Raw genomic sequence first — 131,433 nt, forward strand, 5'->3', positions numbered from 1 at the left:
CAAGGAGGTGTAGAGGCAGAACATGATGAAGTTCCGCATGTTCCTGCTCCCGATGCAGTTCCCTGTGAAGAAACAGTGGTGGTCATGCCTTTGGGTGACTCTGGCACACAGTCTACAGAAGTGGGTGCTGGGCAAGGCTGAGCAAGGGGACCTGCTTCCGTCCGGCCGGTCCGCCACCACTTCGGCTCCTCCGCCCGAGTTCAGGCACTTGCCCAGGTCCTCAGGGGAGTTCTGTATCACAAGGATGTAGTTCCCCAGGGCATTAGCTGAGAGGAAGAGGAAGAGGGCCCCATGCAGCAGAGCAGGAGAGAAAAGTGGGGTGGTGGAAGGGTCTTTGAACATGCTGGGGATGAAGAGAAAGAGCTGGAGGACGAAGGTCACTAAGGAGATGCACAGGAAGTAGGCTGGAGCAACAACATTGAGCACCCTGAGAACTAGCATTGTGGATTACATTCCTGCAGGGAGAGCAAGAAGAGAACAAACATCACCGCCTCAGACGGATACTTGATGCGCCCATTTCCTTCCAGGTGCCCCATTCTCCCCCTTCCCGCCGGCTCCCCTGTTTGCTCCTGGCAATGCCCTCTCTGCTGCTCTCCCCCGCCCCTCCCTCCCGTCTGCCACACGCACCCCTCTGCAATGAAATCCCCGCCAGTTCAGTGGCGCGTGACAGAGGCCAGCTCCTTGGGGAACGATCGCTCCTCATCTCCTAGCTGTTACTGTCACAGCCCCAGTGCCTGGCTCCAGGGAGCTTGCAGGCGGCATTGCCACGGAGATTCCAGAGGCTGCCGTGCCTGGAGCCTCTGTCTGCCGGCTGCATCAGCACCAAGCTCGCTCCGCGGCTCCCCTTTTCTCTACTACAGGAGTTCCTGTTACAGGCAGGGTCAGTTTTTGTGTTGCATGTCAGAAGGAAGGTGGGGGAAAGAGGGAAGAGAGAAAGGGTGGTTGCTCTAATCCACTGCAATACGGATCAAATCCAAAGCTCTAATTTATCCGTTGAAGCCACAGATCTCCGATTACCTCAATGACTGTTGTCCCTACATGCGCAAGATGAGGAAATGCACAAAAGAACTGCTAGGGGCTGCCCCAGCTGCAACCTTCGGCGTTGTGCGAGGAACTCTGTAACACCAACAGAGCGCTGTGCGCGTGTGTCTGTCTATCGCTAGTGTATAGTCAATACACATGATTACACCAAACAAGCAAACAAAATCCCCTAAAAACCAAAGGTACAAAAGAGCAGCTGTCTAGGCAGGTCCACGCCAGCTCCCCCAACACAGCGATGACTACGTTTAGCTCTTTCTTTTTCCATCCGTGCCAGACACATATAAAATGTACAAGGGGAAAAGGACCTATGGCAAATAAATGAAGCAGGGAGCCGCTTGTTCCAGCGCGGCCTGATATTTACACTCCCCAGCTGGACCTTATCCACCATTAACTTCAGCCTGGAACTTAAATCAGAAGCACATTTGTCCCTTAAACTTTAAACATTTAGTAGCCACTGGGAACTTTCTTTGGTGCCAACACTGGCAGCCCCATCCTGGTTCTGGCGGGACCGCTGGGCAGTCTCCAGATCAGCTCATCCCCCTCTCCGAGCTCGTCTGGCTTGCTGTCTGGCTGGCACGCGGAATAACCTTGAAATCCCCTTGCTTGCTGTTTTTTAGGAATGCCTAGTTGTTACCTGGCTGCTTGGAGCTGCTGTGGCTGGAGTCCGATGGGGCTGGGAAGAAGCTGGTGTCCCTTCAAGGCCAGCCGCTGGATTAGCAGCAGCTGCGGTGTGAACTGCGGAGGCTCGGGGAGCTTCCCGCTTAGCAGCCCTCTCCCGATAGCAGCAGGCTGCTCAATGGGGAGCTGTCCCTTCAGCGTCCCCAGCAGGAACCGCCCTGTGCTTAATAGGGAACTGTCCCTTCAGCACCTCCGGCAGCAGCCTCGGGAGAAAGAGGGAGCTGTCCCTTCAGTTCCTCCGGCAGGAGCCCTCCTGTGAGCCCTGGCACTGGAGGGAGCAGTGTGGTGTGCCGCCGGGCCCCGGCCTCTGGGGTCCCTCCTACCCTACCAGCACCCTGTAGGCAGTGGGAAGGTGTCCCTCTGCGCCCTGGAGCCTGGGCTTTCTGAAATCCCATCAGTTCCACCAGCGGTAGCACCGTGGAGCAGGAGACGGGGAGGAAGAGGAATCTGAGCTCACTCACCCAGAGCAGGTCCTGCCTGCGGCAGCCCGGCTGGCTGGAAGCTGGCTGCTCCAGCAGGTGCCTCGGGGGGGGGGGGGGGGGTGGAAACGTCTCGCCTGCTGCCGACGAGCCGCTCCTTGGAAGAGCCCTGAGGAACAGGTTTGGGAAGGCTGGAAAGTTTGGGAGGGGTTCTCGCTCTCTCTTGGCTGGCAGCCTCCTCTTTTTTACCCAGATCCGGGACCTCTGGCACCCTAGTCAACTAGCGAGCGGTGAAGGGGGGGGGGGGTGAAGTGCACTGTGCTGCATCTGAACGGGTCCCAGGGAACCTGTGCGCGGAGCTTTAATTACTCCACGTCCGTAAGTGCTGAGTAACTGGCGCCCTCTTCCCCCCACCCCCCACACACGCTCGCGCTCCCTCTCCAAAATACGTGCACACACCCACACAAACCCCACTCACAAGGCACTGACAAACACTCACTGACAAACACTCACAGCTTGTCCTGAAGAAATGTCTCCCCTTTGAAAGGGGCACGAGGAGGCTCCCTGACCTAGTGCTTTGAACCTACGGAGACCAAGGTTCAAATTCTGAACTGGTCGCAGGGGACAGAAAATACAGGTTGGTGGCTGCAAACTGGTCCTAGGATTGGTCCCTTTCATAAGAATCATCCTGTAATTCAGACTCATTAGCAGGCTCTGCTTTTGCCAGGGAGGCCTATCACCCACATCCAAGTGGAGTGCATGGCAGGCCAGGACTGAGGTGTGCTCCTGTGTCTCAGCTTCTAAGGAGATACATATTGTGAGACAAAGAACTAACCCCCCCCCCCCAAACACACACACGTGGGGGTTAGTGACAGTCAGCTGGTTTTTATTTCGTGTTTTTTTGTTTTGTTGCATAAATGACTTTTTTTCCCTCTGCTCACTTTCACGATTCAACATTTCAGAGAAAAAAAAAAACATTTTGGATAGCAAAAGCCAGAGGTAGCCAGGCCTGTGCACAATGGAGCTGAAATGAGACATGCCTGAGATGTACTTCAGCAGAAATGTGGGGAAAACTGGGCAGCATTCGCCCAGCCTTCATTCCCATTCTAATGGTCTCCCTGTCATGTTCCCAAATAAACAAAATATTTTAATATTTCCTTGACTTATTTAATATTAAACTAGAGTGAGCCTTAAAATAAGGAATATACCAGGCTAGCTTCTATTTTTGAATAATCAGTGTTTTCTTCTTATTTTAACAGTTTACATCAAAATAACAGAAAAAATACATTGAAACCTTTTCATGTAATGAAGGATCATTGACTGAAGGGAATGAATAACATGAAACACATTAATTCTTCCTATATTGGTAGCAACACAAGCTACAGTTTATTAATGAAATGTATAAGAGAAAGTGAACAGCTTTTCCCAGAGGAGTGGTACAGTGGCTAAATTATGCCTGCTGCTTTCATTAACATGCTCTTCCAGATTTTGATGCTCACGATTTCGTGACTAGCAAAATACTGACTTAATATTTTAAAATATGGCATACATTGTTTTTCTCTGTTCACATTATTGTGTTTGTGAAATGGGAGATTGGGGAGGAGGGGTCAGGATTAATTCTGGTATAACTCCATTGACTTCAGTGGAGTTATATCAGGGAGGAATTTGTGTGTGTGTGTGTGTGTCAGAGAGATTTGAGAAAAGCTAGACAAATTAGCTTGTCCACTCACTGAAATAACAAGAGCAATGGTTAATTTGTGGGTATGTATTAAAACAAATTACATCAATATTTACGTCAGGAATTGGTATTATTCTCTCCCTTCCCATACCCCCAATGTCATACTGGTGAAAGAAGCTAGACTGATTGACAGAGAAATGTAAGTCTTCCATTTTCTCTTTTAGAGAGACAGTGTGGACTAGTTTCAGAGTAGCAGCCGTGTTAGTCTGTATTCGCAAAAAGAAAAGGAGTACTTGTGGCACCTTAGTCTCTAAGGTGCCACAAGTACGCCTTTTCTTTTAGTGTGAACTAGTGTACAGGAGACCTAAGTTCTATTCACAGCTCTGCTGCTGGCTTGCTGGATGCTTTTAGATAAATCACTTGACCACTCCATGCCTCAGTTTCCACATCTGAAAAAACAAGGATAATAACATTTACCTCCTTCATAAAGGCTTTGTAATCTCTGTATGAAAAGCACTATATAAAAGGGCTAGGTATTATTAATTATTATTATTATTACCCATTGCACTGGTACTTCTTGGAGAATGGCACTGTGAACTTCTCCCACACACACTCCAGAGCCAGCCCCGCAGTGTCTCACCCCTGACTTGGAGGGAGTTTGACCTCCATGGTCCACTGACACTTTAAACTCTCTCCTGAGACAGGATCAATTAGTGCCAAGTGTGAAGGTGATTTCTCTGATGGGGACAACTGTCTACTAGGAAGTAGACTGGGAATTCACTAATTCATTCCACACAATCTGTCAAACAGCCATCATTTGATTGCATCTTTTGGTCACCATAACCTGGGCTACACTTGGCCATAGTAGATGAAAGTCTCTATAGCAGGGATGGGCAAACTATGACCCAGGGGCTGCATTCGGCCCTTCAGACAGCTGGTGAAACTGATGGGATTTCAGAGAGCCCAGGCTCCAGGGCAGATAGGGATACCTATGTGCAGACTGAAGTTGTCAACAAGAGCGAAAACTTCCTAAAATCAGAGACTAAAATTAAGCTCCTGTCTATAATTGAGAGCTGCTGGCCATTGAGCGGTATTGGAAGGCAGGCGGGTATCTAAATATGAACTCGGGAACATAACATTATGTCCCTGTTTTTTGACCTAGGTTGCCAGTAATGCTGTGCAAATTATGCTGGTGGCTTTAGTGATGTGGACACCTGTCAATAAGGGAAAGGATGGAGATGAACTTGCTCACATTAGGGCTACTAAACAGTTGATAGAAGGTCATGACTTTCTGATACTATCAGACTTGTGCTGGATTTGAATCTGTAGCCTAGAGATTGAAAATGAAGTATAGGTAGTTCCCTGATCCAGCCAATCTTCATCATCCTCCTTCTCCATCATTAGCTTTACTGTGGAAATATACTACATGACAAGCGGCATGTTCCCATCTGTGTGGGCCAAGCTTTTGTCTGGTTTGTTTGTTGATGGCTCATTATGTCTTGTCTTTTCCAGGGATTCTAACTCAGCTGTAAAAATATGCTGTGGGCTAAAATTTGGCATACAATATATCTATGAGGGGACACATGTTTTCACACATTGACACATGCCAAAAATCAGTCTGGACTCATTTTAAGGTGTCTGACTGGAAAGTTTTCTACCTAAAGACACATTCTTAACCTGCTGTATTTCAGACATGTCTTTGTATGTCAGACATATTCAGGTCATTAATCCATGTAGTGGATGGGGAAAAGGAAAATGAAAAACAGTTATTTTTCATTTAGCACCATATTCTTTTGCACCTGCTTGTGCTAACCTTGTCCAGTGACAATGTCCTAAGGAACTTTAGCACATGGATTTATAACACTTAGCAGACTGAGCAAAGGAAAAAAGTGTCAATAATCTGTGAATTAATAAAGATTTACAGAACAGACTGTAATGGCTCTTTGGGTGGTCTGAGTCTATCAGGCAAAATCTCCCTTTTAAAGAAGTGTCTAAATACTAATTTATGCAGAAGATCAGGATGTTGTCATTCTCATTAGAAAAGCCAAAAATCAAATGGACCAGGAAGCATGAACTCTGAAGGCAGATCTAGATAAGGAAAAGTGGTTGTGTTTTAAAAACTATCACATTTTAACTAACATGATTTTAAACAGGACTTTGCACCTACTGTACACAGTCCAAGTCAAGTTTACAAATATTAGCTGTTTTGATTTGCAAAGCCCCATATGAAATTGGACCTGGCTACCTGAGAAACTGTCTGTCCCGTGGCAACCAAGGACCTCCCACAACACTTCACTTAATGATGTTACTGCGGACTAATAGGGGATGGCTTGTGACCGTGGGAGACAGAACCTTCACAGGAGCCAAGCCAAGAACTTGGAACTCTTGCCACAAGAAATAAGAATGGCCACTAGTCTTGTCACATTCAGAGTCATATATAAGTCCCATCTCTTCACTCAGCCTTCCCCATAATAGTACTCTCATTCTCTCAGTCATTCATTTTCAAGAAATGCCCTAAGCCCATTTTTGGTGGCAGAAAAGGAAGAGCAAAAGACTAGTGTCATATTTTAAGTAATGAGGGGTATTTGGATACTGTGTTGGTGAAGGCCATGTAAGTACCTGGTTAGATAGCTAGATAGAGCAAGGAAATATCAGGCCTGTTTAAAACAAATGTACCAAGTAACCATTCAGCATGTGCTCTTATGTGTCATGAAAGCTGTTGCAGAAATTAACATTTGACTCATTTGCTGCCTGCTGCTGATGTTGGGAAACACCAACTTTCTAATGATCAAATAAACTTCAGCAAGCCAATAAATATATGCTTAAAAAAGAAAATATTGGAAGGAAAATCTCCCATAGAGACAGGTGGAAAAGGAGCCCGACATGAAGGGAAGGGTGCTCATGCCTGAACTTAGTTGCAAACAGATGGTTGAAAGCCCAGGCAGGAAGGTCTGTAAGAGAAAATTCTCAAGCAGCCCTGTAAAAGAGAGTGGGGGCAAATCAAAAAGAGGCCAACAGCAGAGAACATAACCAAAGCCTCAATCCTGCAAAGCTCTGAGCACCTTCTGCAAGGTGTGAAATGCCCCCAGTTCTCATTTTCTTAACTAGGACTTGAGGGATCAGGCTCTATGCACCTAAGGTAGATTCACTTAGGATCTGATCCAGCTCCCAGTGAACTCAATGAGAAATTACAATAGTATCTGAGCTAAAGCCCATTGAAGGCTAACAGCAAAGGTGCCTAACCACATCAATTTGATTTCTGTGAATCATTTTGTTTAAATCTGATTCATTTTAAGCTTTTGGGCATTAAAAGCTCCTGAGAAGGCAGCAGTCCCACTGCTCATGGAAGAATATTGTGGTTAGAGCCAGTAGCTGGTTAATGTTCCTTTAATGCTTGGTCACTTCCATGGAGAGTTCTGCAGGAGCAGAGCACTTCAGTGAGTATAGAATTTAAAATAAAAAATGTAAATATTAATTACAGGAGCCGATTAAAAACCTACATAAACAGCAAGGAATGTGTGAAAGTGATCAGCTCAAACAATCTGCTGGCAACAGAAACAATCACTATCTCCAAGAGCGGCCCACTCCTACTTGTGTTTACAGCTGCCGCCCCCACATCCTCACACCCACATACCATGGTCTCGTGCTATTTTGTGTTGCATTCTTGATTGAATTTATATCATACATCCCAAGGATTTTAAAGTGTCATGCACATCTAGGGCACCCTATAAATAATAAACAACAATAACACATTCTCATATTCATAGTCAAATCACTGCTCATGTGTTGAATATTCACTGCCCAACAGATGGTGCTTCTTTTGCTGCCTCCAAAATGGAAATGACCAGTTACTAAAGATAAAATATTCCTTCCCTTTTGCCGTTTCCCTGGGGCTCTTCCTTGAAGAAACTGATGCTCCCTAGAGAAAGAAACCTCTCAGTCTGGGAAGGAGTGAAGTCCGTTATGAAATATGACACATTTCACCATGGAGAACAGAACAAATTTCTAAACCAGTGCTATAAAATAGACTGCCGCGGCAATGTGTCCTGTGGGAGAATGCTTGTTGCTTCTCATTTCACCTGGCTGTCACTCTCTACCCTAGAGATTGGCTGTATTTCAATGGTGGTGTAGGAATGTAAGTTTATAAACTACTTTGAGTGCTGTAGAAATGTAAAATATTATTGTTATTATATATGTGAGTACTGCACATGCTCGTATTATATATATCTGCTAAACAGTGCAGATATCAGTGATTCTAACTGAACGTGTGCTGTTAGACTAAATATCTTACATTTATATAGATTCTGCCATCTTAAAGGCTCCCAAAGTGCATACCTACGCAGGGTAGAACATGGCAGCTGTTTAACAGAATACAAAGATACAATGATTTAAGACTGGAAATGAAGAATTGGGGAAGGGCGGAAATCCTCAGCTGGTGTAAATTGTCATAGCACCATTAAGTAATTAAAGCTGCAGGGGAATTTAGGAAGGCTGAGTATAGCTACCCAAATTGAAATTTGGGCAGAACACAGAGATTAATCTACTAACTCTTTTGAAAAGTGCATAAGTGATTTAGGATTTAAGACAAAAAACAATTAGGACTTCAAGGTAACCTCTCATCTGAAACCTAGTAACTCCCACCGCAAACCACTCCCAAATTGCCAGACTTGGCAATGATTCAGTACTGACTCAGGGGCAACGTTGCTACTTACAGAGTCATCAGCACCACTTCCTGTAACAACCTGGCTCTACTTGGGGATCTTCCACACAAACATTGATCAGGCCTAACTCAGATAAACTAGTGAGCATTGAGGAGAACACAACCCACAGTGACAAGGCAGTAAGTGTGATCAGTGGCAGTAAGATGAACATTGTACTCCATGCTTATTTTTGTGTCTGAAAAACTATAGTGTGTCTGAGTGCTTTGTGTAATGAATTCACCAGTCTCAGCAGAACTCTGGAAAAAGAAAGTAAGTGCTATCTAGGGAATCCAGGGCTTGATTCTGCTGCCCTTACTTAGGTAGAATATCATCTTATTCTGCAATTAAACCCATTTGCTTTAATGGGACAAATTAAAGTGTTGATCAGTAAAAGTAAGAGTGGCAGAATCAGGCCTTCAGTTTTGGAATTTTTGAGGCAGCTGGGCCTGTTTCCCTTAGTTGTATGGTCTTGGTAGTCTATTTCCAGGATCCCTGGTGGCAAAATTCCCAGAGCAGGACTCCTGCTTCCCTGTCCCCTGAGATGTGCAATCCTGTGTTTCTGTCTGAGGGAATGCAGTATCACAACATCAGTATTCCCATATGTGTTGGATGGAGAGCTAAGTGGAGAGGCACACACAGATCCTGTAATGCTGTCTCCCCCGAGTGAGCCACTTGAGTCTTTGGTGCTAGGGGACAGGGACCTCCTCAGTTTCAGAGTGAATATAGAATAGATGACTCTCTCTTTCTGAGTCTTCCTGAGGATGGGCAGCCTTGTGACCATTTTAAAATAATTTCTGGTGCCTAAATATTGTTTAATCTGCATGTGAACTAATAAGAGACCAAGAGAATGTCCATGTTGCAAGTGCAAACATGCTGAGGGTCAGAATTCCCCAACACTGCTAAAGCACAGATCCATTTTGCAATGTAAATGGGATCTTAAGCATGTCTGTGACCTGTCCTAAAGTCTTGGTCTATCTAACTCTAACTGTGTAGCAGCCAGGTCCCCCAACAAGGTTATAGACAGGTCTCAAGTCTGTGCTATTCACTGAGAGGGGTGTGCCCCATCAGCGAGAGTTTGGAAGCATTTAGTGGAGCAGAAAATTGATAGGCTGTTTTCCTGCCTCAGGCAAAGAGAAAAAAACAGTTTCTTAGTGTTTTACGGTAGCTGATGACTGAACACAAAAGCCATCAGACCTGTTTAATTTAAAACAAATAACATCCTTATTACCCCTGTGAGTAAGCCCAAGCTAGATTCACTGTATTGCTGTCAGGAGCTCTGTGCTTCAGATACACTGGAGAAAGGGGGAACTCTTGTTACCTTTCATTTTTTCCCCAACCCTAGGCCTCAGCCTATAGGAAGGTTTTTTGAGGGATGAAAGGTAGCAGTCTATGTGCTGCTTGTACATATCACTTTACCCCAACTCCTCTGTATTACAGGAAGAGTTACATTAGGGATTAAAGGGGAGACATAAATCCAAAAGGATTTGAAGGGTGCAAACATCAAGGAGATAGATTAATTATTTAGAGGACTTAGAAGGTATAACTAGGAGCAATAGGATGATATTAAGAAGGGAAAATGCAGGGTAAACGTCCAGAAAGACTCCCTGGTAGTGAGATGGATTAGGCTGTGTAATTGTCTCCCAGGGAAAAGGGAGAGAGACCCATTGCTTGGAACATGGAAAATGAGAAATAGAAAGAGGCACTCCCTCTTTGGGATTTTAAAATCAACTGTTTGAAATCCCAGATGAAGCCCATAGATGGTGCTGCTTGTTTAGCTAAAACTCCCCACAACCCCCTCCAGCGGGCACTGCACAAGTCACACACTGCACAAGTCACAGTCAGGAAATGAGCTCACACCTAATATTAAACACAGCCAGCATGAATATCTCCATCAAGTTGATTTTAAAAGCTGGTCTTGGCCCTCCAGGACAGACAGTGATGGAATGGGCAAGACAGCAGTTATACTCTACCCTATATAAAAACCACACAAAGAAAACCTCCTTATGAAATACACAAAGAGAGAGATACAGAGACCTTCTTGTGTTACTACGTTGGTTTGTGAGGCACTCGACTATCATGGTGATAGACAGAATATAGATGGACACAGATAACCTCTTCTCTCCTGCCCAGACAGGATAGGCTCACTTTCCCCAAAATATTTTGCCATTCTGTCACCTCACGGAAGGGGGAAAATATCAGATCAAAGGGAAGTAATGGTAAAAATAAAGTGTGCAACATTTCCAGGCCATAGGTTTTAGGAAGGAGCTGGGCTTCAGCCCAGAATCAGCTCTTACCTGCTGGCTTAGAGAGAAGAAATAGTCAATCCAGAGTTAGTTCAATTTACTCTAAGAATATGTTTCTGGGGAACTCTCTTAGGCTGTGGAATCATCTCCCAAGAGAAGTGCTGGAAGCCTCATTGTTTGAGGCTGTCAGAAATATAAAGGGAAGGGTAAACCCCTTTAAAATCCCTCCTGGCCAGAGGAAAAACTCTTTCACCTGTAAAGGGTTAAGAAGCTAGGATAACCTTGCTGGCACCTGACCAAAATGACCAATGAGGAGACAAGATACTTTCAAAAGCTGGGGGGAGGGAAAAACAAAGTGTCTGGGTGTGCGATGCTTTTGCTGGGGACAGAACAGGAATGGAGTCTTAGAATTTAGTAAGTAATCTAGCTAGATATGCGTTAGATTATGATTTCTTTAAATGGCTGAGAAATTAAGTTGTGCTGAATAGAATGGATATTCCTGTCTGTGTGCCTTTTTGTAACTTAAGGTTTGCCTAGAGGGATTCTCTATGTTTTGAATCTAATTACTCTGTAAGGTATTTACCATCCTGATTTTACAGAGGTGATTCTTTTTACTTCTATTAAAATCCTTCTTTTCAGAAACTGAATGTTTTTTCATTGTTCTTAAGATCCAAGGGTTTGGGTCTGTGGTCACCTATGCAAATTGGTGAGGATTTTTACCAAACCTTCCCCAGGAAGTGGGGTGCAAGGGTTGGGAGGATTTTTGGGGGGAAAGACGTTTCCAAACAATGTTTTCCTAATAAAAATAAACCCAGATAAACGTTTGGTGATGGCAGTGGAAGTCCAAGGGCAAAGGGTAAAATAGTTTGTACCTTGGGGAAGTTTTAACCTAAGCTGGTAAAAGTAAGCTTAGGAGGTTTTCATGCAGGTCTCCACATCTGTACCCTAGAGTTCAGAGTGGGGAAGGAACCTTGACAGAGGCATTTAAAATGAGATTGGACAAAGCCCTAGTAAATGTACAACAAGTAACAATCATGCATTGGCTGGGAAATTGATTGATTAGATCAGTGGTTCTAAACCTTTACCATACTGGGACAACTCCCCCTTCTATCTAGCTGGGAATTCCTCCCCACAAATAACAATATGGGAGAGGCGGGGTACTCAGCCTCCTGACATCTATTGGGTCACAATCCCCAGACTGAGAACCCATAGATTAGAAGATCTAAAAGATCTTTTTTCTGTTTCTAACTGCTGTGATTCTGTGATTGAAACAGTGAGAGATCTGATGAGCAATGCAGGTAGGCTTTGGTACAATTACACACCAGAGCCATACAGAAAAGAACAGATTCCCACAGCTGGCTCCGCTCCTATTAGATAATCCCAAACTTCCTCATATCAAGGGAAATGATGCATTGCCACACTGGATGGACTCCAGCATCAGGCTTAGTACAGATCTGAAGCACAGTGTCCCTCATACAGACCTCTTTAAAGAGCTCCAGATGAGGAGTTTTCTATTGGCCAATGAAGCTACTGAACTGAACCTGGATAAAACCTCACTGATAGGAAGACTGACACTTAAGCACACGGGACCAAATTCAGCTTTGATGTGAAGAGGTGCAATTCCTACTCACACCAAAGGGATTTGCACCAATTACACCTGGTCTGAATTTGGTCCCAGATCTCTACAAACTTTTGCTTCATTTCATCAGTTTACGTGGCTTTTCATAACCTGAGTATGACAGGAGTTGAAGTCTTGGGAAGAGATTTGCAGCACTCTTTGATGGATGAGACATCAAGCCAATTAAATCCACACCTAGCGTCTGGAGACCTCTTTGAGTAACTGTTTACTGTAAATGAATTACAGACAATACTTCTGCCTGAGTGATTATTCCATGGTTAACTCCAGAGCTCCTCCTAGCTGTCTGATATGTGAGCATCCAACCTTTTGCTCAGTTTAACAAAGGATTTAACAATGAATTACCAGATTATGGTACTTTTTCAAACTAAATGGTCGTAGGGTTTGAAGATGTGGTTTACTCACCCCTGTGTGGTGCTGGCCAGAAAGAGCAGTGGGGAGAGGAATCCTGCAGCCCTGTCAGGCTGGACTGACCTATTGTTGCAAGTGTTCCAATAAGAAATGAGACACAGTGTGGTGTAGTGCACTGAGTTCAGAATTTCAACCAGAAACTCCTGAATTCTAATCAGAGCTCTGACCCTGACTTGCTGTATGGCCTTATGCAAGGCACTTCCCTCTTCTGTGTCGCAGTTCCTCCATCTGTACAATGGGGGCACAAATACTGTAACTGACTCCACTGCACGGTGCTGCGGTGACTGCTGTGGTACGTGGATTCTACAAGCTGTAGCCCTCAGCAGGTGCCCAGACACACATTCCAAGTCAAGGGGGATTACTTTACTAGGGCTTCCACAAACCAAAAGGTACAAAGACCCTTGGCACAATTACTTTAACAGTTTCAGCACAGGCCAACCCAATGTCAACCCCGGGGGCAGTCCTACCCAGGACTATAAAGGTAACAGTATCTAGTGAGTACATCAGGCCTCATGCAAGCCAGGGATACACCCTCCAGTCCACCTCTCTTCTGGAGGCAGCTGAGCTGGAGGGAAGGAGCCAGGAGAGGGTGCTATGTTAACCATTTCTACATCCAGCCAGCAGTAAAGGGCTCGATAATCCCTAAATCACAGGAAATAGGCTATCCAAAGGTCACAGGGGACTAGCTCAGGAGAGAGCCAGTGCTTGCATGTGAGCAGCAAGACAGAGCTGCAGCCCGGGAAGTGGCTACTGAGGGAAGACCAGGTAGCAGGCAGCCTGAGAGCAGGGAGTGTAAGGCTGAGAGCTGGGCTGGCACAAGGCCAGCAGCAGCTGCAGCAAGTTACAGGGCAGCAGTCTGAGCACAGGGGGCATGGGACAACTGGGGTGTCAGGAGGATAGTGCATTCAGGCTCCAGTGACATAATGCACACAAGAACCGAGCTCTGGCTGGTGGAGTGCAAGCCAGTGCTTCACTGCCTCCAGAAGAGAGGTGGACTGGAGGGTGTATCCCTGGCTTGCATGAGGCCTGATGTACTCACTAGATAAGGTACTGATAGTGAGCCAGCAGGATCATTACAATATTTATCTGCCTACTGCACAGGAGTATTGTGAGGCTGAACTAGTTAATGTTTGTAAAGCACCTGGAAGGTATGAAGGCTAAGGACAATAACTATAACAATGGTGAAACTCCTTTGAGGGAAGGGCATTCCCATTGGAAAGGCCTCCTCTGTGGACAGAACTGATTTGCTCATGAAGATCAGGTTGGAATTTCTGGACAAGCACTTCAAAAGTGACAGAAGACAGTACAGCCTCTTCTGGGAGAGTGAGGGTCCCATTAGGCCAGTGATGATCATGAGTGCTACAGAAACATAGACAGACAGTGACCAGTACATCAATAGGTTTATTAACACTAGGGCTGTCAAGTGATTAAAAAAATTAATTGTGATAATTGCACGATTAAAAAAAGTAATCGTACTGTTAAACAATAATAGAATACCATTTATTTAAATATTTTTGGATGTTTTCTACATATTCAAATATATTGATTTCAATTACAACACAGAATACAAAGCGTACAGCGCTCACTTTATGTTTATTTTTGATTACAAATATTTGCACTGTAAAAAACAAAAGAATCGTATATTTCAATTCACGTAATTCAAGTACTGTAGTGCAATCTCTTTATCATGAAAGTTGAACTTACAAATGTAGAATTATGTACAAAAAATCAGTGCATTCAAAAATAAAACAATGTAAAACTTTAGAACCTACAAGTCCACTCAGTCCTACTTCAGCCAATTGCTCAGACAAACAAGTTTGGTTACAATTTGCAGGAGATAATGCTCCCCACGTCTTGTTTACAATGTCACCTGAAAGTGAGTACAGGCGTTTGCATGGCACTTTTGTAGCTGGCATCGCAAAATATTTACATGCCAGATGCACTAAAGATTCACATGTCCCTTCATGCTTCATCCACCATTCCAGAGGACATGTGTCCATGCTGATGATGGGTTCTGCTCGAAAACAATCCAAAGCAGAGCAGACTGATGCATGTTCATTTTCATTATCTGAGTCAGGTGCCACCAGCAGAAGGCTGATTTTCTTTTTTGGTGGTTTGGGTTCAATAGTTTCCGCATCAGAGTGTTGCTCTTTTAAGACTTCTGAAAGCATGCTCCACCACACCTCGTCCCGCTCAGATTTTGGAAGGCACTTCAGATTCTTAAACCTTGGGTCGAGTGCTGTAGCTATTTCTAGAAATCTCACATTGGTACCTTCTTGGTGTTTTGTCAAATCTGCAGTGAAAATGTTCTTAAAACAAACGTGCTGGGTCATCAACCGAGGCTGCAATAACATGAAATACATGGCAGCATGCAGGTAAAACAGAACAGGAGACATACAGTTCTCCCCCAAGGAGTTCAGTCACAAATGTAATTAATGCATTATTTTTTTAATGACCATCATCAGCATGGAAACATGTCCTCTGGAATGGTGGCCGAAGCATGAAGGGGCATATGAATGTTTAGTATATCTGGCACGTAAATACCTTACAGTGCTGGCTACAAAAGTGCCATGCGAACGCCTATTCTCACTTTCAGGTGACATTGTAAATAAGAAGCAGTCAGCAGTATCTCCTGTAAATGTAAGCAAACTTGTTTGTCTTAGCGATTGTCTCAATAAGAAGTAGGACTGAGTAGACTTGTGGGCTCTAAAGTTTTACATTGTTTTGTTTTTGAGTGCAGTTTTGTAAAAAAAAAAAAATAAAATAAAAAAAAATCTACATCTGTAAGTTACACTTTCACGATAAAGAAATTGCACTACAGTACTTGCATGAGGTGAACTGAAAAATACTATTTCTTTTGTTTACCATTTTTACAGTGCAAATATTTGCAATCAAAAGTAATAATATAAAGTGAGCACTGTACACTTTGTATTCTGTGTTGTAACAGAAATCAGTATATTTGAAAATGTAGAAAAACATCCAAAAATATTTAATAAATTTCAATTGGTATGCTATTGTTTAATAGGGCGATTAATCGCGATTATTTTTTTTAATCGCAGTTAATTATTTTGAGTTCATCGCGTGAGTTAACTGCAATTAATCGACAGCCCTAATTAGTACTAATTACAGCACTGCCACGAGGCTCTCATTATGACCGGTACCCCAGTACAAATAACTAGTAAGAAACACTCCCTTCCCCAAAGAGCTTGCAGCTTTAACAGGTGAGACAGGCAAAAGGTGGAAGAAAGGCATACGCCATTCAAACATAGGACTGGGCACGAAGGCTATGGCTACCCTCGAAACGCTACAGCAGCTGTGGTGTAGCTGTGCCACGGTAGCACTGTCTACTGTGCATTTTCTCCAGTGATGAAAGGGGTTCTTCCTCACCTCTCTGAGAGGAGGTGGCTAGGTAGGTGCAAAAATTCTTCCGTTGACCTAGCGGTGTCTACACGAGGCCAGCTTCACTACATCACCCAGGTGTGACATTTTTCAGAGCCCTGAGCGATGTAGTTAAGCCCACCTAACTTGGTGGTGTAGACCAGCCTTTTGGCACAGAGAGGTGCGGTGACTTGCCCTAGGTGTCAAAGGAAGTCTGTGGCAGAGCCAGGAGTTAAACCCAGTCTGCTTAGTCCCAGTCCAGTGCCTTAACCACAAAGACAGTCCTTTCTCCCAGATTAACCAGAGTCCTGCGGCTCAGCTGACTGCCACGTTCACCTACCAATGTATATTTCTGTTCAGTTGCTAAAACTGTAGCCCTCTGGCCACATATTAATATTGCCTGAGTAAAGCATAAGGGAAATACCACTCAGTGTCAATCACCCTACAATGCTCACTAAGTCAGTCCCCTGTGGGATGCAAAGAACTACTGTATCCACCTTCACACCATTGCTAGGTGACTTCCCCTGCCTTCCTTGGGTCTGGGTTTATTTAACGCTTTGCGAATATCTTTCTGTCAGAAACTGATTTGCTGTTCTTTGTCATTGCAGGGTACTGACTTGAATAAAAAGCACTACAGGCCTAGAGCCAAACTTTGATCTCAACCCTTGAAGAGCTCCCCCACACTACCTCCCTTTAATAATGAAGAGACAGAGCCCAGGAAGATTTCTGCTCTGTTCTAGGTGGCGTCTTGTGTCAGGCCCAACACTGTAGTATGTGAGTCAGAAAACATACAAGGTGACTTGTAAAGGAGGCAGTATGGCCTTGTAGCTAGTAGATAAGACTAGGACTCTAGAGACATAGGTTCTAGTCGCAGCGTGGTGACTGTGGGTAAGTCTTTGTGCCTCAGCCTCCCAATGTGCAAAATGTTGCTTATGGCTTTGAGATCTAGTGCTGACTAAGTATTATTATAAAAGTAAATTATTTAGGAAGGAAAAATCAAATGCACAATGACAAAATGGGGTATAAAAAACAAGCATGGACTGGTGGGATCACATCGTTCTGCAGGTCTGGGATGATGAGCAGTGGCTGCAGAACTTTCGGATGTGCAAGGCCACATTCCTGGATCTGTGTGCTGAGCTTGCCCCAGCCCTCCAGTGCAGGGACCCCAAAATGAGAGCTGCACTGACAGCGGAGAAGCGAGTGGTGATTGCACTGTGGAAGCTGTGGATCACTTGATGATTACCTGTTCTGTTCATTCCCTCTGAAGCACCTGGCATTTGCCAGTGTCGGAAGACAGCATACTGGGCTAGATGGACATTTGGTCTGACCCGGTGTGGCCGAAGCAACACCAGATTGCTACAGGACAGTCAGAATCAATTTGGAGTCAGGAAATCCACCGCAGGAGCCATTGTCATACAAGTGTGAAGGGCCATTAGTCACCTTCTGCTATGCAGGACCATGACTCTCAGCAATGTGCAGGACATAGTGTATGGCTTTGCAGCTGTGCGGTTCCCGAACTGTGGTGGAGCGCTACACAACACACATATCCCTATTTTGGCACCAGACCACCTTGCAGTAGGCAGATATGCTCATATCTTTAAGAACCAGGACTGTTCAGAAAGTTATAAGCAGGGACTTTCTCTCCTGACTGGCAGATTATCATTGGCAATGTTGACCCAGCCTACCTCTTGCTCCCCTGGCTCATGAAGCTGTTCACTGACCATGTCGACAGCACCAAGGAATGATTCTACTACCAGCTCAGCAGATGCAGAATGATAGTCGAATGTGCTTTTGGTCATTTGAAGGGTCGCTGGCATTGTCTACTCACAAGATTGGGCCTCATAGAAAAATATCCCAATGATTATAACTGCTTGCTGAGTCCTTCATAATATCTATGAAGCAAAGGGAGGAAAGCTTCCATCAGGGTGGAAGGCAGGGGGGAGCAGCTGTCTGCTGAATTTGAACAGCCGTCTGCTGAATTTGAACAGCCAGACACAAGGGCTATTAGAAGAACTCAGCATGGAGATATATGGCTCAGAGAGGCTTTGAAAGACCATTTTAATAATACGCTAGAGTAGTGTGTGTTGTTGTAGTGTGCTCTACCTGACCCTGCTCCTTTGTGGCCTGGTAGAAATTGTGTGGCTATTGCTGTACAGGCAGAAATATAACATTATCAGTGCACCTATTTATTTATCCTGTGAGTTGTGTGACACTGTGCAGTAACAGATAATTGGTTGCTTTCAGAACTGCTGAGCATTTGGAAGTATATGTTGTGAACTAATAAAGATGAATTATGTTCCAAATAACATAATTTTATTCTGTAATGAAACCAGTGCAAAATATGTGCAAATACACCTAAAACTTAATAGATTAAGAGAACAGAACTTATGAAGGGGAAAGAACATTCCTGTGCACTTCAGCTATCTATACACCAACCATGGCTTTCATGGGTCAGTGCATGCCAAGCTGTGATTGTCTTTACTGTCCCGCAAGGTGGAGTGATAGGCATAGTGCAGTGACCCTTGATGCCATATGGAATGTGGAAGGGGGTGTCGGGAGGTCCTGATATTGAGTTCTCAATGGGCTGCAGAGGGAAGTGAGCTTGGGATTGTTGAACCTGAAGGTCCACCAGGGTCTGCAGCATCTGTGTTGAAGCCCCATTATGTCCCGGTGCATCTCCCCTCTCCTTTTCCTGCTGGGACTCCCAGGCCTTTCTTCTCTCTGCTCTTTCCTTTTCCAGGCTATCCAATTTGTTCATCCTCCAGCTCCTATGCTCAGTCTGATGCAGCACTGGCTTGCAGGATCTCACTGAACATATCATCCTGAATCCTCTACTTCCCCCTCCTTATCTGGTTCAGCCATTCTGCAGATGTGGAGGGGGAGACCCTGAAGGACCCAGTAGCAGCAGCTGCATAAAACACCCAGAGGTACCATTGTCAGTCTATTCACTATGGAAAGCTAAACTTAAGATGTTTAACTTACTCCTCTTGTTCCCCTAAAGTTTTAAGCACTATGTTCTCACTTCTGCTTGGGATTGCTTGTGCACGGTGCCAGTCACTGCACCAGCGTTGGTGAGTACGGCCCACCGTGGATTGGGGACATGAGGAGGGAATTGCTTGGTTGCAGGAAACTAGTAGTAGTATATGGCAATGTCACTCAATACTGGCACTGTTTTCCACAGGCGGTGATGATTTTAGCTGATATCTCACTCCTGAGGTTCACAAAGGCAGAGAGAGCAGGGCCCGTCTGCTGCTAGCCTGTGTCCTGCAATTGTGCCTGCTGAAGTTATCACTGAGTGGTGTGGGAAAGTATCCAACCATGGAGGAAGAAATAAGTCAGCCAAAGCTAGAAACCTTCTGCAGAGGATTGCAGAGTACCTCCATAAAAGTTTCATTGAGATATCTCAGGAGGATTCAAAGAACTTCCCTGTGTACCTAAACTGTTTTGCATGGCCCCCTATCCCTAATTCTAGAAGGGAATGAAAAGCTGATAGCAACTCTCCCTCTCTTGGTTGTACCATTACCTCTTCTAGCCTGAGTAAAGTAATTAAAAGTCAAAAGATGTGTCCTGCTACTTTGGGAGTTCCATCCCTGTAACTGAAAATGTATCTACACACTTACCCAAAAAGAAAAGGAGTACTTGTGGCACCTGAGAGACTAACCAATTTATTTGAGCTGTAGCTCACGAAAGCTTATGCTCAAATAAATTGGTTAGTCTCTAAGGTGCCACAAGTACTCCTTTTCTTTTTGCGAATACAGACTAACACGGCTGTTACTCCGACACTTACCCAAGGTTCCTTCTCCTGCACTGGGCTTGCCCATGTTTGACTGGCTGGACTGTGATGGAGTCAAAAACAGGTCCTGGCTTTCTGCACAGTTGGATTCCCTGGTTGCCTGTCCCCCATACTCCACCTCCTCCTCTTCCAGGTCCACCACCTCCTCCTCCTTGCTGTTCATGGCAGGGGTTTGTGACTGGGGCTCCTCGGAGGTAACCACAGTGCTGTGTAGGGTGGTAGTGGGGTCTCCACTGAGTACGTCATGCATTTCTTTGTAAAAGCAGCAGGTCTGCGGCTCAGCATTGGATCAATTGTTGGCCTCCCTGACCTTCTGTACGTTTGCCTCAGCTCCTTTGCTTTCGCATGACACTGCTGCTGGTCACTTTCAGACCCCGTCTCCTGCATCCCCAAACAATCTGCTTGTAGATGTCAACATTTCTATGGCCAGTTTGGAGCTGTGTCTGCCCAGCGTCTTCTCCCCACAGGCCTAGGGCCTCCTGACTACTCCAGGCAAGAACTGGCATGGTCAGCTGGGCAGTTGCACTTTACAATGGAGAGTTGCTAGGTGCGCTCACTAAGCCAGGCAATCAGAAAAAGGAATTTAAAAAAATCGCAGGGCTTTAAAGGGGAGGGAGTGCTTCTGGTCTCTGTAACTCCTGGGCAGTGGAGTTCACAATGGTGACCAGAGTGGTCAGTATGGGGCATTGTGGGAAAGCTGCTGGAGGACAGTTAGTCAGCTTAAGTAATGCAGTGTCTATACATGCATTCCATTGACCTAAGTACATTGACTGTGGCTTTGCACTGCTTGGGGAGATGGTGTTACTATGTTGGCATAACAGGGTGCTTACAGCAGTGGGAGACCAATGTAAGTGTCTAGACACATGCACAACATGGTCAATGCGAGCTGCCTTGCGTTGAGTTAACTTTGAAGTGTAGGCCAGGCCTATAACTGACCTGACACAAAGCTGAGAGATATGGGATTTGCTCAAGTTATGGACTTTTCTACACAAGGAAAAATCAGACATGTTTTTGACCACTGGCACAGCTCCATTGATGGGAGCCGTACTGCAGACAGTGCTGCTCAGAGATGGTGGTAAAAACCCCTGTGCCGAGCTACTTCAGCTACAGGATTACTACAGCTTCCACCAGTGCTCTCGTGAATGAGACTGCACCAGTGGGAAATTCCAGGTCCAAATTTTGCCAATGTGTACAAAGCAGAGTGTCCGAAGATGTAAAAAAAAAGTCCTGACCGCCTGTAGTCATTATATATCATCTGAGGATGTTTTGGAGAATATGGTGTTAATCCTGATGTCCATGTCAAATCCAATCTGAACAGCCTATAAAACACTACAGTATTCTACAGTAACCCAACCATTTACAATCATGTTTCATGATGGCTTGTGCCATTATTATGGTACACTGTATTATAATTTTATAAGGCCAAATATGCTCTGCCTATCAAAATCTCCTGTGTAGTTTCAGTTGGATACAGAATTCTTCTTCACTTCCTGTTCTAGGCGGTTGTATATATAACTGTGCACTGTTAAACAGCTGTTGCCTTCCATTTGAGAGGTGGTTGCATTCCAGTCGAGGGTGAAGTGATCCTTTAGGAATAAAGGTTCTATACCGGTAGAAGATAAATTATATTTAAGGTGAAAACCTTGCCAAAGTAACCGGCTTCTTTGTCTTTTTGAACATATTCTATAAATAGAATGGGTATCTGTGTGACATTTAGCACAGGTGTTTTTGATGAGATGAACACTTCCTATATCAGATTGACTATTTTGTTAATCCCTAAAGTAAAGGATGGTGCTGTGTGGTTACCCATGCTGCCGGCCACATGTGTTCTAGCACTGGAAATCATCAGGACCTCATGGTCACTGAGCACTCCATGGAAGGCAGGGGATGTCTTGAGACACGTTTTAGATGCATATCTGCGAGCTTGTCCTGGATGATAATAAAGTTCATTGCATGACATGCATCTTCCTTGCTGGTTCTCCCCAGTCCTACTGCTAGTCTAGATATTCCCCCCATAATCCACTAACATGCTCATTAAAACTACTATAATTTTCAGACATCCCTGCAGTTAGTCTTTCACTGCTGGAAGCATCAGCACAAATATTATTTACCTAGTCAATAGGTCAAATGCGCAGCCTGGAACTTCTTCTAATCTGTCAGAAATTGAAGAACAGGCCTTCTGCCATAAAAAGGTAGGAAAGGGTTGGGTTGGATCTCTGGCCTCCATGTCATGAAGTATTAGCAATCTCCAGGCAGGCTGTTCACAGGGAAGTATATAATTTGTTTTAAACACACACAAAGGAGAGAGAAACACATTTTCCACAGCTTGAATGGGCACAAATCCCCATATGCAGGGGCATAAGAAAGAGATGCACACGCAGAGAGGACATTGGGCATGCTCAGAGCATGTGTGTGTCAAAGGACAGGTATGTGCAAATTAGTGAGCCGGGACATGGCCTCATCAATAGGGACACTGCATCTATTTTCAGAATTATGTGGGCACACTTTGTGCCCCAAAACTGGGGTGTTTGAAGCAGGTGCAGGCCTGCAGGTACACGTGGAGATCTTCAGTGAGACCTCCCTTGGATGCTGGAACAGATGCTGAGGTTCGTAAGAGGCAGCAACTGAAGTAGGGAGAAGAATGTGGAAAGACAATGAATCAGGAAAGATTTGGGGTGGTTAGTGGGAAGAAAGTGGGGAACAGACAGGGTTCCAGGATGGAGGAGCTGGGGCAGGAGATTGGGGTGTAGGAGTGAGCTCCGGTCTGGTGCAGGGTGTTGGGGTGCAGCGGAGGGTGAGGGGTGTGGGCTCTGGGAGGGAGTTTGGTGCAGGAGGGGGCTCTGGGCTGGGGCAGAGTGTTGGGGTGCAAGAGGGGGTGAAGGGAGTGGGCTCTGGGAGGGAGTTTGGTGCAGGAGGGGGCTCTGGGCTAGGGCAGGAGATTGGGGTGCAGGAGGGGGGTGCAGGGTGTGGGAAGGAGTTTTGGTGCAGGAGGGGGCTCTGTCCTGGGGCAGGGGGTTGGGGTGTGGGAGGGAGTGCGAGACGCAGGCTCTGGTGCCCGGGTGGCTCCCAGCTGGCGGCGCAGCAGGGCTCAGGCAGGTTCCCAGAGCAGCTGGCTGCTAGCACCATGGCATGTCTCTGCACGCCCCTTGGCCAATGGGAGCTGCACGCCCCTTGGCCAATGGGAGTTTCTGGCCAATGGGAGCTGTGAGGACGGTGCTGGGGGCGGAGGCACTGCACGGAGCCACCTTCTTCCCTACCCCCACCAGGGTCGCACAGAGACATGCCAGCAGCAACTGGCCACTTCCAGGGGTGGCGTGGGGACATGGCAGGCAGGCAGCCTGCCTGAGTGCTCCGCTGCACTGCGGGACTTTTAGCAGCCTGGAGATCACAAGGGGGCAGCCAAAGAGCATGGCAGGCCAGACAGAAATGTTAGATGGGCCAGATCCAGCCCACAGGCTGTATTTTGCACACCCCGATCTAGAGACATGCATGATCTGGGCCAGAGTCAGGAAGGAGCAATCCCTCCAGGGATTGTCCGCAGCCCAGCCACGACTTCCTGCCTTTCATGTGGCACTGATCCCAGAGGGGGCTTTATGGGTGGGGAGGGAGAGCTGGAGTTCTATTCATTTGGGAAGCAGGATGCGATGGAGAATGTGCCAGTGTAGAGCTAATGTCAAGATATAAGACCAAGATTTTCCAAAATGACTAGTGGGTTTGAGTGCCTTAGTTTTCAGGAGTCCAACCTGAGAAGTCTCCAAAGGGCCTTGACTTTCAGAGGCCCAGTGTTCTGCACTTTCTGAAAATCAGGGCCCCTTAAGGCATCTCCAGGTGGGGACCCAAACACCGAGGTTCCCAAAATCACTAGTCACTTTTGACAATCTTGGCTAGTAACTTGAAAATGTACCTAATTCTCACGCAGAATCCCTGAGTGTGGTTCTCCCCTGACGTGCGCTCTGTGTCACTATTTATATCTGTCCAAAGCAGGTGCAAAACTGGATCAGAACAGGAGCATTTCATGGCCACTCTGTACAGAGGTAAAGGATGTCAGACACTGCAAGGCAAGAGAAAGTCAAGCCCCCTGGGCCTGGAAGATACCATGGGACTGACACCAGCTCTATGCTACACTTGAGTAAGTTCAAGAGTTGAATGACTTTTCCCTTGTTTTTGTCTATTACAGGAGCTGAAGGAGACGACAGTGCAAGAAGTGAGAGACATTTCAAAAACTCTCTTGTCTAAAGTTATGATGATATATTTTTTGTATTGTGGCAGTTCTAGGAGCCCCCAGACTGGGACCAGGGCCCCGTTTCTAGTGAGGTTTTATTTAATTATATGGCCTGTTCCAGCAGAGCAGAGATGAGCTGAGTGATGCCTTTTGACTCCTTTCAGGCCTGCCAGGATTGGGCAAAGGAGTGCAAGAGAGAGGGAAGGGCACAGAGAGAGCAGGCCCCATTCCAGAACCTCTGTGCTGTCTGTGCACGCTAAGACTGTGGACCTGGCTCTTCTCAGGCCTAACTTTCAAATTGCTTAATTTCAGCCACGGGGTTTTTGAAAACAGGCACCATTTCAGAGAGCAGAAAAGCAGCTGCCTGCAGGCGCCACTGCCAGTGGGTAAAGGACCCTTTGAAAGTTTAGGCCCATGTAGGTAAGGATTGAAAAAGCAAAAGTAGGAGGTTGGGAATAGCACAGGGAGCCTTTCGCCCCTAGGACATTGGCTCCAAGCTGTCCCAGGACCCTTGTAGCTCAGACATGTTACCACGATGGCAATTCCGGTAGAGGGGCTGCCCTGGGAGGCTGGGCATGTGAGAATCCTTCCCCTGGATCAGTCAGGATTGCAGGGCAGAGAGAGAAGCTCCCCTTCTCAGAGCAGTCTCGCTCTCGGGCTCTGGAACTGGACCTCTTGTGCAAGGCTGACCTGACCGGGGACTGACAATGAACAGAACTGTGAGCAAAGTGTATTGAACCCCTTCTCCTAGGGATGACATGGGGAAATAGGCAGGTTTGCTGTGGAGGAATGACCATGTTACCAGAGACCTGATATCTCGGGCTGTGGAGAAGGTGCTACATTTGACACCCTTTTGGCAAGAGGGAGCACAAACAGCGAGGCCTTAACTTAGGGCCTCCTCCATTCACATCAGTGACAAAACTCCCATTGACTTTAGTGGGAACAAGACTGGTCCCTTGATGAGCATCTTACCTTGGACAAGGTGACAGTCCTTTGTTTCTTGTGTGGAACACAATGCACCTGTGCTCTGTTATCTGCACCGGTTTGTTTTCAGGTGCAATTCAAGGGATTGTTTTTGACTGATAAAGCATTAAGGCCCTTACCCTCAAAGATATTTAGGTGCCTAACTTCCATGGGAGTTAGGTGTAGAGGTCTGCTCAGGCCTCATACCTGAACCCGAGCTGAGCATAGCCAACCTGAACCTGACTTCAGTTTGGCCAGTCCTATTCAGACCAGATGCACCCCAAACCTGATACCTGCAGTCGGGCCCTGTTGGATAGCAAGGCTCTAGTTAGGCACCTAAATAGCTTTGAGGATCTGAGCCTAAATGCTTTGAGTCCTGCATACCTTTGAAACCTCCGTTCTCCTCAGGTGATACCAGAGCAGATGAAAACACTTGAGTTAATAGCCCCTTGATTTAAAAAAGACAGGCCTTTGTCACTGGAACTTGCTCTTGTCTCACCCCACTTATTTCAACAGACCCCAAGTATGATGTTCAGGGAATGCAGCAGGTTGATCTAGTCACTAAAGTGCTTGAGAAGTATATACATGGTGGCTGAAAGTTCTTATCCCTGACAGACTGGAAAGGTGAGTTTCCAGTTGATCACACTTTATTTTGTAAGCTTTGGGAGGGAGAGGTTTATTGCACATGTGCCTAGGGCAGGGGTGGCCAAACTGTGGCTTGCGAGCCACATGCAGCTCTTTTACAGTTAAAGTGCGGCTCATGGAGCCCCCCAAATCCCTCCCCCCATTCTCCACCTACCAGACTGGGGGCAGGGAGCTCGGGGCTTCTGCCTTGCAGCAGGGCGGTGGGGCTAAGGCTTGCCCAGCAGGGAGGGTAGGTCTTGTGGCTTCAACCCCATGGGGCATGCCTTCTGGGGCTCAGGGTTTCAGCAGGAGCGGGGCTGAAGCACAGAGCCAAGACAGGTACCTCCCATGGGGCTGAAGCCCCAACATCCTCCTTCCCACAGGACTGACGCCCCGAGCCCTGGCAGGCGCACCCGGCTCTTGAACTTCTGAAGATTGTTGTATGTGGCTCAAAGGGTCAGTAAGTTTGGCCATCCTTGGCCTAGAGCCTAGAATAAGTGCATTTTATAAACCGAAATAGATAAATATAAATAAGGGAGATGGGCCTTAACCAGAACCCAAGCTCCAAACCCCTTTATGGACTATGGATCTTCAAAACTGGAGTCCTCCTCCAATCTCTTCATTAAATTTTACTGCAGGTTGTTTTGCTTGTGATGCAGAAGTACGGAGTCTAAATACCTTGGAAGTTCCTTAGATACTGTACATGCAATTCAGTTCAATGATGCTTCAGTGGCAAGACAATCTTCATGAGTGCTGTCCAAGTGTGAAAGAGATAGACCCCCCCTCAGGTATCTGTCTGGTCTGCCCAGCATGGGCCTTCACAGTGTCTGGTGTACGATCTTCTGTGAATTACTGCTCTAGTGACAGGTTGTCCTGGAGTGATGCCATCTCTCTCCTTGTTTGCAAGGCTGGGCTATTCTCTTTATAATAGAACGGTCTACGTTCAGATAATATGGTGAGGCGCACAGTATCGGAATTTAGACAGAACAGATATAGAACAGGATGCACAGGGTTTCCCTCATCACGTCTGTGTGAAAATTCATTCCTGATCATCTGGGGACACATATTTCTCACCCTCCCTTTTATACCTTTAGCTTCTGGTCCTTGCTTCTGTATCAGGTACACTGTCTGCCATAGCTTTGCACTCTGGCGTGCCAGGTCTGTGTAGGGGTCTGTAGCTGTTTAACTTGTGTGAGCTTTGTCCTTCTCAGCGACTCACCTCTGGATGTTGAAATGCAGCCAGATTTTCAAACGTGGTCACAGACTGAGCCTCCCAGAGAGACCCAGTGACCGCTTACAGAAATGTAGGCCCCAATCTCGTCAACATTCTTCAGTGTTCGCCTGTGCGTTTGGTAATTTGCAGACAGTCCCTTAGCTGGGTAGGCTGGAGGCGGGGGCGAGCTGTAGGGCTGGGTTTCTGCTGCATTATTGCAGAAGGGAGGAGCTGAGGGGGAAGAGTCCTCAGGGCTCTCTGCGGCCGATCGTTTGTACCAAAGGGGTTGTGCTCCCTTTTCTGCTCATGTCAAAACAGGGAAGCAGCTCTGATGGCCATGGGTCCCTGGGGGAGGGGTGGGAAATCATTGCACAGAGCGGATCGTTGCACACATACAAAACCACCAAGGCGGGGAGAGAAAAGGGAGCTGGTCTGGTCTGGGGTTTCTATTGCTGTTGCTAAAAGGGAGGAGCCCTTTATATTTGCAGCTGGTACTTTGCAGACTGTCGCTGCGTGGGTTTGTTGTGGTGCCCCTGCCCCCCACCCCTCCCCGGAGTGTTTGCATAGACTGATGTAGTTAGCCCAGGTTCCTTGCCAGGTCCGGTTAGCTTGGGAGTGCTGCTGAGCCGGGAGGGAGGGGTAGAGAGATGATGTGGCTCCCTTGTGCAGCTGGTAGTTCGCAGACGGTCCCTTAGCAGGTGGGGTTGGCCTTCTGCTGCTGTTGATGGTGAGAAGGACTGAGATCTCAGCTGCCCTCTTGCAGGTAGGGAACAACATCTTTTCATCTCTCCCCTCAGCCTGAGCAAAGGGGGACGATCAGCAGCAGCCATTCCATGCATGAATAGAGTGAGGATTTCAGAGGAGAAGCTCCAAAGGGCTGGCTGCCTTTAATTGATCCCACGGTTTCCTGGGGTAGTGGCTGAAATATGCAATATTATCATTTCTTGCGTAAGAAGAGGTGAGAGGGATCTGGACTAGGAGAAGTGGAGGAGATTGAGGGAGGGGATATTGTTCCATTTGGAGCGGAGATGTTCCCTTTGCTCAGTGGATGGGTTTTCTCCTATGCGTGTTGTTTTTAGCTCCTACTGAGTTAGTGGAGAAAAGGGGCCAAAATTGGGCTCAGACTATTAGATCATGTGGAACAGAATCTGATATCTCATTCCATGGCAGCATGCACTGGGTCAGAAGGACCTGGTGGAACAAGGTGCATTTAAAACAAAAAAAATCAAGCCCCCCAAAAAAAGGAAAAAGAGAGGGAGGGAGAATCTGTGTGTGTCCCCTACCGTTTGGTTGTAAGATCCTGACTGTAGATGGGGAAGCATCCCTGTGGATCTTTGGGTGTTGGAAAGGGGCTGGAATTCTTTTCAGTTGAGTAAGTTAGGTAGAAAAACCCCAAAGTGCTGACAGAACACGTTGTTAATATCTCCTGCTAAAACCCTCCTTGTACAACGTGGCTGTCACTTATACACATGCCCATTCTTCTTAATGAGTTCACTGGAGGCACTCTGATGGCAACTTCTGTGACCTCTTGCTACTCCTCTTGTGCCACGTTTATCACTCCAAGAAAGCAGAAAGTGTATCTGGGATGCATATTGTTATAGTGATGGGGGTGATTTTTGCATAATTACACTCTTGCCTCTACTTTTCTTTTCCATAGAGTGGTGGTGATAATAGTAACACTTATAGAGCTTTTCAGCCATAGATCCCAAAGCACTTGCTAAAGGCATGGGAGCAATGTTATCACAGATGGAGAAACTGAGGCATAGCCAGGTAAAGGGACTTCTCTGAAATCACACAATAAAGTCAGTGATAGAGCCAGGAATAGAGCTCCATTCTCTTGACTCCCAATCTGAGTCCCTGTATGTTGAAGGGTGCTGCCTCCTTCCCTTGATGGGAAATAAAATATCATGCTGCCTCCACTGTATCATTCTATGGCTTGTTGTCAGTTTCCCACATCATCAGGGCTTCAAAATCCTCCTTCCTGGAGCTCTGTGCCTTGTGATATTGGAAATGCCAGGAAATGCTTCATGCTGGCACTAAAAAGACTATTCTACCTCATTTCACATAAAAACACTGAGCACTGAGAAACTGATGACTCCAGCTGAAAGTACCTATGGGGTTGGGATGATCTAATGCTCTGGCCGAGCTGCTCACTCATGGCTTATGACTTCCATCTAAAGCCATCCACAGATATGTAACGTCGCTGTCTCCCTTGCTTGCTACCTCATTCAGTGTAAGGAATGGCTATGGAGCAGTGTGTATTTATAATATATGATCATTTGCTAATCGATTATTATTGAGGAGGAACAGCCTTGTCTGGCCAAGGTTCTGTCTGTGTGGGTATCTATCTCCTTTTAACTGTTTGAAAATCTCACTGAATGATCAATGCTTCTGTGTTCTTACATTCCAGACAGTTCCAGCAGGGAATGATGTTAGTGTGTAGATACAGGTTCTCCCTGCAAACTTGGTAATTCCACTCGGGGGGGGGGGGGCAAGTGAGGGAGGATTCTAGAATAAAGCTCAGAGAACAAGTAAGCATGAATAGTGCCATCCCCCAGGGACTCAGCTGGGGAAGTTATTCCCCTCCTTGAAACATGCAGGGGCTGAATGATGATGTTCCACTCCAGACGAGGCTGAATATCTGTGGGGGTTGAGTGATTCCTAGGTATGTGTCGTGTGGCATGAGAGGTGCTGTGGAAAAGTGCATGGAGAAAATACAGGAAAAAGAGTCAGACCAGAGCAGAAGGCTGAAAAATGGACAGTTACAGCCCACTGAATCATGGGGTGGGGACAGGGAGAGCCCTGGTGGTCCATTGCTATCCTGACGCTCCTCCGGCTAACATGTCTAAACTGGCATAGTACGGGGTGGAAGGGTGAGTGGACATGAGGAAAGCTCTCAGGAAGGAACTGTCTTAACTTGGTCCAGCATACATCCTCCTGCAAAGCAATGGAAAAATCTACCACTTTGTGGTCTCATCAGCAGCCAAAATGCACTTTCAGCCTCTCTGCAATTTTGATTCTCTGCCTTGTTTATGTAGCAACATCTTGGCCTTCCTGTGACTACGGTGTAACCATATCTGAATGCCTGTAAACCCTTCATTTTAGGTAATAAAACTTGACACTTTGGTAGCATGTTCTCATCTTCAAAGATTGTCACAAACATTAACTAATTAATTCCCAGTTCAGGCATCACCAACAGCTGGAAGCATACAAAGATCCTGCAATGAGAGATTGTAACAACAGCCCTGGTGATCATTGTTAGTTATTATGTATGCAGAGCCAGAGGTGTGCACGGTGCTTTACAGACAAATTAAACATGACAGATTTTTGCTCCAGGAGCTTCCAGTTTCAGTTAAACTAAACCAGATATGAGACTGTCTCCCCCCTCTCATAGAAGGAGGGATTGTCAGTGTTGTTGAATATTACCCCATTTCTTCTAGAAAACACATCCCTCTTTAAATTGTGGTGTTTTAACAAAGATAGAGACAACTTTCTAACACCCACAACTGGATTTAATTGATATTAAACTAATCAGTCAGTCACATTAACTCTTATGAAAATATTAGTATTCTTGTGGTGTAAGAGCTTGCTATTCCATATGAGTGATATAAACAATATTGCATTCTACATTCATCCATCTTGCCTTCCTAAAAGCAGCGCTTCTTTATGGTAAACATATTTACAGCAATTAAACTAGTGTCTTGTACCTCCACTTTGAGGAAAACATTGTATCACTTATGAGAAAGGCCTGAGGAAAAGCAGGTTTGATTTTAGATTATTACAAGACTGAGATTCACGTTTGTTCTAAGTTGTTCATAATTTCCCAGTTTCATAGATTCATAGATATTAAGGTCAGAAGGGACCATTATGATCATCTACTCTGACCTCCTGCACAATGCAGGCCACAGAATCTCACCCACCCTACTCCTGCAATAAACCTCTCACCAATGTCTGAGCTATTGAAGTCCTCAAATCATGGTTTAAAGACTTCAAGGTGCAGAGAATTCTCCAGCAAGTGACCCATGCTCCATGCTACAGAGGAAGGCAAAAAACCCCCAGCGCCTCTTCCAATCTGCCTGGAGTTCAAAAAGTCTAGAATAAGTTTACCTGTGACATTTGATAAATGAAGAAATAGCTTGGAATCCATTGCTTGTTAAGCTCTGTGGGGATAATGTTTTCAGTTGAAAGGTCTAGAAGGTGTTTGGGGAGTGGAAAGTGGGTCTGATAATGGAATGTGGAATCCATCAGGACTAAGGACCAGATTTGTAAAGGCATTTAGGTGCCTTGAGGTCCAGGTAGGCACCCAGTGTGATTTTCAAAGGTATCTAGATGCCCATCTCTGTGTTAAACCAATGGGAGTTTGGTGCCTAGGTGCTTTTAAAAATCCCACCAGGGTGCCTAAATACCTTTAAAAATCTAGCGCTGAGTCATCAGTTCACATGGAGCTCTGATTAGTAGTTTGACAGTGACAAAATACTGTTAGCAGGTGGTAACATTATTTATTAGTTTATAACTGAATCCTTCCCCTAGCTAATTATGCCTGAAGGAACACTTACTCTGTATTTCAGTAGCTCCTAGAGGCCCCAGCCAAGGGGTCCCATTGTGCTAGGTGCTGTACGTAAACATAACAAGGGACAAGCTCTTCAGAGCAGAATCTAAAGAGACAAGACACACAGAGTGAGAGGGGAACAGAGCCACAAAGATGAAGTGACAGGTTACTGGCAGAGCCAGGATTAGACCCCAGGTCTCCTCACTCCCAATCCAGTGCTCTAGCTCCTAAATCACATTGCCTCCCCTGTGTAACTGGTAGTTACACAGACCTGTGATCACTGTTACTCATCCTCCTGTATTTGTCACGCTCAGTTGCTGTGTCTCATCTTAATCTACACACAAACATTGTACTACTTTCACTGCACGGGTATAGTTAAAGCCAAACAATCCCCCTAGTACGGATGCAGTTATACCTCTGCTTATTCCCCGTCCCTTATGGGAATAAGTGATACTGGTATAAGCACCTTTATACTGGAATAACTTCATCTCACCCCATCCAAATAATTATATGGGCATAAAATCTGTGTGTGGATCTTAAATCAGACTCCAAGTCCTTCAGGATAGGGATAGTTAGCACAGTACTTGGCACAGTCCCAGCTGGGGCCTCAGAGTGCTACTACCGTACAATTTACTGCTAACAAAAAGTGTCCCTCTAAGTGCCTGACCTTGCCGCTCTCTTAGACTATCCCATGGCAGTCCTCTTCTATGCAGCACATAGATGTGTATTATCCTTGTGCTGAACATACAGAGAAATCCTTCAAACAAAAGCCAACATCAGCGTGACATTAAAGGGCTGGTGGGGCAGAGGCAGGAGCCAGGAATGTCAGACTGAGACAGATGTTGGAGGCTGCCGCAATGGACATGATCAAAGCAACGAAGGAAGGGCACAGCAGCATCACAAAGGGAATTTCCCTGCCCTAGATGTGGGTGGCAGGGTTCCTGCCAAAAGCTGCCTCTTCTCTTGTGTGGGTTCGGTTGGCTGTAGGGAGATTAAAGTGCTCTGAACTGCCTGGATGAGAGAGGACAATATAACCCCATGGACTGCTCCTGTACTGATCATCAGCCACCAAATGCTTTGTCTTGTCAGTTTTATGACCAAGGCAAGATCTCCAGTGGGTGACTCTCATGGTGCAATTTGTAGGAATGGCCAGAAGTTTGGATATTTATGCAGTTCTCTCAGACCTTGGATTCAAAATCTCAGACTCCTTTTGAGAGATTTGTAGATTTTTCTGCCTCCAGCTGGGTTGGGAATCCACTGAGAGCAACTGTTTCATGGGGTGTGTCAGAGCTTCAGCTTCTGTTTTCGATCAGAACCTGAGAGGGCAGAGCTGGGTGGGAGGAAAATATAATGTCAAGAAGGGAGGAAATAACCAAACTTTTTGAACTGCAGTGTGAGTGTGGGTTTGTGCTTTGGGCAGTTCTTATTGGACATGTGACAGAATGCTAGGTGCTTAGAGCTGACTCAGCACTCTGGTCACCGTGGGTATGTCCGCATTGCAATTAAACACCAACAGCTGGCCCATGTCCGCTGGCTTGAGCTGTAAAATTGCAGTATAGATGTTTGAGTGCAGGCTAGAGCCTGGGCTCTGGGACCCGGTGAGGAGAGAGTGTCCTACAGCCCAGGCTTCAGCCCAAGCCTGACCATCTACACCTCAATTTTACAGCCCCACAAGCCTGAGTCAGCTGACCCAGGCCAGTTGTGGGTTTTTAATTGCAGTGTAGACATACCCTGAGGTACTAGCTATCTATCCCTTGGAGTGGATTTAATTGGGGGAATGGGTGCTCAATGGCTTAAGTAGGCAGGAAGCTGACAGCTAATGAGAACAATCACCTGGGAACAGTTAAAAGACTGGAAGGAAGGCAATGCAATGAGGAAGGCTGGCAGGGGCTAGGGAATAAGGATCCCAGGATGGTGAGATCTTGTACTCTATGCCCGGAAGGGAGAAGTTGACTTCTAATTGTATGTTGCTGCACAAGATTGTCCTGGTGACCTGGTGGAGAGAACCCAATAAATAACAGCGGTGTTCATGAAAGCAGAAGCATCCAGTGGGTTTGTGGTGGTACAAAGGGCAGAGAAGGGAGCCTGTTACACCACTGTTGAGGACTTGTGTTTTGTTGTTCTGTTCTCTTATCTTAAACAACCGTTAAGCTGATTAATCCAGGATACTGTATTGTTACTGAGTGGATTCTCTCAAATGTACTTGTTCTTTCTCTCCCCTGGCCCCAACACCTCCCCAAGGTCGTTCTTTTCTCTTCATGTTCTTTCCTCACATCCTTTTCTGTTAAGGATCAAAAAATGAGTGAATAAAATGTTCGGTTACTTGCATTTTTAAAACTTTACTACCTTTTTCTTGAGGCGTGTCCTTCAAATCAGTCCAGCCCCAGTGGAGACAGTGCAGTCGCTGGATGTTTCTACTAACATGATCTGCAGTGAAATGCTTAAGTGTTGAAATGTCTGGCGTAGTTGTTCGGTTTCAGAATTAACTCGCCATTGCAATTACACCTCCCGAAAACTGCTGCTTCATTCTCTCTGGCTGCAGACTCAGTGCGCTGCTGTCTCACTGAATCACAGTCAGGAGTTTTTCTTCACAACCAAAAGGGCTGGAGGTGAAATCCTGGCCACACTGAAATTCAGCAGGAGTTTTACCATTGGCTTCAATGAGACCAGGAGTTCACCCTTATTTTGGTGGTAGTTTTTTTTTTTTTAAAGGAAAACTTAAATTTTGCAGAAAACAGCAGAGATGCAAAAACTCTTCTGAGAGACTCACTATAAGGCACCGTTCCCATGCTGTGCCTCTCCCTACGTCCTACTCATGCAGTAGCAGAGCCAGCATTTTACAGGTGGTGGGTGGGGATGGAGAGGAACTGAAGCACAGAAAGATGGCTTGACTGGCTCAAGACCACCTGATGAGTCGGTGGCAGAGATGAGACTAACCTCAGGAATTCCTGGCTCCCAGACCAGTGCGCTGAACACTAAAAGGTGCTACCAAAAAGTGACCCAAAAAGCATTTTCAGCTTTGTGTGTCTGTTTGGTTTAGAAAAAGAAAAGGAGGACTTGTGGCACCTTAGAGACTAACAAATTTATTTGAGCATAAGCTTTTGTGAGCTACAGCTCACTTTGTCAGATGCATTCAGTGGAAAGTACAGTGGGGAGATTTATATACATAGAGAACATGAAACAATGGGTGTTACTATACACACTGTAATGAGAGTGATCAGGTAAGGTGAGCTATTACCAGCAGGAGAGCAGGGGGAGAGGTGGGGGGGGGAAACTTTTATGGTGATAATCAAGGTGGTCCATTTCCAGCAGTTGACAAGAACGTCTGAGGAACAGTGTGGGGTGGGTGGGGAAATAAACATGGGGAAATAGTTTTACTTAGTGTAATGACACATCCATGCCCAGTCTCTATTCAAGCCTAAATTAATTGTATCCAGTTTGCAAATTAATTCCAGTTCAGCAGTCTCTCCTTGGAGTCTGTTTTTGAAGTTTTTTTGTTGAAGAATTGCCACTTTTAGGTCTGTAATCGAGTGACCAAAGAGATTGAAGTGTTCTCCGACTGGTTTTTGAATGTTATAATTCTTGATGTCTGATTTGTGTCCATTTATTCTTTTACGTAGAGACTGTCCAGTTTGACCAATGTACATGGCAGAGGGGCATTGCTGGCACATGATGGCATATATCACATTGGTAGATACGCAGGTGAACGAGCCTCTGATAATGTGGCTGATGTGATTAGGCCCTATGATAGGTGTCCCCTGAATAGATATGTGGACACAGTTGGCAACAGGCTTTGTTGCAAGGATAGGTTCCTGGGTTAGTGGTTCTGGTGTGTGGTGTGTGGTTGCTGGTGAGTATTTGCTTCAGGTTGGGGGGCTGTCTGTAAGCAAGGACTGGCCTGTCTCCCAAGATCTGTGAGGGTGATGGGTCGTCCTTCAGGATAGGTTGTAGATCCTTGATGATATGTTGGAGAGGTTTTAGTTGGGGGCTGAAGGTGATAGCTAGTGGCGTTCTGTTATTTTCTTTGTTGGGCCTGTCCTGTAATAGATAACTGCTGGGTACTCTTCTGACTCTGTCAGTCTGTTTCTTCACTTCAGCAGGTGGGTATTGTGGTTGTAAGAACGCTTGATAGAGATCTTGTAGGTGTTTGTCTCTGTCTGAGGTCTTGGAGCAAATGCGGTTGTATTATAGAGCTTGGCTGTAGACAATGGATCGTGTGGTGTGGTCTGGATGAAAGCTGGAGGCATGTAGGTAGGCACAGCAGTCAGTAGGTTTTCAGTATAGGGTGGTGTTTATGTGACCATCTCTTATTAGCACCATAGTGTCCAGGAAGTGGATCTCTTGTGTGGACTGGTCCAGGCTGAGGTTGATGGTGGGATGGAAATTGTTGAAATCATGGTGGAATTCCTCAAGGGCTTCTTTTCCATGGGTCCAGGTGATGAAGATGTCATCAATATAGTGCAAGTAGAGTAGGGGCGTTAGGGGATGAGAGCTGAGGAAGCGTTGTTCTAAGTCAGCCATAAAAATGTTGGCATACTGTGGGGCCATGCGGGTACCCATAGCAGTGCTGCTGATTTGAAGGTATACATTGTCCCCAAATGTGAAATAGTTATGGGTGAGGACAAAGTCACAAAGTTCAGCCAGCAGGTTTGCCGTGATATTATCGGGGATACTGTTTCTGATACCTTGTAGTCCATCTTTGTGTGGAATGTTGATGTAGAGGGCTTCTACATCCATAGTGGCTAGGATGGTGTTTTCAGGAAGATCACCGATGGATTGTAGTTTCCTCAGGAAGTCAGTGGTGTCTCAAAGATAGCTGGGAGTGCTGGTAGCATAGGGCCTGAGGAGGGAGTCTACATAGTCAGACAATCCTGCTGTCGGGGTGCCAATGCCTGAGATGATGGGGCATCCAGGATTTCCAGGTAGAATACCCCTAGTTGGGATCCAGGGGTGTGTCTGTGCGGATTTGTTCTTGTGCTTTTTCAGGGAGTTTCTTAAGCAAATGGTGCAGTTTTTTTTTGGTAGCCCTCAGTGGGATCAGAGGGTAATGGCTTGTAGAAAGTGGTGTTGGAGAGCTGCCTAGCAGCCTCTTGTTCATATTCCGACCTATTCATGATGACGACAGCACCTCCTTTGTCAGCCTTTTTAGGAGTCTCAGTCAGTCCCCAAATCTGGGCAGACTCCACGAATTATAAACGTTTGTTTTAACACCAAGTAGCTGAAGATCATTTCTCCCTTCTCTTGCTTCCCAAGATTTGAGTTCAGGGTGCTATGATGGCCCGTGTTGCTAAAATATGAACCAAGTGAGCAAGGCAGGGAGGGCAGCTCTAGGCTTGGTTGGTGCTTGGGATATTGTCAATTGCAATGAGAGAGAGGCCAAAGCTGCATCATTTGCCCTAGACCCAGGGATGCTGGAACAATTTTTATAGTGGAGGTGCTGAAAGACATTGAAACAAACTGTAAACCCTGTATATAATGGAAATTACTTTAAGCCAGGAGGTGCAGCCACACCGATAGTTCCAGCACCTATCTCTAGACCTGAGCTTCCCCAAAGTCTGAGGGCATTTGGAGCTGGAATTTGGGTTTAGACTCCACTCTGGTTTTCGCATGGGAAGCCACCTAATCCCGATCTTGGGTCCTGGCAGATTATAAAGTCTTTCAATTCCCTTTGTCCCATTTTGATCCCGCTGTGGGAGGCAGAGGGAGCAGCTGTGTCACAAGGGTGATGTCTCTCTCCAGGGTTAATGGGACTAACCTGTGTAACTGGATTTCTGTAACTCTGTGTCAGGGATTGGCCTGAGGCCTACGTGTGTGTGTGTGTGTGAGAATGGGGCATACTCCAGATAAATCCTTGGGACCAGGAGCACCCAAGGTTTATTTTTACTGGTTTGAGTTTTGTCCAATGCCACATCTGTTTGTGTATGGGCAAGAGTTAAAAATGAACCTGCTCTGGTGACAGGTGCTTGGCCTGCTGCCTGGGCAAAAAGAAACATCCTGTCCAGAGGACGCACAGCTCACCCTTTGCTTGGCCAGTGACAGAAATGTATTGCCCACGAGGAATATGAATAGCAAGTGCAGCAGTGCTGGTGCATTTGGAGACACAGCTGCATCTCAAGGCATCCCTACCCCATTTATCCCCTGTGGGGAGAGGGGCTTCCACACCATGGCCCACCGAGAGTGATCAAAGAGCAAGTGTGAAAGATCAGGATGGGGATTACAGGCGTTGAAATAAGACAAAGCCCTGAATATCGAGACTCTCTCTACAATCGGGACATTGGGTCGCCCTAGGCATACCAGAGCTCCAAAGAAATTTAGTTCCTACCTTACTGGGCACTGGCCATTTCTGTAGGCAGTTCCCATCATTAATAGATGGCTGTATAGGACTGAAGGGAGTGGGATTTGGGGGAATAGCTTTCCTGAACAACGTGAAAAGACCTTTGTCACCTCCTCCTCCCCCCAACCCCACAGTCTCTTTATATGTCTTTATATGTCTCTCTGTTAGTCTTTTGCCTGATGCCCTGTGTGTTTCTTCAGACTAAACTCCTATGAAGTGGGGGGTGGACAGAGGGGTGTGGGGAGTGGTTCATTGAAGTGGCTGGATTGTAGTCTGCAGTGGGTGGAAGGGCTGTAAGATTGCAGTTGCAGCCTGGCTGGAGAAGGGCTGCAGACCAAACCAAATGTCCACTGTACTCTGAAAAGGCTAGGCCCATAGCCAAATGCAAGTTTATGGCAGTACTTTGTTTTAGTGTCCATATAGTGTGTGGGGTGTGGGTGTGTGGATTCTGAATTTCAAGACCCTAAATGTGAAGAAACTGCCTGATGACACTGTTGTCACGCTTGAGCATTTTGAAATATCAGCACTTACTACCACGCCTTCCTGATTCACAAGCCAAGTGACAGTGAAAACTCTTTAATTGAATTTCAATTATTTTTAATGAAAACTTCAAACTAATATTTTCTTATGGAACATAATTAGCAAGGAAGTGCATATGTTGTGTCTGTATTAGCAGTGTACCTTGCTTGCACGCCCCCTCATCCTCCCCGAACCGAGACACAAGGCTTATTTTTCTTGTACTCAGAGCCTGCCACTTAAATTCTTACGTATTCACTTTTGAGAATTAATTTTCAAATATTGGACAGTTATAGACACTAACAGGATATAAACCAAACACATGGTCAGCTGTTTTTCTTCATGCACCATGGTCCAAGAATATGGAATGGTATATGCAGTGACTTGTACATTGAAACCACCTTCATGAAGAATGACCGTGGCCCTGGTGGAATCACTGAGATCACCCTGAAACCAGAGACTCTTGAGACTGGGTTGTTAGCCTCCACATATGCAGCTTGCTGGTGGAAGACATTGCAAACATAAACAGCAACCAGGAGGCACAAGTACAAGAGATCCACAAAGAAGAAATGAAATAAAGGATTTCTGCAGATGCAAGGGTCACAGGGAAGCCATTAGTAAGAAGCTAATGCTGTGCATTGATCCCTAAGACCCCCCCTTGCCCCCACCCGCCATAAGCCTCCACAGACAATAGTAAATGTTGTCAGTGGTAGAGTGGCACCACCATCAGTCAATGTAGATGACACAGGTACAATTGGAATTCACCAAATGCAAGAATTTGAATGTAGCTGTCTCACAGAGTTCTATGACACAATATCAAGGTTAGTAGAGACATTGGCAGTGACAGCAAAGTTTGGACAGGTTGGTCCAACAAAGGTAGTTAACACTATCGTTTATTCAAGAGTGATGGGCCTACAAGCAAGTTCACGAGAGGTTGACATCAAGAATATTTTGTCACAAGAGTAGGCTCCTGTACCCATGTCAGTGTTTACTGACTCTGGTGACATGAGGATTGCCAAGGCTAAGGAAGCAAATGTTAATAGACATACTACACAAGAAGTCACCTGCACAGTCATTGACCGTTCCGGAGTTCATTGGGTAATACAGTGGTCAGCAAGTGGTATCATCAAGGACTTTGTGACCAATTTCAGAGTTTACCCTGTACACAAGCGAGCAGTAGGTGATGTATATCTTATCTTTGACACGTACCAAGACATCAGCACAAAGTGTGTCACAAGATCTAGCAGAACTACAGAAGCAAGCAGAGTGGATTAAGTTGAGTAAAAGTACACAGCTACCTCCACAGAAAGTTGTCTTGATGGTAACTGACAATAAGAAACAGTTGATTGACATCATTTGTACAGACCTCATTCAAGACAAGAAGCTTCACCAATAATACATTCCAAAGCACAAGCCAGTCATCACAGTCAGAGACAATACTCCAGTTTAAGTCAACTGGGGAGGTGGGGTGATCAACCGATAAGATACGGCCTCCTCACATGAAGAACCTGACTGCATCACTGTCCAACAAATGGTGATGGTTGCAAAAGAGAAACTGGTGGGAATATCAGTATTATCAGATGACACCCACATTTGTCTTACTCTTGCACCATTGTCCTAACATCTTTAGTGATTATGGGTGCACCAAGAGAGAGCTGTAATAAGCATCCATGCTATTGTGGAGCAACACCACAACATTGTACCAGGACTGTTAGATGCCCAGGTACTTTCAGCCTGATACAGTAGCTTCCTATTTTGTCCTTCACAAAGGCACTGTGTTGAAGAGTCTACCAGCTGGATATATTCTTTTTCTGCAGGTGACATCAGTGCAGCAATGCCTGCTGTCATCGAACAGGCAACCAAATTCCTGGCTGCAGACTATGGACAATCGAATTGTGCCACCGTGTCAGAAGTACAGCCAAAATCATGGGCAGCAAACATTGGCAAAGGTACCACATCAGTACCAACGCTCAGCTCCTTACCACCTATAACTGAAGCACTTACAGAAAATGTAAAATTAGCACATATTCAGGCAAGTGTGTAGAAAAGTGTTTCGGATCTAAACCCCCCCCCCACACACACTTGACCCACTGCAGCATTTGGTTAACATTATTATTATGATTTTGTTGAATATATATATATATATATATATTTATTTATAATTTGAATATTTTTCACATTAAAAAGAGTAGCCACTGTATCAAATGAAAGTGAGGTCAGTGCTATACCCCAAGTCTCCTCCTCATACATCACTATCATTCAAATATGTATTGTTAATGATTGACATTGCAAATGTTAAATACTTGCATTTCCTGTATTAGACCTTTTCCGCCTTAATTTTGTATGCCCCAAATTATGCAAACTCTTACTAATTGGGGGTAGGTGTTTGATGAGGATGGGGGATGAAAATGCTTAGCAGTGATAGTGTCATCAAGCACATTCTTAAAGTGTGTGGTCTTGAGATACAGAATCCACAACAGAACCTTGTATGGCCCCTAACACAAGGTGGACCGGTGTGGCTGCCGGACTAAGCCTGGGATTTTCTGTGATTGGCAGGAGCCTCTTCCTGAGTCTAGGGTGGGGTGGAGCTTCCCACAGTGGGGGGGTGGGGTTATCTGCAGTATAATAAGTGGTTTCTAGATTCCAATAAACTGCATAATAATTTAATAATGTAACATTGGGGTGAATGGCTTGCCTAGTCCCCTCCCTCTCCCAGCCCAGTCCTCACTAACTCAGTAAACTTGAAGTGTATTTGTCACCTTCCAGCATGAGAGAGAGGGAGTATTGGATCCCGAAGCACTTAGCTTGCCACTGAATGGAGCCTTCTGTGAGCTGGGCAGTGGCCACCGTTTGACAGAACTTGGCAACACAATAACTTTTTGAGCAGGAAGGAGAATGGCATCCATCTGAAATGGGGTGAAACATAATATCCCAAGTTGGAATGTAGCCCAGAAGGCCCGACTCTTGTGAAAAGTACCAGAAGAGCTTTAATGAGCACAAGTAGTTTGGAGGTCAGTATTACACTTCTGATACAGAACACCTCCATGAGCATGGTGTCCCCGAGCAGCAAGGAGGGGCGCTGGGGTCAGTACTGATTCCAGTGCAAGAGTGCCCCTTACTGAATCACCACGATCAGTCCCTATGCACTGGGGTGGATTTCAAAAGTGCTCAGCTTCCCAACACTGGCTTTTGACAGTCCCCACCCCCCCCCGCGCCCAAGGTTGCAAGTGGCAGTTGCCCCAAAGCTGCTGTCACCTCCCAGACTCCTTGCACTGAGTCTCTTGCTGTCTAGTCATTGTAGTTCTGATCTTGCTTTCCCTTTCAGTACCAAACGCTCCATTAACCATTATCTGTGGTTCTGTGCTGGGCCTGTTTCCTGCCTCTGACCCTATGACCTTGTAGCAGGCGTGGGGCATTCTTTTCTGTCGCACTTGGGCTCTGCCTCACGATCTCCCATAGGTGATGGGGGGGAGGGGGCTCTTGTATAAAATACTCGAGTTGATGCTGAGCTCCCAAAATGGTCTCTAGACTTTGCCTTTGTGACCTTGTGAACCTGGGTCTGAGGTGTCCCAGAGGATGGGCGCCTGGGACTGGAAGATCTTCCAGCAAGAGTGCACAGTGATGTCCCAAGTATTAGCATCAGGCTGCTCTTCCCCTTGTCACCTGCAGCTGATTGTGTGAGAAGCCCCTGCCTCAGCACTGGAGGGGGCCTAGGGTTAAACACGGCTGCCCACTGTGCTTACAGTGTCTCTGCAAAGGCAGCAAATGGAGATTACTAGGAGGTCTGAGCCAGTCGGTTGCTTTGAATCCATCCAGGATGGAGAAGTCGGAAGGGGAACACAGCCCCCGGAGTGGAGTGGGGAGGAGAGCAGGGCTGCCCTCTGAAGTCCGGGGGCTTACAACAGAGCTGGGAGCCAAGGTGCTAGGTGCTAACAGCCTGATGCAGCTCTCACTGGCTTCCAGAGGAGCTGGCTTGGGCGCAGAGTGAGGGCTTGTCTAACAGCTCTTTCTGAATAACTCCACGTGCGGACACCTGTATTCCAGGCTAAGGGAATCTTACAAGCTCGATAGTTCATGCCTCTCCTGGGCACCTCCTTGCAACAGAAGAGACAAGTGCAGGTAACCTCACGGCCTCTTGTCTCAACCGTTTGCATCGCACTGTAGGAAACCATCTCTCTCGTCACTCCCTGGCTCTCCCTCTGCAATGACAGGGCTGGAGCTCCCATGTCCCGAGCTGCTGAGCTCTCTGATGCCACCAAGGCCTGCACTCCGGCAAACTGCCCCTCAGTCCTGTGGCAGATCTTGCTGCGAGCTGAGTGTGCTACAGCATCTTCACTTCAATTTTAAACCAGGAGTTTATAGTGAATCACATGGGAATAAAACCATCACACCAGGGGCGTCGGAGCTATTTATTCTGAGACTCAGTTTCCTTTCCCTTGTCCCAGCATAGTCAGTTTTCAGAGTGATGCAGGTTTCTGTACTGACAAGGCAGAGCTGTGTTGTGGAAGTTGCCCAGGGATCGATGGGGATTTGGGCAGTTGAATAGGGGTTTTAGCTCTGGGGAAGGTGTGAGAGGCAAGGGGAGGGATAGCTCTGTGGTTTGAGCATTGGCCTGCCAAACCCAGGGTTGTGAGTTCAATCCTTGAGGGGGCCATTTAGGGATCTGGGGCAAAAATTGGGGATTGGTCCTGCTTTGAGCAGGGGGTTGGACTAGATGACCTCCTGAGGTCCTTTCTAACCCTGATATTCCAGGATTCTATTTTGGGGCGAGGGATAGCTCAGTGGTTTGAGCATTGGCCTGCTAAACCCAGGGTTGTGAGTTCAATCCTTGAGGGGGCCACTTAGAGATCTGGGGCAAAAATTGGGGATTGGCCCTGCTTTGAGCAGGGGGTTGGACTAGATGAACTCCTGAGGTCCCTTCTAACCCTGATATTCTAGGATTCTATGATTCTATGACTGGGTTTGTGTGAGAACCCGTTATCTGAGCAGCTCCACGGGTGGCCTGGCTGGTGATGTGTTTGTGACTGTGCCAGGGCTACCTCCCTACTGAACAGCATACGTCAGGCTGCCCTGGATGTTTATTAACATTCCTGTTGCGGGCTGTCTCCCCCACCGGCCCAGACGTAGTGTCCTAGCATTGGTACTGCAGAGCGTGTGACCTGGCAAGCCTGGCCTCAGGCAGTTGCAAGCTGTCCCTGTGTCCAAGGGTATGTCTACACTACGGAACAAGGTCGAATTTATAGAAGTCGGTTTTTTAGAAATCGGTTTTATATATTCGAGTGTGTGTGTCCCCACAGAAAATGCTCTAAGTGCATTAAGTGCATTAACTCGGCTGAGCGCTTCCACAGTACCGAGGCTAGAGTCGACTTCCGGAGCGTTGCACTGTGGGTAGCTATCCCACAGTTCCCGCAGTCTCCGCTGCCCATTGGAATTCTGGGTTGAGATCCCAATGCCTGATGGGGCTAAAACATTGTCGCGGGTGGTTCTGGGTACATATCGTCAGGCCCCCGTTCCCTCCCTCCCTCCGTGAAAGCAAGGGCAGACAATCATTTCGCGCCTTTTTTCCTGAGTTACCTGTGCAGACGCCATACCACTGCAAGCATGGAGCCCGCTCAGGTAACCGTCACCCTATGTCTCCTGGGTGCTGGCAGACGCGGTACGGCATTGCTACACAGTAGCAGCAACCCCTTGCCTTGTGGCAGCAGACGGTACAGTACGACTGGTAGCCGTCATCGTCATGTCCGAGGTGCTCCTGGCCACGTCGGCTGGGAGCGTCTGGGCAGACATGGGCGCAGGGACTAAATTTGGAGTGACTTGAGCAGGTCATTCTCTTTAGTCCTGCCTGCAGTCAGTCCTATTGAACCGTCTTATGGTGAGCGGGCAGGCGATACGGATTGCTAGCAGTCGTACTGTACCATCTTCTGCCGAGCAGCCATGAGATGTGGATGGCATGCAGTCCTTCTGCACCGTCTGCTGCCAGCCAAAGATGTAAAAGATAGATGGAGTGGATCAAAACAAGAAATAGACCAAATTTGTTTTGTACTCATTTGCCTCCTCCCCTGTCTAGGGGACTCATTCCTCTAGGTCACACTGCAGTCACTCACAGAGAAGGTGCAGCGAGGTAAATCTAGGCATGTATCAATCAGAGGCCAGGCTAACCTTCTTGTTCCAATAAGGACAATAACTTAGGTGCACCATTTCTTATTGGAACCCTCCGTGAAGTCCTGCCTGAAATACTCCTTGATGTAAAGCCACCCCCTTTGTTGATTTTAGCTCCCTGAAGCCAACCCTGTAAGCCATGTCGTCAGTAGCCCCTCCCGGCGTCAGAGCAACGGCAAACAATCGGGCATCTGAGAGTGCTGTCCAGAGCAGTCACAATGGAGCACTCTGATGGGGCTAAAACATTGTCGCGGGTGGTTCTGGGTACGTATCGTCAGGCCCCCGTTCCCTCCCTCCCTCCGTGAAAGCAAGGGCAGACAATCATTTCGCGCCTTTTTTCCTGAGTTACCTGTGCAGACGCCATACCACGGCAAGCATGGAGCCCGCTCAGGTAACCGTCACCCTATGTCTCCTGGGTGCTGGCAGACGCGGTACGGCTTTGCTGCACAGTAGCAGCAACCCATTGCCTTCTGGCAGCAGACGGTGCAATACGATTGGTAGTCGTCCTCGTCGTGTCCGAGGTGCTCCTGGCCACGTCGGCTGGGAGCGTCTGGGCAGACATGGGCGCAGGGACTAAATTTGGAGTGACTTGACCAGGTCATTCTCTTTAGTCCTGCAGTCAGTCCTATTGAACCGTCTTATGGTGAGCGGGCAGGCGATACGGACTGCTAGCAGTCGTACTGTACCATCTTCTGCCAGGCAGGCAAGAGATGAGGATTGCTAGCAGTCGTATTGTACCATCTTCTGCCAGGCAGGCAAGAGATGGGGATGGCTAGCAGTCGTACTGTACCATCTTCTGCCGAGCAGCCATGAGATGTGGATGGCATGCAGTCCTTCTGCACCGTCTGCTGCCAGCCAAAGATGTAAAAGATAGATGGAGTGGATCAAAACAAGAAATAGACCAAATTTGTTTTGTACTCATTTGCCTCCTCCCCTGTCTAGGGGACTCATTCCTCTAGGTCACACTGCAGTCACTCACAGAGAAGGTGCAGCGAGGTAAATCTAGGCATGTATCAGTCAGAGGCCAGGCTAACCTCCTTGTTCCAATAAGAACAATAACTTTGGTGCACCATTTCTTATTGGAACCCTCCGTGAAGTCCTGCCTGAAATACTCCTTGATGTACAGGCACCCCCTTTGTTGATTTTAGCTCCCTGAAGCCAACCCTGTAAGCAGTGTCGTTAGTCGCCCCTCCCTCCGTCAGAGCAACGGCAGACAATCGTTCCGCGCCTTTTTTGTGTGCGGACGCCATACCAAGGCAAGCATGGAGGCCGCTCAGCTCACTTTGGCAATTAGGAGCACATTAAACACCACACGCGTTATCCAGCAGTATATGCAGCACCAGAACCTGGCAAAGCGATACCGGGCGAGGAGGCGACGTCAGCGCGGTGACGTGAGTGATCAGGACATGGACACAGATTTCTCTGAAAGCATGGGCCCTGACAATGCATGCATCATGGTGCTAATGGGGCAGGTTCATGCTGTGGAACGCCGATTCTGGGCTCGGGAAACAAGCACAGACTGGTGGGACCGCATAGTGTTGCAGGTCTGGGACGATTCCCAGTGGCTGCAAAACTTTCGCATGCGTAAGGGCACTTTCATGGAACTTTGTGACTTGCTTTCCCCTGCCCTGAGGCGCATGAATACCAAGATGAGAGCAGCCCTCACAGTTGAGAAGCGAGTGGCGATAGCCCTGTGGAAGCCTGCAACGCCAGACAGCTACCGGTCAGTTGGGAATCAATTTGGAGTGGGCAAATCTACTGTGGGGGCTGCTGTGATGCAAGTAGCCTACCCAATCAAAGATCTGCTGATATCAAGGGTAGTGACCCTGGGAAATGTGCAGGTCATAGTGGATGGCTTTGCTGCAATGGGATTCCCTAACTGTGGTGGGGCTATAGACGGAACCCATATCCCTATCTTGGCACCGGAGCACCAAGCCAGCGAGTACATAAACCGCAAGGGGTACTTTTCGATAGTGCTGCAAGCTCTGGTGGATCACAATGGACGTTTCAGCAACATTAACGTGGGATGGCCGGGAAAGGTACATGACGCTCTCATCTTCAGGAACTCTGGTCTGTTTCAAAAGCTGCAGGAAGGGACTTTATTCCCAGACCAGAAAATAACTGTTGGGGATGTTGAAATGCCTATATGTATCCTTGGGGACCCAGCCTACCCCTTAATGCCATGGCTCATGAAGCCGTACACAGGCAGCCTGGACAGTAGTCAGGAGCTGTTCAACTACAGGCTGAGCAAGTGCAGAATGGTGGTAGAATGTGCATTTGGACGTTTAAAGGCGCGCTGGCGCAGTTTACTGACTCGCTTAGACCTCAGCGAAACCAATATTCCCACTGTTATTACTGCTTGCTGTGTGCTCCACAATATCTGTGAGAGTAAGGGGGAGACGTTTATGGCGGGGTGGGAGGTTGAGGCAAATCGCCTGGCTGCTGGTTACGCGCAGCCAGACACCAGGGCGGTTAGAAGAGCACAGGAGGGCGCGGTACGCATCAGAGAAGCTTTGAAAACCAGTTTCATGACTGGCCAGGCTACGGTGTGAAAGTTCTGTTTGTTTCTCCTTGATGAAACCTCCCGCCCCTTGGTTCACTCTACTTCCCTGTAAGCTAACCACCCGCCCCTCCTCCCTTCAATCACCGCTTGCAGAGGCAATAAAGTCATTGTTGCTTCACATTCATGCATTCTTTATTCATTCATCACACAAATAGGGGGATGACTACCAAGGTAGCCCAGGAGGGGTGGTGGAGGAGGGAAGGAAAATGCCACACAGCACTTTAAGCACAGCACTTTAAAAGTTTACAACTTTAAAATTTATTGAATGACAGCCTTCTTTTTTTTGGGCAATCCTCTGTGGTGGAGTGGCTGGTTGGCCAGAGGCCCCCCCACCGCGTTCTTGGGCATCTGGGTGTGGAGGCTATGGAACTTGGGGAGGAGGGCGGTTGGTTACAGAGGGGCAGCAGTGGCAGTCTGTGCTCGAGCTGCCTTTGCTGCAGCTCAACCATACACTGGAGCATACTGGTTTGGTCCTGCAGCAGCCTCAGCATTGAATCCTGCCTCCTCTCATCACGCTGCCGCCACATTTGAGCTTCAGCCCTGTCTTCAGCCCGCCACTTACTCTCTTCAGCCCGCCACTTACTCTCTTCAGCCCGCCACCTCTCCTCCCGGTCATTTTGTGCTTTCCTGCACTCTGACATTATTTGCCTCCACGCATTCGTCTGTGCTCTGTCAGTGTGGGAGGACAGCATGAGCTTGGAGAACATTTCATCGCGAGTGCGTTTTTTTTTCTTTCTAAGCTTCACTAGCCTCTGGGCAGGAGAAGATCCTGTGATCATTGAAACACATGCAGCTGGTGGAGGAAAAAAAAAGGGACAGCGGTATTTAAAAAGACACATTTTATAAAACAGTGGCTACACTCTTTCAGGGTAAACCTTGCTGTTAACATTACATACATAGCACATGTGCTTTCGTTACAAGATCGCATTTTGCCTCCTCCCACCGCATGACTACCCCCTCAACCTTCCCCCCTCCCTGTGGCTCACAGCGGGGAACATTTCTGTTTAGCCACAGGCAAACAGCCCAGCAGGAATGGGCTCCTCTGAGTGTCCCCTGAAGAAAAGCACTCTATTTCAACCAGGTGACCATGAATTATATCTCACTCTCCTGAGGATAACACAGAGAGATAAAGAACGGATGTTGTTTGAATGCCAGCAAACATACACTGCAATGCTTTGTTCTACAATGATTCCCGAGTACGTGTTACTGGCCTGGAGTGGTAAAGTGTCCTACCATGAAGGACGCAATAAGGCTGCCCTCCCCAGAAACCTTTTGCAAAGGCTTTAGGACTACATCTAGGAGAACCGCAAATGCCAGGGCAAAGTAATCCTTTCACATGCTTGCTTTTAAACCATGTATAGTATTTTAAAAGGTACACTCACCAGAGGTCCCTTCTCCGCCTGCTGGGTCCAGGAGGCAGCCTTGGGTGGGTTCGGGGGGTACTGGCTCCAGGTCTAGGGTGAGAAACAGTTCCTGGCTGTCGGGAAAACCGGTTTCTCCGCTTGCTTGCTGTGAGCTATCTACAACCTCCTCCTCATCATCATCTTCTTCGTCCCCAAAACCTGCTTCCGTATTGCCTCCATCTCCATTGAAGGAGTCAAACAACACGGCTGGGGTAGTGGTGGCTGAACCCCCTAAAATGGCATGCAGCTCATCATAGAAGCGGCATGTTTGGGGCTCTGACCCAGAGCGACTGTTCGCCTCTCTGGTTTTCTGGTAGGCTTGCCTCAGCTCCTTCAGTTTCACGCGGCACTGCTTCGGGTCCCTGTTATGGCCTCTGTCCTTCATGCCCTGGGAGATTTTGACAAATGTTTTGGCATTTCGAAAACTGGAACGGAGTTCTGATAGCACGGATTCCTCTCCCCAAACAGCGATCAGATCCCGTACCTCCCGTTCGGTCCATGCTGGAGCTCTTTTGCGATTCTGGGACTCCATCATGGTCACTTGTGCTGATGAGCTCTGCATGGTCACCTGCAGCTTGCCACGCTGGCCAAACAGGAAATGAGATTCAAAAGTTCGCGGTTCTTTTCCTGTCTACCTGGCCAGTGCATCTGAGTTGAGAGTGCTGTCCAGAGCGGTCACAATGGAGCACTCTGGGATAGCTCCCGGAGGCCAATACCATCGAATTGTGTCCACAGTACCCCAAATTCGAGCCGGCAACGTCGATTTAAGCGCTAATCCACTTGTCAGGGGTGGAGTAAGGAAATCGATTTTAAGAGCCCTTTAAGTCTAAATAAAGGGCTTCATTGTGTGGACGGGTGCAGGTTTACATCGATTTAACGCTGCTAAATTCGACCTAAAGTCCTAGTGTAGACCAGGGCCAAGGCTCACCTGAGAAGAGTAACGGGAGGAGAGTCGAAGCAACTCCTTTGCTCTCTGCTGCAATGTCTTGTCTTTTCTTTCTTTCGTTTCCTTTTCCACTGCAGCATTAATGACGTGGAGCGCGTGCAGGACGCAGCAGGGGCTGAACCTTGTCACCCTGAGTGGTGCGCTGGCAGTACGTCAGCACGTGCTGAGCTAGGCAGGATTTAACCACATGGGATTGGCAAGGGGGGTGCACGGCTTACTAATCCTCCCCACCCCCACATTTCCCATCTGTGAGATTGACACCCTCCTCTTCTCCAGCCCCAGAGTGCCCCTCCCATATCCCCTTGTACAAAGAGGGTCCCTGATGCCAGAGACTGAATATGGACCATCCTAAGGGCTTGCAATGCCTCCCAAGCCCAGAGACCTCAGGTTAGGCTGGGCTGGGCTGACTGACCCTTAAAGTCACCTGCTCCGACCTGAAGCTTGCCCCACTATTTTCAGGGTTGATTTCATGCACATTGGCGCACCCCCTTCCGTTCCCCCATAATAATCCAGGATGTGCCCAGCTCTCTGACCTAATCCATCAGGTGATGCCAGTTCTCCCTGCCAGCCCACTTTCTTTCTTTCTTTCTTTCTTTTTCTTTTTCTTTCTCTGTCTCTCCTGGTGCCTCCCTCTCCTACCAGCCTGGCCTGGGCACGTGCGAAGACCTGGCCATTTCTGCCCTGACATAAAGGAAACAGTCTATCTCCCGTGTTTTCTCAGTCACGTTCATAGGCTCTGAAACACCTGCAAGTAGCTGGGAGCAGCTGACCGGATAATGCTGTGGCCATGTGATTAGAGGAGAAGCAAAGCAGAGCTCAGCAGCTCTGGCTCTGGCACAAGGAGGGCCTGATCCTGCGAAGTGTTGAGTGCCTTTAGGCCCCATGTCCTAAGCGAGCTGGGACCATGCAGGGTAGGAAGCTCACTTTGCCTCTCCCTGCCTACCTAACTACCTCCTTCTGAGCAACACAATCTGCAGAGGGGGCAATCCCAGCGTCCTGGCCCCCTGAATGGGATCAGCGAAGAATGTGGGGGAGGAGGACTTAAGGTACCTGCAGACACATTACAACTTGCTCACTGGGCATTGGGTTGAGATGTGCTGAAAATTCCCAGCCCAATGAACTAGCACCTTCTGCCTGATCTCTAATGCCACAGCTGCCCCCAGCATGGCTGTTCCCCCAGGGAAAAGGCTGGCAAATGCATGGTGCCTGCCCATGGGTACGTGGTTAAGGATTTGCTCAGCTGAGTGTCGTGGGCTGGGGAATTCCCCTGGAGTGATCAGGACAGTCTGTATTCTCAGCACTCGGCATTAGTATGCTGGGAACAGGCTGGAACACAGAGTGCTCTTCAGAGCCACATGTCTGCAGCTCTCTGTGTGCCTAGAAGAAGCCATGTTGTTTACCAGTGGAGTCTGTCTTCTGAGTCCCCCCGAAGGCTGTGTGGGCTGGAGAAGGCTGGCTGATGTGTGCCTCCGAGGGGGCCCCAGCTGGTTGCCTCATCCACAGTCTCTAAAAAGAGAAACACACCAGATGCTTTCTCGAAAGGGAGTTTGCTCACCAGGCATGTTAAGCAGTGAGCAGTCGGGATCACTGAGCAGCTGAAGGGGTGGACAGAATGCAACTGCCTCCCTTGGATTTAGCCTGATTCTGGGGCTGGCTCCCCAATGCCTGGGAGAATGCAGTGCCTTCATTAATGCCCACTGCGCCCTATTGGAATCCAGGAAGTGGGCGGGCGAATCCCGCCCACTGGTAAAGGATCCCACCCCCAGCCTAAGAGGGGGGTCCACAGGACCTGGAAAACCAAATAATTATGTGGGACAGCTAATGAATAACAGGGAGAGGAGTGCAGTCAAAGGGTCAAACAAAGGGAACTGGATGGGGACAACGAGCAGAGAACCCCGGACAGCGCCCACTGCTCCTCGAAGGCGTCAAGGGAGCTCACTGCACTCAGGGCACTGGTATTAGTCTGCCTTCAAGAGAGAGCATCTTCACTGGAGCAGCTTCCCCTAGCCCCCGAGGGAAGAATGCCACCTACTGAATCCACTAACATCTCTCCCTGCAGCACAGTAAAGTGACCCCTCACACTACTGGGGCATTGGCTCAGTGTTGACTCAGAGGGAATAGCACCCCCTGCTGAGTCATTCACACCATTCTCTGCAGCACAGCACCCCATAACACCACCCTGGGGCACTGGAGTCAGTACTGACTGAGAGGAGGGTGTCCCCCCAACACCATGCCTGCACATCCTAGCACCATGCTCTGCAACCAGGAGTTAGTACTGACTTAGACGGGAGACTGCCAGTACTGGGACACCTGCACCTATTCCTGCAGCACAGCTCCCCCTAGGGACTATTCTTGGGGCACAGACAGCCTGTCTGGAAGTAGGGTGTCCCGGGAAACTTTGGGAGAGAGACTCTTTGCAGAGACCCAGGCATTTGGGAACTGCTCCTGCTGCCCCTGTGAGCCAACTGGGCTTCCTCCTTCATTGAACACTACCATCATGGACCTCCCCACAATCCATTCTGGGCTCAGGCCTGAGAGTGTCAGATGCCCTTCACTCCATCTGAGGCCAGTGGGAATTGATGGGGCGCCTCAAGAATTGGCCCTCTGGAGTGCAAGAGGCCTATAGCTGCCATGATGCCTCATCCTGCATCACCCGCTCTGAGAACTTGCCCTTCCTTTCCAAACAGTTGCATTACAAAGCTTGTGAGAGATGACACCAGAGTTTTTTCCTGTTCTTTGATGCACTGTTAACACACACTGATGGCTTGATTGCTACCTGGCTAATACCTGAGGGTGGGGGAAGCTGGATGTGGCTAGCCCTGCAAACCACTGGTGTCATCTCTGGGTAATCCATCAGTACTGATGCTTTATCTGATCTGACAGCTCCCACACCCTCCCTTTCAGACTAGGGGTGTGGTGACTCATCACTGGAGTCTGGTATTACCCAAGTCCTTACTCAGAGGCTATTTATGAGCAGGAGAGAAGCATCCTCAGAGCCAAGTTTGGCAAGTACCCTGTAGCAAAGAGCTTGGTGAACACGTGGGCATGGGCCAAACCTCTCTCTCTGTTCCAGATCCTTTGCCTCCACTAGTGCCAAGTGGCTGCTGGGAAAACATTCTGGGGGTGGACATGCAAATGAGCAGCCACAGTTAATCCCATCCTATCTCTTAACCCCCGTGCTTTACAATGCCACAGGAAGAAGCTTTTGGAGCTGCAAAAAGGTGGGGTGGGTAGTGGCCATTCTGGTAGGCATTGCAAAATGTGGGACTCCTGGTGAAATTTAAAGAAGCAGCAGGTAGTGCAGTGCCCTGGGCAGTCATGAGAGAGACCAGCTCAGGGAGGGTGTTCCATGCAGAGATGGCTGTGGGAGAAGTGGGCAAAGGTAGGTGACATGCTCGATTGCTCCCTATGTGTTTATTCCGCAGGGCTTTCACACCTCTTCTTGGTGGGCCTGGAATTGAGACATGCTTCCTGGGCATGTTCTCTGGCCTTTCTGTGGTTTGGGGGAAAGGTGATCACTGTGTGTTTGTCTGTCTGTTTTTAGTCTTGCTGCCTGTGTGGGTGTTGAGTGGAGCTGGGAATGGCAGCGTGTTCCGCCTGACACTCGCTAATCCACTCATGCGGTCTGCCTGCCCACACAGCCAGCCAGCAGAGATCAGTGGCTGAAATCAACGAAGTGCATGGGAGCTGAAGCAGAATCCCCTGACCCCTTCTGTCAGAGCTTGCTCGCCTTGTGTCCTGCTTCCCAGCTCAGACCTTCAGGCCTCCCCACTACTGCTCTGTTGCCCCAGCTGAGTCTCCAGATCTGGCAGGTCTGGGTCTCTGCACAAGGGGCAGAATAGTTACAATAGCAATGTTGGTTCCAGCACCCTGTGATGAAGTTCATCCTCCTACGTGTGGTGCTCTCTCTCCCTTCTGATTGCTGCCACACAGAGCAGATGACACTGGTATTCCACTGGGAGGGGGCAGAAGGGGGAGTTGAGGGGGCAGCAGTGAGTGAGTTATGGCCTCACTGGCCTAGGAGATTTAGGTTCCAAAACCTTAGGTGTCCCATAGCGTTGCTCACTGTACTGCTTCAGATCGCTCCTTGACTCCGTGGCCAGGAGACAGCACTGCCTTCAGTGACGCAGGCACTGCCCAGTGCATTGTTTCTGTTCAAGGAACAGCTGCTGAAGGCACACGGTGCTGCAGGGACTTGTGAGTGGGAGACACAGAGCCTGTTCTCCATTTGGGTCCGACATAGCCAGAGTCTGACCGTCTTTGCCACCAGGTGGCTGTTTGGTGCCCTGTGTGAAATGGGTTCAGTGCTTCCTACTGGGACAAGAATCCACACTGCAGAGCAGCATCGCAGCTGGCCCCTTGGGCCATTGCTGCACAGGAGCTGTGATAAATATAAAGGGAAGGGTAAACACCTTTAAAATCCCTCCTGGCCAGAGGAAAAACCCTTTCACCTGTAAGGATTAAGAAGCTAGGATAACCTCGCTGGCACCTGACCAAAATGACCAATGAGGAGACAAGATGCTTTCAAAGCTGGAAGGGGGGAGAAACAAAGGTTCTCTCTCTCTCTGTGTTGTTTTTGCCAGGAACAGAAAAGGAATGGAGTCTTAGAACTTAGTAAGTAATCTAGTTAGATATGGGATAGATTCTGTTTTGTTTAAATGGCTGATAAAATAAGATGTGCTGAATGGAATGTATATTCCTGTTTTTGTGTCTTTTTGTAACTTAAGGTTTTGCCTAGAGGGATTCTCTCTGTTTTGAATCTGATTACCCTGTAAGGTATTTACCATCCTGATTTTACAGAGGTGATTCTTTTACTTTTTCTTCAATTAAAATTCTTCTTTTAAGAACCTGATTGTTTTTTCATTGTTCTTAAGATCCAAGGGTTTGGGTCTGCGTTCACCTATGCAAATTGGTGAGGATTTTTATCAAGCCTTCCCCAGGAAAGGGGGTGTAGGGTTTGGGAGGATTTTGGGGGGAAAGACGTTTCCAAGCAAACTCTTTCCCTGTTATATATTTGTTAGACGCTTGGTGGTGGCAGCAATAAAGTCCAAGGGCAAAAGGTAAAATAGTTTGTACCTTGGGGAAGTTTTAACCTAAGCTGGTAAAAATAAGCTTAGGGGGTTTTTCATGCAGGTCCCCACATCTGTACTCTAGAGTTCAGAGTGGGGAAGGAACCTTGACATGGTGGCAGAGCGGTGGGATTAACTTGAAATCATTTTGAGATCAATTTGAGATTTTTTTGAACAAGAAGCAGAGATTTTAAAAAGGAATTTTTTTTTTCCTTTGGGCTACTGGAAAGCAGGTTTTCAGCTGAAAGCAGTTAAGAGGTTTTTTTGTCTCTGCTTGGGGGCCAGAGCAGAGACAAAAGGGAATTGTCTTTTGTGAGCTGGAGTTTTCTCTACCTAAAGGCAGGGTAGTTAACCTCCTGCAGGGAAATTCACAAATCTTCACAGACCTGAAGAAGTTTTTTTTTTTTACCAAAGAGCATCTAGAGGGGTTTTCTGTCTATTTGCCTGGAGACAAAGTTGTTAGGGTTTTTTTTAAGGATTTTTCTGTAGGCTGACCATCATTATCAGAGAACATAGGTATCCGGTTACAGCACAACTTATTTTTGTTTTGACAAGCCAAGTTTTTTGTTTGTTTGTTTTAGTTCTAACTCTCGGGTGTAAAGTTAGTTAAAAACAGAGAGGCAAACGTGACAGAACCCAAAGCAGAAACAGCCAAAGAGGCTGCCCACAGGAGAGCTATGGAGGCAAGGGAAAAAGAAATAGAGGAAAAGGAAAAAGAGAGGAAACATGCTGAGGAGGAGAAGGAAAAAGAGAAGAAACATGCACTGGAGATGGAGAAGGCAAAGGCTGAGTGGAATCTACTGGATAACCCTAACCATCCTTCCCCAACAATCCACAAATGGGAGAGACTATGTCCACAGTATGATGAATCCAGTGATATTGCTGAATATTTTCTCACCTTTGAAAGACTATGTACTCTCCATAAAATTCCTGAAGCTCACAAGATGACCACATAGGTCGCAAAATTGACTGGAAGAGCTCTGGACATATTCAATAAGATGCCTATTGATGAGGCTTCTGACTATAATAAGTTCAAAGTTTTGGTTTTAAAGCAATTTCAAATTACATCTGAAATGTACAGAGTAAAATTTCAAACCCTTAAGAGAGGGCCTGGACTAAGTAATGTGGCTTATCTAAACCAGATGAAGGATCTGTTAGATAAAAGGGTCCAAGGAAGGGGTGTCACTAGTTTTAACGGAATGTATGATTTGATAGCTCAGGAGCAATTCCTGAATATGTCCAAGGAGGAAATAAAACAGTGTTTATGGGATAAGGAAATGGACTCAGCAGAAAGTCTTGCTTCTTATGCTGATCGATATGAGCAGACCCAGACAGCCAGAGAGGCGGGGGCAAGCCGGAACAAAATGGGTGGAGGGAGGAGAGAGGAACAACCCTGGTCGCAGTTGGAGCGGATACCAGGAGGGACACCCTCAGACCACACCCTACTACTGGGGGCAGCCCAAGGCCCCAACTACACACACTCCAGACACCTTATCATCCTGCCACACCGTTCTTCAGCAACCCACCTCGCCCCAGTGACCTGTCAGCTGGACGATGTTTTAAATGTAATGAGCTGGGGCATGTGAAGGCCAACTGCCCCAAGAACCCCACCAGATTACAGTTCATTGCACCGGAATCACACCAGAGGTCCTCAGGCCCAGATACCTCCCAGATACCCTTGGAGCGGAGGGAAACTGTGAGTGTGGGCGGGAAGAAGGTCACCGCATGGAGGGACACTGGAGCACAAGTGTCGGCTATCCATGCTTCCTCAGTGGACCCCAGTTTAATCGACCCAGAGATCCAAGTGACGATTCAACCCTTCAAGTCCAACTCTTTTGACTTGCCTACAGCCAAGTTGCATGCCCAGTACAAGGGCTGGTCAGGAATGTGGACTTTTGCAGCCTATGATGATTATCCCATCTCCATGCTGTGGGGGAAGACTTGGCCAATCACGTGAAGCTAGCCAAGAGGGTGGGAATGGTCACCCGCAGCCAGGCTAAACAAGCCATCACGCCTAGCTCTGTTCCGGAAACTTCTACCAGGACCTGGTCAGAGGTGATGGACCCGGACCCCAGGCCAATGTCTGCAACAGGAGTAGTGGATCCAGTCCCAGAGACCCAGACAGAGCCAGTCCCAGAACTGGAACTGGCAGAACAACCAGCACTGAACCCAGAACTTGCAACCCCAACACCAGAGGGCCCCACCAAACCTGAACCGGCAGTAGCCGATAACCCAACACCAGAGGCTCAGCCGGAGCCTAAACCCCAAAATAGTGCACCAGGGGAGAGCGGTTCACAGTCAACGGAAACAGCCCCATCCCCTACATTGCTTCCAGAGGGACCAAGCCGAGGTCCACAATCCAATGAGGAACTGATGTCTCCAGCATCAAGGGAACAGTTCCAGACTGAACAGGAAGCAGATGAAAGCCTCCAGAGAGCTTGGACGGCGGCACGGAGCAACCCATCGCCTCTCAGCTCTTCTAATCGATCCAGGTTTGTTGTAGAAAGAGGACTTCTATACGAGGAAACTCTTCCTGGTAGACACCAGGAAGACTGGCATCCTCAGAGACAGTTGGTAGTTCCAACTAAATACCGGGCCAAGCTCTTGAGCTTAGCCCACCATCACCCTAGTGGCCATGCTGGGGTGAACAGGACCAAAGACTGTTTGGGGAGGTCATTCCACTGGGAGGGAATGGGCAAGGATGTTTCTACCTATGTCCAGTCTTGTGAGGTGTGCCAAAGAGTGGGAAAACCCCAAGACCAGGTCAAAGCCCCTCTCCAGCCACTCCCCATCATTGAAGTTCCATTTCAGTGAGTAGCTGTGGATATTCTGGGTCTTCTTCCGAAAAAGACACCCAGAAGGAAGCAGTACATACTGACTTTCATGGATTTTGCCACCTGATGGCCGGAAGCAGTAGCTCTAAGCAACACCAGGGCTAAAAGTGTGTGCCAGGCACTAGCAGACATTTTTGCCAGGGTAGGATGGCCCTCCGACATCCTCACAGATGCAGGAACTAATTTCCTGGCAGGAACTATAGAAAGCCTTTGGGACGCTCATGGGGTAAATCACTTGGTTGCCACTCCAATGAAGTCCAAGGGCAAAAGGTAAAATAGTTTGTACCTTGGGGAAGTTTTTAACCTAAGCAGGTAAAAATAAGCTTAGGGGGTTTTTCATGCAGGTCCCCACATCTGTACCCTAAGTTCAGAGTGGGGAAGGAACCTTGACAGGGCCAAGCCTGGAATGGTCTCTGGAGGACAAACTGTTCTCTTGCCCTAGAGGGGCCCTCCCAGGGCAAGGTGAGCAGGAGGTTAGCTCTGCTCCTGGCCCTCCTCTGGGGATATACAGAAACCCTCAGGCACCAGGGTTGTCAAGCCAGGACTAAACTCACTTCAGAGCGAAGGCTGCTGGGTGTGAATGGGGCCAGGGCAGGTGAGGGCAAGAGGGGTCGCCTTCCTGGAGTTGTACCATTCATTCCCAGTGCGTGTTGTTCAGCTGGCCAACTCTTCCCTATATCTGAATCATGACTATGCTCACACTTGGCCCCGTGTCTCTTTGTCCCAGCAGGGCATGCGGTGGGGCCTGTGCGCGCTGCTAACCATGCCTCAGACACAGTCACAGCTCAGTGGGGAGCAGAGCCATAAAGGCCTGGTAGGAGCTGTGTTGTTTGTGAGCAATTCTGTATTTTACTTTGTATTGTGCTTTTTCCCCATGTATCTGGCGAAGCACATGTGAGGGGACCCTTTTTTTCCCTGTATACTGCAGTGAGGTTCCCCAGCCCCACAACAAGAGAACACCCCAGCTTTCTTTAGGACTACCAAGAGGGCTGGCCGAACACCGGTGTCAGCTGGCCTGTTTTGAGCTCTGTCTGTCATATGTTATTTGAGAGGGGACAGGAGTTAGGCTTCCATTCTCCTCCCCACATGGCACAGCTCCCTAGATGGGCTCTTACAGCTTCAGCAAGGGGTGTGGAGAGAAAGTGGGTATCCTTGCCCTCCCTACCATCCCACAACACTCCAGAATCCCACCAACCCTTATTGAAAACACCCAAGTATTCTACAGCAAGGTTCTCACAGGCTCTCACTGATTCTTGAGGTAGCTGGCCTGTAGCTGGATTTCCCCACAGAGGGGTTATATTTCTACCTGGTGCCTGTTGCACAGAGAAAGAGAGACTCTTCCCAGACTCTCCTTCATTTCAATGTTCATGTCTCTGAGTGTGTATGGCTATGAGTGGGAAGGAACTCAGCGGCTAGAGCAGGCCAGACGCTGGTCAAGGAGAGGTGACGAGGGTGGGCATTGTCTGACTCTCTCTGAACACAGGATGTTTTGAAGCCTTTCTAGGTATTTGGGAGATCCTTTAGTTTTGGCTGCTGTTGCGTTCCTGAACTTCATATGCACTGATCCTTTTCTTTACCGTGCCGCAGTCCCTAAGCTAGAGAACAAGCAATACATAACACAGTCGGAGGAGCTTTCTTCCTGCCAAGATCTGAGTGGGGCAGCCTAAGTATGTTTCTCCTAGGACAATTTCAGTGGCAGCTCTGGGTCTTAATTTTAGCTGGAGCCCAGAAGCTGTCCTCAGCTGCACACATGATCGTTAATTAAGGGCCAGTACTATGCCATGGCTGCTCCAGGAAGTGTGGGCAACTCTTCTGTGACGGGTTGGCTCACAGAAAACCCTTTGGGAACTGCCACCTGATGTGTTGAGACTACCCCTGTGCCCGTTTTCCCTGGCAGCTTGGACTTCAGAACCCTGCCTGGTTTGAGCCAGACATGCTAGCCTGCTACAAACCCAGACCCAGGTCTGAACCACGTCCCCCAACAGCTGCAGGCTTAACTGAAAACAGCTTAAGAAGTGTTCCTGTCTCCAACACCCAGATGTCCAGTTCCCAATGAGGTCCAAACCCTAAATAAATCCATTTTAAAACTTATATAGGGTAAACTCATAATTTTTTCACCCTCTATAACACTGATAGAGAGATATGCACAGCTATTCCTCCTCCCCCCCCCCCCCCCGCCCCAGGTATTAATACACACTCTGGGTTAATAGTGAATTGCCAAGCAAAATAAAATAAAACACGCAAGTCTATGTCTAATACAGTAAGAAGTTGAATACAGATAAAATCTCACACTCAGAGATGTTTCAATAAGCCTCTTTTATAGATTAGGCTCCTTCTAGTTTGAGTCCAGCAATCACTCACAACCCTGTAGTTACTGTCCTTTGTTCCAACTTCTTTCAGGTATCCTTTGGGGTGGAGAGGCTATCTCTTGAGCCAGCTGAAGACAAAATGGAGGGGTCTCCCAGGGGCTTAAATAGACTTTCTCTTGTGGATGGAGACCCCTTCCTCTCTCCTATGCAGAAACTTAGCTACCAGATTGAGTTTTGGGAGTCACATAGGCACGTGTCCGTGCATGACTCAGGACTTTACCGGTGGCAGCCATTGTTCACATGCTATCCTGAACATCCTCAGGTGGACTTCTTATGTGGATTGGAGTCTTCCAAGGTTCCATTGTCCGTTAAGTGTTTCTTGATTGGGCACTTAACTTGCAAATTCCTTTCTTAAGAAGCTGACCAAATGGCTTACTTAAAATCAAACAAGTACACAGCCAATATTCATAACTTTGAATACAAAAATGGTACATGCATACAAATAGGATGAATATATTCAATTGATCATAACCTTTGCAGAGATATGTTACATGGCATATGTAGCACAAAACATATTCCAGTTACGTCATATAAACATTCATAAGCATATTTCCATAAAGCATTATGGGTGCAACGTCACCTCCATCCCTACTGGAGTGCTGAAGCCCCCTATGGTACAATGTATATCTACAACCTGAGGGGGATTGGAGCAGCTGCCCCTCTATGGATGCTTCCTCTGGAATACTACGCTGTTAAAGGGACATTGCCAGGTTAAATGGGGACCCCAATGTAGGTTCGGTAAAAACAAACTCTTGCGAGTCCTAAAACCAGTGGAATTGTTTCTCTGTTTTTCTTGCTGGTTTGTATTTTTAATATATTCTAATGGAAGCAGTTTTAATTTAAGCAGATGAACATTCCCCCTACATTGTTTCCAACCCAAATGTTACATACAAATTGCGTGTCGACCTTATTTAAACTTCATGCCTAACCCGACAGCATCCCTTTAAAGGAACATCTGTGAATGAGTTTACTTTTCTATTCAGGGGTCATGGGGTGGAATGGTGCAAAGCTATTACACTAGCACCATCAGTGTGGTGGAGAGGGAGGCAGGATAACCCAATAGGCAAGCATTGGACTACAAAGCAGGAGTCCTGAGTTCTGTTCCCAGCACTACCACTGATTTCCTATGTGACTTGGGAAGTCACTTCAACCCTTTAGTTTCCCTAGCTGTGAAATAGGAGTAGTGATTGCCACCAGCCTTTTTAACGCTACAGATGAACAGCATCTATGTAAGTGTTAAGTGTTGCTGAGGCAGTAGGGTGAATGATGCCCAACAAGCAACTGGTCCTTCCCTTGGGGATCTTACGGTCTAATTAGTTAATGTTTGTTTGGTGCTTTGCTAATGTAAAGTGCAGCATATAAGTGCTAAATATTTTTACTGTAAAGGCCCAGTGTGTGCACAGCAGGATATTGAAATACAGACCAAAGGGAGACTGGTGTTAGAGTGGGACAGCTTCACAGAATGAGCATGGGCAATGGATGTATGAGGTTTGGAGGCAAGGGCCTGGTGGGAAGGGAGGGGCTACACTTCAGCTCTGCCAAGGTTCCCCTTTCCTAGTGCTTGTACACTCCCTGCTGAGGAACTGCACCTACTCCGCCTGCTTACCTACACTTGGCGGAAGAGTTGGGGAGAAGCATCACGTTCTGTTTTCAACACACTGAGACAAACAGGGGCTTTCAGCCCAGCGGATACATATTGTAGATGACATGTGGTCTTAGCTGCCTTTCTTAAAGTCTCCATGAGAGAGAGCGCGCAGAGCGTGGCCTGACCCTCCATCCTGCATCCTCTCAAACTGCTCCCTGGCAGACAAACTTCTTGTGTGGAGAAGTGCAGCACACAGAGAACAAAAAGAAAAGGAGGACTGTGGCACCTTAGAGACAAACAAATTTATTTGAGCATAAGCTTTCGTGAGCTACGGCTCACTTCATCGGATGCTGTAGCTCACGAAAGCTTATGCTCAAATAAATTTGTTAGTCTCTGAGGTGCCACAAGTACTCCTTTTCTTTTTGCGGATACAGACTAACATGGCTGGTACTCTGAAACACAGAGAACAGAATCCCAGCTGCCCGCTCGACATGTTACCTCCAGAAGGTTTGTGTTTCTGTAATGAGGGCACTTGCTAAATACATTTTTCAACTCCAGCCAGTAACTTTTGTGGGAAAAGTCCATTCTTTTCATTGCAGAGTTGACAACAGGCCCATATTCTTTCCTGGGTATTTTTTATTTTGCAATTTTTTGTACAGTTTTATCAAAATGCTGGTTGGATTTTTTTTAACAGCAGCTTTCAAATGTTGACATTGTTATATGCGCACACCCCAGTTTTCAGTAAACAGAACTTGTGGATAACCATTTTCAGTAAGGATCTGGACAGAGATTGCAATTAAAAATATTATGAAAAATTCCACAAAAACAAAATATCTGAACATGTCAACTGCTCTCCACGAAAACTTTCAATTGAGAAAAAAGGACATTTTTCAACCCCAAACTTCCTTTTTGAAAAATTTCAGTCAGCTCTACTAATCGCATAGAAATATCTTGATTGCCAGCCTAGCTATGAGAACATCATTAGCCCTGAATACACTGGCCCTAACTGATTGTATGGTCCATAAGCAGCAGTAGTATAGGATTTATATGCTCTCTCTATATGCTTCAGCCAATAGAGGGTAACCAGTCTCTCTTACACATGCACACACATGCGTGTCTGACATTACATCCAGAAGACGGCAGTGCTGATACAGATGCAATAGCCACTACAGAACATTTCCTCCATTCTCAGTAACACCATTCTTTTAAGGGATCTGAAATGTGTGGGGTGGAATTCCTATCTGCTTCTTACAAAGGCAGCTCCTCATCCCTCATCATCCTCACTATCACCTCAATATGAATTACATTGCTACGGTAACTCCTACAGACGCACCCACATGTACCCTGCCCAGTGAGGTAACGGTAAACCTTGAGGGAGTGTGCAGGGTTGTGGAATAAGCACCAAACTATTCATATGAAGATCTCAACAAACTTTATATACAGGGATCACTTTATCATCCATGAAGATACAGCCACCTGTGGGATGGGATGAGACAGCTGTTTAACACACTACATACCAGTTCTAGAGAGGAATGAAGGTGAAAAGTGTAGGCCGGTGTAAAATGAGGATGCTGTACTGTGTGTGGAGGGGTTGTGAGGCATAGGTAATTAGTGTTCACAAAATGCTTTGAGAGCCTGGGATAAGAGACAGAATGTATAAAGAGCAAAGTTAAAAGGTGATTTCTACCCCAGGAGTGGTCTCCTTTGCAAACTTCCTCTCCAGCCAGATATGCTCCCCTCTAATATCCCTCCATGCTTCACAAACAACTTCCTGTTTTCAAAGCACTTTCCAAGCAGCCTCCCAGCCCCTCTTGTGAGCTGGCTCAGTGCCATGATCCCCATTTTACAGCTGAGGAACTGAGAGGAAAAGTGCCTCACCTAAGGCTCACCACACAGTGACTCAGTGGCAGAGCTGGGATTAGAACCTAACAGCTCCCAGGCCTGTGCTCAGACCGCTAGGCAATGCTCCCGCTTCCCAGCGGGGGGCAGGTTTTGTAGTATTGTACCAGTCTCTCACTGAAACCGTTTTTCTGTAGAAGCTACAGCCGATGCCAACCAAACCCCATGCAGCCGGGAAGAGCCCCTCCATGCTCTGCGGTGACACTGCTTCGACCCTTGCTGGCTCAGAGTCTGGCAGGTAGCCAGCTGCTTATAACGTAGCCCAAAGGGTAGGGCAGGATAGGAGGCCGCTCTGCCTCCCTTCGTCCCCATTCTCAAGCTGTGCCCTCGCTAGCCCAAGCCGACAGCCTCCCTGCAGCAGGAGTGACTAAATAGCTAGCGGTGAATCATATGGATTTGATGAATGACTGCAGTGATGGGGGGTGGGGGCAGGGAAGGAACGGGGAGGGGTGTGAGAAACTTGTCAGGTTTCTCTCTCCCACTGTGTCTGTCACTCTAGATGTTGAGCGCGCCGTCCCTGCTTCACGTGGCACCATGACAGCGCAATGCTGCTAGTGCTTGGGGGTAGAGAAGACTGAACTAGGCTGAGGGAGGATGCTGATTCCACCTGGAGGACCTTGGTGCGGCCATGGCGCCCCGGAGCAGAGTTAAGCATAGAAATGAGAGCTGGAAGGATGCCCTGAGACAGCTAGCCTGTCCCACCCCCTCTGTCAGCCAGTGCAGGGGCATCCCCGGCGTCCCCAGGGATGCAGGAGGGAGGAGAGAAGTAGGGGCAGGCTGCCAATTCTTCATTCATCACAACCCACACACATGCCATGGTGGCCCCAACGTCCTGAGACCATCTTTTGTCTTGTGTCTCCAGAGACTTCTGGCCGCAGCTGCTGCATGGAGGAGAGTTTCCCAGCTCCCAGGCTGCTCATGGGAAGTTTAGCAGGAGGTGTGGGGGGGAGGAAGGAATTCACAGAACCTTTCGCCACCCCTTGACAAGTAGCTGCTGCTGTCCTCGGAGTGACTCCGTCGCCAGCCCCCGGTGTGACCCCTTCCAGCCGCCTCCGCTGGTATGTGACATTACAGGAGGCTTTTGTCTTTGTGTGGCTTGTTGGTTTCAGAAAGCAAATCTCGGGGCTCTGCCCCTGGGTTCATGTGACTCTGTAGCAGAGTTTCCTAAACATGGGCCTGACCTGCCTCTCTTGAGAGCAGGAAAAGCACTCAGGCTTCCCCTGTTGTCCCTCCATTTAAAATGAGGGCTGTGCATGCATGGGGGTGGGAGGCAGCGGTGCCTTTGAGAAGCATCTTTTAATCCTAGATTGGGGCAGCCCTGTGTTTGGTTCCTAGTGTGGGGCTGTTTCCACTGGGGGACCCCGATGAGCTGTCTATGCATTGGTTTGGGGTCAGAATATTCAAAATTAGCAGCGCGAGAATCTGATCAACCTCTCAGCTGGGCTCCAGCCTGCGCTGGGCAGTAGCAGGAAAGCAGACAGCAGCCTCTGCTCCCCTCTGCAGCCCTTCCATGGTTCTCAAACTACAGCACCCTCCTTGATGAGCTGCAGAATGAAACTTTGGGAGAAGCAAGTAGTGTGGGGGGTGATTTGAGGGAGGTCCTGAGGGATTTGGGGGGTTGAGCAGGAAGTGGGAGTTGTAGTGTGCATGGGGAAGAGAGTCTCTCATTTGTTCTGCAGATTGAAAGATGGGGTGAGCCCCTGAATTTGTGAATGCTTGTACAGCTCCCTAGAGCTCTTGGGCATTCTTGGCCAGTTATGCAGAGTTAAACTGAGATGTCATGGGTGAGGCTCGTCTTGAGTCTAACGAGGGATCGGTTTCCACCGCAAAGCATGGGGCTTGCTTCCCCTCCTTTGAGTTTTGCCAAGTCCTCAGCAGCAAAGGAAACTGACTCTTCTTTTAATCTCCAAGGACTAGACAGAACCCTCCTGCACCTTACCTCCTCCCCAGAGGACCTGAGCTGTAGCCTGAGAGGACAGCCTCACATCCAGAGATGCTTGGCTTCAGAGAGAGGCTGATACTTTCCTTTTGTTTGCACACAAGATAAAGGTTCGTGTCAGGATTGAAGGAACAGTTCTGATTGGATGACCGTAATCCTGAGCTGCACATAGTAAAATCCTTATTGGCCACACCATTTGGATCTAAATAGCCACATCACCCACCCCTTGTATGCCTACACCCATGAAAAGACAATAGAAGGAAGGGGAAGGTGAAAGAGGAGAGGAAACATATTTCAACACCATTATTTCCTCCCTCCCCTGCCGCACTATTTGAGCTCCATTTGGTCACTGATGGCTGTTTAGGGCCCCATGCCATTGCCATTGCCCATCCTGGACGTGCTGTGTGGATAAGCAAAGCTGTCCCTGGTTGCATCTACTCCAGCTGTGACATTACCTGTTCCTCTTCCTGTCGGTTAGATGGTAACATTGATAGCATTGCCCTGCAGTAAGTTTATGAGCAAGAGACATGCAAGGGCCTGTGTTGATAGAGAGAAGTAGCTGGCAGGCTGGTCTTGTGAACAATGGACTGATGCCACGTTCCTTTGGGCCGCGTCTTTCAGACAACTACCTTATGGAATTAGGCACCAAATCATCAGCAGGGCAGGGTGACGCTAAGAGGCCAGAGAGAAAAGAGATTTGAAATTAGGTGGAACATGGATTGGGTGAAGAAATATGGGGAGGCTGTTGTAGATTCTGGGAGCTGCAGAGGTGAAGGCTGTCTCACCAACCTGGTGGCACTGTGCAGAGGGACAGTGAGGAGCCTGGTGGTAGAATGACAGAGAAAGTGAGCAGAGGAGTAGAAAGAGGGACAGGCCTGGAGGTCCTCTGAGCCATAGCCCTGGAGCTTTTAAAAACAAAGATGGCAGATTTGAATCATCCCCTGAAATGCTCCTGGAGCCAGCCATGGTCCGTGAGAGGGAGGCAATGGGACTGCTCCTGCTTGTGCATTGAAGAAGGTGGCAGCAGCACTGTGCAGGTGCTGGAGTCTGGAGAGCTGGACTCTGGGGAGGCCATAGAGAAGGAAGCTGCCATGGCAGACGTGAGAGGAGTGGAAGGTCTGGCTAAGATGTCGGTAGAGGCACAGCTGCAGCAAGGCTGGAACGGTGGTAGGGTCAGATTGCCAGACAGGAAAGGTAGGCACCATGGTTAGAGACCGTAGGTGCAAATAGAAGATTTGAGTCAAGGGTGGAGCTGGGGCCGTATCTGTGTACAACAGAAGAACCCTAGTGATCCTAAGGTCTCAGGGGGATCCTCAGCCCCTCAGAAAATTGGGGGAGACATTCCATCAGGGTCCCTTGATTGCGGATTGCTGGCCGATTCCCCTGATTATAGGGGACAGCAGGAGAGGACATTAGTAGTTAGGTCTCTGGTCCGGGGCTATAGGCACCATTTCAATCAAAACATTTCTTGGTGGGACATTTGCATGTGGAATCTGGGTCTGATGGCCAGTGTGTAGTTCTTTGAGAGAGGAATGCCATTCAGTCCTAATGCAGAAGGCAATATATCCCAGATCACTGGGGTCTGATCTCTTTTCAGGACTCAGAGGTAGTGATTTTCACACACGGCTTAATTTCTCTAGCCCATTAACAAGGTAATGACTCGATCCATAGGCTGTGTTCACCTCACAGAAGCTCACACGCTGTGTAGGGGCTGTGGGATGTGAAAGCAGGCTCAGATTTCCTGAATCTGCTGACCTGGTGATTGGTCCCAGGTCTGGTCTCATGGAGGGGCAGATTTTCTGCACACATCTGGGGTCTGATGGGATTAAAGCCCACTCCAAATGGCTGTGAGCAAAGGAAAATCTTCCCAAACAGATTCCAGTAGGGATAATCAGGGTGAGGTAGAGACTCTGGGATATCAGTCTCAAGGAGCTTGCCATCCCAGCACTAAGATATGGGCTCAGGGAGGTGGGGGTAGGAGGGCTTGGTAAGGTTGGGTAGGAAAACATGGGAGGAAATTTTTCTTGCACCAGTAATTCCCTCTACTGGAGACCCAAATGACACTGCTGGGAGTGCAGAAATTTATCCTCCTGACCACTCCGTGGCACTGTGACGCCTGGATCATGAAGGAAAACGAGCAGAATGCCAAACGCTGCCTAGTGCTGAGTTGATGTTCTTGGGGGCAAAGGGCAACATGCAGCTGAGGCTGAAGGGGCTTCCTGTGACGTTCCCCTCTGGTGTTATCTGGACTGGCTATCTGCTAGGTCACTCCAATCCTTGACTCTGGGAGCCAACCTGACCCTGCTCTGCTGTGAGAACCCCCCACTCCTGGGCTGTTCACGCACAGCCTATGGCATGTAAGCTGCTCCCAGCTACTTGCAACCGAATGACACTAGCCAATATCTCTGGTCCCAGACACAACCCTAGGAACCTCCGTCTTGCAGTGTCCAGTTATGCCCACTGAACGCTGCAAGCTTGTATGAGTTCATCAATTTAACAAAGAAATTGATATGTACCAGGCTTGTTATCCCAAGGGGAGTTTTTGACACACTTCAAACCAAACACACTGCTTCAGGTAGAATAAACAAACAGATGTATTAACTATAAAGACAGATTTTAAGTGATTATAAGTCAAAGCATAACAAGTCAGATTTGGGCAAATGAAATAAAAGCAAAATGCATTCTAAGCTGATCTTAACACTTTCAGTGCCCATACAAACTTAGATGCTTCTCACCACAGGCTGGCTGGTTGCTCTTCAGCCAGGCTCTCCCCTTTGATCAGCACTTCAGTCACTTGGTGTGATATCTGTAGATGTAGGTGGAAGAGAGAGGAAGAGCATGGCAAATGTCTCTTCCTCTTATCATGTCCTTTCCTCCCTCTTGGCTTTCTACCACCCTTCAGAGTCAGGAGAGGTGAGTCTCTCCAAGCAAGGTGGAGCAATTCCCCTAGTGTGGCCTCATGCAGGTGAGTCATTGCATTGTAGCTCCCCTGCTGGACAATGGCTGCTGATGGGTTGTTTGACACCCCGCCCGGGTGTTGGTCACTTTCCTTGTTGTTGCCTATGGGGAGCTAATTTCTGGCTGATTCCCCCAACTTACAGCATGTTTTAGTGACAACCATACGACACAGTTCTTACAACTTCATATGCATTAATGTTACACATCTATGGATAGAGAAATGACTTTCAGCAGATCATAACCTTTCCCCTGATACCTTACAAGGCATGCTTTCTATGTAAGATCACGATTACATGAAAATGCGGAATATGGGGGTTACAGCACACTCCCCCAAGGTGTAGAATGTTACACTTCCTCAGTAGCATTGCTTGTTGAACAGTGTCCCTGGCACCAGGTCAGCTTCTGGGGCTATCAGCAGTTTACATCAGAGCTTCTCAGTGTGCTCCCACATTCAGTACATTCCCCTGCCTTTATATACATTTACAAATCACATTACATTCACTATCCATTGCATCCTGTGTTTTGAGATCAGCTTCGTTACTTTCCAGGAACCAATCCCTGGACAGAGTGCACTGTCCATGTTTGACTTTGCTCTTTACCTCATCTTTACACTCCGACTTCTCTTTTTCAGTCCAGAGCAACAGGATGCACCCCCAGCAGATCCTCTGTGGCAGAATAGGTTGTTCCCCTCCTTAGCCTCCAGGGCCTGTTTCCTGAAGGGCCTCAGGGACAGCAGCTGTTCTGGGCCGGAATGTGTGATTTGAAAAGAGAACGCTTTACGCTGTACGAAGGATGGGAGCCAGGAAATGGGAGAAGGGTGGTTTTTAGCCAGCCCTCATTTTTCAATATGGATTTGTGGTGAGTGATGGCATGAGACGGGAAGGTGGCTCTAAGGAAGAGCAATGTGTTTCTCTTTGAATATGTCTTTTCTAAGGTAAAGCTGGTTTAAACAATAGGCAAACACTTGGGGCGGTGCTGTGAGGGGAGTGATGCCCCATTACTAAGAGGAGGAAGGACCAGGAAGATTCTGGAAAACTCCAGGGCAGTTGGGAAGGGAGTTGGTCTGAAGTAGGGAAATGGGGCAGCTGAGGAATTGGGGAAGGGGGCATGTCTGGGGGAAACTTGCAGGAGGGGCCAGGGCCCCAGGAGCAGGTGGGAGACAGGGAGCTGGGCTGAAGCCAAAGGAAATGTTAGAGTGGAGCAGCTCCAGCTTCTGCTAGGGCTATACAGATCCCTCCCTCCTCCCACACACACCTCAACATCTAGCAGAGGGATTTGCCCCTCCACACATACACACCCCTTGCCACTGGAGATAGGGTTCCCTCCCCTCACTGCTGAAAATAGGACTTTACCCCAAGAAGTGAGGGGGAACTTCATAGGGAGAGAGAACGAGTAAAGACTCTCCCCCCTGCCCAGTGGTGCAAGTAGTGTAGTACAGTACACCGTACCAGTAAGCTATTTATAACTGTACACCACACCACAAAGTCACAAGAGGAGCATAACATGGGGCCGCCGGGCGGCCCCGCTCCGACAACTGCTCCAGCGCAGCTGTACCACCCCCAGGCCTTCCACGCAGCTACGTACCTGTGTCTCCTGTCCGGGGTCTGTACCGCAGCCCTGCCAGAGGGCTGGGAGCGGGGCTGGGAGCGGTACAGTGACACCGGTGGAGTTGCCAGCGTGGGGCCGTCCGACGTTCTGCTTCTTTTGCCAGTGGCGTTCCAGAGCGCCCTGTGGTTCAAAAGTCTCCGGTGCAGTGGGAGAAGGACAGAGCCCCCCCTCCCCATCCGGGAACGTGGGATGGATCATGGGGAGGGGAGGTGGAGAGCACAGGGCCCCAGGCTGGGGGCGGGCTGGGGTCACGTGAGGAGTCAGGTGGGGAGGTCACGGCCCACCCCCCCCCCCCATTTAGTTCGTGCAGCGTACCGATAAGAAATGAATTCTACTTGCACCGCTGTGGACCCTGCTTTGGGTATCCTGTTCCCCCATCGCACTTCACTTTGCCCAAGTGGGAAATTGGGAGTGCCCTGCACAGGGCATGATGCGTTTGCTCTTTCCTGCCAGCCTGAGCTGAAGCACTTTAGAGGTCACTGTGCCCTCCTCTGGTAAAGCCACATCTCTCACGTTTGTGCTGAGCTCAGCACTGGGGTATTGACGTACCTGTTCCAGCCTGAGATTGTTATTGATCCCTGTCTGTGGTGCTGAATCAATGTAACCAGCTCAGTTTTCCTTGCCTACCCCTCTAGGATCACCACTGACCTTCCACTGATCACACAAAGTCATAAGTCTTAGCTTTATCAACTCTTCCCAGTTTGGGAGTGGGGAGAGGGGGGATTTAAGGGGCATTGACTTGGCCTTCACATTACATCTCTCCCCACATCCCATTCCTGCAAGCTGAAGAAAACTCCCCCAGCACATACCTAGGAAGGGCAGATAGGGGAAGAGAGCAGGGAGAGTGTAGTTCAGGAAGCAGTGTGATCTAGTGGCCAGAGCACAGAACTGGGAATCAGGGCTGCTGGGTTCTAATCCCACATCTTCTGTTGGCTCTCTGTGACCACCATGAACCAGTCCCTTAGCCTCTTTGTGCCTCTGTTTTCTAATCTGCAAAACAAAGTTGATAGCCCCCCTGGGAGATAGATAAAGATTATGATCAGCCCTAGGCAAATACTGTCCCCAAAAGTGACTGACTATTCATTTTAATTTTACAAAGGATTTGCTTTGCTGTGTTCATGGTCTTTGTGCATTCACTTTCCAGAAATACCCTAGCACAGGGGTGGGCAAACTTTTTGGCCTGAGGGCCACATCTGGGTATGGAAATTGTATGGTGGGCCATGAATGCTCACAAAACTGGGGGTTTGGATGCGGGAGGGCGTGAGGGCTCCAGCTGGGGGTGCGGGCTCTGGTGTGGGTCCAGAAATGAAGAGTTCCGGGTGCAGGAGGGGGCTCCAAGCTGGGGCAGCAGATTGGGGTGTGTGGGAAGGGTGGGGGCTCCAGCTGGGGGTGCGGGCTCTGGGGTGGGGCTGGGGATGAGAGGTTTGGGGTGCAGGAGGGTGCACTGGGCTGAGACCAAGGGGTTGAGAGGGTGGGAGGAGGATCAGGGTTGGGGGTTGGTGTGCAGGAGGGTGTCAGGTGTGCAGGGTCCAGGTGGCTCTTACCTCAAGCAGCTCCTGGAAGCAGCAGCATGTCCTCCCCCCTCTGGCTCCTACGCGGAGGCGCGGCCAGGCGGCACATGTGGGGCAAGTCCCGAACCCTGCTCCCCAGCAGGAGCTCGAAGGCTGGATTAAAACATCTGAAGGGCTGGATGTGGCCCCCGGGCGTTAGTTTGCCCACCCCTGCCCTAGCAAGTGAGTTCCTGGCAAGGATGTTCAAGGGAAAGGACAATATTCACGTAAAGCAAATTTCATATTTATAATAGGACATCTGATTCTGCACGTTACGCTCATCCAGTCAGACACCAGAAACATACTCTGTGTCCAGAAATTTGAAGAAATTTTCTGGCAAATCACTTTGGATAACACATCGAAGAGAATCACGGGCCATTCATGGACAGTTTGTGGACAGGAAAAAAACAAAATACGCCAAATGAATGATGAATTATGCATGATTCTATCCATGCTAGCTGTAAGATTTACTTAATTCTTTTCTTGTCTGTAGTGGCCTCCTTTGGAGGGTCTCAATGTCCTGTACAATGTGTTATTATTAATGTGGCAAGGACACAAGATCTGAAGGAGAAATATTTTGTCCAAACACAAATATCTGTATTAAGTGAGAAAAACTCAGGGCAGGTCACAGATTTATCTATAAATTGGATAAAATTTCTTATTTTATTGTGTATATATTTCTTTGCCTTCTTTAGGATCTCTCACTTGTCATCTTGGTCAGGCAAGCAACGCGCTGTGACTTTTGCTTTTCTGCTAAACTCTTTTTTATTGTAACTTCATCAACCAGTCCCCTACCCCAGCTCATTCAGCTGTTTCATCCACCTGTTGTGCTCTGCCTGACATGCAGATTGTGAGCTCTCTGGGACAGGGACCATTGTCTTTGGTCCATGTCTGTACAGCACCTAGCATAGTGAGGCCCTGTTTCTTGGTTGAGATTCCTAAGTGCTATCATAATACAAATAATAAATAATAATAGAAGGATCTCAAAGAACTTCATAGACATTAAGGCACACACCCATGTCTCTGTTGTAGATCAGGGTTATCCCCATTGTACAGATGGGGAAACCGAGGCACAGAGCAGGGGAAGCGATTAGCCCAGGTTCATACAGTGAGTCAGTGGCACAGCTGGGAATAGAACCTGGTCTCCTGATTTCATGTCCCTGGCTTGTTCCGTTAGAACATGCTCACTTATTAGTATAATCTGTGTGGCCTTTCATCCCAAAGACCTTTACAAATTCTCTGTACAGTAATCCCTGCACACAACATTGAAATGCAACTACCTCTGGTGCAGAACACAGAAGCTGTTTTACAGCACACAACAGTACAACACAACAGTTTAGAACAGAAGGGAAGCATAACCATGCATCCAGCTGAAAATGTCAGGAGAAATTTAAGGAGGCAGATTCCTAAGTACTTCCAAATAAGAGATAAGAGTTTAAACCCAAATCCTCTTTTCCTATTAAGGGAAGTTGGGCAAGCTAGTTTTGGGGTACAGAGAGCAGTATGCTTCTTGGTTATTTATACTTGTGTTATTCAATGAACAGCTTAGAAAGGGGTAAGTAAGTGTCTAAAAGGCATTTCACTCAACCCAGCTCTCCCTTATAAAGAAATGATTTAATATGCTGCAGTACTGACCCACAATACTGCTGCATACCGTGGTGTTAGCAGTGTTTTAGAATACCAGAGTATTTCACAATCATAATGACATGCGGAAATTAACCTATGCTTTCCCGTAGTAACCTTAAGAACATCTTGTGGGTCAGAGTTAAGAACCCTTTCAACATATGTATCGTTAGTATGATTATGACTCTGTAAATAAGGTATATAATTAGTGACCTCTCAGTTGAAAGAGTTCATAAGCATGTCTTGCAGGACAGAGCTCAGGTCATTATGGGAATGTGTAAGGTGAAATTACCACAATATTATTGCTGACCAAATGTATGAAGCAAGAATCATAGAATATTTATGTAAATTCCCTTCAGCTGGTTATTCTCATGGTATGCCTGTAGTTATGTAGTTTGCATCAGAGTGTTAGTAACTTCTGCAACTTTAACCGTAAGGAAACCAGGATGTTTGTTTTGGAACACCTGCGCTGGAAAGGTGCCCGGTGCGCTGGCGTCTGGAGAAGGAGATGTCTGAGGTGGGACTGAGGTTGATTGAAAAGTACTGGATAATGCACTGGAGCCAGCTCAGGGCTCTGGGCTATGTGATGGGACTGGAGGGATTGTAATGAGGCTGAGTTGGGGCTGCGATTGAGTTGCAGAGGGGCAGGGTCATGGGCCTGGGTAGGAGGAGGGTGGAATGGAGCTGAACTAGAGGGAGGGCAGGGGTGCTGGGTAGGGGTGCTCTCTTTCTGTTCCTAAAATTTCTTACAATCCCCAAAGTTCAGCAATAAAAAAGTGAATCAAGCTCAGGGAATTGGGGGCAGGAGAGATGGGGCAGGAGTTGGTTTGGGAGCTGAATTTGGGGGGCACACCGGAGGTTTGCCTTTGGGAGGCATATGGATAGGAAAACTTGGAGGGAAATGAAATGCAGCATGTACAGGAAGAATCTGCTCCTGGATGGACGAAGATCAGCAAAGCTATAATCTGCTTCTCTAGATAGCTAGTGGGGAAGGGGGTAGCATCAGGGACCTAGTAGGCTCTCTCCTGTGGCAGGAAGAGTAAGTAGTGCTCATAAGGAACATAACATAAGGAACATAAGAACGGCCATACTGGGTCAGACTAAAGGTCCATCTAGCCCAGTATCCTGTCTTCCAACAGTGCACAGTGGCCACTGCCAGGTGCTTCAGAGGGAATGAACAGAACAGGTAATCATCAAGTGATCCATTCCCTGTCACTCTTGGAAACAGTCACCAGTCATGGGATCTAGCTCCAGGAAAGCAGGTCGGAGGTGGGATAGGAGCTGCAGGTTGCTAGGAGCCTCCTGGTTTATTTGCTAGAGGTCCAACAGCTCCGTCCATCAGAGACTTACTCTCCTTGTTAACAAAAGGGAGATTAATTATTTAGCAGCTGAAAATGCCAGATGGCGACAGCTCTGTTGTTTACCTGGGGAAGGGAGGGAGGGAGACATGCACCCAAGAGATGAACAGATTGAGTGCAGCTCTACAGGGAAGTGCTTAACCCTCACTGGCCCCGTGCCTTCATCTGCTCCCCTGACACCTCGCCAGCCTTCTGGGGCGGCTTTTTTCTCTCAGAGACCAATGGGCTAGGGCACTGGCAGGCTGAGAAGAGGGCTGCAGTAAATTCCCTTGTCCCCAGTTCACTTTTCAAAGGGCTCACCTTGCTCGCACTCATATGCACCTGCTCATTCCTTTTCCATGGGACCACTTATCCCATGCACATGGAATCCCATTTCCAGAGCTTCTGTCATCTCCATGGGGCTGCCCCGGGGCTCACCGTATCATTCACCCTGACTTGGTAAGGGGAGGAGGAGACAAGTGAGGAATGGGAGGCAGCCATACTGCAAAGAGTTCTTCTCAACCCCCCAAAACTAGGAGTTCAGCCCCTGATCCCAATGGGATCCAACTATCTAGTATAGACACAGCCTTAGGAAAGATCCTGCCAGTCCAAGAAGATGACATAGAACCTCTCCTGATGGGAGGCCAAATTTATGGCCTGCAGCCATCCCACCTTGGGCTGGGATCTTGTCAGACTTCACATGTTAAGCAGGATCAGGCCAAGTCAGTAAGTACTGGATGTAAGACCTCCAAGGTGCTTCAGGGAGCAGCCCGGGTGACTCAGTCACAGGCACCGAGTTGGCACTTACTCCACGGTCCCAGTGTGATGGTCGGGGATGCAGTTCTGTGGGGGGGGATAACTCAGGAGGAGGAGGTGGGGGTGAGTACAGGACACAATACCCAACATAGTGGTAGGTGGCACTGTGCTGGATAAGATATAAGGTCTGAATCCTTAACCTCTCCTGGGGACTGAAGCTCCTGGGGCACTTTCCCTTTCCCCAGGAGTCAGCATGCTAACTAGATCCACAGGAACCTTTCCCAACCGAACCCCAAACTGCTTAAGCCTTGGTGAGTTCCAGGTTCAAAGATAGAAGCCAAAGTGTTTTGCACACATACATATACTTTCTTTGAGGCTCTTCCATCAGAACATCTTGCTGTTCCTGTAGAGAGGCAGATTTTCTTTGCAGAGGGATTCTCATTTGTTTCTGTAGCAAAACCAATCACATCTGGTCCCAGCGGAGCAGAGCGCTATACGCATCATGCACGTGCTTAGTCCCATGGGCAGGTCCATCAGGTCAAGCAAAGCCCCATTCTCATTGCACAGTGCTGAGCACAGCTGGTTGTCTCAGTTTTCACCTTCGTTATTGCTTGGATCAGACCCACAACGTAAGGCCAAATTCCAGGGGGAAGTGTGGTCTAGTGGGCAGGACACTTGACTGGGACTTGGGCAGTCTTGGTTCTATTCCTGGTTGAACTGTTGGGTTACCTTAATTTCTCTCTGTGCCTGTTTTCACTTTCACCCTTTGTCTGTCATGTCTATTTAGTCTGTAAGCTCACTGGGGCAGAGACTGTCTCTTATTGGGTGTTTGTACAGCCCTTAACACAACAGGGCCCTGATCTTGGTTGTAATATAAATAAAAAGAAGGGTATGAAACCAACACTCACCAGCAGTGAGACCCAGCTTACCAACCTGCTTGTGAACAGACTCAGGGGTGTTTCATCTGGCTCTAGCATTAACAGCAATCAGGATATTAGTGCTTGGCACATCTGCAGCACGTTACATTGCCATAGCACACTAGACACTTGAGGAAGGTTGAAACGAGACCAGCAGTTTGCAAGGAAATTGGCATGGCCTGGTGCAGTGGCTAGGGGTGCGGTGCAACATCATGAGGGATGGAGGTGGGGAACAAGCGTGTCCAGCAAAACAGTAGTGAGGGCCCTTCCCTTCCCTTCTCCTTGCTAAGTATAACAGTTCATGGTACAAAACCGAGCCCCAGTCAGCCTGTCCTAGGGATCCAGGATTTGCTGCACCAGATCCAAGCATTGCTCCCTGGCTTTCCTCTTCCCAATCCCTCGGAGGGAGATGGGGCATGGAAAGGAGCAGGGTGCCAGTAGATCTGGACAGTGCTGGCTACATGCTCAGTGTTCATGGAACAAGGTGCTCAGCGCTACTTACGGAGCCATCATTTTAAAACGGTGCAGGACCCTGCATGCCGCTAGCCACAAAGTCCAGTCCCATGGTGCCAAGACAGCAGTGACTGGAGGCACTAAAAGGCAGCATTGGGGGTGGAAGCATATTGACTATAGGCTGCGGCACCACGATAGCACTCCTCATAAGGTTCAGTACAGCCTGCCAACCCTATCAGGCCTGGTTCCCTGAGCTAGATCCTCTCTCATCCCCAAAGCAGCAGGTTTAGTTGGATCCCAGGACCTTGCCCTCTGAATGCACAGAGACTAAGCACAGTCCTGCAGTGACAGCGAGGTCATCAGCATGGAAGAGAAGGTTGGTTCAAGGAGGGATATTGGAGACACTGCTACTCCCACAGGCCCTGGGGATAGATCAGTCACCACTTCATCCCCTGCTGATACTGGATAAAACCACAGACCCAAATCAGATCCTGTATTTCCGGGACTGGGCTTGGGCCCTGTCACCTGTTGCTGCTGGGAGAGGGAAGGGGATGTTGTGTCATTCTTCTTGTGACCACCAACGAAAGCTTATGCTCAAATAAATAAAGCTTATGCTCAAATCTAAGGTGCCATAAGTACTCCTGTTCTTTTTGTGGATACAGACTAACACAGCTGCTACTCTGAAACCTGTCATTATGCAAGGCACTGAATTTAGCCGTATATCTTCTTACTATATGTTCCATTCTATTTATCCGATGAAGTGGGCTGTAGCCCACGAAAGCTTATGCTCAGATAAATTTGTGAGTCTCTAAGGTGCCACAAGTACTCCTGTTCTTTTTGCAGATACAGACTAACATGGCTGCTACTCTGAAACAAGCCAGTGAGAGTTGCCCAGGAGGGAACCAGCTGAATAGTGACACTGAAATGTTTGTGATAAGCAAACTAGGGAAATAGACAAGCCTACTATGAGATGGGTGCACAACTAGTTGGAAAATCATACTCAGAGAGTAGTTATCAATGGTTCAAACTCACAGGGCATATTGAGTGGGGTCTCGCTGGGATCTCTTCTGGGCCTGGTTCTATTCAATTTCTTCATAAATTAGTTGGATAATGGCAAAGAGAGCACACTGATAAAGTTTGTGAATGATACCAAGCTGGGAGAGGTTGCAAGTGCTTTGGAGGGCAGGATTAGAATTCAAAATGATCTTGATAAACTGGAGAATTGGTCTGAAATAAATAGGATGAAAGTCAATAACGACAAGTGCAATGTACAAGACTTAGGAAGGAATAATTAATTCCACGCACACAAAATGGAAAAATGACTACCTAGGAAGGAGTACTGCAGAAAAGGATCTGTGGGTTATCATGGATCACAAACTAAATATGAGTCAACAATGTAACACTATTGCAGAAAAAGCGAACATCATTCTGGGAAGTATTACAGACACGAAAAGTAATTCTTCCACTCTGCTTAGCACTGATAAGGACTCAGCTGGGGTATTGTGTCCAGTTCTCGGCACCACACTTCAGACTGGTGCAGACAAATTGGAGAAGGTGCAGAGGAGAGCAACACATATGATTAAAAGTCTAGAGAACATGACCTATGAGGGAAGACTGAAAGAGTTGGGTCTGTTGAAGTTTGGAGAATTGAAGGCTAAGGAGGGACATGATAATCTTCAAGTGCATTAAAGGTTGTTTTAAAGAGGAGGGTGATATATTGTTTTCGTGCACTGAGGACAGGATAAGAAGTAATGGGGTTAAATTGCAGCAAGAGAGATTTAGATTAAACTTGAGGAAAAACTTCCTAATGCATGGAACAAATTACCTAAGGAGGTTGTGGAATCCCCGCCATTGGAGGTTTGTAAGAACAGGATAGACAAACACCTGTCAGGGATGGGCTAGATAATAGCCTCTCCTGCCTCCAGGCAGCTGCCTAGTTTGCCTATAGCTAAGGTGGCCCCATAGCACTTCTCTGTTTAATAATAATGGTGCAGACTGTTCCCCCTCCAGGTATCGCAGAGATGGGAGCTTTGGAGAGAGCCTTCTTCCTGCCAAGTCACTCCTGGCCCTCTGTGAAGCATAGTGCTGTGCCAATGGAGGTGCCATCTTTTGTATGAAAAATGAAGCTGGGGCCTTGGCTGTCCATGCCCACTAAAGATTTCATGGCACTTAGTAAAACTAGGAGTTTTAATCCCCCATCCCAATTTAGGTAATTCTATTCTGCCTCCCTGAATTTACACAGCAGTTCCAGCAGCAGACAACAGTGGTCCCCCAACTGGTGCTGGCTGCTGCTCCTTGTTTCTAGCTGGTAACTCATACTCTTAAAGGTGAATAATGCATTTAACACCTTTCTAATGCCGCTTTCCGACTAGGCAATCTCTGTAGCTGCCTCAGAGCTGTTAGTTGATCCCTGGTGGGACTGGAGGCGGGGCCGGGTGATGGTGAACGGGTGTCTGTCAATGAAGATGTGGCCCTTGCTATGAAAACATTGAGATCCCCTGGCATACAGGGTAGTTCTCCCACAACTTGCTGTGTGCTGTTGCTGTTAAATGTTACACCTCAGAAGTGGATACATTTCAGGGAAGAATGAGCAATCTCTGTCGGGCAAGAGCAGTTTGGAATCTTTCAGGATGAAAGAGGCTGTAAAAACACATGATGTTATTACTGAGAGATTCTCTGCCACAAGGGGCCACAACAGTGGTTCCCTTAACCCACCCAGCAATATTGTTAATCTATCCAACTATACTCTTAGCGCAGCAGAAGAATCTGTCCTGTCTCGGGCCTCTCCTTCTGCCCCTCCACCCCCACGAACATGATACAGTTCTGTGGTGACCTAGAATCCTATTTTCGACGTCTCCGACTCAAGGAATATTTCCAACACACCTCTGAACAACATACTAATCCACAGAGACCTTCCTACCAACACTACAAAAAGAAGGATTCTGGGTGGACTCCTCCTGAAGGTCAAAACAGCAGACTGGACTTCTACATAGAGTGCTTCCACCAACGTGCACGGGCTGAAATTGTGGAAAAGCAGCACCACTTGCCCCATAACCTCAGCCTTGCAGAACACAATGCCATCCACAGCCTCAGAAACAACTCTGACATCATAATCAAAAAGGCTGACAAAGGAGGTACTGTCATCATCATAAACAGGTCAGAATATGAACAAGAGGCTGCTCGGCAGCTCTCCAACACCACTTTCTACAAGCCATTACCCTCTGATCCCACTGAGAGTTACCAAAAGAAACTACACCATCTGCTCAAGAAACTCCCTGAAAAAGCACAAGAACAAATCCGCACAGACACACCGCTAGAATCCCGACCAGCGGTATTCTATCTGCTAGCCAAGATCCATAAACCTGGAAATCCTGGACGCCCCATCATCTCAGGCATTGACACCCTGACAGCAGGATTGTCTGGCTATGTAGACTCCCTCCTCAGGCCCTACACTACCAGCACTCCCAGCTATCTTCGAGACACCACTGACTTCCTGAGGAAACTACAATCCATTAGTGATCTTCCTGAAAACACCATCCTGGCCACTATGGATGTAGAAGTCCTCTACACCAACATTCCACACAAAGATGGACTACAAGCCATCAGGAACAGTATCCCTGATAATGTCACGGCAAACCTGGTGGCTGAACTTTGTGAGTTTGTCCTCACCCATAACTATTTCACATTTGGGGACAATGTATGCCTTCAAATCAGCGGCACTGCTATGGGTACCCGCATGGCCCCACAGTGTGCCAACATTTTTATGGCTGACTTAGAACTCTTCCTCAGCTCTCGTCCCCTAATGCCCCTACTCTACTTGCGCTACATTGATAACATCTTCATCACCTGGACCCATGGAAAAGAAGCCCTTGAGGAATTCCCCCATGATTTCAACAATTTCCATCCCACCATCAACCTCAGCCTGGACCAGTCCACACAAGAGATCCACTTCCTGGACACTATGGTGCTAATAAGCAATGGTCACATAAACACCACCCTATACTGGAAACCTACTGACCGCAATGCCTATTTACATGCCTCCCGCTTTCATCCAGACCACACCACACAATCCATTGTCTACAGCCAAGCTCTACGATACAACCGCATTTGCTCCAAAACCTCAGACAGAGACAAATACCTACAACATCTCTATCAAGCGTTCTTACAACTACAGTACCCACCTGCTGAAGTGAAGAAACAGATTGACAGAGCCAGAAGAATACCCAGAAGTCACCTACTACAGGACAGGCCCAACAAAGAAAATAACGGAACGCCACTAGCCATTACCTTCAGCCCCCAACTAAAACCTCTCCAATGCATTATCAAGGATCTACAACCTATCCTGAAGGACGACCCATCACCCTCACAGATCTTGGGAGACAGGCCAGTCCTTGCTTACAGACAGCCCCCCAACCTGAAGCAAATACTCACCAGCAACCACACACCACACAACGGAACCACTAACCCAGGAACCCATCCTTGCAACAAAGCCCGTTGCCAACTGTGCCCACATATCTATTCAGGGGACACCATCATAGGGCCTAATCACATCAGCCACACTATCAGAGACTCCTTCACCTGCACATCTATCAATGTGATATATGCCATCATGTGCCAGCAATGCCCCTCTGCCATGTACATTGGTCAAACTGGACAGTCTCTACGTAAAAGAATAAATGGACACAAATCAGACATCAAGAATTATAACATTCAAAAACCAGTCGGAGAACACTTCAATCTCTTTGATCACTCGATTACAGACCTAAAAGTGGCAATTCTTCAACAAAAAAACTTCAAAAACAGACTCCAAGGAGAGACTGCTGAATTGGAATTAATTTGCAAACTGGATACAATTAACTTAGGCTTGAATAAAGACTGGGAGTGGCTGTGTCATTACACAAAGTAAAGCTATTTCCCCATGTTTATTCCCCACCCCCCACCCCCCACCCGTCACTGTTCCTCACACGTTCTTGTCAACTGCTGGAAATGGCCCACCTTGATTATCACTACACAAGGTTTTTTCCCCCCAGCTCTCCTGCTGATAATAGCTCACCTTACTTGATCACTCTTGTTACAGTGTATATGATAACACCATTGTTTCATGTTCTCTGTGTATATAAATCTCCCCACTGTATTTTCCACTGAATGCATCCGATGAAGTGAGCTGTAGCTCACAAAAGCTTATGCTCAAATAAATTTGTTAGTCTCTAAGGTGCCACAAGTCCTCCTTTTCTCCTGTCCTCTAGCTTGGGACAGGATCAAAAAGTGACTCACATAAGCTACTCACCTGGGTTTTCTCACCTATCTTTTGTTGGAGGTGCTGTACCTCCTACATTTCTTCCCTCCTTCCCCCCCCCCACCAAAAAGGCCCCACACTAGGCCAAATCTCTTTAAAAAAATGTTCCTAATAAGTTTATTAAGGTTTACCATGACTCAGTTTCCACACAGGCATTCCTATTAGTCCAAAGGCCACTTGGTGTTCATTACAACCAAAATACAACTATAAGCATATATATACACACCTGAATTCCCTACCCTAGCAACAAAACTGTTTATAAGCATTGACCAAAATGCAACAGGTTCAGACCTGGGAGACACCTTCCCATCATGGTGTGACTCGAGGCATAAGGAAAAGCTCTGACAAAGGGTATGTCTACACTACGGAATAAGGTCGAATTTATAGAAGTCGGTTTTTTAGAAATCGGTTTTATATATTCGAGTGTGTGTGTCCCCACAGAAAATGCTCTAAGTGCATTAAGTGCATTAACTCGGCGGAGCGCTTCCACAGTACCGAGGCAAGCGTCGACTTCCGGAGCGTTGCACTGTGGGTAGCTATCCCACAGTTCCCGCAGTCTCCGCTGCCCATTGAAATTCTGGGTTGAGATCCCAATGCCTGATGGGGCTAAAACATTGTCGCGGGTGGTTCTGGGTACATATCGTCAGGTCCCCCGTTCCCTCCCTCCCTCCGTGAAAGCAAGGGCAGACAATCGTTTCGCGCCTTTTTTCCTGAGTTACCTGTGCAGACGCCATACCACAGCAAGCATGGAGCCCGCTCAGGTAACCGTCACCCTATGTCTCCTGGGTGCTGGCAGACGCGATACGGCTTTGCTGCACAGTAGCAGCAACCCATTGCCTTCTGGCAGCAGATGGTGCAATACGATTTGTAGTCGTCCTCGTCGTGTCCGAGGTGCTCCTGGCCACGTCGGCTGGGAGCGCCTGGGCAGACATGGGCGCAGGGACTAAATTTGGAGTGACTTGACCAGGTCATTCTCTTTAGTCCTGCAGTCAGTCCTATTGAACCGTCTTATGGTGAGCGGGCAGGCGATACGGACTGCTAGCAGTCGTACTGTACCATCTTCTGCCAGGCAGGCAAGAGATGAGGATTGCTAGTAGTCGTATTGTACCATCTTCTGCCAGGCAGGCAAGAGATGGGGATGGCTAGCAGTCGTACTGTACCATCTTCTGCCGAGCAGCCATGAGATGTGGATGGCATGCAGTCCTTCTGCACCGTCTGCTGCCAGCCAAAGATGTAAAAGATAGATGGAGTGGGTCAAAACAAGAAATAGACCAGATTTGTTTTGTACTCATTTGCCTCCTCCCCTGTCTAGGGGACTCATTCCTCTAGGTCACACTGCAGTCACTCACAGAGAAGGTGCAGCGAGGTAAATCTAGCCATGTATCAATCAGAGGCCAGGCTAACCTCCTTGTTCCAATAAGAACAATAACTTAGGTGCACCATTTCTTATTGGAACCCTCCGTGAAGTCCTGCCAGAAATACTCCTTGATGTACAGGCACCCCCTTTGTTGATTTTAGCTCCCTGAAGCCAACCCTGTAAGCCGTGTCATCAGTCGCCCCTCCCTCCGTCAGAGCAACGGCAGACAATCGTTCCGCGCCTTTTTTCTGTGCGGACGCCATACCAAGGCAAGCATGGAGGCCGCTCAGCTCACTTTGGCAATTAGGAGCACATTAAACACCACACGCATTATCCAGCAGTATATGCAGCACCAGAACCTGGCAAAGCGATACCGGGCGAGGAGGCGACGTCAGCGCGGTCACGTGAGTGATCAGGACATGGACACAGATTTCTCTGAAAGCATGGGCCCTGACAATGCATGCATCATGGTGCTAAATGGGGCAGGTTCATGCTGTGGAACGCCGATTCTGGGCTCGGGAAACAAGCACAGACTGGTGGGACCGCATAGTGTTGCAGGTCTGGGACGATTCCCAGTGGCTGCGAAACTTTCGCATGCGTAAGGGCACTTTCATGGAACTTTGTGACTTGCTTTCCCCTGCCCTGAGGCGCATGAATACCAAGATGAGAGCAGCCCTCACAGTTGAGAAGCGAGTGGCGATAGCCCTGTGGAAGCTTGCAACACCAGACAGCTACCGGTCAGTTGGGAATCAATTTGGAGTGGGCAAATCTACTGTGGGGGCTGCTGTGATGCAAGTAGCCCACCCAATCAAAGATCTGCTGATATCAAGGGTAGTGACCCTGGGAAATGTGCAGGTCATAGTGGATGGCTTTGCTGCAATGGGATTCCCTAACTGTGGTGGGGCTATAGACGGAACCCATATCCCTATCTTGGCACCGGAGCACCAAGCCGCCGAGTACATAAACCGCAAGGGGTACTTTTCGATAGTGCTGCAAGCTCTGGTGGATCACAAGGGACGTTTCACCAACATCAACGTGGGATGGCCGGGAAAGGTGCATGATGCTCGCATCTTCAGGAACTCTGGTCTGTTTCAAAAGCTGCAGGAAGGGACTTTATTCCCAGACCAGAAAATAACTGTTGGGGATGTTGAAATGCCTATATGTATCCTTGGGGACCCAGCCTACCCCTTAATGCCATGGCTCATGAAGCCGTACACAGGCAGCCTGGACAGTAGTCAGGAGCTGTTCAACTACAGGCTGAGCAAGTGCAGAATGGTGGTAGAATGTGCATTTGGACGTTTAAAGGCGCGCTGGCGCAGTTTACTGACTCGCTTAGACCTCAGCGAAACCAATATTCCCACTGTTATTACTGCTTGCTGTGTGCTCCACAATATCTGTGAGAGTAAGGGGGAGACGTTTATGGCGGGGTGGGAGGTTGAGGCAAATCGCCTGGCTGCTGGTTACGCGCAGCCAGACACCAGGGCGGTTAGAAGAGCACAGGAGGGCGCGGTACGCATCAGAGAAGCTTTGAAAACCAGTTTCATGACTGGCCAGGCTACGGTGTGAAAGTTCTGTTTGTTTCTCCTTGATGAAACCCCCCACCCCTTGGTTCACTCTACTTCCCTGTAAGCTAACCACCCGCCCCTCCTCCCTTCAATCACCGCTTGCAGAGGCAATAAAGTCATTGTTGCTTCACATTCATGCATTCTTTATTCATTCATCACACAAATAGGGGGATGACTACCAAGGTAGCCCAGAAGGGGTGGTGGAGGAGGGAAGGAAAATGCCACACAGCACTTTAAGCACAGCACTTTAAAAGTTTACAACTTTAAAATTTATTGAATGACAGCCTTCTTTTTTTTCGGCAATCCTCTGTGGTGGAGTGGCTGGTTGGCCGGAGGCCCCCCCACCGCGTTCTTGGGCGTCTGGGTGTGGAGGCTATGGAACTTGGGGAGGAGGGCGGTTGGTTACAGAGGGGCTGCAGTGGCAGTCTGTGCTCCAGCTGCCTTTGCTGCAGCTCAACCATACACTGGAGCATACTGGTTTGGTCCTGCAGCAGCCTCAGCATTGAATCCTGCCTCCTCTCATCACGCTGCCGCCACATTTGAGCTTCAGCCCTGTCTTCAGCCCGCCACTTACTCTCTTCAGCCCGCCACTTACTCTCTTCAGCCCGCCACCTCTCCTCCCGGTCATTTTGTGCTTTCCTGCACTCTGACATTATTTGCCTCCACGCATTCGTCTGTGCTCTGTCAGTGTGGGAGGACAGCATGAGCTCGGAGAACATTTCATCGCGAGTGCGTTTTTTTTTCTTTCTAAGCTTCACTAGCCTCTGGGAAGGAGAAGATCCTGTGATCATTGAAACACATGCAGCTGGTGGAGAAAAAAAAAGGGACAGCGGTATTTAAAAAGACACATTTTATAAAACAGTGGCTACACTCTTTCAGGGTAAACCTTGCTGTTAACATTACATACATAGCACATGTGCTTTCATTACAAGGTCGCATTTTGGCTCCTCCCACTGCATGACTACCCCCTCAACCTTCCCCCCTCCCTGTGGCTAACAGCGGGGAACATTTCTGTTTAGCCACAGGCAAACAGCCCAGCAGGAATGGGCTCCTCTGAGTGTCCCCTGAAGAAAAGCACTCTATTTCAACCAGGTGACCATGAATTATATCTCACTCTCCTGAGGATAACACAGAGAGATAAAGAACGGATGTTGTTTGAATGCCAGCAAACATACACTGCAATGCTTTGTTCTACAATGATTCCCGAGTACGTGTTACTGGCCTGGAGTGGTAAAGTGTCCTACCATGAAGGACGCAATAAGGCTGCCCTCCCCAGAAACCTTTTGCAAAGGCTTTAGGACTACATCTAGGAGAACCGCAAATGCCAGGGCAAAGTAATCCTTTCACATGCTTGCTTTTAAACCATGTATAGTATTTTAAAAGGTACACTCACCAGAGGTCCCTTCTCCGCCTGCTGGGTCCAGGAGGCAGCCTTGGGTGGGTTCGGGGGGTACTGGCTCCAGGTCTAGGGTGAGAAACAGTTCCTGGCTGTCGGGAAAACCGGTTTCTCCGCTTGCTTGCTGTGAGCTATCTACAACCTCCTCATCATCATCATCTTCTTCGTCCCCAAAACCTGCTTCCGTATTGCCTCCATCTCTATTGAAGGAGTCAAACAACACGGCTGGGGTAGTGGTGGCTGAACCCCCTAAAATGGCATGCAGCTCATCATAGAAGCGGCATGTTTGGGGCTCTGACCCAGAGCGGCTGTTCGCCTCTCTGGTTTTCTGGTAGGCTTGCCTCAGCTCCTTCAGTTTCACGCGGCACTGCTTCGGGTCCCTGTTATGGCCTCTGTCCTTCATGCCCTGGGAGATTTTCACAAAGGTTTTGGCATTTCGAAAACTGGAACGGAGTTCTGATAGCATGGATTCCTCTCCTCAAACAGCGATCAGATCCCGTACCTCCCGTTCGGTCCATGCTGGAGCTCTTTTGCGATTCTGGGACTCCATCATGGTCACCTGTGCTGATGAGCTCTGCATGGTCACCTGCAGCTTGCCACGCTGGCCAAACAGGAAATGAGATTCAAAAGTTCGCGGTTCTTTTCCTGTCTACCTGGCCAGTGCATCTGAGTTGAGAGTGCTGTCCAGAGCGGTCATAATGGAGCACTCTGGGATAGCTCCCGGAGGCCAATACCATCGAATTGTGTCCACAGTACCCCAAATTCGAGCCGGCAACGTCGATTTAAGCGCTAATCCACTTGTCAGGGGTGGAGTAAGGAAATCGATTTTAAGAGCCCTTTAAGTCGAAATAAAGGGCTTCATTGTGTGGACGGGTGCAGGTTTACATCGATTTAACGCTGCTAAATTCGACCTAAAGTCCTAGTGTAGACCAGGGCAAAGAACCCCTAGCAAACATTCTACACTATAACAAGCAAGAGTTGTCACTGCTGGTTGTTGGACCTTAGCTCGAGTTAGATGAAGCAGTTTAGGGCTACACTCTGCTCTTGTCAGGGTTTTTCCCCTTATCTTACTTTGCCATATTTTTTCCCAACTAATGGACATTTCTAGCCAATTATGGTACTATCCCTGGTGCCCAGTTAACCGTGTTTTCTTTATTTATATTGCTTAGCCCAAAGCTTAAATAACACAACATTGGTATTATTGGGGTCACTATGAGTTTAATGCAGACAACTTTTTTCTTTCTCTTGATTTCATTCTTTATGCACACATGCTGGGGGCCTAGCACACGTGCTAAAATCCAAATCTAATGTGGGCCTATATTCTTACAAACTCCATCCCTCTGGCTGAGGAGGGCTGGACTCAGCTGTCTCAGGAGCCCATCAAAACCACCCCTGGCTCAGCCAGAGTCAGGACTATCCATTTGGCCTGGAGGGCATGTGGGGAAAGGACCCCCTTCCTCTTGGAGGTGCAGCAGGGGCCGCATTGTGTCTTAGTCACTATCTAGGTAATTAAGAGCCCATCTTTCATGTACATTAGCAGGAGTGAGGCTGCACTGAGACATGCATTGGCCGGCCATGCAGGGAAGGGGGCAGTTAAAGAGAATGGGTGTGTGACAGATAAGTGGATTTTTTGGCATCAGTCTTTACTGTAGAAAACCAGAGGGAAATTCTTACCCCTAAGTCCATTTTTATGGGGAGTCAGAATGTAGCCTTGACAGAGGCTGAGGAGGGAATTATAGAGCAGTGGTTCTCAATCGGGGTATGTGTGCCCCTGGGGGTACTTGGAGGTCTTCCAGGGGGTACATCAGCTCATCTAGATATTTGTCTAGTTTTACAACAGGCTACATAAAAAGCCCTAGCAAAGTCAGTACAAACTAAAATTTCATACAGATAATGGCTTGTTTATACTGTGCTATATACTATATAGTGAAATGTAAGTACAATGTTTATATTCCAGTTTATTTATTTTATAATTATATGGTAAAAATGAGAAAGTCAGCAACCTTTCAGCAATAGTGTGCTGTAACACTTTTGTATGTTTATATCTGATTTTGTAAGCAAGTACTTTTTAAGTGAGGTGAAACTTGGGGTACGCAAGACAAATCAGACTCCTGAATGGGGTACAGTAGCCTGGAAAGGTTGAGAGCCACTAGTATAGAGCAACTTGGGATAATTAAATGCAGTAAATAGCCAGGAGCAGATGGGATCAGCTGAGGGCTCAGAAGAAAAGAGCGTGAAATCACAGCGAGATTGACAGAGCCAGAGGAAGTAGGCAGAAATCCAGTGTCTGCGGGGAGCTGCTAACATGGTGCCTGTTTTCCAAAAAAGCTGCTTTGGGGATTAGCTGGGAGGCTCAAACCAGGAGGCCTCCTCTGGTTACCAGGGAAAACGAATGGAGTCAAAACAATGCTAAAATAGCTCAACTGTTGGATAGGTCTGATGTGATGGAGTCCAGCTGAGCCAATTCCTGGAGGGCCGGTGAGGCCTGTTGGCAGTAGGAAGCCTTTCTGTGTTCAAACACTATTGTGAGGAGCAAAGGCAGCTCACGTGATACCAACCACAACTAGTCCTGGTCCACGCTGACCTGTTAGTTGTGGCTGGTGACATGTCGTTCTATTTTAACACAGTATTTCCTAGTGAAGACAAGTCCTGACAGAGGCAAGAACACTTGGAAAAGTAGCTCTGGACTTGCAGTGCCGGGAAACAAGTGCTGGGCAAGGCCAGGATTGGAGTAGCTAGCTGTGAGCAACCCCACTGCCAGTAACTCTGCCTCATTTCTGACAGCTCCTCCAGGAGCAGGGAGGCAATTAACTCTGTCTCTATGGCTGCTGTGAGATCAATCCCAGGCACCTCAGGGCCAGAAAAATATCAGCAAGTTGGGAGGATGTCAGAGGAGAGCAACGAAAGTGATGGAGGGGCTGGTTTATGAGGAGAGATGACAAGGACTTGGTATGTTTAGCTTGGCTAAGCAATGACCAAAGGGCGAGTAGCGGGTCACAGGTGTTTGACAGGTAGAAGCCCCCAGGGGAGCAGGGGATTGCTCAAGGGTATACAGCTAAAGGGACTAGGATGAAATCATTGAAGGTGAATAGCAGTAAATATTTCCTAATAGCGAATTCTGTGAGGCTGTCATGTCATCTCCCAGGGGAAGCGGTGGGAGCCCCATCGTTTGGGACATTGAAACTGGACTGTAGTAAAGCCGAGGAAATATCCCAGAGGAACAGTCCTATGCTGGCAGGAAGATAAACTGGAGGATCCAACAGGACTTTATAACATCAAAGATTCTGAGTATTGGTGTGGGGGGGGGAGGGTGTAATTTATTGGGTTGCCACAAAAGGTGAAACTAAGGTGGTGTGGGAACAAGGTGAGCAGAGCCCTGTCTGCCCCTCTCCTAGTATCAGTGTCTCTCTTTCTCATAGCAGCTCTGGCGAACGGTTCAGTGCCTCGCTCCTACACACTGGCCGCAGCATGATGGCAGTGACTGATTCCAGCCGCCAGGACTGAGTGGGGAAGGCAGCGAGGGACCTTGGTCAGGTATGAGTACAAATGAGACGGCATCTGAAAACCAAATGACAACAATCGTGTGTAGTCTTATGGAGTGTAGCCCTGGGACAGGGCTTGGAGCAGATGGGAGCTTCCCCATTCCCCATGGCACCTCCTGCTGGGAGAGGCTAAGACTGGAGAAGTTGTGAGCGGCCCACCACCAGTGCCCTGCCCCATCTCCTACAGCACCTCCTGCTGAGAGAGCTTGGGAATTGAGTAGCTGGGAGCTCGCCCATCCCGTGTTCCTGTGCTGATTCCTACAGCGCCAGCGGCTGGGACTGCACTAGCTACGTGCTCACTCTGACAGCTACCTGCCCTACACTCATCTCTGTGGTGCCTCCTGCTGAGAGAGGCTGGGGCTCTAATAGCCGTGCTCACAGCCAGCTCCACCTGCTGGGGAAGGCCAGGACTGGAGTAGCTGTGAACTCCTGCCCGCTAATGTTCCCCCACTCCCCAACGCCATCCTGCCCCTGGTGGACTCTGCCCAGGTGTTTTGCAGGGTCTGCGTGGAGGCACAGATGGACACCGTGTACTTGGCTGAGCCTGCACCCGGGGGTGCCAACCCCATCTCCCTAGATGTCCTCAGCTTCCTGGACCCGCTAGCGAACAGCACGGAGGAGCAGTGCTTCAGTGCCCGGTCCCGCAGCACGGTCCTGCAGGGACTGCCATTCGGCGGCGTGCCCACCGTGCTCGCCATCAACTTCATCCTCTGGCTGGTGAGTGAGGCGAGGAGGGGGCCGTGCCAGGGTGCCATACTGCCCCCTGTCCCCACCTCCCAGTGTCTGCCCAGTCTCTCGGCAGTGTCTCAAGTGACCTGGGGACGGAAAGAGGCAGGCCTCGGGGTGGGAGTGACTCAGCGTGACTAGAACCGCACACAGGACTAAAGTGTGACACCACATCACCTATTCAGCGTGGTCAGATGACACAGTGGTCAGAATGCCTGAGCCCTGTCTCCGCTGCAGCTCTTGCTAATGGAGCTGGCCAGGTGGTGAACTATGAGCCCTGATTTTCCTGGTGCCAACGAGGCCGTGTGTGTGCAGGTGGAGTCCCCGAGGAGAGACGAGTGTCATAATCATGGACATGTGTGTGCGTTATGTGAGCCTGCAGCAGGTATCAGATTCTGCCTGTAGGCATCTGGGTGGGTTCCAGCATGTGTTGAGCCCATGGTGGGTGTATAACTGGGCCTGGGAAGGTGTGGAAGGGTTGTATTGTGTGACTATGCTGGGCATACAGCTCTGACTACGAGGTGGGAGGTAGTTTCTTTGAGTGTGACTCTTGTTCTGCGTTAATGTGTGTGTGTGTGTGTGTGTGTGTGAGAGAGAGAGATAGAGATGAGGTGGGGCTTGCCCTGGCTATATGGGTCTCTGCCTTTCTGTGTGTGTATGTGTGTATGGTCACCTTAGTTGTGTGCCTGTGTGTGGGTATATTCACCTTGTGTGGATGGGTGTTGCGGTTTAGTACCCTGGACTCTGTGGGTCTCTGCTGGGGTGTGTGAATGCAGTCACCAGGAGCCAGTTGCAATGGAGTCACTGGAGCAGGACCTCAATTTGGCTTTGAGAGGAGCTTTGACTGGTTCTGCTGTCATGTCTGGGCCCACCTGTGGAGGGCAACCCCCCTGAATGGAGGGGCCTCTAGAAGTCAGGTGGCTGGAACATCAACCCTTTGCTTTCTCTCTCCTGCTGCAGCTTCTCCTCCTGGTCTTCTCCTGCCTTCGGAAAGCAGCTTGGGACTATGGGCGCCTGGCCCTGCTGATGGATAATGACAGGTGAGGACTGAGCTCCCTTTCTAGGGGCTGGTGGCATCCCCCAAGTGTTTGTGACAGAGCAGGAAGAGGAGGTGGGGGGTCTGTTCCCTGCCCTTATTCCAAAACAAGCCCAGCAGAGTCAATGTCAGGGCTGCTGGATGGTGCCAGACCAGCAGCCTTGGGATTTCATCCCCACGGAGAGGCACACCGCATGGGTGGCAGCAGGGCAACCTTCTCTCACTGGCTCCCTCATCCCTGCCCTGGAGGAACACTGGCTAGGGATGGGAGGGCAGTTCAGCATCCATGGCCCAGTCAGCCTCTCTGCTGAGCCTTTCAAGATGGGGGCCAGTCAGTGCCCATTGTGCTGCTGGGTTTTATAATGTGGACACGTTTCTGGGGCGGGGACGGGAATGCTGCCACTAGTAAGCTCTGGAGCTCTCTCCTGTCCCCACGCTGCAGGCGGATTGAAGGCAAGTTCGGTTCTGTAGCAGTGGAAGTGGCAGGGCTGTCCGTGCGCTGGCAGGGCCAGGTTCTCTAGAGTGACACTGGCGGGTGTATCAGAGTCAGCGCCAGGGCTGCATTAGCTTTCACTTGTAGGTTCAGAGCTAAGGAACATGTTCCTTCCTTTTTTTCTTTCTTGGAAAACCAGGAAGAAATAGGGAACTTTGCACCAAAAGGTTAAATAACAAACCCCTCACGAGTCCGTTAGCTTGTGCAGCAATTATTGAGCTAACACGCAAGCCACTAACGGTGAGGGGACCCCATCCTCCACCTCCCTCTCAGCAGTTGCACCATCCCTTGGTGAAAGGTCCTGACCAGGGTTGCCAAGGCTCCCTGAGGACCTGATCCGACGCCTGCTGAACAGCTACTGATGGCAATGGGAGAAGGATCGGGCCTTTTGACTGGAGACTATCGTCAGCACAGGGGTCCTTGAGGGTTATGGAACTAGCTAAATGCTGGCATGTGGCTTAATGCTCTGGCCTTCTGCAAAGAGGGTGCAAGTGTCAGAGGGGTGCAGAGCGTGTATCTGAATGAAATCTGTGTGCTACGATATGTTATGAATTATACCTGATAGGACGCGCACAAAACTGCTGCGAATTATACCTGATAGGTCACGCACAGTTCGAATCTAGGCTGAGGCACATGAACAAAGTCCACAACTGCAGAGTTTCCAAAAAACATTAAGTTTATTACGCTCGAGCGTGGTGCCCCCCTGCTAGTCAGGAGGGGACCCCGAATACAGATTATACAAAGGTTATATACCTTTTAGCAAAGCATGTTGCCCTTGTGCATCGGAAACTTCAGCCAATAAACAAACCCTTTTCTTATCTACCACCTATCCCTGCTAGGTGCATTCCTCGTGCTAAACTAGTATGTTAATTACACAGCATGGTCCTAAAGCAATGCATTAGTAACTTTTATTATCAGGATGGGAGAGGAGGGGAAACAGGGGAGTTTAGAGGTGTGGGTTTGGGTTGCTCGGGATGAGAGGATGGGTGTGGGGGTGGGGAGGGTTGTTTAGAAATAGAGCTGAAGGTGTGGGTGGTAGGTGATGATTAGGGGATTCATGGCACCTGGCATGTTGTTGTCATTATCTTACTCGTAGTCTGAGGTGGAGCTGAGTGGGGATGAGCGTGTGGGGGGAATGCAGGTGCAATGGGCTGCAGGCTGGCGGGTGATAGTTAACTGGGGAGATAAAACTGGGAGGATAAGCAGGGAATGATATAGTCTCCTGGATGGTTTCTGATACTTCTAATTGTCTCGTCTCTCCCCCACTTCTGAACCAGCCGAATCCCTCCAAGCACATGGAATTCCTACGAGTAATGATAATGGTGATCTGGTGATTGTGGTTTTGGTGACAAGAAAAATGCCTTCCTGCGAAAGAAAGAGAAACAGCAGCTGCTTTCCCACAGGGGTTGGAGCCACCAAAGGGGCAGGAGACTGCCTCAGCACAGAGTGTGGGGCTGGCAGCAGGAGGGGAGAGAGTGCTACGTGTTTCTGGTACAGCAGTGAGGGTCTCCTGGTGCACTAGTCTGTTTGGGTGGAGGAGACATTAGCATTCTCCTGGCCTGCAGATTTCCAGGCGTTTAGAACCCAGCTGGGCCTTAGGACAGGACTCATGAGAAAAATGTGATCATCGCAATAAAAAAAAATAAATCAGACCCTATATTTGGTATTGATTAAAAGAATGTCTGGATTCTGAGAGATGTTGTTCCCCATTTACAAGTCCAAACCTGCTTTGGTTAGCAACATGAAACCAGACCAAAATATCAGGCATCCTCCCCACAGATGCCGTGTTCCTCAGCACCTCCCAGCCATCCTACTCCCCACCCCTGCAGCAGTTCCTCTTTCTTTCCCACGGCTGTTATTTCTGGAGGGGGGTAGGAAAGGGTGTCTCTGAGAGATATGGGGCTGGCTCTAGGGAATTCTTTCCAGAATCTTCTTCTGAGCCTCAGGTTTCTTTGATTTTTCTCAAGCGCTGGCTTTGGTTCTAAATCTGGAAATGTGTCAGTGATGTTTTCACTTGTTGGAGAGATTAAAGGGACAGTCAAGATTTAAACCAGCAGACATGGTTAAAAATATGATATTAGAATGTCACATGGCATGTTTAAAACTGACAGAACTGTAAAAGTCCAAGTCACTTTTCCCCAGTAATCTCCTATTTGCTTTACACCCTGAATTTCACTCCTCCTGTGCAGTGACATTAGCCAGATCACTTTCACTTCCTCATTCTTGACACTTTCCCTTGCTAGTCACCAGGCACTAGCCCATGGCTAAACTGCCAGGAAGGCTTTAAAGCTAAACAAAAATGTTTTTCCATTCAGTTAATGGAAACCTTGCTGTTAATAAGAATATTGACATTGACCTCATTCGGAAAGCGCTTTGAAATCTACTGATGAAAAGCACTATCTAAGAGTTAGGTATTACTGTATTATTGTAATTTTATTATTAAGTTTTGAAAAACATTTTTCTCACACAATCTAAATTCCAGCACAAATGACTTGACACTGTCCCTTTAAGAGTTTGTCTCTCCCCAAGCTGTTCCTCTTCTACCAGGATAGTGCAAGTGATGTCACAGTGCTGAATTAGTAATGTTGCAGTCACTGCCGTGATGATGTCACAAACATGGAGTTATGACCTCACTGGAGAAAAGAGTGGAGAACTCTTCTTTAACAAAGTATTTGCGATAACAGAAGAGAAGCAGGGAAACAACCAGACAATGGAGCCTCATGCACTAGTGGGATCTTGTTTTTACTTTGATCTGGCGGGATATTCCCTCTTCATTACTTCTAGGGAGTCCCAAGTGTAAACCAAAGGGGATTTTCCTGGAAAGGAGCCAGTACAGGGAGAAGTGTTGAATAGTTAATATCTTCCCCACACTGACCCTGGTTCTGAAGAGCCTCCTTTAACTTGTCCTGAAGGTAGTGACCTCACATGGGTTTTGTGAAGCGTGAGCAGTGTTTATGAACCATAAGGAGAACCTTGAACAAATGGAGCTAGAGGACAGAGTGTTATTATATCATAACAAATCCATGGCCATTGAGTACTTAACAGCATGAGCAAGGAGAGAACTCGGATACTCCCACTCCAAAAGCATAGAGCCCTAGCACTTGAGCTAAAGGTGACTCTCCATTAGCTGACAGCACTATAGGGACTATGGCCCACAGTGAAACAGGTCTGATTCTGCTGTGCAGAGGGCAGTGACTGCATGCATAGACAGACAGACACACATATGCCAATTTGTTACAGTATTATCATTATTGACTGACTTGGTGTCTCATTTCTCCTGTATGCTGTGGGCATCGATACAGTTCAATATGTCCTAGACAATGGCTGTGTGTGTGTAATCACTGTTTCCGTGAAACTGAATCTGTGCCATTCACAGGGGAGATGCAGTTATTTCCTGGGGGGAAACTGTTGGGGGTGGCACGTTTTTGGGGTGCAGTTGCTGCATGTATAGAATCCTTTTGCCACCTGCTGATTCACCTTCTTAACAAACTGTCTGATGAGAGAGCTGACTCCATGCAGCTATTGAGCTAAAAAAATTTCCCAGCTGCTGGGCTAGAAATGCACAAGTGATGTCCTGGCTTGGCTGATTTCTCAGAAGGGTGTCGCTTGCTATGGGGGAAAATGTCACTTTGAAGTGGGTCTGATCAGAATCCTGGGTTTTTTCCCTGTCCTTCTCGCTCCCTCTCTTGTGCTTCTCCCTCATTCCCTCTCTTCTTTCTCTCCCCTTCTCTCCATCCTGTGCCCCCTTTCTTGCCCTCTCTCTCCTCTTCCCTCTGCCCGGAAGCTTGACATCGCTGTTCTACGGGGAGCAGAGCGAGAAGGAAAAATCTCCGTCGGAGACCAGCCCACCGGATATCGATAACAAAGATGTGGTGAGTCTTAGTGGGATGTGGGAGGGAAATTAGCTCCATCCTGTGCAAAGAGGAGCTCTCTTTACTACAGGGAGCCCAGGTTTAAAATTAGATTAGGTCACCAGTCTGAAGTTTCCTGTTTAATATGAACCAATGGTGGAACCAGGAGCTGCTCTTTGTTTTCCTGGGAAGCAGCAGTTTTCTAATTCTCTTACAGTGAGTGTTAGTGTTTGGGAAATCCCCACCCCACCCCATTGCTCTAGCACCAGGGGATCTATTGTTGGTGGCAGCAGTGGGAGTGTTAGAGTAGACAGCACACTGGTGCTTTTGCCATTGTGTCTTCTAGATCCGTTCCCAACAGGGTTAGACAACACGGTGGTAGAAACTCCTGAGTACTGTCTATGTCAGTACTCCTTACATGGAAGATTTTCCTACATTTCCCAGGGTAGATGCAGCTTGTCTCTCTCTCATTCCCTCTCCTCCATCTCTCCATTGCCCTGCTCTCGCTCTCTCAGCATGTTTGTCATACAGAAAGATTTAAGATCTGGCTAACAAAAAGATGATCCCCAAAAGTGGCTTTGGCCATGGCTCTGGTGACATTCCTGGCATCGCCTCTTCTTCTCCACAGCAGGTCTTGGCCGTTTACTGGGAATTCTCCTGTTTCCCTCTGATTCGTGACCCTGTTCACTTGTCATTGGGTGGAGGGGGGGACGTACATTTCATGGGGTCAAGTCAAATGAAAGCCCATGGGAGTGGCCTGTATCCTGCAGAGGGCGAATTGCCCCAGGGAGGTAAGCTCCTCCCCAGGGCTAATGCCCTTGTGAAGTCCTTGGAAGGGGACTGCTGTGCTGTCGAAGGACCTGTCCTTCAGAGGAGCCCTGGAGCTGAGGTCAGCCATGCCAGCCAGTGCGAAGGAACGCTGCTTGAGTCTGTCCTTGGATTCTGCAGGATTCAAGCCCCTGTCATCCCCACCTACCATACTTCTCAAACCTGCTCCCAGATCTCTGCAGTGATGGGGCTTGCCTGACCTAGCCTCTGCCCTGGCTGCTCTTGCTGTGAAGACAAATTCCCTAATCTCCAGCCTAGACATTTTCTTCCATCACTTCAGGGCCATCCCTCCTTGTCCTTCCATCTCCTGAGAGCATTAATAATTCCCTTCATTCACTTGTACTGTCGCCCTGATGGCTTCTGTAGGCTGTGATCATGTCCCCCCAGAGTTATCTTTATTCTAGGCAGTGCTAGCCAGATTCATGCCCAGCGATTTCCCCCAGAAGGAATGTGACCCGGTGCATTTATCTGTCGGCTCCTCTCTGCTCTCCTAGTACGTCTTCTCCAGTCCCTTAGCCTCTCTCAGCTGGCTGCTACCTGGATGCTAAAGGTCCTGTGGCATTTTCAGAAAAACAGGTGATCACCTCCGTGTTCTGTCCTCATTGACACTAGTTGTGCTGTCAGAGCTGGTCACTGAGTGCAGATCAGCAGCTCTGTTAGTTTAGCAATAGTTGCCTTGTGGCCAGCCCCCGACTGCCCCCCTTGGCCACAATGACCGCACGGCTGCTCCCTGGTTCCCCACAATGTGAAGCACTCTGAGGCCACATTCCACTTCTGGTACCTTGGTTTGCTCTCAACCAGCTGATCCTATTTATCTTACCTTCCAGGGATTCTGCTCCTGGCTCATTTCCATCTACCAAATGAAGTAAGTACATGTCCTTTCCTGTCTGCATTGGATGGCAGCTAACTGGCCTCCCTCTGCCTTTCTATGTATCCAAGACACCATCACCAGTGAATATCCCGGTGCTGCTGTATCTGCTTGGCATCCCTTGATCAGAAAGCACCTCCCCTGGAGGGGGAGGGGAATATGGGTTTTTTGTTCATTACACCCTGCTCTCCCTTTTGCGCTGTCCCATCTCCCCTCTGCCCTGGTTCTGGTGAGTGCTTCCCTCCCACCCTGAGGGGCATTCAGGAGGCCCACAACATACCTAAAGTTCAGAAAAAGTTTGACAGACTTCTCCCCTCCCACCCTCGTTTTTGTGGTGCCCTTGGTTCTGATCAGGTCCCAAAGAGTGAAGCACTGCCCAAAAAGTCTATTCTCAGGGCCAGTGGGGATCAGAACGGGCTGGAACTCCCCTGAGAGAGACCAGACACAGGGGCTTCCCACCTCTCATTTAGCAGAGTTGGCTAGTTCAGGAAAGCGTCCAGATTTGTTGGTGATTCACTGGCTGGACTCTCCAAATGCTGGGAGATCACCATCCCTTCTTGTGTCCATCCAGGGATCCGGTCCATGGAATGTTAGGGACATCCTATTGTGTGGGAGTTAGAGATGGAGACGTCCAATTAGGTGCCTCCAGGGGCTAGTGCAGGATTGTTCCTTTCAGTGTATGTTCCAGGGCTTTGTCCAAGCCCAGGTTAAATGTCCCAAATGATGGGGCTCCCTCCCAGCCCTTCCCTTGGGGACCAGTCTGCAACCCTCTAGACGTCCCAGATGTCCCATTCCACAGGTGCCAGAATGCCATCCTCCAGGGAGAGACTTGGAGCACTCTCCTCCTGAATCCCTTATGTGCTCTCAGGAGGGATGGCCTGAGTTTGAGCCCTGCAGTATTTGGGGCTGGTGCTTTCCACTGGAGAGTGGGGAGGCCATGCCCCCTGAGCAGGGAGGGCTATCTCACATCACCTGCACTAACACATCATCCGCCTCTGTATCGGTAAGGGATGAGGAGCTTCAGAGCAAGTGTGGGATCGACGCCACCACCTACCTCTCTTTCCAGCGCCACATCCTGGTGCTGGTCATGATCGTCTGTGTGCTCTCTGTGGCCGTCATCCTGCCTGTCAACTTCTCTGGGGACCTCTTGGGTAGGTAATTCTCCAAGCCCACTGGTTGATCCCAGTGGCAGGGCACAGATCTCCACAGCACATGGGTGGGCATCATGCACCAAGCCGGATGGGGGAATGATGACGCTGTCAGTTAGCTGGGAAGGTGGAATTCTGGATAAGGTGTGGTGCCCGGAAAATTGGTCCAGTGCAGGGGGTCATGCCTGGGAGATTGGCCCCACGGGGTATGGGTTGGTGGCCAGCTGTGGAGTATAGGAAATGGGAGAGACCAGAGAAGCTTTGGGGCTTTGAGGAGGAGGCCAGGAGAAACCCCAGGGAAGCAGCAGACAGGAAGGAGCCAGGAGGGGACCCAGGCATCTGTCACGGGGGAGCTGTTTGTATTCTGGGCCTGAACTGCTTGAGATGCGCGGCACTCCCATGACCTCCATGCTTCCCCTCTTCTCTTCCAGGAAGCAGTCCAGCTCATTTTGGCCGGACGACCATCACCAACGTCCCAACACAGTACGTTCCCCCCACACCTTGCAGCCGCACTCTCTGCCGTTTGAGGGGATGTCTGCCAGGGGCACAGGGTTAGACCATCAGCAGTGTGGGGACTGGCCCCTGGGACCAGGGACAGGGTTTACTTTTACATGATTCATAAAGATCCCCATGTCTGATGCACTGCAAAGACGTGTGAGCACCTGATGGCCAGACATGGACAGCTGTCCAAGAAGAGATGGGAGCCAGCACTCCTACACCATGCACAATAGCACCTCCTGCTGGAACTGCCGTAGCTTGGAGCTAGCACCTCCCCAGCCAGCATTCCTACCCCATTCAGTACAGCACCTCCTGCTGGGATGGGTTTGGTCTGGAGCAGCTTGAGTTTACAAGTTCTCTTGCCTCATTCCTCCAGCAGCTCAGCTAGTGCTCCTGCAGCATTCCCTCTGGTGCTCCCTATGGAAGAGGCTAGGACTGCAGTAACTGAACTTCCAGCAGCTCACCCTCCTGCACCCATTCCTTACAGCACCTTGTGCTGGAAGAGGCTGGGACTGCAGCAGCTATGAGCATGGACGCTATGTGCTTTTGGTTTGCACCGTGATGGGCAGATAGCTTGCCCTCCAGGTGGAGGGGAGGGCGGGACTGCAGTGGGTTTGACTGATCTCCACTAGGGGTTCTGCTTTGTTAGGATGCAGATCTGTTCCTTTTTCTTGCCAGAGACCGTCTCCTGTGGCTGCATAGTATCTTCGCTCTCATCTATTTCATTATCACCATCCTCTGTATGGCTCATCACTCTGTCCAGCTCGAATACAAGGAAGATGAGAAGGTAAGCTGCCCCCAGTCCTCTTCTGCCCCTCCCAACCCAAGGGGGGACCCTGCACAACTTTACTTGTCCTTTGCCCAATCAAATTGAAACTTGTTTGTGCTGCTATCGAGGGACTGAGCTCAACCCATGTCCAAGCAGTGTAAGAGGTGGTAGGGTCTAGTGGTTACAGCAGGGGCCTGGGAGTCAGAGGCGATTCCCAGCACTGGGAGGGTGTATGCTTGAGTAATTAGAGCCTGGAATTAGAAGTCAGGACTCCTGGTTCTGTTCCTACCTCTTAGAGGGGTTATAGTGAGCTGGCTGGGGACTGGGAATCAGGACTCCTGGATTCTATCCCAGCTTTGCCACCAATTCACAGGATGATCTTGTACCAGTCTCTGTGCATCATTTTTGTCCGTCTGTGCAATGGAAGAGATTATACTGACCTTCCTTCCAGGGAGAATGGGAGGTGCTGCAGAGGCAGGAGTGTTGTGAATGCCAGACAGAGCATGGTTTTGCTCCCCAATCCCTTTGTCTCAGCTCTTCTTCTCCTCTCCCAGGTCGCCCGGACACTGATGGTCACCCGGATTCCCAAGGAGATCACAGACTCCTCCCTTCTCATCAAGCATTTTCAGTGAGTAGAACCGCAGGCAGCTGCTTGATCTGTGCCCATCTCTATGAGCTTCCCTGCCCCTGGTTCTGCTGATTCTTGATGACTCACTGGAGGGAGGCAGGTCGGGATGCCCATGGTCTGGAGGAAGGGCAAAAACATTAGAGGAACATCAGTGTGGAAAGCAGGTGATGGTGCCAGCAGCCAAAGGTCAGGTAATGAAGACAGTGGTTCTGCCCCCTGCTGGCTGCCATGGCAAAGGCAGGTATAGAAAATGCAGTTATCCTTCCTCTTCTCATCCAACATTGCCCAGGAAGACTCACCTCCTGGGGGTTGGTAAGTGCCTGGGGATAGAAGGCTGTCCCCCTCTGCAATCCCAGCTCTCCCTTCCTTGAGGAGCTGGGGATGAGGAGCCAGTGGGGCTGGGAGAAGCGAGTGGTTTGAGTCTCTTCAGTCTCCTGGAGGGGAGAGTCTCACATGTCTGTCTGCATATGTGCTCCCCAGCGAGGCCTATCCCAGCTGTACCGTCACCAACGTCCAGTTCTGCTTTGATGTTCGCAAGCTGATGAAGCTGGATGGAGAGAGGTGAGTCTGCCCTGGGGCCTTGGTGCCTTGAACTCCTTAGGAGACCCATGGAGCTATCCCGTGATGCCTGCACATCACCCACAGATGGACTCAAGAGTCTGTATGCACACTGCCTCTGCAGGCTTTCCGGAGCCGTCATCCTGCCTGGATCTACTTTACCCTGTAAAAGAACAGTCCTGTAAGCCGGGGGAGCACCCCCACATTGTCCACATGGCCTCAGGAGTCCCAGGTGATGGCGGGGAGAAATCTCATGCCTTGGCCTCCCTTGGCATTTGAGGCTTCTTTATTTGAGGTTCCTGGTAGCCTTGCCTGTCTGGCAGGCTGTGCCTGGGGTACCTTAGGTCTCTCTAGTGCTAGTGAGCACTGTCCCCTCCTAGTGTTGGCATGGCACCAGGCCCCCATGCCAGGAGGAGCGTGCCCAGCAGGATGGGATTATCAGGCTTCCCCCTCTGTCCCTGTCCACCATGGTACGTATGGGGTATTCTGGCCTGGTGTGCTGTAGGCGGCATGTTCTGGAAGACAAAGGGAGCATCTGGGTGTATATGGAAAAAAGGCTCCTTTCCAACAAATTAGGGGAGCTGCTTTCTTTTCTGGGAGGCCTCATGAAGTGTCCCCTCCGGTCCCATTCCTGGCAGGCGCAAGGCAATGAAGGGACGACTTTACTTCACCACCAAGGCACAGAAAGAGGGGAAAATCATGATCAAAACTCACCCTTGCGCCCGCATCTTCTGCTGCCGCAGCTGCGGCTTCGAGCAGGTAGGAGATCGGAGGGGTGGGGGGCCGGATAACACTCGCCCCCAGCGACCCCCAGGCACCTGATCAGAGATTCTCTTACAGCTTCCCCTCCCCCCACTGCTCTGCTTCTGTGACAGCCACTGAACGGTGCTGTTCCCCAGTCTCCTTCCCACCATGCATACTGGAGGATGGAGGTTCAGGAGAATGAGCCCCAGCATCTCACACTGGCTGAGATGGGCCAGGGGAACTCTCAGGGCAAGAGGGAGGTTTCCACAGATCAACAAACGACCCACAGAATCAGTGGGTTTAATTGGCAGCCAGGCATGCACGCGCGCTCACCGGAACCTGAATTGTGCATTTAGGAAACACTCGCCTGCTACTGCCCTCTACGGGCACAAACTGTCACTTGCAGCTGTTATTCCAACCCAGACAGCTGTCTCCTTGACACAGACCTTAGTGTTGTTCTTTTGCAAGCAGTGTGTCTTCCTGGAGAGAGTGGAATGACGCACGCTTACTCTCACTTTCACACCCCGCCATGGCTGACTCACTGCAGCTGTGCATCCTGGGTTAGCATATGTCAGCTGTTGAACACTGTTTCTTAATATTTCTTCCTGCAGTATACAAAGGCCACGATCAGTATCAGGGTCCCGTTGTGCTAGGTGCTGTACGTGCCCACAGAAAAACATAGGCTGTGACACTCAAAGCCCCCGATCCTGCAAGTTGCTCCTCACTGGCAGACCACTGTGTGCACCAACATAGACCTGCCCACACAGAGCAGCTTCGTTCAGGGGGCGGGCCTAACGAGACAGGGAACACCTGAAGGACATTGGGAGAGGGATACAATCAGATAGAGTCAGGTTTAAAATCCATAGGTGCATTTTCAGGTTCTTTCCTGACAGTTAAGCAGTGTAAGGGCCAGCTCTCCCTATGTGCCCCTTGCATCGTTCACTGGCTGGTGTCTCATAGGCACCACACCACACCACACCTGGGGTGAGTCCAGAGGAGCGATCTGAAGGAGGAGGCCGTAGTGATCTAAGGGTTCAATGCCCCCTGGTTCTGCTGCTGTTTCTTAAGGTGAAGGTGGACAAGGTGGGGGCCAGATGCCCTCAGTCAATGTCCTTTGTCCCAGCGAGGGGTGATGCTGGGATTAAACATACTCATGGTGGTGGGAGTTTCAGCTTTAGGATGTTCCCAAACGCTGTCTCCTTAAATCCTGCATCAATGCATCTTCTGCCCTAGCTTGGACCACAGGCCCCGACTCCCTCCTGGAATCCTTATTTCCCTCACATGGGTGAGGGAGGAGCCTGGACATACAAAACCAGCTCCTCTCATTCCCACTGGTAGTTTGCTCCATGACTGCCAGTCCAGGTGTTGATGTGGCAGCCCCCAGATTTCATCTCCAGTGGTCTGCTGGGAGGTGAGTCCCCATCTCTCTGGGAGGAGAGCTCCTTTTAAAGTGATCTTTCCTCTCCCTTTGCAGGTGGATGCTGAGCAGTACTATGGGGAGCTGGAGGAGAAACTGACCGATGAGTTCAATGCTGAGCGCAACCGCATTACGCTCAAGCGTCTTGACATGGCCTTCGTCACTTTCCAGGATGAGAGGATGACAGCAGTGTGAGTGCCAGGCTCAACGAGAGCCAGGCCAAGGCCCTGCTAGCTAGAACGGCCCTCTGGGCAGCCTGAAAATAACTTTCCCCTGCACATTACCCCCTCCCCATGGGAAATGAACCTGAAATTCACACAGCTCTGGGGTGTAAATATAAAAATAACAAGCAGCTTCGGCTTCTCTAGCACTTTCCCCTGCTGGGTTTGGGACCAAGAATGGTTAGTCCGTTCCTGCTTCAGAGCCAGCAGGGGTGCCCACCGTCAGTGGCCCTGGTGCTTTGAGGCCATCAAGGGGCGCTCTGAGTATTTCCATGGTTCCGCATGGACTCTGATTTTCAGTAAGCTAAACCCAAATGATTGTTTAGTCTCATTTGGACTCTGCCCATCATATCAGCAGAGGAAATGACCTCTGAGTTTGGCAGAAGGCCACAGCCTATGATTGTGGGAAGAATGTTTAGGGTGGCAGAGATCCTGAACCCTTTCCCCCCGCTCCCCCCAGCTCTTCTCATATATGGGAGCAGGAATCTGTCCCGTGAGCCAAGGTCTCCTCTTCCTCCTCTCTCCTGTAGGATTTTGAAGGATTACAGCCGCATCCACTGCCGCAGGCACCCACAGCAATCCTCCGTGACCACGGTGGTAAAGTCCCACAGCTGGGGCGTCCGCTATGCCCCCGCCCCCAGTGACATCATCTGGTAAATCCCCACACAGCTGGAAGGAGGGGGCACCAGGGCATGAGGTGGATCCAAGGGTTTAATTCTCCCAGACCTTTGGGAGTGCTAAGGACTGAGAATTTGCCTCTGCGAGGCCTGAGCAGTGACACCAATGCAGCGAGGTTGCAAGTCTCAGCTAGGCCAGGCAAGGGAGGGGAAAACGAAGTCTCCTGGGCTTTCTCTGGCATTGGTGAATCCAGAGCCCTTTGCAGGGGGCACAGAGATTCCATTGTGCTGGTCCTCCTGGTCCCTGGGGATGCCCCCAGTTCCAGGTTGGACAGTGCAGGGGACAGTTGTGTTGAGATGGGGTGGGATGGGGACTAATAGCAGGAAACCCAAAAGCAGAAGCCCTGGAATAATCGGAAAGGATGGGGTCTACGTGGGGGGGGTGGCGGGGGAGGTATAGGGCAGAGTGAGCATGAGAGCCAGGGGTCAGGCTGCTGAAGTGGGGAGAGCCCCTTCCCTGCCGGGTACCAAGAGGGACACCCCAGCCACCCGCACCGCTGTGCCTTTCCCTGTGCTCCAACTGCTGGATACTCTGTTCTCTCATAGGGAGAATTTATCTGTCCGTGGCACATCATGGTGGGTGCGATTTGTGCTCCTCAATTTCTGCCTCTTCATCCTCCTCTTCTTCCTCACCACACCTGCCATCGTCGTCAACACCATAGACATGTTCAACGTGACGCGGCCGGTGGAGAGCCTCAAGGTAGCCGATTCCTGCGGGGCTCTGTCTGCTGGACTCAGGGACCCACCTGGGAGGTTACCCATCTCCGCGCTTGCCTGAGGAGGGGCGGGTGTGTGCTGTCCGAGAAGAGCAGGGCATGCCTCTTCTCTGCACTCTCCATGAGTGGGATGGGTGTCTTCTTGGCAGGCAGAAAGGGAGAGCCCACATGGTTGGCAGCCACATGTCCCTGATGGAGGCATCCTCGGGTCCTGTCTCTCTGTGTGGGGTTATGTGTGCCCCTCCCAGGGTATGGGGTCACTGCCTGGGGGGCATAGGGAGCCAGTGAGGCAGGGCAGCTTTGTGAGTGTGCCAAAACAATGGAGGTGGGGGGGGCACCATTACAGACTTCACCAAGTGCTGGGCTGCTCCAGAGCTGCCATTAATCCAGCCCCTTCCTCCCCAGTAATCTGTGACCTGTAGCCGGGGGCCTGGGTGCTTTCTCTGTCCCAGTCAAGCCTTCGGTCCTCAGCCTCGCCTCCCCTCCAGCAGTGGAGCGAGTGTCCAAGGGCCTCCCACCAGCCAGGCAGGGTCCTGAGCTTGTCTCCGGTCTCTCCCCTCCCCAGAATCCCGTCCTCACCCAGTTCTTCCCCACGCTGCTGCTCTGGGCCTTCTCTGTGTTCCTGCCCTTCGTCGTGTACTATTCCGCCTTCTTTGAGTCACACTGGACCAGGTAACTCACAGCCTATACACTCTGACCTTTCACGCCGGGGCCTGCCTCCCCCCTCGGAATCACTCAGGATCTGGAGCTGAATGAAAACCCCAGTAGGTACCATTTAGTCCATCTGCAGGGGTCAGGGAGGGATTGGTCCCTGCAGTCTGTTCCGCAGGGCGCTGTCCAGTCCCTCCCTGAGGAGACAGTTCCGTGCCCTGGGAGATGGCTGCCTCTGCCCTCGTCTGCCCTCGTCAGGTCACTGTGCTAGGTGCCATGCTGCTTGCTCCCGCCTCCGCTGGTCAGCAGGCACCTGGCGTCTGCACACACAAATGCTTCAGTGCTCTCGGCTCTGTTCCAAACAGGCTCTGAATTTCCAGGACAAGTGAGGCCGAATGGCTCCCAGCGCAGTCGTTCCCGTGCCTGTGAGGATGGAGGTGCAGGCGCCCACCTTTTTAAAAATGACCTGCTACCAGGGTGGGGGGTCAAAGCTGCCCCACTTGATGAATGTCCTGTAGTCCCCTCTCTTCTCCCTTTATCTATGCCCCTCGCTTTAAACCTGCCCCGGGCTACACTAATGCCTCCCCATGGCCTCAAGCAGCAATCCAGCTGTGGTTGTCCAGCTGCGTTCCCCCTCCGCTCCCGTCACAATGCCCCACTCAGCAGCACCCCCTGCAGGTGGCCCAAGCCACCCAGTGTCCCCAGCCATGCTCCTTCCATTGGCATCCCCTGCAAGTGCCACATCTTCTCCCCCTGAGCACAGAACGTGTGCCTCCAGTCTCCAGCACTGAATGTCCTGAGCTGGTGATCCAAATGTGACTCGTGGGTGAGTGGTAAAGCTGGCCATTGCCGTTTGTGAGCTACAGTCAGATTTCCAGATGCAAATACTGTCATGGGAAGTGGTGAGAATTACAGAGAGACAGTGGGATTTGGGGGGTGGAGGGCTCCCCAGATGGCTTCACCACACCCTGTTCCCCCACCGTGGCCTCTGCATAGTTTAGGGAAAGAATCACCACCTTCCTCAGTTAGTGCTCTGCTCCAACAGTTAGCGCTCTGTTCCAACAGAGCAGCATCCCCTTTGAGGACAGTCTGATTCCCCAGTGCAGCACTGGACCCAAGCCCTAAGCATCTCTCCCTCCAGCTTCTCTTCTGTCTCCAAAATGTATAAAGATCTTTTCCTTTTTCTGTAGGTCGAATGAAAATCAGGTCACGATGCACAAGTGTTACTTCTTTCTGGTGTTCATGGTGATCATCCTGCCCTCGCTGGGGCTGACCAGGTACCACCCACGTGTACAGCCCTCCTCATCTGCCTGCAGACTGGGAATTATGTCCATGTCCCTGGAGCTCTTCATCCTGAGGGATCAACCCCAAAACATTTTGCAGAGACTGTGTGTGCAGGGATCACTTCACCCACCACTGAAATGCAGCCGCCACTGAAATGGAACACAGCATCTCTTAGCACTCAGCAATTCTACACACCAGTTATGGCAGAAAGTGAAGTGTATGGAATCCATTTGAAACGTAATAGGAAATTAGGGAAAAAGCATGGAATTGCCCATGGCCCAACTCACCAGGATGCCAAGATTAACTCCCTGACTCTTGGGCAATGTGCCATCATGTCTTTAATAACCATGTGTATTCCAGGGGGTATCAGTGTTCCAGCTCCTCTGAAAGTCTGCCACCACACAGCATCCCTGAGAGCAGTAACTTGTTAAAGAGCAAAAATATCTTACAGATTAATATCTGGTTATTTATCATTCTCTGTGCTGTTGCTCCTTGGCCAACGCCAGTCGATGGCTTTAGGGACTGTGGAATGGCCCCGTTTGTCTTTGAGAGAGAACTGACCGTCTCCCTCTGGGGAATTTCCTGGTCTAATAGATTGATAGTGTGTATCAAACAGAAATGGCAAAAACAGTACAGCTACTCAGAGGCTATTGCATTTGCAGAGACTCCTGCTGAGACCCAACTAGCCAGCCCTTTAGCCAGAAAGCACTTGCTCCTCCCCTCTCTGCACGTTCGTTGTCTGTTCCCGGGACTGTCCTGTCCCCAAACTCTCCCCTGGTGAGCCCCTCAGCCCAAGGACCCCCAGCTGCACAGCCCCCTCCTTCCTGAGTATGAGCTAGATCAAGTGACCCTGGGTATTAACCCCTCTCTTGTTCAGCTGATCTGCAAAGGAACTCCTTAGCCAGGTGTATATGTGAACCTTGTTCTCAGGTCTAGCCAAGCTGTGATCAATTCTGGATCCTGGGGTTGGGGCAAAGGTGGTTTTAATCACCTTTGGGGTTTCCTTATTCTGGTGCCGGCTGGGATCCAGTTTGGTTTCCAGCACAACTTAAAGAAGCCGTGGGGCTGACCTAACTTGCCCTCAGCTGCCTGTGGCATCAAGGGGTTGTTCTAGCGGCTGGGACTAGTCAGAGCATCGAGATCCTTCAGTCAGATCCCTGATGCCAATGGCTTTATGCCACCTATGGATTCTGGCTATGCTGGGGCAATTGCCAAGCAGCTAGTGGCCCTTTGCTCAGCTGGGGATGTGCAAACGGACCAAAGCATCAAGCCAAGAGCGCTCTGCAGGAGCAGCAGCCACTCCAGTAAGATTTTGGCACGGCTCCTTTGTAGGTTTAACCCTTTCTGTGGCGACTTCCAGGTCTTGTAACCAGGTCCTTCAGTAATTGCCACCTTTGAGAGAACAGTGTTTTCCAGCATTTGCGCCATGTGGACCAGCTGTTCCTTCCCAGACCAGCCTTGGTTATTATCATTAGTGTTATTAGTCACACAATGCCAGAACAAAACAGGCTGAGCACGTTCCACACCAAGGTCAGGCCCCGTGCCAAAGGGAAATCCAGAGATGGGTGGGGGCAAGGTGTGCTGCAAGACTTTTCCCTGCTCTCTGCATGTGCGTACGTGCGTGTGCATGCGAGAGAGAGAGAGACTCTTGCCTATATGCCCTGGATATTCTCTCTTGTCTGTATAACCAGCTCCTGTTCTCCCTTCTCTTATCCAGTTTAGATCTTTTCTTCCACTGGCTCTTTGACATTCACTTCTTGGATGAGGCAAATATCAAGTTCCAGTGAGTACTGGCGGGCCCTGAACATGTGTGGAGCCGTGTTTGTGTGGGGATGTGCGTACACGTGTCGATTAGGGGGAGCTGCATGCACAGCTGAGTGTGTATGGGGGCAGAGGAGTTGCATTTTGCACTGTCAGTGTTTTGGTTGCAGTGTTTTGGATGCCCCAAGTTTTGGACCCCATTTCTGAGCAATCCCCTGAGCAGAAGGGGCTGCAAGCTCATGGACCCAGCAATCCTGCAGCTGTCACCCCCTGCACTGCTGGGCAGCAGCTTGGAGTGATTTGGGCATGAGTCCTGCAGCCACCAGCCTGGCACAGCTCTTCTCTGGCCATCTGCTTGGGGCACGTCTCATTCTCTTCCCTCCTTTTTGTTTCCGGGGGCAGGTGCGTTTTCCTCCCTGATAACGGCGCTTTTTTTGTCAACTACGTCATCACGTCCAGCCTGATCGGGACAGCCATGGAGCTGCTGCGCATCCCCAGCCTCATCGTCTACGCAGCCCGCCTCTGCTTTGCCAAGTCGGAGCCAGAGCGGCTCCACATCAAGCGGGTATGTGGCTCCACTCCTTGCACACCTGCACCCACACGTTGCCCAGCTGCCACACCCCTCCTGGGCTCTCAGACCCACCAGAGCCTGTCTCCACTGTCCTGGCCAGAAACTCAACGTCTTATACTCAGGAGGGTGGGGCTTTGGTCCCAATGCCTCTGGGGAGAGACCCGTGGCCTAGGGCTGCTCCAGGAGGTGGGGCTCTGGTTAGAGTGACCAGGTATCCGGTTTTCGACCAGAACACCAAGTCGAAAAGGGACCTTGGCGGCTGTGGTCAGCACCGTCGACCAGGCCATTAAAAGTCTGGTCGGCAATGCTGCGGTGCTAAGGCAGGCTAGTCCCTACCTGTCCTGGCTCCGTGCTGCGCCCCGGAAGCAATCAGTAGGTCCGGCTCCTAGGCGGGGAGGCCACGGGGCTCTGCACACTGCCCTTGCCCCGAGCGCCAGCTCCACACTCCCATTGGCTGGGAACCGCGGCCTATGGGAGCTGCGGGGGTGGTGCCTGTGGCCGAGAGCAGCACACAGAGCTGCCTGCCGCACCTCCACCTAGGAGTCGGACTTGCTGACCGCTTCCGGGGCACAGCGTGGTGCCAGGACAAACAGGAAGCCTTAGTCCCTCCACTGCACTACTGACGGGGAGCTGCCGGAGGTAAGCCCTCACCCCAACCCCCTGCCCCATCCCTGAGCCCCCCCAAACCCAGATTCTCCTCCTGCACCCCAAACCCCTCATCCCCAGCCCCACCCCAGAGCCTGCACTCCCAGATGGAACCCTCACCCCCCTGAACTCCAACCCCCTACCCCGCAGCCCCCTCCCATACCCTCACCCCCTTCTCCACCCCAACCCCCTGCTCCAGTCCAGAGCCCCCTCCCATACCCTGAACCTCTCTGCCCCACCCCTCAGCCTGGACCCCCCACTCCTGCACCCCAAACCCCTCATCCCCGGCCCCACCCCAGAGCTCACACTCTCAGCCAGAGCCCACACACCAACCCTGTGCCCCAGCAGGAAGCCTCCTCCCACACCCTGTACCCCTCATTTCTGGCCGCACCTCAGAGCCTGCACCCCCTGTTAGAGCCCTCACCCCCTCCTGCACCCCAACCCCCTGCCCCAGCCCAGTGAAAGTGAGTGAGCGGGGAGAGAGTGAGCCACTGAGGGAGGGAGAATGTAGCGAGCAGGGGAGCAGGGCCCTGGAGAAGGGGCAGGGAAGGAGGCGGGGCCTCAGGGAAGGGGCAGGGCTAAGGTGTTAGGTTTTGTGAGATTCAAAAGTTGGCAACTCTAGCTCTGGTCCCAGTGCTGGGGACAGGCTCGTTGCTGGAGGCTGCTGCAGGAGGCTTGGCTTTGGTTCCAGTCCCTCTGTGGCTGGCAGGGGTAAGCTGTGCAGAGGAAGCAATCGGTGCAGGTCTGGGAAGGCACCGCGGCAAGGGAGTACATCATGTTGCTCAGTAGTGACCCCACTGGCTGTGTGAAGAGCAGCAGCGCCCGGCTCTGAAGGAGAATCCCTTCCATGGTCAGCAGGCAATGGCTGCGTCATGGTGCCTGGGTGGATTACACAGGAAGAAAGGAAGCATAAAGGACTAGGAGTTGCTGCCAGGCCCTGGAAGAGATGCTGGGGAGCGTGGGGTTGGGGGAAGGCAATGGGCTGGGAGATCTGGGGTCAGTTCCTGGCTCTGCCACAGACTCTGTGGGTGAACTGGGACAAGGCCTGTCATCTCTCGGTGCCTCAGTTTCCCATCTGTGATGTGCGGGCAACACATCCTTTCTCTGCCTTCCGTCTGTCCATGCAGAGTGTGAGCTCTCTAGGAGAGGAGCTGTCTCCACCATGCGTATGTGCAGTGCCTAGTGGGGGGCCCCGATCTCCGCTGAGGCCTCCAGCTAGCGAGGTAACACACACGGTAGTAGCAGGCTGGAGGCAGCCGGGTAACTGGGCTGTTGATTGTGCCTCAGAGCCAAGCCTATGAGTTCCAGTTTGGGCTGGAGTACGCCTGGACGTGCTGCATCTTTGCTGTCGTCATGACCTACAGCATCACCTGCCCCATCATCGTTCCCTTTGGTGAGTGGATGTACCAGTCCTGTGAGCTTCCAGCCCGGCCCTCAGCTGTCTCACCATCTCCTCTGGGCCTGGCCCCGGGGCTGGAAGCTGCCTCACCCACACCCATGTTCCCAGGGGAGTCTCTTTGCTTCCTTGGGAGGTGAGCTGATCATCAGAAGGCAGCTCTGTCTGGTCTCATTGGCCTCCTGCTGAAACACCCCCCCGCCCCCACCCCCACACACACTGTCATGCAGCGACTGGGGAACCAGCCCTGGTACAGAGAAGTGAGCAGGGATCAGCTGCCAAATCCCTTGGCCCAAAACTTCATCACTGGCATCAATTCCATGGACTGTTCTCCTTGACCCAGTCCCTCATCCCCTCTCCTAGCCGTGGTGCTCTCGCTTCACCCCCGTTTGTCCAGTGGTGGCACCTGTCCTGATCCTCCTTCATCCTCCTGGCCCAGGTTTGCTCTACATGCTGCTGAAGCACATGGTCGATCGCTACAACATTTACTACGTGTACATCCCCACCAAGCTGAACCAGCGCATCCACTCGGCGGCCGTCAGCCAGGTGGTGGTGGCACCCATCCTCTGCATGTTTTGGCTGCTCTTCTTCTCTGTCCTGCGTCTAGGTAGGGTGGACTCAGGGCAGGGACTCCTCCAGCCTAGACCTTATCTGTATCAGGGCTCACTTCTCTAGGGGACAAGCAGCCAGCTAGTGACCATCACCTTCTCGTCAGGAACAGGAGGAGGGGGAATGGGGCGGACAGGGAGAAAATAAATGGGGAAAGGGTAATGTTGGGGAGATCTCAACGGAACTCACCGTGTGGGGGGAGGGCTCAGCCAGATGTGGGGGAGACCTTGGCTGGTACTTGTGGGGGGTACTCAGTCAGATGTGGGGAGATCTTGGCTGCTACTCAGAGTGGGGGGGATCTCAGCTAGTACTTAGGGGGGGGCCTTAGCCAGAGGTGGGAGAGATATTGGCTGGTATTCAGGGTGGGGAGGCTCAGGCAGATGTGGGGGAGATCTCGGCTGGTACTCAGAAGCTCTTGTGGCTGGTAGGAAGTGAAGCTGGTGGACTCTGATGCAGACTCCCATGCTGGCTGGCTGTTTTTCTCTGCTCCAGGTCCCATCCGTCCCATCACCCTCTTTACCTTCGTGGTTCTTCTATCCTGCATCCTCTTCTCTTTCTTTGGCCTGTGTCTGAAGAAGCTACAGCCAAGGAAGCCCTCCAGCTACCAGGTGAGAGAGGGAAAGCAGCCACTTTGGTCCCAGGACCTGACTCATCGTCTCTTTGTCCTGTTTGTCTGTGTCTTGCCTCTCAGGGGGTCCATATGTACTGAGGTGCCTGACGATTTAGTTGCGTCTGGAGCAGACACAGGGCTGACTCCCCTGGTGCTGCACAGAGCATCCCCCCTCTGTCCATTCACCATCACCAGCTTTGGGTGTGTCTGTGCTGCAGTTACCCATCTCTGTGAGCTGTAAAACCAGCTGTGGGTCCATCTCTGGGCAGGTATCTCTGATGGGCGTGGTCAGCTCAGTTAATCCTAGCTCTCAGTGGCTGCAAATGTGATCCCCTCCCTCTCCAACCCCATGGTCTCAAAGGGCTGTACGAGGGTGTGTTCCTGGGGTTTGCCCCCACCACTTTGGGGAGCTGCTCCCTCCCTCCCGGACTGCTTCATCTTCTCCCCCCATCTTCCGGCAGATGTCCGAGCAGTCAGAAGGCACCTTCAATGACACAGAAAGAAGCAGCATCTCCTCAACCCCTAACTCAAATGTGAGTATATCCACCCCCCCGCCTGCCTCCCGCCCCCTCCCTGGCCTCACGCACCAGACACCTCGCTTCGGGAGTCAGCTTCATGCAGCGTCAAAACACTCTGACGCAACCAACCACTAATGCCTGAGACCAGGAGCACTGCACTGAGACTCTCACGGTGACCCAGACGTGCCTCTACCCCGCCATGGCCACGCATCTCCTGGTGCACAGCTCTTGTGAATGAGGGTAGTACACTCACACGCCCCAACCTCATTGGCCAATCAAATCCCGCCTTTTGTCCAGCCTGGATTCTGAGTGGGAGCGGTGTCTCTTTCTGATCCTCGCCTCTAGCCCATTGTCTGCTTTGTGCCCCAGATGTTCGTGGCCACGGTGCTGCAGGAGCCGGAGCTGAGCCTGACGCCGGCTGCCTCCCCAGCTCACCAGTCCTACGGCACAATGGGCAACCGGCTGGAGCCGGTGGAGAACAGCGAGGAGGGTGGCCTGCAGAGCTTTGAAACGGAGCTGGAGACTGTGGAAGGCGAATTCAGAACCGGGCCCATACTGGAGGACCAGGTCCATTACCACTGAGCAGCCTCCCGCAGTGGCAACACCAGCTGGACAGAAACACCGACATCAAGTATTGAGAACGGGGAGGAAACTCCATCTTTTAGGCCCCAAGCTTCCTGATCTGCCATATCGACCCTGCCGCCAGCTCTCAGGCCCTGGCGAGGGTCCAGTGCCGCTAACTGGACCAGTACCAACACTGCTGAAGGAGCAGCGGCTTTCCTGGCCTCCGAGAGCCCAAGCCCCAGTGCTGGGGCGGTGGCCTCCTGCTCATGCACACAGATAATACTGGGGTCTAGGGTGCAGTGGTGGAGACAGAACTGAACTGAGGGAGAGACCCCAGGAGGCCTCCTGCTTCCATCCTGTGCTCCAGCTCTGAGCAGCTGGAGCCAACTGCTAATTCATCTCATGCTAAGTAGCCTGTCTGCCATCTCCTGGCTTTCCCTTCTCCTGGAGTCAGGGTCAGTCGCAACAGACCTCATACACCTGTCGTTGCTTTCCCCACCTTTCCCTCTGGTTCAGCATCTCTTTGGAAAGGAGGAGTGTAGTAGAGTGAGTGGCCCCCAGACACTGGGGCTGGGGGTGCACAGACCCATTGCGCCAGGGCAGACGTGGCTGTGAACCTTTTTTATCAACATATTTGGGGAGATTGGGAGGTGGGCATGGGGAATGGGCTTGTTCTCCTGCTGCCAAGGGAAAATGCCCAGAGAGCACCGATGAACGTGTCCAATGCAGACGCAAAGGCCTGCAGCTCCTTGGCTGCCACAGGAGTCAGCCAGACTCAAGTGCAGATGCCAAACCCGTAGCTTTGTGGTGCGCTCACTCGCTGCCCCAAGGAGCAAGACAGGGGAGTTGCCCTTTTAACTGGGCCCCAGCGCCAGGCCTGAGTGTCGTCTGTTCCTTCCCCCCCATGTCTGCTTGTGGCTATGTGTGTGAACGCTGTCTGTCTTTGGGGCTCCTTGCACCTTGGTTCAGTGTCAGATACAGAGCCTGTCACCTGGTTCCCCATAGCACAGGGTAAGGGAGAGAGAGAGATAGAGATGGTGGGCACCAGGGGGAGAGTGCTGAGGCTAGGATGAAATAACAGGCAGCGAAAGGAGAATCGTGTGCCCTGAAGCATTAACACTTTGTACAGCACCATATTGCAGACTGCCGGCTCTTTGGGCATGACCTCCGGCGATGCATGTAGACTCCAAGGGCTTAATTAAAGAGGCAGCTAGGAGTAGTGGGGGGCTCTATACATGCAGTGGCTTATGCATGTGATTGAACAAGCTCCTTTGGGGAACCCTTCTGGGAAATCTCTGGGCGGGAAAACCTCTGCCCCCATCGCCTGGACTGGAGAACACATGGAGCAGCCTCATGAAAGCTTGTTTCGGCTGGCCCTGCAGAGCCCAGTAAAACGGGGGCAATATGGTTGCAGGTGGCTCAGTGAGGGATCCGGATGTGGTAGGGGGCAGGTGGGAATGGGGAAATCTGGATGCACAGGGGCTCATTTTGGGGTGGAGGGGTTCCAAGTGCAGGGCAAGGGCCAGGTGCTGAGGGCTCGTCAGGGTGGTCTAGATACCGGGGGCGGGGGCTTGAGTGCAGTGGGGGGATGGGCTGGCTGCAGGGGTGGGGGAGTCTATATTGGGGGGGGGTCTCAGCAGGGAGTCTGGATGCAGGGAAGCTCCAGCTGCAGGGGGTGAGGCTCTGCAGGGTGGGAGTATGGGTGGGGCTTCTGGGGGGGGGGGGGGTCCTGGGGCCAGATGCACAGGGGTTAGGCAGACTAGGGAGCAGCACCAAGTACAGTGACCCACACCCCCCCCCCTTCCACACCCCCTATGGCTGAGGAATGATGGTGGCAGGAACGGGGGGGGGGGGGGGTGGGGGGGGGGTGCGGAGCATCCTGCAGCCAGGAGAGGTGGCAGGGGTCTGAGCCAGCTTGGGACTATCAGCTGAACCAGTGCGCCTGCACTGCTGGGGGGGGGTGGGGCATGCGTGCGTGCGTGTACGCGTGCACACAAGTGTAATGGCTTGTGACTTCCCTTTGCTTCCCCCTCAAAAAGTCATTTTTCTGCAGGGAAGCAAAAAAAAATCAGCTGGGGACATGAATGCTGCACTCACACAGTGGCACAGAGTTCCCCCAGGCCGACGCGACAGCCGAGCCTGGTAGGTACATAGCTGAACCTTCTCTGAGCTGTGCGGCTGCAGGCTCCATTCAGCCCTGCCAGCAACTTGCCTCAAGTTGCCGGGTGGCGGGAGGGAGGGAGGTATGTGAGCTGCCCTCTGAGCGCATTACAGAGTCCCATCCATCACCGCAGCCAACAAATAAAACCGTGAATGGAAAACAAAGGGTGAGGGATTAAAAAAATATGTTGGCTCCCCTACTGCCCTCAAGGCAGCCATGATGCCACAACCCTCTTGCAGGAACTGGTCTCCGGCCCCACAGGCAGAGCAGTTACCACTCCCCATGCCCAGAGCCGGGCTGGCCGTGGGGATGATGCTGGTGCACAAATGAGGATCCAAGCAAAAGCGAGTGGGCCTGGTTCCCCCCCTTAGTGTGGTTAGAAGGGCCGTGGTTTGTGTGTGTGAGAGAGAAAGAGAAAGGGGCACAGCTCTGTCCCCAGGGGACAGGGGACAGGCAGGAGGGGGAGCGTTTGGTGCTTAGCCTCTAAGAACTGTTCTCCAGTGAGCACAAGGTGGGTACAGTCAGCCGGGCAGCCTGTCTGCACCCTTGAGGGGAGTGGGGGTGGGGGGCTCAGCTCCTCAGGGCCAGGCTCCAGCCTCCCAGGCTTATGTACTGTGGCCCAGGCACCACTACTGCATCACATTAGCCCTCAGTCATGCCCACGGGTGCCAGAGGGAGCATGCTGATGGGTGGCATGGGACAGCGGCAGTGAAAAGTCATAGTAGCACTGAGGCCAGGGGAAGCAACTCCCAAGAATGGGACTTAGGATGGCAAAATTGGAGGGGGGCAGGGGGAAATGAGCTCTAAAAGCAGAGATGCTGGTGTGATGGGTCACCTTCCCATTGTCTGCGTGCACATGGCCACATCACAAACCCCTCCTGCGCTCAGTGCCTGGAGCACTGTTGGTGTCTGAGATCCCATCATAACCCTCACCCCCAGCAGCCAGTCAGCCAAACACTCATCTGTCCCTTTGCCCATACACCCACATCCATTTCTCACCTCATACATCCCTATGCACCCAGTGGTGTCTGCACAGCTCCACCCACCTCACCCCAGCCAGCTACTCCCCGGCCACCCCATCCCACTGTGCCCCTGTCTAACCTCACTCTGTGCTGTCACCATCCCCCGGTTGGTCTGGCCCAGTTCTGGGGGAAGGTGGATTGTTCCTTATGCTGCCTCTCCTGTTGGAGACTGTTTGATGCTATCAGCACCTGATCAACTAACCTCAACGCCTCTCTCTCTCTTTTGCTGTTTCTCTGGTATGGAAGCAAAGTGCCTGTGAGTGGCACGGTGTCCTTGAGGAGCTCTGGCTCCTTGTCTGACTTTCCCTTGGCTGTCACACTATAGGAATGTGCCAGAGTTCTGTACCTTTCTTGTTATTTATTGCTATGACCGTGCCTTGAATAAAATGACTTCGCCCAGCCCTGGCCTGCAGTTAATGGCACCTGTTTACACTGCACCACACTCACCTAAGCAGCAGGAAAGGCAGGGGGTGTGATGTGAAGGACATCGGCTCTGGGGGCGTCCACACAGGGTTGCTGTTACTGTGCATAAACAACCCAGCCCATTTTTAAATCCAGGGCTTACATTTGCTCTCTGGCCTCTTACAGCAGTGAGTGCTATAGGGTACTCACTGCAAGAAGACATGGCTCCTCCCCCTTGGTCTAATTTACTGCCCTCTAACAGAGATGAGGTGCTCAGGAAAATAGCTCCCCTTCCTGGCAGCCCATCTGGCCCAGCACTGAGTGACACAGTTCCATCATGTCAAATAAACTGATTCTGCTCACGGACTCCCATCTGGGCTGCAGACTGGACTGACCCAGCACCTGTTCCCTCAGACTCATACTCAGGCTGCAAGTGGTTGGAATGTGATCTCCATAGGAAAGACCTCAATTGGACTATTTGGGTCCTTTCTGTAATATACTGAATGTCCCAGAGTGTGGGACAGGTCCAGGTAAAGATCCAATCTGGGTAGGGACTCGTCCTGGGAAGCCACCAGAAGAAGCTGCTCACAGTCGATTGTGCATATGTTCAAAAAAAGATGAAGTTGCCATTCAGCTACACTGGGCTCCTGGGGCTTGTGCTAAGCCCCAGGAGCCCAGTGGAATGGAAGGCCCCACCCCTCTTTTTCAGGGGGCGATGCATGTGCGGGGCACAGTGCTATCTCCCAAATACCACCGACTTGAGGCACCAAAAAGAACCATTCCCTAAAGTAAATTGTGCCAATCTGTGACACTCTCTTCTCTTTTGTTACAGGAAGGACAGTGGAGAATTAAGTGGTGACATTTAAATTATCAACACTGGGTGGGCATCTAGCTCAATGGAGCAGTTCCCACCTCTCAAAGCTATTGTTCCAAGTGCTCAGCCGACTCACCTCCACTTTGGGGCCCCTCCATTCATATTTTTGAAGTTTTCATCACAAAGCAGCTAGAGACTTTTTCTTTTCATGACAGCTGAGAGTCTGGAGACCAATACAGTAGCTGAAGAGAGGTACCCGTGCAGTATATGGGCACATCCCAGCTGGTTCCAAACCCAGGGGTGGAAGTACCCTGCTGTGGGCTCCACAGATCTGCTGTGCTGCTCCAGCCAGAGGAGAGGAAAGTTCCCCACTTTGCCTGATCTTCTACCCCTATGTCAAACTGGAAGCACTCCCTGGGCACACCCTTCCCATGCACTTCAGGAGAGGAGGGGTGACTGGGCATTCGGGGAGAAAGAGGAACCAGGATGGAGTAAAAACATGGGTGAGAGGGGCCATGGTGAAAAAGACATGCATGGGGAGTGGGGAGGGGAAATGGACAGACTAGGGGAGGAGGAGAGACAAAACAAGGTGTATAGAATAGTGCCATTTCCGACAGCTAGGCACATTCACATTTCCGTTCAGAGCAGGGCTGCAGGGAAGATCTGCTGCTCGGTGCTGCCCCCTGGCCCAGCGCCTGCTCAGTCTGCCACCCATACAGATACAGCCTGGGACCTGGAGCCCAGCACAGCCGCAGCTGCAGTTAGCACAAGGCTGAAGGCAGCAGCCTAACTGGATACAAAGGGAAACCTTAGGCAATGCAGCCTGCAGTGGGCTCTGCGTAATACTGGGTCATGGAAGCTGGTTTGAGAGCCAGCCTCTGCCCTCTGCTGGCTGGAACCAGCCTTGCTCCCACACCTGTGTGGGTACACTTGTGTGCGCTCCCTTCCCCACCCTATTTTGCTTCCCAGCGTGCACCTCCTTCTCCGCCAGAGCCACCTCCTCCACTCACCAGCTGCTCGTCTGTCTGCAATCCAGCAGAGGGGAGCAACAGCTGGCAGACACAGCATCGCCTGCTGGGAGGGCAGCTTTCCCGCAGGGCTGCAGGAGGCGACGGGGCTGCGTGAGCATCACACCAGGGGCCTGATGTTAGGTGTACAGGCCCCTGCGCCTCTGCTTTTGAAATGACAGTAGAAAAGTGAACATTAAGCCCCCTCCCACCCCCAGCACCACCACGTAGAGGAGTCAAAATAGCCTGAGAGGTTTTAATACATTTATCTCCCCTCAGGCTCTCCTGGCCAGGCAGCCTTTCCCCTTAACGGGGCTACCATTCAGAGACAGCTTGGAGCGGAGTGTTGAATGTGGCAGGCAAAGGGGTTTCTGGCTTCTTGCCTTTCCATCCCATCTTATCTAGTAAGAGCCCTCCTGTGCCCCAAAGCACTGAGGGTGCACAGGGCCCAGCACACAGGGGCCTCTGGCTGCTGCTGCAGCACTATACATGCTAATGCTCATCCAGCACCGCTCTCCTTGGGACTCCTCACCACACTCGCTCAGGTGGTGGGAAGGGGTTACCCGGTGAACTCTGTGCTGCTGCAGGCAGCCATCTGCCCTGGCAGGCTCACAGTACTGTTACCATGGAAATCAGAGCTCCTGCTTCTCCTGTCATCCTGATTTTAATAAAAAGCAGGCAGGATAGAGACAAATTACCCTGAGCCTCCAGCAATGGAGACTGGGGAGCAGCTTTGACTCGAGAACCAGGCTGTACAGATGAGGGGGTGAAGAACTCCAGTGACTTCACACACAGCAGCTGTGCATCTAGCCCATGAACTTGTTAGTGCCCCACTCTGCCCATTGCATGGGCATTCTCAGGAGCAAATCTCATGGAGGAGGGAGGCTGGTGGAGCTCACAACCATCAGGATACAGGCAGACATGCCAAACCCGTGGAAAAAATGCAGAAATTGGGCTTATTTTTGGCTTAATTGGTTTGTGAGTTGCTTGTGGGCTAGTTTTTGGCTTGTAGCTTTTTTTCTTTTTTTTTGTTAGCTCCCGGCAAGCAGGGGCAAGGGGGGACGGGCAAGGGGGAGAGAGTCAGGGGTGCACAGGGGGCCCACCACAGTCCCAGACTGCACGCCGGGGGGGTCTAGTCAAATAGAGTGTTGGGGTTCTTAGGGATTGGCTTGTTTTGAAATGGGATTAGCTTGAGTTTTGGCTTTTTGTGAAAGTTGGGGTGTTTATTCACCATGTGAAAGTTGGCAATTGTGGATACAGGTAGAGTGCATGGCCAGCCATGAAGCGGGTGTAGGAAAGGAGGTCTGGCACACCAGACAGAAGACAGATATGGCCTGGGGGACAGTTTGGGGGGAAGGGGGTAACTGTGGTACAGAAAGTCATATGAGAAGATGCATATAGGGCAAGGAAAGCCTGGTGGTAGTGTGAGGATCTGATGCAAGTGACCCCATCACAATGAGAAAGTAGATGTGGCTTTGGGGAAGATTTTCTGAGATGGCAGATAGGATATGAGTGACAGGTGGGGACAGGTAGAATCAGGAACTGTTTGGGCAGGTGAGGTAGTGGATATTATGAGAATGAAGCTCTTGGGGTTCCCCTGCCAAAGGAAAAACAGATGCGGGAAGGAGAAGTCACCAGGATGAACGGCTTGCAAACCAAAAGTGGGAAGCATGGAAGTTGGTGACAGTCCCTGATTGCCTCATCCCTCCCCTGGGACCATGGTGAGAGGAAATAAGAAATTAACACAGCTCTTGTGGTTGCTGTGGAGTCACGCTCATTACAAAAAGAAAAGGAGGACTTGTGGCACCTTAGAGACTAACCAATTTATTTGAGCATAAGCTTTCGTGAGCTACAGCTCACTTCATCGGATGCATACTGTGGAAACTGCAGAAGACATTATATACACAGAGACCATGAAACAATACCTCCTCCCACCCCACTCTCCTGCTGGTAATAGCTTATCTAAAGTGATCACTCTCCTTACAATGTGTATGATAATCAAGTTGGGCCATTTCCAGCACAAATCCAGGTTTTCTCACCCTCCGCCCCCCCCCCCCCCCCCACAAACTCACTCTCCTGCTGGTAATAGCCCATCCAAAGTGACCATTCTCCTTACAATGTGTATGAAAAGCAAGGTGGGCCATTTCCAGCACAAATCCAGGTTTTCTCACCCCCCACCCCAAAACACACACACACAAACTATGGATGTAGAAACCCTCTACACCAACATTCCACACAAAGATGGACTACAAGCCGTCAAGAACACTATTGACGTCTCCGACTCAAGGAATATTTACAAAATACCTCTGAACAACATACTAATCCACAGAGGCCTCCCTACCAACATTACAAAAAGAAGGATTCTAGGTGGACTCCTCCTGAAGGTCGAAACAGCAGACTGGACTTCTACATAGAGTGCTTCCGCCAACGTGCACGGGCTGAAATTGTGGAAAAGCAGCATCACTTGCCCCATAACCTCAGCCGTGCTGAACACAATGCCATCCACATCCTCAGAAACAACTCTGACATCATAATCAAAAAGGCTGACAAAGGAGGTGCTGTTGTCATCATGAAGAGGTCGGAATATGAACAAGAGGCTGCTCGTCAGCTCTCCAACACCACTTTCTACAAACCATTACCCTATGATCCCACTGAGAGTTACCAAAAGCAACTACAGCATTTGCTCAAGAAACTTCCTGAAAAAGCACAAGAACAAATCCGCACAGACACACCCCTGGAGCCCCAACCTGGGATATTCTGTCTACTACCTAAGATCCATAAACCTGGAAATCCTGGGCGCCCCATCATCTCAGGCATTGGCACCCTGACAGCAGGATTGTCTGGCTATGTAGACTCCCTCCTCAGGCCCTATGCTACCAGCACTCCCAGCTACCTTCGAGACACCACTGACTTCCTGAGGAAGCTACAATCCATCGGTGATCTTCCTGATAACACCATCCTGGCCGCTATGGATGTAGAAGCCCTCTACACCAACATTCCACACAAAGATGGACTACAAGCCGTCAAGAACACTATCCCCGATAATTTCACGGCTAACCTGGTGCCTGAACTTTGTGACTTTGTCCTTACCCATAACTATTTTACATTTGGGGACAATGTATACCTTCAGATCAGCGGCACTGCTATGGGTACCCACATGGCCCCACAGTATGCCAACATTTTTATGGCTGAATTAGAACAACGCTTCCTCAGCTCTCGTCCCCTAACGCTCCTACTCCACTTGCGCTATACTGATGACATCTTCATCATCTGGACCCATGGAAAAGAAGCCCTTGAGGAATTCCACCATGATTTCAACAATTTCCATCCCACCATCAACCTCAGCCTGGTCCAGTCCACACAAGAGATCCACTTCCTGGACACTACAGTGCTAATAAACAATGGTCACATAAACACCACCCTATACCAGAAACCTACTGACTGCCATGCTACCTACATGCCTCCAGCTTTCACCCTGACCACACCACATGATCCATCGTCTACAGCCAAGCTCTGCGATACAACCGCATTTGCTCCAACCCCTCAGACAGAGACAAACACCTACAAGATCTCTATCAAGCATTCTTACAACTACAATACCCACCTGTGGAAGTGAAGAAACAGATTGATAGAGCCAGAAGAGTTCCCAGAAGTCACCTACTACAGGACAGGCCCAACAAAGAAAATAACGGAACGCCACTAGCCGTCACCTTCAGCCCCCAACTAAAACCCCTCCAACGCATTATTAAGGATCTACAACCTATCCTGAAGGATGACCCAACACTCTCACAAATCTTGGGAGACAGACCAGTCCTTGCCTACAGACAGCCCCCCAACCTGAAGCAAATACTCACCATCAACCACATACCACACAACAGAACCACTAACCCAGGAACCTATCCTTGCAACAAAGCCCGTTGCCAACTGTGCCCACATATCTATTCAGGGGACACCATCACAGGGCCTAATAACATCAGCCACACTATCAGAGGCTCATTCACCTGCACATCCACCAATGTGATATATGCCATCATGTGCCAGCAATGCCCCTCTGCCATGTACATTGGTCAAACTGGACGGTCTCTACGTAAAAGAATAAATGGACACAAATCAGATGTCAAGAATTATAACATTCATAAACCAGTCGGAGAACACTTCAATCTCTCTGGTCACGCAATTACAGACATGAAGGTCGCTATCTTAAAACAAAAAAAACTTCAAATCCCGACTCCCGCGAGACACTGCTGAATTGGAATTCATTTGCAAATTGGATACTATTAATTTAGGCTTAAATAGAGACTGGGAGTGGCTAAGTTATTATGCAAGGTAGCCTATTTCCCCTTGTTTTTTCCTAACCCCCCCCCCCCCCCCCGACGTTCTGGTTAAACTTGGATTTATGCTGGAAATGGCCCATCTTGATTATCATACACATTGTAAGGAGAGTGGTCAGTTTGGATGAGCTATTACCAGCAGAAGAGTGAGTCTGTGGGGGGGGGGGGGTGAGAAAACCTAGATTTGTGCTGGAAATGGCCCACCTTGATTATCATGCACGTTGTAGGGAGAGTGGTCACTTTGGATGAACTATTACCAGCAGGAGAGTGAGTTTGTGTGTGTATGGGGGTGGGGGGTAAGAAAACCTGGATTTGTGCTGGAAATGGCCTACCTTGATTATCATACACATTGTAAAGAGAGTGGTCACTTTGGATGGGCTATTACCAGCAGGAGAGTGAGTTTGTGGTGGAGGCAGGGGGGGACAGAGGGTGAGAAAACCTGGATTTGTGCTGGAAATGGCCCAACTTGATCATCATATACATTGTAAGGAGAGTGATCACTTTAGATAAGCTATTACCAGCAGGAGAGTGGGGTGGGAGGAGGTATTGTTTCATGGTCTCTGTGTATATAATCTCTTCTGCAGTTTTCACAGTATGCATCCGATGAAGTGAGCTGTAGCTCACGAAAGCTTATGCTCAAATAAATTGGTTAGTCTCTAAGGTGCCACAAATACTCCTTTTCTTTTTGCGAATACAGACTAACACGGCTGTTACTCTGAAACTGCTCATTACAAGTTAGTTAACACTGGCTCCCTCTGCTGATTTTACAGCCCAGTCCCATTCCTCTCCCCACCACCCTGCAATGAACTGTAGGTCCTACTTAAATAACAGCAATTATTTTGTTCAAGTGTTTGGTCACAGAACGGATGATTTCTGTGGGGAGAGAGACAGACCCCAGAGAAATGTCTTTGCCCCCAGTCTCCTCACACTTAAAGGTTAGCATTTAAGATTTAGCAAAGGTGTTGAGGCCTAGAGCGGGAGCAAGAACCCTCTCTGCACAGTGTTTGTAATCACAACCTCTTGGCCGATAGCTCTCACTTCCCTCTCTCTGAACAGGCAGCTCAACAAAGGTCACCTGACACTAACGTGATTGTTTAGGGCACTGTTATTCTGCACTTCAGACCACTCAGTCACTCAGAGAAACCACTCTGCTGATTACAGTCATTTGCGTGTGAAACTCTCTCACAGCTGGGGCTGAAAAATTAAATAATGCAGCCTGATGCAAAACGACAGCCAAGGATTGGCCGTTGGGGGCATAGCAGAATAGGGTAGAAAGCCTCTTCGGCTAGAGCATCGGTGTGACTGGTGGCCTGGAAAATGCTGCTAGGATAAAGCGTTAATCATACAGGAAAGCCATAAAACATCCTCAAGACCACCAGTGTGCGCTAGAGAGATGACCCCTCTCTGGTCTAGGACGCATGAGTTGTTTTGCTGCACTCTCCAATCCTGAACACTCCTTTAGCCTGTCTCCAAAGTGCCTACAGAGTGGTCAAAGAACGAGGTTAGAAGCCTGCAGACCTGGGTTTGCTTCAAGACATCCATGCCTCAGTTTCTCCCATAATCAAGTGGGTATACCACCTGTAGTATCTACCTAGATCGCAGGCATGATGCAAGCCCTAAGAGGGGACTTGTAAAGAAAAAAAAAAAAGAGCCTTTTTAGCCTTTAGCTTAGGCACAGTATAGAAGGGAGATGGAGCAAAACCACAATATTCCTTAACCTGAAGCAACATGGCTAGCGTGAATATCTTGCATAGTAGGTGCTTCCAGCAGGGCTATCCCACTGCTTCAGTTAGCAATGGATCAGTTCCCCGGCGCAGACATAGCTGACAGCAACTGGAGAATTAGCGCAATGGCACGATCACGGAAGTGAGAGAAGATGAGCAATTGAGAGGGGAAGGGATTACGGGTCTACTGCTCAGAACATTTTGATCCCATTAGGTGCTATTTAACTCCATGGGTTAACAAGCCAGGAGTGGAAAGGACGTCTTTGTTAAAGATTCAACAGCCTGCCCCTTCCAATAAGAGACATGGGGAACAGTTTCCAACAGACATCTGAGGCCACTGAGCAGTCCTCCAGCAAAGCCAGGCAAGGCCAGACTTGACATTCGCACTATCTCCAAGATTCACACAGAAATCAAATAAAACCCTCCCTCTCCCACTCCCCTTTTTCAACCTTTCAGGTCTTTTATGTTGAAATCATAAATAAGCCAAAAAGGCAGAGACTCATTTTTAAAAAAAATGCTTTGCGGGTCACCTTGTATCAGTCCCTGGCAGGTGTGATTTAATACTAGCATTGTTGCTATACGGCTGTCTATTAAACACAGTCCAGACAGGGCTAGGAGGCATATACAGACAGCTGCTTTATTTCTCTTAGGAATTACACAAAACATGGCAGAGAGCAGGTGAGCTTAACAGACTATGAAAGCTGGGCGGGGGGCTTATTTGGTGTAGTAGTTCATACCCACACACATCTATTCATCACACGCAGCTGCCCACCCAGCCACAGCACGCACAGAGAACAAGTCTTTGACCTCATATGTTTACAGCAGCAGGGAAGGTATTGGATATGCACTGATTACTTTTCAAAATTCCACAGGGGAGCACCGAACTCTCCCTTCCTGGGATATACAGGCACAGCCAGCTGTTCTCCTGGATCCAGGCCCTGCTTTCCCCTCCCTAACTAGCCGGGAGTTGCAGGTTAGAGGAGAGCTACCACATCCACCCAGCTTGGCTTACACAGAGAGAGAGAGAGTAGTAAGAGCAGAGATCTGGTGCCATAGTCAGAGTCTGCAGATGAGGAAAAGAAGAGTGGAGCCCAAAAACCTATAACGAGAGAAGAGGAGGATCCCTCTGGATAAAAGGAAGCTGCAGCCATCAGAGATGCAGTGAACTCAGCAAGCGTTTGATATCCAAGACACCCACACTAGCCTCCCTAGAATATGCAACTGAGGATTCTCTAACTGGCCAACTGGCACAGAGCTGCTCCAAAACCACAGACGTGAGCTCCTGTTACAAGGTGAGGGTCATGAGGGCACTGGGTAGCAGTTACACTAGCATAACAGTGAGTTCTACCTAGTCCCTGCTCAGATGGGAGATCTGCATGGAAAAATCCAGGTTCTGTACGAAGCAGTGCTGCACATTCAGTAGGATGTGCTCTTCCCTCAGTTAGTACCAACGTCCCAAACAGGATACACTGTGCTTCTGGAGGAGCAATTTTCAGATAAGACATAAAACCGAGTTCCTAGCCACGTGGGGTCATTTTAAATCCCCTGGGACACTTTTCACAGAAGTCAGGATCTTATTCCTGGGGTTCAGGTCAAATTCCAATTAAAGTATTTACATTCTACCTCCTGAACATTCCTCCCGTGTTTTCAACTGGATACGGGATTCTTACTCAATTCCTGTCCTAAAGTGGGGCACAGCATTGTTGTATGCTGTTAATCAGGCCTCTCATCCACCCCAGGAGCAGCTGCATTTCAGTGATGGGTAGGAGTTATCCCTACGGGTCCAGGAAGCTATAAATATGTAAATGATCAGTAAATGGGAAGAATTCCAGCTATATTCTCTTTGGCCAAGAACCAGGATGATTTTTGGAAGCTGCTCCCAGGAGAAAGCTGCATCTGTCACTTTAATTCTAATACAAAGTCTGTATTTGTCCTTACTTGATGTAATTTACTTTAGGGGAAGACATTTTAAAAAGCACTGGTAGCTGCTGCATTTCAGCTGGCTTTCAGTCGGCCAAGTCACTCCAAATCCAGCCAGCTAGCAGCTCAGACCTGGTAAGAGCAGCCTTACACTGGGATTAACCCAGTTCCACGTTCAAAAAGCTACACTGCTCAGCCTCTCCCTAGGAAATACACACAGCTGTGATTAACCTTACGTGAGGAAGGGCCTGGGATCTATTCTAGGGCAAATGCAGAGGGAATAAAGAGCAAGGATTAACCGACCTGCAATGACTCTAGGAGAATATTTAGGTGGAGAGACAAACGAATTGGAATTTGAGGGACAAGCTCATTCCACCTCCGCGGGCTGAGCCCAGCTCTACCCTGCCCCCTGGAGGTGGACACAAGGGCTCATTTGCAGTGTAATTAAGGGGGATCACATTGATCATCGTCAGAGGCAGAGATGTGGGTAATATCAAAGCAAGACAGAGAGGGCAACCGAGATGGCCCTGGAATGGGCATGGTTGGAAGGGAGAGTCAACTCTCTCCTCGGAGCTGCTGCTGGGTTAGGAAGAGGAAAGCCAGAGCCCAAGCTTGCTGGGTCTATTTCCCCTCTTTACGTGCATCCCAGCCATGGCTCATGGCTTTCACCACAGCATCATACAGCCTGGTCCAAGCCTCTCGCACCTCCGGGCTGAAGGCAGTACCGAGGCATTTCTCCAGCATGAACATCAAGGACTCTCCCACTGCCTGCAAACCAAACAGAGGCACCAGGATCAGAGGTCAGAAGCCTCAGGACAGCCATGCTGTCAGTTTCTCTCCTGCTGAATTTATTCATCATCTCCTTTCTGAGCCTTCTCTGTTGCACTGCCCAGAACAGGACAACACAGATTCTCCAGCTTCTACCCAACAGGTGCCCTGTCCCCACGCCTGCTTCCTCCCCATCTCTCTAATCCTCCTACAATTTTCCAAAATGTCTCCAAGCTGCCCACTCACCTCTTCTTGTGGGCTGATTCACTTCCCACTGACTTCCCTTGCTCACGCTGTTTCGTACCCACTCCCCTCGCGCTCTCAATTGGTCTCCCTCATAGCTCCCTTTCTGAAGGGACCACAATCCAGTGCTTAATGAAGCTTTTCAGCAGAAAGGGGTGGGGGTGAGACTCTAGGCAAGATTATTAATCTACTTTAGCTCCCAGCTGCAGGCAGTCTGCACTCTCCCCTAATTTAGCACCAGGGGAGGCTAGTGATGACATCTGAAAGTAGGTAGGCAAAACTGAGGCATACTCAGAAGCTATTTACAGCTGCAGGTAGAGATCACAGTGTATCAGACTCAACTGGATAGTCAGAGCCCATCCTACCCTGGGAAGTCTCCACTACATGGCACACCATCCCAAACCCAACCCTCTTCACTGACGTGGCAGTCCAGCTGACTCCGTATAAATAGCTGATCTGATATGGAATAAACACACTGGCTCCCCACAGAACCTCCCTCATCCTGGCTGCTAGAAACAAACCTCAAAGAGGGCTAATTATCCATCAAGTAATGGGGATTCTAGCTCAGTCTGCCAAGGACTATGGCTAGTGGCACAAGACATCACACTCGGGGAGGTAAAGGAACGAAGCCTATGTATCTTCAAGTTAACATGCCTGATGCTTTCCATAATCGCAATTCATTTATCTAGTGTTTCTGCTCCTGCCCATTGGTAGGATGCAGGGAAGCTGGGGTCTGAAATGAGGGATAGGGATACTTCTGCCCCACTACCTGGGAGAGGGAGGGGAAGTGAGAGCTGGGACAACTGATCACACATCTGGCAATGTCCTGGGCTGAGGTTCAGTAACCTTGTGCCAGGCAAATGCAGCCTAAGATGTAGCTGTATTCCCTTGCAAATGGCATCCCAAGACTCTGCCCATCGAGCTTAAGATGCGGGGCAGAAAGAGCAGGGAATACAACTCAAGCTAGTGCAAGTCCACCTAAAGAGCAAGCATGTGGGATGGCTCCCCCTGAGCATGCCAATGGTCACCTTGTAGGTGCTTCAGATTCTGGGACTGGGTTGGGCTGCCAGTTTTCTTGCCCAGCAACAGAGTTAAATAACCCAGCAACATATGTGCAGAAGTCCTAGAACCCAGCTTCATGGCACAATGAGGAAACCATGCACTGCCATTCATGGTGGATCAGGATGGCACCATGGGTGAAGCTGGGAGAATGCTGTGGCAAAAGTAGCATGAAGAGAGAAGATGCCTCACCGAGAAAGAATCCACCTTCACACCAACTGCCTGGTGTTTCTTGCCCAAGTTGGCGAGATATTCTTCCAGAGAGGACAAGTTCTCCAAGTGAGTCACAGCAGCATCTATCACCAGCATCACCTGCAGGGTAAATCCAGAGAGGACAGAATTAGCAGAGAACATCGGCTGGGAACAAAATTTCCAAACAACCTTCTCATCATCAGTCATGGAGCCATTAGCTTGCTGTACAGTGAAAGCCTGTTCTGCTCCCTTATGCTAAAGAGCTTGGTCAGAACCTCACGGAGACGGATTGAAACCTGTATTCTGTTGAAAAACAGTGTTTTCCACAGCCCACCCCACTTGTGTACGTCATCTCCTTCTTCTGGCAAAGGCAAACCCAAGGGCCACATCATTTCACCTTATGAGGCTATCCTACCAGATCTCCCAAGCTAAACAGGACAGCAGGTGATATGGCAAGTGGTGTTTGTGATTCAATAGGGGGCCCTCTTCTCTCTGAGACACTGTGATGCTGGAAATGTAGCTTGTTGGATGAGACCTGAAGCTGAGGATGTGACCACAAGTGACCATTACAGCTCCCATGACCCTTTTGGCAAGGGTTGGTCAAATTCCAACCTGGATAAACACATTCCGCTTCCCCAATTTTTCCTTTCAGTTTCAGCAGAATATGGACTTTTTCTTCATTTCCTGTCAAACCATGCTGTAGCACTGTAGTGTGTCACTAAATAGCTACAGCTTTCCGCCCCGGAGGTGGCTGCATTTCAGCACTGAATGAAGGGATTCTGCTATACTTCATTAAGCACACCAGGATTCTCCAAGATGATATATAGATATTTTATTTCCCCATCTCTACCCTCCATGTCTGAGGAGGTGGTGAACGTGTATAACACTGTCCCTCATGATGGGTCCCATGATAGGTAACTTAAGGGGCTGTGGGCTCTCAGGCTCTGCTGCTACAGCAAGAGAACTTTCAGGAGGAGATCACTGGTGACACCTGCCCTTTACTTACAGCAGGAACTTTGCCCATGGCCTCTCTCTCTATCTAGTGTTTTGTATTATGCCATCACTGTGATTATCTAAGTGCTTGGACTGTCCCTGTTCTGTGTGTAGGTAACTAGAGGACCTTCGGTCTCGACTGTGGTCCGTCCTGCATCATCTAAGCAGCATGAAATTCACATACACATTTCAGAATAAGAATCCAGTCCTTTGATTTTCACCAAAGTGAATCAATAACTGTGGTGAGAGCATAAGGACACAGGGCACCCAGCCCTCATTGCTGAACACATTGGGATTTGCCCCGGCAGAACTTCACTGTCTCTGTATTTCAGGGAGTGAGCTGCCTGACATTTCATGGCAAATGGACTGAGAGAGACCTAGCCCCCCAATGCAGAGTTTGCTACTCAGGGCTTCTCCCATTCAGGGAATTTGCTCTATACGGTGCATCACTGACCACATCAGCCTCTTCATCCCTTACCTTCCTAATGTGATCCAGGAACTCGGGTGATGAGAGGCACTCCTGAGGGCTGGAGAACTGTTTGCAAGTGTACTGGAAAAGGGGCAACAGGTCAGGGTCCAGATCAAACAACCTGCAACAGAAAGAGAAACCCCAGACTTTTCACACTCCTCAAAGTGACTCCACCTTCACCAAGAGGATGACCCCTCCCTACCAATCCATCCATCAGCCTCGACCAGCACCACCCAGAGGGTGACCTGACTTCACCACCAATCATGTGAAATGCATAGAGTTCTGAAAGGAAGATTAATAATTTGGGACCATTCAGGTCATCTCTGGCTACAAAAAGCCTCTGTTACTCTAGCTCAAATCCCCATTCCTCACTGGTAGGTTTATTGCTCCCTAGAATTCGCTCCAAGCCATTGCTGGAATTCATCCTTGACCCTGTCTTGGCTGAAATACTTACTCCTGCTTGTTTGCCATCTCAACTCTTGCAATTCCTCATTTTATATATTTCCTGAATCCCAACTCAACCAACTTCAGGAAGGCCCAGAATGCTGCAGCCAGATACCCCAGTGAGCAGGCTCGTATAAACCTCTAGCTCGCAGACCATCACTGGCTTCCTATTTAGGCTCCTTCCACCAACTTTTTCAGCTTAGGGTCTCCTGTATAACTCACATACTGGTGCAACGAGCAAGAGGTCAGGATGGATTGATGACATTCCTGGGACTCTATTGCATGGCAATTCACACAGACACACACACAATGGCCAATTTGCTTTCTCCCTAATCTCTTACAATCAACCTCATCCGAGATACTTTACATTCAGCTGCAACATCCTCCCCCCTTCTCAAAACTTTTAAACATCCCCTCAGGTAGCTTCTCTGTTCAGTTCTGTTGGGCAGTGTTTTATTTCCCAGATGCAACACTCCATTCTGCACAGGCTGTGAAGAAGCTGGGAGCTCATCACAAACTTTTTAGATCCGTGATTTTAAGGGACTTCTCAGGTATCTTTCTATCTCCCTCCATTC

General features: G+C 49.4%; 3 protein-coding genes across 12 annotated transcripts in view; 1 reads left to right on the top strand and 2 right to left on the bottom strand.

Annotated features, from left to right (window-relative positions):
• ZDHHC22 (zDHHC palmitoyltransferase 22) overlaps positions 1-2,255 on the bottom strand; it is an 8,931-nt gene extending 6,676 nt beyond the window's left edge. Inside the window, exons 1-2 of one of the 4 annotated variants that reach the window (XM_048855586.2) lie at positions 2,181-2,255; positions 1-455 (exon numbers count right to left, since the gene is read on the bottom strand). The exon at positions 1-455 is cut by the window's left edge and continues 121 nt beyond it. In XM_048855586.2, the coding sequence (XP_048711543.1) occupies positions 1-441 (441 nt within the window). In that variant the 5' untranslated portion in view covers positions 442-455; positions 2,181-2,255. The other 3 variants (XM_048855585.2, XM_075129797.1, XM_075129798.1) reach the window with 3 other exon arrangements.
• A 25,356-nt stretch (positions 2,256-27,611) lies between these two features.
• Positions 27,612-114,864, top strand: TMEM63C (transmembrane protein 63C). Of its 7 annotated transcripts, none has more exons than XM_048855549.2 (25): positions 64,107-64,283; positions 65,137-65,274; positions 89,400-89,514; positions 90,023-90,239; positions 91,209-91,288; positions 95,562-95,649; positions 97,284-97,321; positions 98,333-98,475; positions 98,904-98,955; positions 99,649-99,757; positions 100,294-100,367; positions 100,848-100,928; positions 101,564-101,684; positions 103,144-103,277; positions 103,838-103,960; positions 104,531-104,684; positions 105,266-105,372; positions 106,542-106,628; positions 108,353-108,418; positions 108,799-108,961; positions 110,900-111,005; positions 111,448-111,615; positions 112,110-112,225; positions 112,689-112,760; positions 113,115-114,864. In XM_048855549.2, the coding sequence occupies exons 4-25, from the start codon at positions 90,042-90,044 to the stop codon at positions 113,325-113,327; spliced, it is 2,493 nt and encodes an 830-aa protein (XP_048711506.2). In that variant the 5' UTR covers positions 64,107-64,283; positions 65,137-65,274; positions 89,400-89,514; positions 90,023-90,041; the 3' UTR covers positions 113,328-114,864. The 7 variants fall into 7 exon arrangements, with proteins under 7 accessions (XP_048711504.2, XP_048711503.2, XP_048711509.2 ...); XM_048855551.2 differs by having other exon boundaries at positions 89,403-89,514; XM_048855547.2 differs by lacking the exons at positions 64,107-64,283; positions 65,137-65,274 and adding an exon at positions 27,612-27,762 and having other exon boundaries at positions 90,012-90,239.
• Positions 114,865-125,382: 10,518 nt separating this feature from the next.
• Positions 125,383-131,433, bottom strand: part of NGB (neuroglobin) — a 7,417-nt gene continuing 1,366 nt past the window's right edge. Inside the window, exons 2-4 of the mRNA XM_048855230.2 lie at positions 130,424-130,535; positions 128,953-129,072; positions 125,383-127,458 (exon numbers count right to left, since the gene is read on the bottom strand). Coding sequence (XP_048711187.1) covers positions 127,312-127,458; positions 128,953-129,072; positions 130,424-130,535 — 379 coding nt within the window. The 3' untranslated portion in view covers positions 125,383-127,311. The remainder of the gene's footprint in view (positions 127,459-128,952; positions 129,073-130,423; positions 130,536-131,433) is intronic.

Source organism: Caretta caretta, chromosome 6, assembly GCF_965140235.1.
Source record: "Caretta caretta isolate rCarCar2 chromosome 6, rCarCar1.hap1, whole genome shotgun sequence".
Taxonomy (NCBI): domain Eukaryota; kingdom Metazoa; phylum Chordata; order Testudines; family Cheloniidae; genus Caretta; species Caretta caretta.

Coding starts and splice junctions, on each gene's coding strand:
- TMEM63C (XM_048855547.2), top strand. CDS start 90,042: ATGGACACCGTGTACTTGGCTGAGCCTGCACCCGGGGGTGCCAACCCC. Junction 97,322..98,332: donor ATTTCCATCTACCAAATGAA/GTAAGTACATGT, acceptor TGTATCGGTAAG/GGATGAGGAGCTTCAGAGCA. Junction 101,685..103,143: donor GCAGCTGCGGCTTCGAGCAG/GTAGGAGATCGG, acceptor CTCCCTTTGCAG/GTGGATGCTGAGCAGTACTA.